The following is a 121896-nucleotide window of genomic DNA, read 5'->3' on the forward strand; positions in this document are numbered from 1 at the left end:
GTGAGGGGTCAGTATTTGGGAAAATACTGAGTGAGTTTGCAAGTTACTAACGGTATTATTAAAAACATGACATCACATACGATAAAAACTCGTATATACAAAATCAAGATTCGATATCAAAATATCATATAACATGCTATTATATTATCAAGATATAAGATCCGATTGAAACCCTAATTACGATACTCAATACGATCTATAACTTATATACGATCCATATCGATAATAATCAATTCAATCGATCTGATGGGTAGGGTCCCGAGATAATTCAACCGAGTTAAACCACTACCATCTCTTAATCCCAAGGTGTGCGTCCCGAGATAGTTCAACCGAGTTAAACCCACAGGATACGGGTCCTGAGATAGTTCAACCGAGTTAAACCTCGTATCCCATTCGATATACTCATTCCAACTTCGATACGATACGATACGATTCAATATACGATGTTCGATATTCGATATAATTCTACGACACGATAACAATCTAGACACGCTAGACTGACATACTTACCGGTGATCACACAGTCCTATTGACGCCCAATAGGTAGCACGTTTCCTCGGATCACACACTGGTTTCAAAACTATAATGATTCAATAATAACAATAAATGATAATCGATAAAAGCAATTTGATATGCTACATATCAAATCATATACTATGCGATGTGTTTAATCATAATATATCAAAATATTAACTTTTAAATAACAATACGCAAAAGTAAAGTGCCACTCACAGTGACCGCTATTCCTTATATCCAAACGTAAGCTCCAAGAGACTGGCCCGTCAATCTTTGTCGAGCTCCTTGGTTCATCATACTCATAGCTCGATAGCCCGTCACATCTATCATAGGATTATATCGTTAAAACATATACTTAAAGAATCTGTTCTAACGATTATTCTAACCACCAAACATGACCAAAAGCGCAAAACATAAGCTGTCGCGTTCTAAACGTATCTTTCTTGATATCTATTACCAAACCTCATTCTTACACTTGGTTAATACCATTAGTGGTATTTAACTAATCAATTAAGCCTTGCTTAATATGCTCATTCCATAAGCCAATCTTAAAACATCAAGTTCCATGTCCATTTCACACTTTCGGAAGCTATTTTTCGCTCCCGGAGGTCCCCCGGAGGTCACGATCGAAGTATGGCATGTCGTGCTAGCTTGGCACGTCGTGCCCCTCATTTTTCATGAAGGGCACGTCGTGCCCTTCCTTGTGCACGTCGTGCACCCCTGTGGTGCACGTCGTGCACCTCTGGTGGTGCACGTCGTGCACTTTTGTGGTGCACGTCGTGCCCACATCGTTTTTGACGAATTTGGACCGTTTTCGAGGCCCCAAATCACTCTAAAATCTTTATATCACATACCCAATCCATCTAGACTCAAAACTCATCAAGAATCCATACGAAAATGATGAAAAACGACATGTTTTCGGCGTTTCGATTCGAACGTAGCGTTTTTCATCGAAATAGCCCGTATCTTTTGATTTTAACACCCAAATCAGAAATATTACCTTGATATGATGTTTAGGATTGATAGAGCGTCCAATTCCGAAGAGATCGCCGCAAAAATCGTCCGAAACGGACGGCGAACGGAGAAACCGTGAAGGAACGACGGTGAGAAACGTAAAAGGAACGATGAAGCTTGAATTCTCTGGATCCTTCTTCTGATCATTCATTCATATTTCATTTCTTTAAATAGCTTGGCTAAGTTCCACTTACGTCTTTGTTTTCTTTATTTGTTACAACTTATCCTTTAAACTTTTCTTTTGTTCAATTTAGTCCTTCGCTTAATCAATTAACCTTTTAACCAATTTGTATACGTATTATTTATATCTAATAAATAATACTAACCCCAAATTATTATTTTTCCGTCAATAATCTTCTAATTTCTATTCTCGAAGCTTAACTGGTTAATTTACACTTTAGTCCTTGAACTTTTCAAAAATTGCGATTTAGCCCAAGACGCATCCGCGTCCAAATTTTAAAAGGTCTCCGATTGACCATAAAATTTTACCATAGATACTTTAAAACATTTCACGGACCTTGGCGAAAGAATTTCCCTTTTTGGGACTTAACTGGTAAAAGTATCACTTTAGTCCCTGAACTCTAGTTTGGGACTTTTCTTGACATTTTTCCTTTTAATTCCAACTTTAGAATTGAAATATAACATTAATTTCCGCATAATTACTTTAATTTCTTGGAAATTAGTTCTGATATTGCCACCCTGCCGAATCAGAACTGGACACATGTTCCAGTTAAATACTTAAATATTTTGGGGTATTACATTGGTTAACTTGGAATAAGTTATTGCACTCGTGTAATATTTATTGGGCAGTCTCGTCTTCTATTTATCTTTTTTTTTGACTTTTGGAGTTAAATATCGTGCTTCTGTTATCGTTCATTATGGAAAACTATTTGGTTCTTCGTTATTTAAGAATTATGAAAAGTAAGGAATAGAAGAGTTTTCTATTAAAACGACGTGGACATCAATTCTCTGGTTGATTCTACTATTTACAAAGTGGTGGTTTACAACAAGGATAATAACTTTAGTTTTGATTATTCGGCTAATGATGTTTATAGAAACTTAATCTATTTTCAATAATTTTGTTGCCGGTTAGTCTTTTTTTCAGAAAGGCTTTTGCCTTCCGCTCATTTATGGTTGAACTAATTCAGTAATCATTTATCCAAAAAAAATTGGTTAGTATTTTCCCATCAAAATTCAAAACTAAACTCTTATTAAAATCAAAATCTTATTATTTATTATTAATATTTTGGTATTAAACTTATACTTTATATATTCTTATTAGAATTACACTTACACTTAACTATTAATTCTTAAAAAATTTACTTGTATTTATTTTTTATTTTTTATGAATAACAAAAGGATAATATTGTAATTATTATACAGTTGTTAGAGTATTTCCAGTGATATTCTTTATAATAAAAATATTTTCTCTCAAATAAAGAGCATCTTAAGTTTAAAGATGATTTTTTTAAAAATTTTACTACAATAGACTCTCTAATTTTTAGCTCTTTATGTTTTTTTATAAATATTTAAATATAATCTTTTGTTATCTTTATTTTAAATTTACTTAAAAATCAAATATAATTTATTAAATATGTAACATAGAGTGAAAATTGGCTCTCCACATGTAGAGAGTCAAACTCACTCTCTTCTCTAAACATCCATAATAGATAGTCCATTGGGCTTGCATTTATTATTACACTTTTTAATTTAAAGAATTTGAGTTTTTTAAAGAGTACATTGGAGATACTCTTATAGATATATATTAGGAAAAAGGGTCAAATTTGCTATTCATGTTTAGCCTAATGATCAAGTTGGCCATCTATATTTGGAAAGGTGATAATACACACTTAACGTTTTTTAAAAAGTTCAAAAAAGTCCCTCTTTCTAACACAGTTTGATAATCTGTCAATCCTTTCTTAGCTGGAAACTGACGTGACTTTTTGAAAATGAGGTAGTTCAAATATGCCCTTAATATTTGACCTATGGTTCAAATATTCCTTTCATGTATGAAAATATTCAAATATGCTGTTCATGTATTAAAAGCCTCAAATATACCCTCCAAGTATGAAAAAGATCAAATAGGCCTTTTATATACAAATAGATTCAAATACGTCCGTCATGTATGAATAGAATCAAATATCACTAGAGAGGATGAGAAAAATAATCAATCGACCAAACTAGCCGACCAAAATGATGACTTTCCGTTTGATTATAACTTTGTGTTTAGTCGGTTCAGTTTTAATAAAAAATGTAAATTTTTAATTTTTGGTTCAGTTTGAGATTTAAATTATCCAAATTAACCGAATAAGCCATTTTTGTTTTTATTTTGTTGTTGTTTTGCTATCAGTTTCTAGTTTCAAATATTCTATCCAAAATAAACGAATGAGATGATTTATTGAAGTCTTGAAAAGTTCTATATGTATCAAAGACATTTAGCAATGTAATCGAGTAGATTTTAAGAAAAATATAATCACTTTTGAGGTAGATTCAATTTCAAAGTTTAACAGTTTGAAACTTAATAAAAACTCGATAAAATATTATTTTAGAAGATCAAGCTCAAACTTGATATAATAATTAAAACTCGAGCTCAATTCGACTTAATTATCTGTATAAATATTTAAAAATTAAATTTTATGAAAAAAATAAAGATGTTATTGTTTTTATATATATATACCAATATTAAAGAATAATTATTTTTTACTAAAGCTCGACTAAACTCGCGGGCTTATCGAGCGGAGTATTTTAATGCTCAAATTCATTTATTAAACCTTTTTGGCATATTTGAACATTTCTACACATGAAGGGATATTTGAGTCTTTTAATATATGAAGGGCGTGTTTGAACCACGTGTCAAACATTGACCGCATATTTAAACCACCTCAAATTTAATAAATCACATAAGATTTCACCTACGATTTTATAAAACGGTGTTAGAAGGAAGGGTTTATTTGATTAGTTTTTTAAACGTTAAATGTGTTTTAACACCTTTCGAAAAATAAAGGGTCAACCTACTCTTCATCAAACATGGAGGGCTCATTTGACTTTTTTCCTTATATATTATTATTTTTTTGGTCAAAAGCTAAAATTTTCATTAATAATAACGAAAATTACATAAATGAACGATTTTTCAACAAATTGAAAAAATTGTTCTAAGATAATGACGAGTGCTATGTATTATAGATAGTACAAATTGTTCTAAGATACTATTTTTTCCTTGTATATTATAGATACATATAGATAGTACAGATGTATAGAGTCTTTAAGAAAAATATAATGGGAAGGAGTGGAAGTATATAAAACATAAAAAAATTAATTAACGTGTATCATTTCAAATACAGATAATGTCAAAAAAATCACGAAATTTACATGTTTAATTATAATCATAGTTTAAATTTTGTCATTTCTATGCACTAATTTTTTTTTTCAAAATCATACACGGTGCTGAGTTGAAACGACTTTATTAGTGTAATTTGCTAAGCTGGGGTCATTTTACACCAATAAATGAGTGTCACTTCAACGCCGTGTATGAATTTAAAAAGAAAAAAAAAGATAGTTCGTGCATTACAAAATTTAAATTGCGTGAATAAAATAAAAAAACATGTAAAATTTGTGATTTTTTTTATATTGACCCCTCTGAATATGAACAAAAAATTAACAAATATTTTGCATCTAGCAAAGTCAAACTATGGATCCATCATTTTGTTATTACATCATGTAATCATATAATCAACCTCCATTATTTCTTGCAAAAACAAAAAATGGAGTCATGGTTTATCATCATTACCATAATGACCTTCCCCATTGCCGCTCTGATCAAAGTTATTCTCAATGTATTCTTTCAACCGAAGCAGCAAATTAGGCTTCCGCCATCTCCCGTTAACATCCCCATCATCCGTCACCTTATATGGCTCCGGAAAACAATCACTGAGCTTGAGCCGATCATCAGTTCTTTCCACAAAAGCCTCGGTCCAATAATAACTCTTCATATAGGCTTGCGTCCTACTATCATCATCACCGATCACTCTCTCGCACACAAGGCTTTAGTGCAAAACAGCGCGGTTTTCGCCGACAGACCACAAGCCTTTGCAACTGTTAGTATCGGCTCTTCCTTATACGGCTCGACTTGGCGCATTCTTCGCCGAAATCTGATGTCCAACCTCCTAAATTCTTCACGGTTCAAGTCTTACTCTCAAGTTCGTAAATGGTCGCTTGATATCCTACTCAACCGCCTGGAATCGCAGCGGAAATCCGGAGACCAGAAACTTCCTGTTTGCATTATGGTAAAGGATATGTTTCAGTACACAATGTTTTCTCTATTAGTCTTCATGTGTTTCGGTGACAAGCTGGATGAGGAACAAATAAAGGAAATACAGAGAGTTGAGAATCTGGTGCTGGTGAATATAGATAGATTCGAGCTCAATTTCTGGCCGAGATTGGGAAAGATTCTGTTTCGCAAACAATGGTCGGAGTTTTTGCAGATCGAAAAGGACAGAGAAGATATACTTCTACCATTGATAAGAGCCAGAAAGAAAATGAAAGAAGAGGGAGAAAACAAAACAGTAAACAAAGACGACGACGACGATGAGTATGTTCTATCCTACGCCGATACCTTGTTAGATCTGCAACTCCCCGACGAGAAAAGAAAACTTACCGAGAAGGAAATTCTAATTTTATGCGAAGAGTTTGTCAATGCAGGCTCGGATTCGACAGCTGCAGCACTACACTGGATCATGGCGAATTTAGTTAAGGACCCGATTATTCAAGAAAAGCTATTTATGGAAATTAAAAGTGTTGTTCCGAACGGAGAAGAAGAGGTAAAAGAGGATGATTTGCAGAAAATACCATATTTAAAAGCTGTGGTTTTAGAAGCATTAAGGAGGCATCCGCCGGTGCATTTTGTGTTACCACATACATTGAGGCAAGATGTTGTCCTGGATGATAAGTATTTTATACCGAAAAATGTCGATGTAAATTTCATGGTGGCGGATATGGGTCGGGATCCGAAAGTGTGGGAGGATCCAATGGCGTTTAAACCCGAGAGATTTGTCGGCGGAAGAGAAGTAATTGATATAAGTGGAAGTAAGAAGATTAGCATGATGCCGTTCGGAGCTGGAAGGAGGATTTGCCCTGCGGGACATGGGTTCGCATTGCTGCATTTGGAGTATTTTGTGGCTAATTTGGTTTGGAAATTTGAGTGGAAATTAGGTACGGATGGAGATGATGTTGATTTGTCTGAAACGTTGGAGTTTATATCGGAGATGAAGAATCCATTGCAGGCTCATATTTGTCCGAGGATCAAATAAGGGATTAAGTGGGTTTGATTGTGTGTCAAGAAATAAAAAAGGATTGTTCAAATGCAAATTTCACAGCTCTTTTGTTTGATTTTATTGTTTCGTTGATTGGTCTCTTCAATTCAATAAATGTTATAGTAGTAGTTGACTGTATTCAGAGCTCTTTTGTTTGATTTTATTGTTGCACTATTGGTCTCTATAATAAAAAAAAATATTGTAATTAAATCTAAATATTTATCCAAATCTCTATGGAAAAAAAATATTTACAATAATACTTGCATGGAAATATATTACAAAAATATTAACTTTCCAACGAGAAATTTTTAGGTAGATTTAGTCCAGCACGTCATCCATAGACTAAACCTATTACATTATGACACGTCATTAAAATAATAACACTATTGTAAATTACTATTTAAAAGTGTAAATAAGTAATTGATAACGTAACACATCTAGTAGGGGCGAAGCAACCTCGCCAGGAACGAACATCGCTAAGTCAAGCATTTCACCGACCTAGTAACAATTTCCGACCTTCTTGAAACCACAGAACGCATGACTTGGGGGGTCACCGGATCGATGGGAATTCAAACATCATCCGAGACAATCATGCCTGATAAGGTCGGACCAAGAATCTTACCCGAGCTCTGACGTATGTTCAACTCAGACCTGAGCCAAGCTCCGAGCTCCTAAGCCCGAAAGATTGGACCATCTGGTTCGAGCTCTGGGCTGCTCCCAGATACGGGAACCATGATAACTTGACTTCGAAGTTATCCGGGCTCCGAGGTCCCGTCCAAAGAGCGCTCACTCGTGTACCAGATCCTGGGACCACAGAAGATCTTCTGACAGGTACGTGAGGAATGTTCCCTCTGACACACCTAACAACCCGTGCCTCCCGCAGGGATATTCTACCACGTCAGCATAACTGATTTCTGGGACCACTGGGCTCACAGCCTGCCAGCAAGGCAGGTTTGTCCTTAAACCCTAACTATAAATAGAGGGTTTAAGGAAAAACCCTAGGTAATTTCTTTTTCTCTACTCTAAGCACTCTCTTTTCTCTTCTTCTTCTTCCTCTACCTAAAATCTTACTTGAGCGTCGGAGTGAACGTCCGGTGACCCCCACCGGAGTTCTTTCTGACCTCTGTCTGTTTGTGGTGTGCAGGTCGCTACAGCTCGGATTCAGTTTGGTGATTCATCACTTGGCGCCGTCTGTGGGAATTCGTTTTGTATTCCCCTGTTCTACTCTGGTTCTCTTGACGTTGCTGATCAGATCTTGACAAGAAACAATGGCTGATGATCCTGTTTTGGACAGGGTAGATCCTCTGGGAACTACGGTTACCGACGCTAACTTGGTTGGTGGAGTCTCTGCTAGTGGTCGGACCTCTGTGATCACTGGCTTAACTCCTCCGGCGAATGCTCAGGTGGGAGGATCCAGGGCCTCCGGCAGTGGAGCTGGATTTGTGCCTTTATATGGGTTGGAAAACTATCCAAGGGCAAACCCTTTTGCTTCAGATCCAAGTCACACCCACTTATCAACCCCAGGAACCACCGTGCCTCAGAGTTTCCTCCACAATACCTTGTCTCCCACTCAACTCAACTTCCCGGTAGACGCTACACTGGTGGCTACGGGAACGGGAACAACTTCTGGGCAGGATATACCTCCGGCGGTCTTACAAGCTCAAGAATATTTAGAATACATGGCTCGCCAGCTGCACCAGGCTCAGCAGATGCACTTTGCAGTCATGTCCCAGTATTACCCAAGTTACAATCCCTCGGCCACCCCTGCGGCCCCGCCGCCCCGAGCTGCTGAGTTTCAGGATGGTCGTCTCCCGAGAGAAGAAGGTCGGAGCGACCTCCCACGACCCAGACCTAGGGGTCCTACAGAGCATCAAGCACCAAGAGGCGAAGATCATCGTGACACTAATCTGCCGAGAGACGAAGGTCGGCACGATCGCCCTTTTCTGAGAGACGAAGGTCGGAATGATCCTCCTCCTCCTAGAAGGGAGGGGGTGCAAGACGAGAATCTACCACCGGGGACACAGCGCGGAGACGCTGGTTTGGGGAGGGGAGACCCAGACCCGGAGGCAGATCCTCTGCGGACCGCGAGAGCAGGAGCTCCACCGGTCAGGAGAAACGGGGCCGAGAGTGTTCACAGCTCGGGGGCAGCATCTCAGCATCAGAAAACTTTGCATGACGAAGTTACTCGTCTAGTCCAGGCCGAGCTGGATAGGCATAAAGGGCACAAGGCAGAATCTCGTCCTTTTACTACCTGTGGCATTGCTAGCCCTTTGTCAAAGGCTATATGGGATGACCCATTCCCAGATAAGTTTAAATATCCGCCCATTGACAGATATAACGGTAAATCCGACCCAATGACTCATTTAAGTTGCTTTCAGGTTGCCATGGGAGTTCAAAGTGTTTCGGACGCCACGGTGTGCAAAGTTTTTCCTTCAACATTGAGTGATGCGGCGCAAAAATGGTACCAGAACCTCAAGGAGGGCTCTATTACCAGTTTCAGGGAGCTCGCTATGGCTTTCAAAACTCATTTTGCCCCGAGTATCGAACGAAAGAAAAGATCCAGTGATTTGAAGAAATGCTTTCAAAAGCAGGGAGAAAGTTTGAAAGCTTACATTGCTCGGTTCAATGCCGAGGCGATCATGATAGAAGATTTGAACGATGATACCGCCATCGATGCTATGAAAGATAACACCAGCATGCAAGTCTTCCGAGACAGCCTGATCACCAACCCGGTTGACACTTACACCGAGTTGATGGACAGGGCTTGGAATTATATCAATCTCGACGAGGAAAGGCAGAGGAAGTCTTACGGGACGGCTAGCCCGGTTCCCAGTAAAACGCAGAATACTCAGGGATCTAACCGTAGCCAAGATCGGTACCGACCTCTGAACGAGACTTCGGGGTACAGAGGTAACAAGCCATTCAATGCTCAGACCAGTCCGCCAAGTACGGGGCCTGGTACTAAGCCAAGTTTCAGTATTGGAGGGGGAACGGAAGGATATGTGGATCGAGCAGGAGTACCGAGACAATACGTGCCACTTAACACACCAAGGGAGCAGATTCTATCCTGGATCAAGCACAACAACGAAGAGATTCGTTATCCACCAAGGCTAGTGAAAGATGGAGACCGATCCAAGTTCTGTGATTTTCATGATGGTTATGGCCACGAAACGGAGGAATGTGGACGTTTGCGAAGCGAGATAGACAAATTAGTCTGCCAGGGGCGATTACAACATTTTGTTGTGGCCAAGGAGGGCCAAGACCGAGGAAATACGAGGGTCAACTCGGTCAGGTCGGAGCCCGGGGGGAGTAGGGAAGCCCAATCCCCATCAAAGAAAACACAAGTCACGGGAGTAATCAACACTATCTCAGGAGGAACCTCAGAATCCGAGTATGGTCGCAAGCGCAGAAAGAAAAAGCAAAAGATGGTCATGTCGGTATCTACCGGGTCGCCATGGCCTAACATTGTTTTCGGGCCAGAGGATGCGAAAGGAGTAGATTTTCCTCATGAAGACGCTTTGATTGTATCGGCCATCATTGGATCAAAATGGGTAAAACGATTGCTGGTAGACGATGGAAGCTCGGTTAACTTGTTGACTCTATCAGTCTTTTTGACAATGGGAGGATCCAAGACTGACCTCAAACCTGTGAACATTCCTCTCCTGGGGCTGGGGGGAGCTCCGGTCACCCCAGAGGGCATGGTCGAGCTAGACTTAGAGCTCGGCATCGAAATACCTCAGGAGGACGGAACAGAGGGAATCCTGGCGGAACCAACACGGAAGGTACGTTCACTGTTCATGATAGTTGACATGCCTCTTGCTTATAATGGTATTCTTGGTAGACCTATGTTGTATAGCACAGGTGCAGTGACTAGTATTCGTTACTTGATGATGAAAATCCCACTGGAAAACGAGGTCATAACTATCAGGGGAAACCAAACCCTATCTAGGCAATGTTACATGGCCGCTATGGGCAGCACGGTGGAAACGATGAACATCGATACACCCGAGCTGCTCATCAGAGAGAAAAAAGCTCAGAAACCCCGAGAAAACTTAGAAACGATTGAACTTACAGAGGGATCCGAGATGTATGTAAAGCTGGGGGTAGACTGGCCAGACGAGCACCGGGAAGCTATCATAGCTCGGATAAAACAGTATGTGGAAGAGTTTACCAACAAGCCAGAGGATATTGGGGGGGTAGACCCTAAGATCATCTCGCACAAGTTAAACGTGGATGCAAAATGCAAGCCTGTCAAGCAAAAGAAAAGAACTTTCTCTCTAGAGAAACAGATTGCTATCCGAGACGAAGTGGAGAAGCTCTTGAAAGCCGGGTTCATCAGGAAAGTAGACTACCCTGAATGGCTGGCCAATGTAGTCTTGATCAAAAAGTCCAACGGTAGATGGAGGCTTTGTATAGATTTCACTGATCTAAACAATGCATGCCCAAAGGACAGTTTTCCTCTGCCAAACATTGACCAACTGGTGGACGCGACGTGCGGATTTGCGGTCTATGCCTTCTTAGATGCTTCGCAGGGATATCACCAGATCCCGATGAGTAAAGATGACGAAGAAAAAACAGCTTTCACAACAGATCTGGGGACCTATTGCTACAAGAAGATGCCTTTTGGTTTGAAAAATGCTGGGGCAACTTATCAAAGACTCATGAATCACGTTTTTAAAGATCAACTGGGCAAAAATGTCGAGGTTTATGTGGATGACATAGTCGTGAAATCTAAAGGGATCGAGGAACATGCAGAAGATCTGGCAGAAACTTTTGAAAAGCTGAAAGGTTTTAACCTTAAGCTCAACCCGGAAAAGTGCGTTTTCGCAGTACGCTCGGGGAAATTTCTAGGGCATCTCATCTCGGAGAAAGGCATCGAGGCGAACCCGGAGAAAATCGAGGCAGTAATGAGCATGAAAGCACCCAGCTCGGTGAAGGACGTACAAAAGTTGAACGGGAGAGTAACGGCGTTGGGCAGATTCATGAGTTGCTCGGCCAAACAGTGTTTGCCATTTTTCAAAGTCCTGAAGAATACAAAGAATTTCAAGTGGACAGAGGAGTGTAACGCAGCTTTTGAAGAGCTGAAGGTTTACCTCAGCACACCCCCGGTGCTGGGTAGACCTGAGCCTGGGGAAATCTTATACTTGTATCTCTCGGTGAATGACGAGACAGCAGCGGCAGTCCTGGTGAAGGAGGATAAGGGTCTGCAAACCCCGGTTTATTATCTCAGCAGGGTCTTGAAAGGCCCGGAGGTCAGATACCCAAAAATTGAGAAATTTGCTTTGGCATTGAAGGTGGCGGCGGAAAAACTAAGGAGATATTTCGAGGCTCACATCATTGTAGTACGTACGAACCAACCTCTGAGAAAGGCGCTGCAGAGGCCAGAGATGTCGGGACGGCTAGTCAGCTGGTCGGTCCAGCTGGGAGGATATGACATCCGGTACGAACCAAGACCGGCTCTGAAAGCACAAGTACTGGCAGATTTCATAGCTGAGACCACTGCAAGCGACCAACCTGAAGAACCTGACGAACAACTCCTACGGTGGGTATTAGAAGTCGACGGGGCATCAAATCTAGAAGGATCCGGGGCAGGCGTAGTCTTGAAAGGCCCCCACGGAGTCACACTCCGAAGCTCGGTAAAATTTGATTTCCCGGCATCCAACAATGCCGCGGAATATGAGGCTCTGTTGATCGGATTGAGAATGGTAAACGTGGTCAAAGCCGAACACGTAACGATAAGGAGTGATTCTCAGTTAGTCGTTTGTCAAACTCTGGGTACTTTTGAAGCTCGGGATTCGGAAATGAGGAGATACGTGGACAGAGTCAAGTTCTTCTTGAACAAGATTCAGGAGCTCGGAGGAAAATGGGTAATAGAGCAAGTTCCTCGTTTGGAAAATCAAGAGGCCGATGTATTGGCCAAAGCAGCAACAGTGAACGAAAAGATACCAGGAGTCCATTTCTCTGTTCAAAAGCATTCCAGTATCGACAACTATGAAACCATTTTTCTAACTTAGCCTTTGGAAAACTGGATGCAAGGTATAGCCCACTACCTGATGGATGGAACTCTGCCAGAAAACAGAGATAAAGCCTACAAAATCTTGCGACAAGCTCCGTACTACGCGTTCCTCGACGGAGTCTTGTACAGAAAGTCATTCACCCACCCGTGGTCGAGATGCTTGACAGCTGAGGAAGGAGAGTATGTGTTGAGAGAGATACATGAGGGTATTTGCGGGGCACACATAGCTCCTCGCATGTTGGCCAAGAAAGCAGTGTTGCAGGGCTACTACTGGCCCCTGATGGTTAAGCAAGCAGAAGAGATAGTAAAGAAGTGTGAAAACTGCCAGAGACACCAGAATATCCGGCATGCTCCTACTACAGAGCAGTGTCCTATTACAAGTCCTTGGCCATTTGCAACGTGGGGAATTGACATCCTGGGGCCTTTCACGCCAACCACGGGGCAGAAAAAGTTCTTGATAGTGGCAGTAGATCACTTTACTAAGTGGCTCGAGGTAGAGGCCGTGAGCACCATCACGGAAGCTCGGATTCGGGATTTCTTCTGGAGACAAATTGTGTGTCGTTTCGGTATACCCAGAGCGTTGGTAACTGATAACGGAAAGCAGTTCAACTGCCGAGCCTTCAAGGAATTTTGCAACGACTTGCACATCGACCTGCGTTTCACTTCAGTAGTTCACCCGCAGAGCAATGGGATGACCGAAGTAACCAACCGGACGATCCTAAAAGGGCTCAAGGCCAGGCTAGGGGAGTTCGACAGACAGTGGCTGGAAGAGCTACCGAAGGTCATATGGGCTTACAGAACCACGCCAAGGGCAGGCACAGGAGAAACCCCGTTTTCTCTAACATATGGGTGCGAGGCAATGATACCGGTGGAAATCGGAATGCCAACTCTAAGGGTCCAGTTCTTCGATGAGGCTAAGAACGAGGAAGAACAGAAGTTGTGCCTAGACCTGTTGGAAGAACGGAGAGAGCAGGCAGCGCTAAGAATTGAAGCATACAAGCAAAGAATGGCTAAGTATCATAACAAGAGAGTTAAACCCTTGAGTTTCCAAGTCGGCGATCTGGTCCTACGACGGGCAGACATTGCTAAGGGAAATGCTGGAGTGGGAAAGCTCGAACCCAACTGGGAAGGCCCCTATCGAGTCACAGAGGTCGGACGAGCAGGAGCTTATAAAATAGCACACATGTCGGGCAGAGTGCTCCCGAGAACTTGGAACTCCCAGGTTCTTCGGAAATACTATCAGTAGTTATTTGTTTTCATTTTCGAGGTACCTAGGGGTTTTTTCACTTATGTTTGAGTTAGGCTTTTGTAAAACTCAAACATAAGTTTTTCCCCTCAATGAATAAAAAAGATTAAAAAGAATTCATGTCTTTTTCAAAACCCGAGCACTTTACTCGGTAAAAAATCCACGGGCTATGTGCCATCTACGGGCTATGTGCCATCTACGGGCTATGTGCCACCAGCGGGCTATGTGCCATCCACGGGCTATGTGCCATCTACGGGCTATGTGCCATCTACGGGCTATGTGCCATCTACGGGCTATGTGCCACCAGCGGGCTATGTGCCATCCACGGGCTATGTGCCATCCACGGGCTATGTGCCACCAGCGGGCTATGTGCCATCTACGGGCTATGTGCCACCAGCGGGCTATGTGCCATCTACGGGCTATGTGCCATCTACGGGCTATACGCCACCAGCGGGCTAGATGCCACCAACGTACTACGAGAAATTCTCGACCCCGAGCAACAACAACTCCGGGTTGTCCCAAGACAATAGGCTATCCACGCCGAGCAACTTGCTTAAACTTGGTCTATGAATAACTAAGAACCTATCCTAACCAGCTCGGAAACTAAGCTAAGTTAGCAGGTGAAAAACATGCTGTCACATACTTAATCAAAGAAACAATTCTCAAAAGCAAAAGTTCATTCAAAGAAACAATATTCAGAGATAACAAAGAAAACACAAACATTCAGACAAGGAAAAAACATATAACAAGCACGAAAAAATATTCAAGACAGAGTAGAACGAGCTCAGAAGCTCAGCATTCCTAAAAAACTAAACGATGTTCAAAAATTACAAAAACAAAGCAAAAATACAACTATGGTTATTCTAAACTGGGCCCTGATCCTGGTCGTCAGCCAGGTATTCGTCGATGTCCGCTTGAACATCGTAATCTTCGGGAAGCTCTTTGGCCTGGCGATGTAATTCCACGGCATCCAACTTGAAACTTGATACATCGATATCAGCCCCGAACCGACTTCTTACATACTCCCCGACCTGGATCTCCCCGACATACAACATTCGTTGGAAGTCCTCGTACATATCCTCTTCCCGAGTAGTCGCTTGGGCAACCTTAGCCTCCGCATCCCTCGCCCGGTTGTTGGCCTCCTCCAGTTTCTTCTTCTGGTCGTCCACAGTGTCCCGGAGACCTTTGCTCGCTAGTTCGTTCCGGCGGGTTATGTCGGCAAGCTGCTTGGAAAAGTCCTCCTTTTCAGCCACCTTCTCGGTCTCCAGACGACCAACATCCTTTCGCAGGGACTCCAAAACCCCCAAGTCCTCTGCCCGCCGGTCCTCGGATTCCTTCAACCGGTTTTCCAAGTTGGCCACCAAGGAAGCTCCTTCGGAGGCTCTTCTCTCTGCTTCGGCAGCTCGCTTCTCAGCATCCCGGAGTTTAGCCCTCTCCGACAACAGTAGATCCTTGGCCAGAAGGAGGTCCACCTCGCTTTTGTTGACGTTCTGGTCCGCCAGATAGGACATCTGAGCTGCCTGCCGTCAAAACAAAGCATGATTAAAAACAAACAAAATAAACAAACACTTAGAGAAAGTTAATTAAAACAAAGAATACCTGAAGGCAAAGAGAGGAGACCGCAGCCAGAAGGTTCTCGGGCTTATATGTCTTGTAATGCGCCAGGTCTATGGGCAACGTGGTCACCCGGGCCACATCCCCCGCAATGGCCATCTCGGTCAAAGATGGGCGAGCCCCGTCATTATGTCGGCTCACCCACTCGGCAAAACTTGTCCGAGTTATTGTCTGGGGACCGGGGGCGGTGGTGCTAGTATCAGAGGAGATCTCCGGCAGATCCGGGATCTCACGTCTCGACCTTTGGGCACTCGGGCCACCTTCCCCAGGAGCTCTTCTCTCTGGGACCTCCTCAGCTTGCCGAGGCCCCACCACGGTCTCAGCTGAACCCAGGTCCACAAAGGGGATATCCCCAACGGGTTCCGCTGTGGGAGGAACCTCAATCCCTCCGGGCAGCTGCACCCGGAGCGGGACGACATGAATACCAGCTCCAGGGGCCTCCCGGTCCCCTGCAGTTCGCGGAGCAGAAGTCGCATCCGCAGCAGTTTGGGGAATGGGAGGGGGCGCCGGAGTGGCACCTCGGCTCGCCGGCCTTTTTCGCTTTTTCCCAGCCAACCTTGATGGATCCAAAGTATTCACTGTGACAAAACAAAAACATCAGCTAGTCAGACACCAGCACAGGCAAGAAAACAGTAAGACAACGACACGCAAGCGTAAAAATAATAAAAATATGCACATGTAACAAGCCAAAAATAAACTAGTACCAGCAGGCCCCGAGCTTTTCCAAAATTCAAAAGCAACCTTCGGGCACAGCTCGTCGGCTTGAGCCTTCTCCCCAGTAGGATCAGCATCACGTAGCTTCACCATGTCGGCCACCTCTAACGGGGCCGGAGTATGGAACCACTTGTCCGGCTTGTAGCATTTCAAAACCCAGGTAGTCACCATCCCTTGGAAGGCAGTAGGATGGGTGACCTGGAAAAAATCCTCCTTAAAATCTCGCAGGGAGTCAGTGATCCCGGATATCAGCCCTCCCGGCACCTCTTTCCTCTCACCTAGGAAGCGGATATAGGCAAAATGATTCCTATCTTTCAAGGACAGCAGGTACAAGCAGTAGAAGAGCCGCATCGTGGCGTTCACCCCGGTCAGTTGACACAACTTCAGAAAACAGGAGTAATGACGAACTCCGTTGGGGTGGATCTGCGAAAGAGGCACCTCGAAATAGTTGCTCAATCGCTTGTAGTCTTCAGAAATCGGGAATCGTATACCCGATTGAAGATGCTCCAGGGTGAGCATAATGGCATTCTCGGGAGGAACGTCGTTTAGCCGATGTCCTTCCGGGACCAACGAAAGCCCGTACTCCTCCGGGATGTCAAACGCTGCACGAACAGCCGCCAGAAAGCCCGGGGTACACCGCGATGCTTTCAAATCTCGATCCTCAGGTTTCTCCCCAGCATCAGCAACAACTTTTTTCCCTTTCTTTTTCTTAGCGGGAGCTGGAGCCGATGTCCCTACTCCCTCCACCTCGGAAAGGTTTGCTCGGGCAGAACGGACAACATGGAATTCCGTAGATACCTCGTCGGTTCCCATGTCGTCATCATCATAACCCCTTCCCTCTTCGCGTTCTGACAATTCACCCGACATACCTAGGCCAAGCAGAAACAATCTCGGATGAGACGAGTTTCCAAAAAAAAAAAAAAACAACAACAAATCATGAATCAACAGAAGCCTCCTAAGGGGTGAAATCATCAGAACGCCAAGAACACCACAATGAATTCCCAGATTTCGGGACATTCATTTCCCAGATTTCAGGCACATGAAATCAAAGTCACAACGAAAACACAGAATCTAGATCATCTAAACCTCAAAAATACAGCGAAATCATGAAACAGAAACAAACATGGAATCAAGCCAGAAGAACACAGAATCTACAAAGCACATTATATTAAAAACCCTACGAACAGAGCATCTAACAAGCCAAGGTAAGAACTTCATAAACAAATGCCAATCTCAGAGAATAAACACATAGCAAATAAAAATCACACAACAGGAGCGAAAGAACTAACACTAAATCCAGGAAAAGTAAAGAATACTCACTTGTGAAAAACGCAGCAAGATTCTGGAGAAGAACAAAAGTAACTGGAAACGTCAAACGCGATCGACGACGAAGCTTTGAAATCTCAAGAACAGAGAAGCAAGGAACCCTTCACACAGCAAACAGCAATGGAAACTCAAGGCAAGAGAAGAACAAACGGTTTATCTTCGAAGAACAGAGAGCGTTTGTTTTCAGAGGAGAATAAAAATCCAAAAGCTCAGAGAGAATGCAAAAAGTTCCTAAGTTTTTGAAAAACGAAATTTATACCTGAAAAGAGAGGGAAATTGAAAGGACACGCCTTTAATTTTTCTCTCTCTTCCCATTTAAAACGTCTCCTAGGAAACTGCACTAGCAATAACCGCTAGACACGTGGACGAAACGTGCACAGAAGCACAACCGCCATCTAGGAGACCCATCTCTAACAGCTGTCATGCTCACCAGCTCGAAAGGACAGGTCTTTTCACATCCCACCAGCTACTCCTTCTGACAAACGGCCCGGTGTCAGCATTGACCAATACTAGGGCAATCAAATCACCAGTCACGTAACTGGGACCTCGAAGGACACTACCATCTCGGACATAAATATCCGACACACTGGGGGGGGACTAGTGATAACGTAGCACATCTAGTAGGGGCGAAGCAACCTCGCCAGGAACGAACATCGCTAAGTCAAGCATTTCACCGACCTAGTAACAATTTCCGACCTTCTTGAAACCACAGAACGCATGACTTGGGGGGTCACCGGATCGATGGGAATTCAAACATCATCCGAGACAATCATGCCTGATAAGGTCGGACCAAGAATCTTACCCGAGCTCTGACGTATGTTCAACTCAGACCTGAGCCAAGCTCCGAGCTCCTAAGCCCGAAAGATTGGACCATCTGGTTCGAGCTCTGGGCTGCTCCCAGATACGGGAACCATGATAACTTGACTCCCAAGTTATCCGGGCTCCGAGGTCCCGTCCAAAGAGCGCTCACTCGTGTACCAGATCCTGGGACCACAGAAGATCTTCTGACAGGTACGTGAGGAATGTTCCCTCTGACACACCTAACAACCCGTGCCTCCCGCAGGGATATTCTACCACGTCAGCATAACTGATTTCTGGGACCACTGGGCTCACAGCCTGCCAGCAAGGCAGGTTTGTCCTTAAACCCTAACTATAAATAGAGGGTTTAAGGACAAACCCTAGGTAATTTCTTTTTCTCTACTCTAAGCACTCTCTTTTCTCTTCTTCTTCTTCCTCTACCTAAAATCTTACTTGAGCGTCGGAGTGAACGTCCGGTGACCCCCACCGGAGTTCTTTCTGACCTCTGTCTGTTTGTGGTGTGCAGGTCGCTACAGCTCGGATTCAGTTTGGTGATTCATCAGTAATAAACAAAATTACGATAATACCACTATTTTAATGACGTATCATAATATGATAGGTTAGTTCACAGATGACGTGGTAGACTGAGTCTACCTAAGAATCTCTCCTTTCCAACAGACAATAGATTCTTTTAAATTTTTGAAACAATTAAAACGTTCTTAAAATTTAAGATTCCATTATGAGTTCTAATCTTCCCTTCTCTAATATGAGAGATATTTAAGCTTTGATCATTTCCAACAAATATATTATTCATGCCTGTATAACGTTTAATATTGGAAAGTTTACCTGAATTATTTACCATGTGTGTAGTTGCTCCGGAATTGGCATATAGGTTTGGATCATCACTTTGCTCAATGTTTATTGCAGCTAAAGCTTTATGAAGGTGATCCGTGGGTTGAAAAGAAAGATCTAAACGATTCCAACATTCGATAGCGGAGTGATTAATTTTGCCACATATTTGACAAGTTGTACATTTTCACCTGTTTATCATTGTTCCAATTAGAATTGTGGCTGTTGGAATTTGATGTAGAAAATTGTCGATTGACTTTGCTTGTATGAGAGCTAGGTCGAGGATATAAATTGTGTCGTGCTGCTGGATGGAAACCTCTTCCGCAAGAATTGAACCTGCCGCCTTTGACTTATGTAAGCTTTATCATGCCGTGAAAATTTTTCTTGATCATCATTTTGGCCTTGAATCATTAATTCATGTGCTTGTAAAGATGAAACAAATTGTTGAAAAGAAGGTTATGGAGGCTTGGTGAGCATGGCGGTTTGGAAGTCTTGAAATTTAGATCCAAGATCTGTAGCTAACTGAAATGCCTTCTTTGTTTCATCGATGGGTTTCTTGATGGCAGCAAGGCTGTCACATAAACTTTAAAAAAAAAATTATATATTCATCAAGGGAAAGATTTTCCTTTTTCAGTGATATCAACGTATCATTCAAAAGGATTTCCTTTATGGTGGGTAAAATCTATTGTTCAATTGATTTCCATACTCTTTGAGCAAAGCCAACACTTTCAAGAGAGGCTAATACGTCTGTGTCGATGTTTCTTAATAAAAATGCAATTAGTAGGCTGTCCTTTCTTTTCACATTAGATAATTAGGGTTTGGTACGATTATTTCGTCATCTGTTGTGATTATGTCGGATGGTCGTTGATAATTTTACCTACCAACTTGTAGTAATCCGTAAATACGGAATCGATCCGCGAAGATGAGAGGTTTAAAGTGACTGAAATATGATCTTGAATTCCAATTCGTTTACCAAACGAGTGATGGTTTTTTTCAATTAATACGAAATTTAAATTAGAGCGAATAATAATTAAATAATAAAACGAGCAACAATTAATCAAACATGGATTTAAACTACAGGTAAAAACCGTTTAAGGATTGCTAACTTAGGCCGATTGGAACTGTCGAATGGCGCCGGTTTTGGGTCAAGTCATTTTAAAGCGCTAAGTTCCGCTCTCTCGAGTCTAGAACTAGGAAAATTGCAATAAATTAACTGACCGACATATAAATTGCCTAGCGTAATTAGAGGCCGATTAATCTAACAAATTATAATTAATCAAGCAAACTAAAAAGACCACCTAATTCATAAACCGCCTAGCGTGATTAGGTCCTATATAGGTTCATGCTTGGTTAGGTCCATCTATTTAATTGACTCTCGCCTAATTAATTAGACTACAATCCTAAGTTAATAGATCTCATTAATCTAGGTATTAAAAACACCAAACCAAAACAAATACAAGTCAAGCACAAGCCCAATCGTATTCAAATAACAACTTACATTAACACCCTATTAGTTTAAAGCTTAATTCTTTTTGCGACAATATGCCACCGAATTTTACCTGTCGCAAATGAATATCAACGAAAATTTTGAGACTTGTTGTGATTCAAGTTTTTGTGCTAATAAGTTTATTTCTTGCTGTGTTATAGATTATTTTTGATAATTATGATTTATCTCTAAACTGTGCTGCTACACACCAATTAGTTTCTTAATTTTTTTTCATATAGATCATTATCTCATCATTCGAATGTATTTCTTTGAAAATCATTATAGACTTCAATCTCTAACCGTTTTTCCCGTTGTTCGGAAAAGAATCACAAATAGTAGTATAAAAATACAATATGTTAAAAATATTCTCTTAGAGTGAGATATAAAATTTGTAGTTCAAAAACTAAATCTATCTTTGTATAGATGTAATACCCCTAATTTTCAAAATATGGAATTTTTGAAAATGCGGTGAATCGAAAATTAGCGGCGGTAGAGTACCGGCTTAGAAATTGATTTTCGGTGTTTAAATGCATGTGATTGATTTATTTGTGATGTTAGATTAATTATTTAAATGTGTACGTATACATGGCTACGTAAATTGAATTATTGTGCATGGGTGGCATTTTTGTAATTTTCGGCCATTAAATGATAAAAATCGATTTAAATAATAAAACGTTAAAAAAATAAATTATAAATATATTTGCTCAAGATTTGATCTTATAAGAGATTAATTTAGTGCGGAAACGTTTTTCGAGAAAGATTTTACGGAACTTCGAAAACCGTAAAAATAATTAAATAAGCTAGATTAGCTTAACTTGGAGAGAAAGCAATTGGATAAGAGATGACACATGTAGGACACTTGGCATCATGCATGTAGTTTAAGATTATGACTATGGTGGTTCTAATGATTGAAACTAAAAAGGGCAACTTAGACCCCACAACTTTTCAATCTAATTTGCTATAATTGGAAATTTTCTTTTCTCCATTTTCTTAGGAGTAAAAAGAATTGTTAGAGAAAAACCAAAAGTCACTCTCTTTTTCTTTGTCTTTGCCGAACCCAAACCCTAGGAAAATAATAGACTCCATTAATTTTTAACTCAAACTTTTAAAGAAAGGTAAGAATAAAAGCTTCTTAATTCTTTGTAAATTTCTTGATTGGGGTATTCTTCTTCTTCTTCTTTTTAAGGTTTTGTGCTTGAGTGGGAGGTTTTATTCAAAGTTTTTAAAATATGATCTTTCTTTTAAAATGTGGGTTTTAAGAGGATCAAATATTTGGGTGTTGTTCATTTTTGAAAAAATTTCGGTTTTAACAAAATTTTAGTTCAAGAGTTTAAAACTTACTTGCAATCATGGATTGTAGATTTAAAGGGTGAAATAAAACTTGGGTAAAGATTGGTTTTGGAAGATTCAAAATTTTTAAGGTAGTTATGTTTTAAATTTGTTTTTAACTTGAACAAGTTTTATGAACTAAGCTTAAAAAGCTGGAAATTTGTATTTTGAGTGTTAAAAGGTTGATTCTTGAGAAAAATTAAGGGTTTTAAAAAGAAGAATTTAAAGGGTTAAATTTGTGGTGTTATGAGCCGAATATTTTCATAAATATTCATGAAGTAGGGTTTTAAAATTTCATGTTTTAAATGTAGTATATTGTTTAAGAAAAATTTGGTGGTTTTAAAGTTCAAAATCTAGAAATTTAATATTTTTTCTTTGAAACCGAAAACAATGGGATTAAAGAATAATTATGAGATAAATTATTTTGGGTTTAAAATTTGTTAAATTGGTGAATATATGTGAAATGTGGTTAAGATTTTAAAATAGAGATTTTTGGGTAATTTATTTGAAATTGCCGAATTATGCTATGATTTCTTTTTCATTGTTATTTTGTTATGCTTATTAGAATTTTTGCATGTTATTTAGGTTGTATCAAATGACAAATTGAAATGTGATGCATGATAGAAATTTGTAAAATATGTTAGTGGAATTTTTACTTGGCCGAATATGTTTTCATTATTGCATGTATAAATTATGGATTAGTGGGTATTTTGTTGAAAATGCCGAAATATGTATGTAACTTTCTATGATTATTGTGGTATATTTTAGGTAATTTTTGTATGTAATTTATACATGTTAAATTGTGTTGCATGCTATGTTGAAATGAAATTGATAATAGAAATTTATAGCATGTGTTGATTTAATTTGATTATGGCCGAATATAATAGAAAAATTATTGAGAAATTTAATGATGTAATGTGATTTACATGTTGAATTTGAGTATTGTTGGTATAAAAAAAATGCTAGATAAATTGTGTTGGTAGTGAATTGCATGAAATGGTGTAAGTATATGCCTAGGATGCAAATATTTAAAATGTATTTGAATGATATATTTTGAGTTGGCCGAATAAATGAAAAATAAAAATAAATAATTTTTATTATTTAGATGGTATGATTATTTGATGATTAAATGAGATTGAGATTATGTTTACATGATTATGTGGATTGAAATGTTGAAATGCTAAATTTTGGCTAGAAGCCGAATTAGTCCATGATTTAAAAGAAATTGTATTTTTTTAAAGTTCTTGATTAAGTGTTGAGTTAATAAGCATGCCATAGAAATGTTTGCTTAATGAAAAAGTTGTTAAATGATGATTTGGTGTGGTGGCCGAATAGTTGGCTATTTGGTGTTTAATTGTTTAAATTGTTTATGATGTGGTTAGTGTTGTAATATTTAATCAAGTATGATTAAATATTTTTTGGTACAGTTAAATTTCATTCTATTTGAAATTGATTGGCTAAATTTTGGTATAGGTGGTAGAGAGTGGGGTGGTGGTCGGCGAACCACTACCGGCCGGTAAACGGAGCACGGTGTCTCTGTTTAACCGAGCCAAGATTTGGTCGGGTTGAAACCGAACCAATATGGACCGGGGCCAAGTGGGGCCAAAACCGTAAATTAGATCCCGGACTTAAAACTTTGGACTTTTATTTAGACTTGACTAAATAAGTTGGACCCAAAGTTAAAAAAAAAATTAAAAAGTAAGTAATGAATTGAAAATTGGTTAAAAGGACTAAAATGTAAGATTTGAAAGTATAAGGACTAGTATGTCCTAAATGGAATTTTGGTGGACTTGAAAGGCAAGTGGAGTCTTGTATTTGTTTAATTAAAAGTTTTTAAGATTTAAAACTTTTAATTTGGGCTTGGACTCAAAAGATTTATATTTTTAAAGGGCTAATTACCCAATATACCTAAATTTGGGTCAGGTTTACTTTTATACTGACCCAACTTATTGTTTACTTTTCACACCATCCAAAATAAGAATTATAACCTAATTGCTTTGAATTATAACTTTCTTACCGTTTTTTCTTTTTCCCTTTGATTTTGGCGGTTTCTTCTTCTTCTTCTCCGTGATTCTCGTTCTGCTCCTCCACGATCTCTGCGATCAAAGTTCTGGTGCTCCACGTTCTTACTCGCTTTCTTCCATTATCACATTCGTATAAATTTTCATCTCCATTATCTCATACATTTTAGTTATCTTCTTCATTATCTCCGCCATTCCGCCTCCGCCGTTCCGTTTTTGCTGTTCCATCTTCGTCGTTTCGCCTCCGTCGTTCCACCTTTGTCGCCGCGCCATCTTTCTTTTCTCTTTTTGATTTTAGATCTGAAATTTTTTGTTCTTTATGTTTTCATTTTCAGATCTGTAATTTGTTTATCTTTTACTGTTTATTCACCATTAAACATGTATAAAGAGTATTTTTAAAGAATTTCATACTTATTTCATGATATGTAGAATAATTTTGTGATTTTATGTAATAAAATTCTGTTAACTCTGCATTTGTTTGTGTTTTGTTGTATTTCTGCGTTTTTTTATTCTGCAGAACGATTTGTAGATGATGATTGATTGCTGAATTACTGTAATGTTACAGTGTTGTTGATTTTATGTTGACTTTATGTTGATATTATGTTGATATCAACTAATTTTCTTTATTTTAACATTGACAAACAAGATAATATTGTCTATGAAATAAATGCCTCCTATAAGTTTGCGGAATAAATGTTTATTTGAAAAGCAGCAGGATGGAATGTGGAGTGCACATATTTGTTTGAATGATTGATCTCTTTGTGTTTTTTTCTCGGTAAACGTTCTGAAATTCCGTACATAAACATATGTTATTGTTATTCAGCCATTTTTATATAACTTTCATTTTCTAGAGTGTTATTTTATTAGAATATACTAAATTCATTTCGGCATTTTTGAAATTTGGTTGGTTTTTTTTGCTCCTTATATTATGTTCTACGTACAAACTTTATTATAAAATCAATGTTGAATTTTATTGATGTACAATTATTTAAGCTATATTAATCAAAATCAACGTAAAATCAACTCGATGTCAACCTAAAATCAACCTAAAATTAACATGCACATATCCCTAAAATTAATTGAAGATCAACACAAAATCAACATAAAATCAACATGTGTATACTATTTGTCATTAAAATTAATCAAATATCAACTCAAAATCAACACAAAATCAATATAAAATCAATATGTGTACATTATTTATTGTTGACATTTTTGTCAGTTTTAATATCAACACAATATCAACATAATATCAACAACATTTAATAAACTGGATAGTATTAATTTTGTAAATATTTTTAACACAAATTGTTATTTTTAATATTTATTTACCTTTATTTTTGCTAATAATTAATCAAAATTTATTATTTATCATATATTTTATTTTTTATATATATCAATATAAAATCAACATTAAATTAATTAAAGATTAATAAATTATTTTTTCAATCTAAAATACCAACACAAAATCAACATAATATCAACATAAATTCAAATTTGTAATATAATAATAATTCAGAATCATTATTTATATTTTTTACCTATACCAAAATCAACACCATGTCAACACTATATCAACATAAGATCAACAATGTAACATTACAATAATTTAACATCATTATTGTCTTCTTCACCGATGCTAAAATCAACAAAATATCAACCGAAAATCAACACCATATCAACATTGTAACATTACAATAATGCAACATCATTATATGTCTTCTTCCCCGATGCTACCATATCATTATCTAGTCTCAATTTAATTTAATTTATTTTTTTTAATTTATTTCACAGACAATGTTATCTTAGTTGTCAATGTAAAAATAAAAAAAATCAGTTGATATCAACATAAAGTCAACATAAAATCAACAAAAAGTAACATTACAATAATTCAGCAATCAATAATCATCAATAAATCGTTCTGCAGAATAAAAAAAACGCAGAAACACAAGAAAAATACAGAAATAACAGAATTTTATTCCATAAAATCACAAAATTATTCTACATTACATGAAATGAGTATTAGATTCTTTGAAGATAATCTTTATACATGTTTAATGGTGAAAACAACAGTAAAATAAACAAATTATAGATCTGAAAATGAAAAAAAAAGAATTAAAAACTTCAGATCTGAAATCAAAATGATAAAAGAAAGATGGTGGAACGGCGGAGGCAAAACGGCGGAGGCGAAACGACGGAGGCAAAACGGCAAAAATGAAACGGCGGAGGCGGATTGGTGCGAAGAACAAATCTGAAATTTGTGTGAAAGATGAATTGAAAGAGAAAGGAGAGAGAAATTTGAGGAGAGAGAAAATAATTGTAATTATGAAGATTTGTGTTATTAGGGTTCTATTTATATGGATGGTATAAAAGTAATAATTTCTCCCTTGCATGGTAGTTTTAAAATGTCAAATATGTGTTGGTATAAAAGTAAATCAAACATGAATGTTGGTTATTTGAGTAAGAAGCCCATTTTTAAATGGGTTAGAATTAATTAGTTAGACATAAACTAATTAATGTTTTATTTAATTAAAATTAGAAAATTTTAATTAAAGGATGTATACACGTATATTTTATTTTTATAAAAGAGGATTTGAAATAATGGTATTTTGTAATATGGAAATTAATATGGTCCGAATATATTTTTAAAATATGGGAATTTTTCCGAAAGGGTAAAATGGTAAAATTTACATAAGGATTTAGAATGGACCAAATTATGAAATTAAATTTGGATTCCTAAGATTGAACCCGATACGTAGTGTATGTACGGGCCACGATGGCAATCGTGAGAATTAGTGGGAAACGTTTTGATTATCAAACGTTTATAGAATTGACGAAAGGTCAATCTCGGAATGTGATGCATTCACGGGGCGTTGAATGAATAATTGCCGAGGAGCTAAATGTGGATTAGCGTGCGTAAATAATTGTGGAACGACAGTCTGTGAGTTTGCATTATTACATGCATACATTAAAGTAATAAAATTATTATTATTACTTTAATGTGGAAAATTAATATCGTAAAGCATTTTAAATATATCGTATATTTATTTTGAGTAAATAAAATTATTATGGAATGAGTCTATGAAACGTGCCATCCTATTTGGGCTATAATAGGACTATGTGATCACTAGTTATTGCATGCATATTTATTTTTATGTAAAGTGGAATGTACTGTGTGAATCTAGACGACGGTCTAGAAGTCTGAGACGACGGTCCAGACATTGCGGGAGAGCTTCTAAGACGACGGTCTAGAACCCCGAACAAGTTAACAGCGATGGAACGATAGAGTTCGGCCGATTGATTTAAGAACTAACGACGTCATGGAACATTAAATGTTATCGGTCGTTGAGTTCGTGAGAAAAGTTGGAAACAGTCTAAAGAAAGGTTTAGAACTGTAAAGGATAGTGGAAAATAAACTAGAGTCGAGCGAATGTACGGGTTCAGCCGACTAGTTTATAAATCTCAGTCTGAAAGAGGACTTAGAGGAAAATGGATTAGAAATGGCATTTCATTTAAAAGCTTTACGTTTCTGTGATTGAACCGGTAGTAAATATTTAAATATATCTATTTTATAACGTGTGAAATTATTTAATGTGTGTTTGTAAGATGTCAACTCACCAGTTAATCTGACCCCGTTGTTGTACCAATTTTTCAGGTACGTAGACTGTCATTTTGGTGAGACTTCATATTCTTGATCCGTGAAGTCTCTATTTTGGACGATGTGGTATTTTGTACATATTCCTATCTTAGCGCTGCAGTAGTAATGTCTAGATAGACAGAACTCTTTAGCATGCTTTTAATTTGCGATGAACTGCCACGTTAATACTCTGTTTAATTATCATCGCTTTATTATTATATATTGGGAATGCATGCTTATTATGGTTATTTTGCGATGCCTCTCGAGTATTTGAGATACCGAGATGAATGTGGAAAACAGTAATGAAACTGTTGGCATCGAGACAAAATGTCTATGTGGGCCCGACGTGGCATATATGTGAATCGCATGTCTTACCCTAAAAATATTTTGAAAAAGGGTTATGAAAATTGACATGTTGTGAAAATGGAAAAGAGGTCCCATGAAATGGTTGACCGAATGTTTATGTTTCGGAATTGAAAATGTATGATTTTATTCCGCGAAAAATTTATAGTGAATTTCGAAACAAATTAATGTGAGAAAACTTTTGTAAGAAAAGTTAAATGGTTTTTAATGGGAAAAATGGATTTTATTTTAAGGCTTGCTACGGGTTTTGGAGCAACCACTCCAATTCCCTAGCGTCGGTCTCGATCCGAGAATCGGGTCGTGACAATAGAGTTATTTTGAAATAGACTTAAGTGGGAATTTGCTCTTCAATTTGTAAATAATGACAATTAAGATAAATTTCATGGGCAAATTAATCACGAACTTGTTAATTATGATCAATTAACCTCATTTTTTGGCTTATTGCCCCATCAACTTGTAAAGTAATTGCTTTCTAAATTGGCAATTTGTCCCCTCAATTTGTAAGCTAATTTGAATAAAAGAGGTTAATTGCCAATAATTATTAAATTCTTGACAAATTTATCCACAAAACTAATTTATATGTTAATTGCCTATTGTTTACAAGTTAAGTGGACAAATTGTCACTTAAGTCTTTTGAAATATAAATGAGTTGGAGATGCTCTTAATAATTTTGTGCAATTAAATATTTTAAAAAAATAAAATAAAATAAATAGAAAGAAAATCAATTTAGATAACTTATTGATAAAAAGTTGTTAGATTATAAACATTATTAATGAAATATTATGAAAGGTGCAGATGATCCCTTGAATAGTGGGATATGATATCTCGTATGAATTGATGGGATACATTATCCAATTGATAGAAACTATATAAAATTATCCATATTTTCTCCATGACAACTGTTCCCGTGTGAATTAACAAGCAATGTGCAATTTAACACATTGACTTCGTAAAACAATTATTGCATAATAAATAAAAAATACAATTTGGATTAGCCTACAGTACTGCTTTATGTTTATCGCATTTAATTTTAATTAAAAAGATAAAAAATAATTGGTGTTTTAATTTAAAAACACTTTTACAAAATTAATTCTATATCAACATTGGAAGACATTTATAACAATTATGTTTATTTGTATTATTATAGCTTTTCAATACATTAATTATAGGTGACAAATTAGGAAATAAACCAATTGATATTCTCTTAAGGCCTAATCACCCAACACCCCACCTTTATTCCCTTTTGCAAATATACCCGACGTAAGAATTTCTCCAATTTTATCCCAATTTGCCCTTTTATATTTTAATTGTGCCGTAAAGTATTAAATTGACCTTTTCAAAAGTTTAAAATAATTCTCCATTTTTACCTTATATTTCAATTAGATCCTAATATTATTAATAATATAAAAATAAAAGATTATTAATAATATCTCGTCTGAATTGATAGGATACATTATCTATTGCATGAAAACTATTTAAAATCATCCTTATTTTCTCCATGACAACAGTTCACGTTTGAAGACTTAATTGTCGATGAATATAATAATGTTTAATGAAAATGACCTAATAACCAAAAGGGTCTTTTTAAATATAATTTGAAATTGGAAATAATCTGTCATGTAAATATAAAAAAATAGTGAATACATTTCTTCAGTTTTGCTTTAGTTGAATTATTCTTTTCTCACATATCATTTTAATTTGATGTCTTTTTTCTTACCAAAAATATATAAAAATCAGGCTAAATAACCAAAGAAGGACAAATTTTTAAAGAAAATTTTACAAGAGTTGAAACCTTTTAAAAGTATGTGTATCGTCCTAAAATGCAGACTTTCGTTTCAAAAATGTCGAACACTCAAAAATTAGGGTTTGATATTTTTGAAAAAATATGGAGACCATTTTCAGTTGTACTCAAATGATTAGAGGACCATTTTTTTAGGATTAGAAAACCATTTTTATAGTCCTTTTACATCTCCTTTTTTGTAATGTATTCTAAAAATGTTTGGACTTTTTTAAAAAAATTTGGCTTTTTTCGTTATTTGGCTTATAAATTATTTACTTTATTAAATCAGAAATATGGTATTAAGTAATAGTCATTTATTGATGTTTGTTATGTGTAAAATAGCCATTTTTTGATCTTGTTCGTAAGTTACTGTATTAGTAGGAGTGAAATTCAAATTGTATATGAAAAGTGTACTGATGCAAATTTACGATGTGTATGTTATTGTCGTTGCTTGATCCAACAGTTTCTGTTATTAGACTATAGAGGTGAGGTTCAAACCGATGGTGATTCGTGTTCCAGCTGCATCTGTACATTTCGTCCCAGGTGACCACTGAATTTAAAACTCAAATTCAAATTTAAAGAATAATAATGTGATGATTTTTTTTTTTTTTGCATTGTATTGTAATTAATTTATCCCAATAATGCATCATATTTTAATGAATGGTTTTTAATTACAGATGGAACAACAAAACCAGATGGAAAGAAAGCCATGCGCCAACTTTTATTATTGAACATAGGCATATATATTATTTTGCAGTTAGTTTGTTGTTTCATTTATATGTACTTGGATATATATGATATCCTAAATATCTAGTTAGGACTTCTATTTATTTTTTATATTTTTGTCAAAGATAGCCTACTCTAATTGTTAGAGGGGGTTAGCGGGAGTTAATGTTAAACATTTTTTAAATGGGCACACTGCCCGTGAGTGTTGAGGGTCGAACCCTCAACCCCAAACACATATCATTAGAGTTTAGCCAACTGGGCCAAGCCTTCAAGTGTTAGGACTTCTATTTAGGATATTATAATAGAAGTCTTAACTAGAACGGTCAGAAAGAGTGGTAATTTTTTTTATGTTATGTTTGATTTTTATTTTGTAATATCATTTATTATGGTCATGGCACCATACAATATTTAATATGATCATGAAACCATAAAAAATTCTCTAAATTGGCCATTTTTGCATTAGACTAACTTTTTATATTAAATTGACCATTTTTTAAAAAAATTTTAAATTTTTGTCAAATAAATAAAGATCAATTTTATATTTCAGGGTACAATTGAAATGAAAAATTACAAAATAGGATAAAATTGACTAATTTTCAACGTTAGGGTAGGATTGAAAAGGAAAAAAAAGATACGGTCGGAGTTTTTTAATACATTAGGCTAATATTTATTGTGATATTTATAGAATCTCTTTATGCTTATTGCGACAAGATTTACGGTCACGCCAAGTTATATTAATACACTACAAGAAATTCTGTATTTGGCAACAAAGTTTTTTGCAGCTAAATTTTTTTTGCTGCTAAAAAATATTTTGCAGCATTAATTTTAAAAGTTGCTGCCATTAGTTAAGTTATAACAGCATTTTACAACAAATTTTGTTACCAATTATTTATGGCAACGTTTAATTAGCAGCAACATGCCACAATTTTTTTTGTTGCTATATGTTAATAGTAACAATTTTAGTACTATTAGCAGCAAAAAAATTTGCTGCTAATTTTCTAATATTTTTTGTAGTGATATACAGTCGACCCTCTAATAGTTAATATTCTATAAATTAATAATTCTAATAATTAATAGAAAATTGATAGAACCAATTTCGTTCCACGTCGGATAATTAATTATTCTATTATTTAATAATTAATAAAATTTAAAATATATTCTACATGAATATTAATTATTAGATAGATTTTTTTAAAAGAAATATATAACAATTGATGATTTATTTGAGGCAAAACTAACCTTAATTCATAAAGTGGAAGTTAAAAATACCATCAAATTATGACTTTCTTATTCTTTTGAAATTTTTTAAAAGAAGTTATTAGATAAACAAATTAAAGTAAGTAAAGTATCTCTAGTATAAAAAATATTAAAAATTATTTTACTTTATGAATACAACTTCTTAATAATTATTTTTTAATTTAATATCAATTGATATTTTTTAAATTGAATATAAAATTTTTTCTTTTAAATTGAGTGATTGTGAAGTGTATTTAGTTGATTTTTTTATAATATAATATTAATATTAGGTCTATTAATGTAGATGTTTTAAAATATTTTTTATAATTTTTTTTATACAAATTCAATAAATTAATAATTCTAATAATTAATAAATTTTTGATCAATCATGTGTATTAATTATTAGATGGTCGACTGTATGTTATTTTTAATTAGCGAAGATTATTTTGTCATAATTAAATAAAATATCGGTTGCTATGCTACTACTAGCGACCACTAAATTCCCTTTCTTTAAAATTTTTATGTGACAAACCGTAAAAATTTTTCCTTCAACGCTATTAGTTTAAAGCTTAACGATTTTTGCGAAAATATGCCCCCGAATTTTACCTGTCACAAATGAATATCAACGACTATTTTGAGACTTTTTGTGATTCCAATTTTTGTGCTAATAAGTTTATTTCTTGCAGTGTTATAGATTATTTTTGGCAATTTTGATTTATCATATGATCATATACTGAATTCTTTAATTTGATGTCTTTTTTCTTAACGTATATAAAAAATATTTGCTTTATTGATTCAGAAATATGGAATTAAGTAATAATTTTTTTAATGATTGAAAATATATTAAAAAACGGCCACAAGCGGTGACAAAAACACCTAACTCAAGAGTTTACGCATAAGAAGTGACACAAAAATGTGCGCTTAAGGTTACGGCTTTGAAAGAGAAAAAAACGAATCAACATTCAAAAGTATATAATCGGAATTTTCTAAAAAAATTCATTTTAGAATAAGAAAATCTAGCAATCAAAAAAAACGGTTAGCGCAAAACACCATTAAACAATAGCGTAGATATTTGTGGTCCTGTTTGGAAATTCTTCTATTGCGAGCCTTCCAAAATTTTCAAATTACTGAATCTCAAATCGAGCACCATAATTTAAGTATCGCCCTGGATGAATCAAATATCGCCATTGCAATAAAAAAATCGTCGAATGTCCTCGGCATAATCCAATTATACCCAAATTTAGAAAAAACGAAATTTCAAACTGAATATGCATAAGAGCAATGAAGACGATTATGATCTTGATCCTCCAAAACACCGCATGAATTACAACAAGTATTTAATTTTTGTTAGTATTTCAAGAAACAAGAAAAAGACAGAGAAGTTATCCGACCATGAAAAGCTATCCATAGAAAGAATTTAACACGAGGAGGGAAATAGATTGCCAAATGAGAGTAAACGGTTTATTGGTGGTAGATTGGATATGCTGAAGTTTAATAAAGGTGCTTGGAGTGTAATCTCTATTGCCAAACTTTCAGTATAGGGATTACAATTTTTTTGTAGAGGAAGACATGTTGTTTTAAAATTTAGTTTTTTTATATTAAATTAATCCATAAAGTTACAAAATTTTACAAATTCACATCACCAACTTTATTAATGTCACGTACATTGAATTTTCAAAAAAAAAAAATTACATTATTTTTTTATTATTAATATAAAAAATAACTATTTACATGTAAATTGACTTAATTTTTATATTGTCATAAATTAAAGGGTTAATTGCATATTAATACACGAACTTTATCCTAATTTGCAATTACAACACGAACTTTGAAACTTGGCAATTTAGTACACCAACTTTTATTTTTTTGGCAAATTAGTACACTGACCAATCATACAACAACACGTGGCTGTATATGACAATGTCCACGTTAGTGTTTTTCCAGTTCGGTGTATCAATTTGCCAAAAAATGAAAATCGGTGTACCAATTTGCTAAGTTTTAAAGTTCGTGTTGTAATTGCAAATTGGGATAAAGTTTGTGTATTAATTTGCAATTAACCCTAAATTAAATATATAAATGGCATTATGATGATAATGCAAAAAAATTATATTTATATTAAATTTTTATGCACTAGGTGTATTATAATGTAGAAATCATTTAATAATGGTAATGTTTTTAAAAAAATTGATAAAACTTATGTGATTTATAACCGTTTTTTATAATTGGAAAGGGGCGAACGCTAGCTTGTGGAAGAAATTGAACCCATGATTTAACAGTTTGATACTCATGCTCATTATATATATATAATTGGGGAGAAGATTTCATGAAAGCAAGCGAATTTACAACTTAGTATATTGCTGTCTAGCGTTTATAACATTTTAGTTATAACTGTTAATAATGAAGAAAGAGGCAAATATTATTAAGGTTCTAATTAGATTTTAAAATAATTTAAAAATTTAAACTAATAATATTAATTTATTTTCTAAAATTTTATAATATAAAATTTTTCATCAAAATTTTAATGTATATTTTACTTTTAATTTTTAAAAATTATTAAAACTTTAACCATCTAATCCATTATTAAAAATTTTGAGTACAAATTTGGTTTTTTTTCCACATCTAACATGGTTAAAGACAGGCGGTGCATTTTAAATCTTTTTGGAAAATGAGAGTGATGCGTATCAAATTATAGTATAAAATTTAACTCGTTAGTCATGTATGTTTTTTTTTTTTTTAATATTTTCGCCTTTGTATAATTATGCATTAGAAACCATATGGAAAAGCTCCTCCTACAAAAAAAAAAACAGAAGAAAGATTTTTTTTCGATTTGCAAAACTAAAATGGAGATTGAAAAAATATCAGAAAGCTGTATTAAACCTTCTTCACCGACACCTCCTCATCTCAAAACCTACAAGATTTCTTTATTAGATCAATTTCTAGCCTACAACGCCGACATTCCATTGATCCTCTTCTACCTCAACGACCATCCCCATCTTGCCGATCATGATTTCATCTCCGAAAGATCAGAACTGCTTAAGCAATCATTATCCATCGCCTTAGCACATTATTACCCGCTCGCAGGCCGAATCAAAGACCATCTTTCGGTTGATTGTAACGATGAAGGTGCATACTACGTCAAGGCGCGAGCCAGTATTGCTCTTTCTGAATATCTTACAGAACCGGATCATCTCACGTCCATGTATAAGTTATTGCCAAGGCAGCCGAGTTCCTACGAATCATCAGCCCCCGGGGCGTATCCCGTAATGATTCAGGAAACTGCCTTTGCGTGTGGCAGCGTCGCTATTGGCGTATTTGCTTCTCATATGGTTATGGATGCAGGTTCAATGATTTCTTTTATAAAAACTTGGGCTGCCATCACTAGTAGTAATACTGGTGTTAGTAGAGAAATTGAATCTCCAATTTTTGATGGTCAATCTGTATTTCCACCGTATGTTGGGTTCCCGAAAGAAGCAACTATGGTAGCATTCGATGAATTCTTGATCCAGACAGGGAATCTTGGTACGAGGAGAGTTGTGTTCAGCGAGTCAGGTATTGCTAAACTTAAAGCAGAAGCTGCTAATTCAACTGTCGAGAAGCCGACACGGATCGAGGCGGTTTCTTCTTTTCTTTTCGAGTGCATCTCGTATACCCTCAATGCAAGACGAGGTAATCTTGATTTATTTATTAATTGAAATATCAGAAGCATTAATTATTAGTCATTCCCCTAAATATAAATAGATTTATTATTCATTTTAAATATTTGTTCCGAAATGGCGGATCTCTATATATGATAGGGTTTCTTTTTCTATTAATATATACGTATATATAGTTATAGATGAAATTAGAATTTTCGAAATTTACTTTTTTTTTTTTGAGAGGGAAATTTACTAATTAATATGTAACTCTCTTGAAATTAAAATTAAAATTAAATCTGCTCTAATATACCAAAATAGACAAAATGAATTTAAATCCAATTCTTACCAATCTAATATTAATGAGTTCGCACACGCAGCAGCGGAGCCAGGATTCAGGTGTATGTAGAGCGGAATTTAAAATAATTAAATAAGTATATGAAAATATTTAATTAAATAACGATAATTTTAAAAAAATAGTAGACTTGTCAATTTAATTTTCACGGTGTGTAATTAGTAAATAACCTAAAACAAAATTTAATATAATTATATATAATTATATAAATAAAATTAATTTGTACAAATAAAATAGGAAAAAATAAATAAAAAAAACTTACTTAAATGAAAAGGTGTAATTATGGAAGGAAAAAATATATAATAAAAAAATAATTAGAAAATCTAGAATCAAATACTAGAGTGTAATTAGAGAATTTAAAAAATAAAACACTAAAGAGTTGTGTTAGATAATTTTGAGGCTTATTAAACATTTTGACAAATTTTAGGTTAAGAAAATGTTTATGTTTCTATTAGTAGATAAAGGGCTAATTTGGCCCTTTAAATTCTATTGTTAAATGAAGGACCAAACTTGACCCTTTCACCTAACCTATACTAAGCCTAAAATAAGCCAAATCAGTTTTGAAACGGATGAACGAACCAGGGCTGCTGCAGCAATGAGCAAGGGTGGAGTCCTTGATCAGGCACGTCCGCTGGCCGGAGCAGGGAGGGCGGCCATGCGGGCTCGATCCCCCTGCTTCGCCACTGCACACACGAGTTGGGAAGCCCTCTAAAAGTCAATTCCCAAACACGCCTAAAATATTAATGGGTCCATTAGACCCCACTCTATATTACACATGAATTAGAGTGATAGCCTTTGTAATAAAAAAAATATATAATATCAATTGTATAACTAAGTGAAAGTTAAGCGAAAATTAGCATTCCCCATAGTTTAATATCCTAGTAAATACTTCTCCTAATTCTATATTTTGAACATGTTCATGCAAGTTTATTCGACTGAGTTCTGACGTGCTCCTTCATTTTATTTCAAGTGTCTTGATTTTGATTTTTAACTAGTTAACCAGTTATAGTTTCTGACTTCTAACAGATATGCACGACAAGTCACTTGCATTCACGTATATTACAACCTTACGCCATAAAACTATACCACCGCTGCCCAAAAATTTATTCGGAAACTTCATAGTGATGGCGCCTGGTCTATGTTCCCCTGATGAAATGAAACTGACAAGCTTAGCCTGCAAAGTAAGGGAAGCAATACAGAAAATTGATGTTGAATTTGTGAAGAAAGTGCAGAGTGATGGAGGATTTTCGATGCTTAACGAGAAGATGAAAGAGGCGACCAAAACAGTTAATTCGGATGGAGTAAATTTTGTTATGATCAGTAGTCTGTGCAATTTGGGAATTTATGATATTGATTTTGGATGGGGAAAGCCTTTGTGGGTGACTTGCATTGATTTACCACCTAATTCCACAATTTACGTCAATTCGATTGTTCTTCTGGATTCGGGCAAAGGGAGAGGAATTGAAGCTTGGGTTTTTCTGGATGAACAAGACTTAGTTTTGTTTGAAAAATATGAGAAGCTTCTTCAACATGCTCTTATTAATCCATGTCCTATCTCAAACCATCTTCAGGCACCTTCAAGTGCAATGTAAACGCAGCAGTCAGCTTCGATAAGCTGGCTTTCGCTCTTTAAGTTTCGTTGTAAGAGATTATAAGCAGTGTGTTCTGCCTGTCAAGAAGTCTTTGAACCTCGCTTTGTTGAAGTATGGGTGTTCGTGAGGCATTAAACTGATTAAAAACCCATCTTTCATTTGTTTGTATTGAATCTGATTGCCCGAATTTTATATATCCATGCTTTGAATAATAAAAATGATTTTTGTCCTATTTAAATTATTAAGCGTCTTTCCTATTTAGATGATGAACTTTTGATCAATTCCATATGTAAAATGTTCAACGAAGAGAGTGCTTGTGGAAGGATTTAAACCCACGACTTAGCAGTTTGTTGACCAGCGCTTATACCATTTGAGATACCATTTGAGTTATAGCTCGTTGGTTACTTACCAATAAACTGAGCATGAGACATTACTGAAAATGAAAAGAAAGAACAGTGATACAAATAATAATAGGAAATGGCAGGAACAACAAATTTAAATGCAATAAATTAATTTTCTCATTAGACAAAACTGTTCAGTCCCATATAACATCATTAGACAAATTCACAAGCCGAATAACAAAAATATATATGTATTTACATTGAATTGACATTTTCTAACCTACAAGAGTTTCTTTTGATACTAATTTGAGTGGTTGCTACTATATGTATTATCTACTCAAGCTGGAAATGACATCATTGAATGTATCTTCTCTGCAAGGAATCGTCAAACCACCCATTGGATGATCGAAACCAAACTCGTCTTCAGCTAAGCTAAGTAGATCTTGGAATGAAGGCCGATTCAAGTATGAAATCGGTACAAGAAATCTCTTCTTTTGGAAATCACCAACGTAAACTGCTATGTATCCTTTCGGGACATGACCTAAAGAACTCGAGGATGATTTGCTGGCCGTCGAGACAGATTGGCGGAAAATTTGGTTAGAAAGAAAACCCATTTTGAGCTTGTTGATATGATGAGAAAGCTTGGAAGTTTAGTAATTTTATGGCAGTAGAGAATGTGAATGGTGGTTGAGTATTTTGGGATTGGTTTGCAGGTATTTATAGATGGATGCAATTTTTGAGTGTATGGCCTAAAACCAATTACTAGTGCTGAGTGTTGGGACAAAGCTGATAAGGGTATCACATGGTTGTGTCTTTCACGAAACTAATATTAGGGCCAGAGGATTTATAACCAACCATGTGAAAAAACAAATGCATGGCCTACAACTGCTGGGTTAGGATTAGAACAATGCCGGACCGGAGAGGCTTCGAAATAAAAACGGTTGGGCAGTTAATGTTAGATAAAAATAATACTCAACCAAATGATAAAATGTTGGATTAAGTTGTGAAGTCTTAACAACCAAGATAAAGATTATTAACTGATATATGTTTTATTTTGTTTTTTCAAAATTGAGGTTAGTATCTAACATTCTCTATATATGCATTTCCCCTGCATCTATTTTTCATTTGATCTTTAGTTTATATGTAGAGGCATACTTCTTTTTGCTCGAGTATTCTACTTATTCAGTTCTAAGTTGTGCTCATACAATCGATATTAATACTAATACAACCTTGTAAATGGAAAAGTACAGATTGTAATGTCATTTAAATTCTATATGTTAGATTGTGTCAAGAATTAATTTTCAGCAAAAGTGCTTACTTGCAATCTCTATAGAAATTCTCTATGCAATATTAGGCAAAATTGTATAATCCTGTAATGGCATAAATTTACATTGGTGTTAATTTAACTTCTCTTATCATCTACTCCGGTTAGAAACAATAAAAATTTCCGACAGCATCCCGAGATAGAGCCTACCCTAGACTGCACGTGGTACCTGCTTACCGCCCTTGGTTACGAATCCTTTTGGAACATCCAAAGAAGCTTGACAGAAGATTTTTTTAGCAACCCATCATCATTTTCTGGGTTAACTATTTTTTAGGTCACCGATCTATAGTATTTTTACAAAACGGTTACCAGATTATAAAAAGTTACAAAAGACGAAATAATTTGTGCCCTTGGTTACGAATCCTGTTGTTGTTTGTGGAAAATAATATTGGTAGTAAATGTGAATTCGCGAGTTGGATGTATAAAGACGAAATAATTTGTGCGGAAAATCTTGCAAAATCTGAGTTATTGGCTAAAAACTAATTGCTGGTATATATGTTGATGGGCATAGTTCATGAGAGTATCACATAGTTTTGTCTCCGAATCGATGAGGTATGGGCCAGAGATCGATTCGTATCTTACGTATGACAAAAGGGGACCAGTTAAACATATCAATCTTTGTAAAATACATCCAAACTGATACTTGGATGAACAATTTTATGATCATGTGATGCTTTTGATTAGGGACATGGTTTGGACAACTGCTTAAAGATCTGTTCTTGATCAGTCACGATTATGTTTTCTTTCTGCTTGGACTCTATAAGAAAATCAGAGAATAATGGAACAGGATGTAAAAGAACTTGCAAATTCAGTTCAAAATTTTCTAGCACAATATTTTTGTGATTAAAGTACACCAAAATTTTCTAATCATAAGGACCACTATTAGTGTCAGTATTTTCAGAAACTCCAAATTTTATTTGGCAATATGCTATATTGATTGTTCACTTTCAATAAGCAATTATGGTGTTTTGCCTTACGGACTATGTAAGAAGAAGTAACCAAATTGAATTTGGCTTCTATGTAGAAGATTTTCAGGCCATCCATTTGGACGATCAAAAGATAATTCTCATAAACATTGCCCCTAAAAATATGCAATAATACTCTTACTTACTTACATGAGCCAATTAATTTTATTTTTAATTAAAAGGCCACAATTGTTTTTATAAACGCTATGTGAGTTTCACATCCAGTTCATCATATACAAAAGCTTGCAGATTTGGAAATAATGATAGACCGTCGTTTATGTAGCAGGCCGGAAATGAAAAATGTTTAAACGGAAAATGGTAAATTACAATTGTAGTTATATATAAATATAGAATTTTGGAGCCGGAAACAAAATGCCCAATGATTAATTCCCGTGCAGCATAAATTATAAAATCAATTGAGTGAAACAATTATCTTTGATTAATCTCATTGGAAATAAATATCAAAAAATTTACAAATACATATCTCCATACAAAGATAAAAGCAAAAATTACAAAACTGTGTTATGACTTATGATGATTTAAATACACATCATGATTAATCATCTCAAACGCGAAGTAAGATCGATAAAGTCATCTTCTCTACAAGGAATCGTTATACCGCCCATTGGATGATTAAATCCGAATTCTTCCTCAGATTTTCTTAACAATTCTTGAAAAGAAGGCTGATTCAACAAAGAAATCGGAACTATGAACCTCTTCTTTTGGCTTTCTCCAACATACACTGCTAAGTACCCTTTCGGAACATCTTTCGCTGCTTGATTCGCCACCAGATTTGACCGGCGTAGAATCTGTTTAGCATGTGAAATTGCGGGAAAACGAATAGCCATTTTTAGTAAAAGATTTCAAAAACAATGAGAAAACTTGCTTTACAAGTAAGAGAATGAGAATTTAAATTAAGAGTTGTGTTGGATTCGGCTAGCTAGGTTTGATATGTATGTATATATATATAGATGCCATTGTGTATGTGAGAAAATGTGATGAGGTTTTGAGGAGTGGTTGTGGTGAGAAGTGTTGTAATTGGTGGGTTTGGGACGAAGGCATAGAGTAGAAAATATCACATGGTTGTGTCTAACAAGTTACTATCAGAATAAATTTTAGTGAAGGAGACTAAATTGGTGTTGGCCCAGCAAATTATATGGTAGGGAAATAGATGCCGTACTGAAGGTAGAGGGAAGTTAATAAGAAAAAAATCTTGAAAGACAGATCATAAGTGGGAGACTCTGTACTATGTCCTACCAGGCCAGTGCGGCCACTACCATTTCTTATCAAAACCTGCCACAGATTGGTGTCGTACATACGATAATATTGCTAGTACATCATATTGTTAAGTAGTATATAATCCTTCATTAATGTGAACTCTCTTGAGAACCGACCGAACCGACTATCCAAACCGAATCAAAATATTTGATTCGGTTTGATATGATAATAAGATTTTGGATGTTTAATTTGGTTTGGTATGACAAAAAAAAATTCCAGTTAGTTTTCAATGTAAACTGGACCAAAAATAACCAAACTGAATCCAAAACCCACTGATTTGTTTTGATTTAAAAAGTTTTATTTTAATTTTCAGAATTTCGGTTTAGTTTGGTTTTCAAAAATAAGGGAATTTTATTTCGATTCCAGTTCGGTTCTGTTTCAATAAATAAAAATATAATTCAAAATTCTATTTACAATATGACATTATTAATCCCTCCTTATGAGATAAAAAAATCTACAGATTTTTGTGTATCATAAAAATACAAAAAATTGTCATATTTAATGTTGGTTAAAGATAAAATTATTAAATTATCCGCATAACTTATTGTATATGAGGATTAAATGTTCTAGCTCAATAATGATTTACTCTTAAAGAACTAAATGGCATTACAAGAGTATTTTACAAAATTAACCATAACTAATACATATATTAATTCTTATAAAAATATTACTTTTTTTAATTTTACTGGAGGAAAAGGGTAATTATATCAAAATTTTACTTAATACTGTATTTAATCCACCTTTTTTGTTCGTTCTTCAAATGACGCTAGTAGAGACAAATTTTTTTTAGCTAATGAAGAAACTTCTCCAGTCATCCCAATTATTCCTTCTTTTCCCTAAAAGTTGAACAAATCAAGTTCACTTATAATACGGGAGTGAGTAGTAAAAACCAACAAGAAATTAACTTTTCACTTTTGATGTTCTATGATTCTACTAGTTTAAAAACTAAAGAGAAAAGCAGGGATCATTTTTAATATTTTTACTGCATGATACTTCAATTAATTAATTTAAGCTATTTATTTAATGTTGCTAATTAAAATTTATTTATTTATTTCTTATGATTAAAATTTTGAATATACGTCCAAATTAGCAAATTATACACTTTATCTCAAAATTGAGACTTAACTTTAATCATCTTTTTGAATTCAACTGTGGAAAATGATCGGCTACCTCGAGCTAATTTGCAGAAAATGAAGAAAAACCTCATCCGAAAGCGCTAATTATGGAGGATCAATCTCAGCTCAAATTTGGACCTATATTACATCATAAGATGGAATTCTCTAGTATTTAAATATTTTGCAATTTGCAATTATGTACATCAAAGCACAACTATAGGCAAAATTTGAATCAAAATTTATAGTTTAGCGTTCTTTTTAAAATAAAATTTATAGTTTCGATGACAAAAAAGACGAAATATAGTATCCATTTTAAAACTCGGTAAAAATTCAGTGACCTAAATGATTTAATAACCAGATTTTGCAATAGATTTTGTTCGACTAGTGAATGGTACACAACCACTCATAAAACTGAGAGGGCGTGGGTACCACATCCCACCGCATATCTTGTGTGTTCCACCCATTTTTCTTCAATGGTGTTGGTGAGACATTGACAATGAGAGCAGTACTAGTGTCCTTACTCTTCCAACCTTTCACATGCACTACTCCTATTACCTACGGAACATTTTAAGCCTCACATTAGAATTCACATTACCATCATTGGTTCCGACATTATACATGGTCAATTGCCCCATTGACTTAAGCATAATTTATTACACTGACTTGTTTACTTTTGCCATTTCATGTGAGTATTTTGATCAGTAAGTTGTTTTCTAAGTCCGGGTTCAATCATACAGAAGCTATTTCTTTTAGAATGCTGTAACCTGGGTGTTGAACACCGGTAGAAAACAGCGTGTTATGAAGGGAATTTACTGTTGTATTCTTGTTTATCCGTCGGTAAATTACCGACGGCATATGGTCAATTATTACATTTGGAATCAGCAAATTTTATGACTTGTTTGCTTAATTTTGTCATTTATGTGAGTATTTTGATCAATGAGTTGTTTCCTAATTCTGAATTTACTCTTACATAAGATAATCTTTTGTAGAATACTGTATTTCGAGTATTCAGGATCTACAAAAAAATGTCATTACTACATAATTTATATACTTAGGCAATCTATGCTGATTATTACTAAAATTGTCACCTTCAATCTATTGCAACCGTTTTGAAATTACTATACAACGAACCGCTGCAACGATAGGCCTATGACCTAACAAATTCCAATGTTTAGTGAAAAACATCAATTTATTAGTCGGAATCTTTTAACAATGAGACTAATTTGATATATTTGTTTCAATTGTATAGCTAGCGTCTTTTAATTAATCGATTTTGATAATATGGCAATTATGCTAATAAATATGGCGATCATGGTTGCATAATAGTACGTACATGGTGGCCATATGAGTTAAATATAATAAAATTAAAAAACAACTAATTTTACACATCAAGTGCTCAAACGTTTTAATTTCGAAGCCTATCTGGTCCAGCATAGTTGTAACCCTAACCCAGCAGTTGTAGGCCATGAATGTTGTTTTAGAATAGAGAGAACATGGCTGCTGGTTATGAATCTTCTGGCCCTAGTATCAGTTTGGTGGAAGACACAGCCATGTGATATTCTTAACATCTATTCTCCAACACAACACTAGTAATTGATTTTAAGCCATATACTCAAAAATTGCATCCATCTATATATACCTACTAACCAATTCCAAACTACTCAACCATTCACATTCTCTAGTACTTCTCATCAAATAACTAAAGCTCCAAGATTACAATGGGTTTTCTTTCTAAACAATTTTTCCGCCAATCTCTCTCGGGAGTCGGAAAATCATCTTCGAGTTCTTTAGATGTTCCGAAAGGATGTGTAGCAGTTTATGTTGGTGAGGCCCGGAAGAAGAGATTTCTGGTACCGGTATCATACTTGAATCAGCCTTCGTTCCAAGATTTACTTAGCTTAGCTGAAGAAGAGTTCGGATACAATCATCCAATGGGTGGTTTGACGATTCCTTGCGGAGAAGATTCATTCAATGATGTCATTTCCAGCTTGAATAGATAGTATATACTGGAGATACCATACCACTCAAATTAGTACAAAAAGAAAATTATGTAGGATAGAAAATACTAATTCATTGTATATATATGTTAATTTTAGGAGGCTGAACAATTTTGTCTAATGAGAAAAATTCTTGGATGTTAAATTTTTGTTTCTTCTCTTTTTCCATTGGCAGCAATTTTCTCATGCTAAGCTTACAAGTTGACCATAACAGTCACAAAATAAACTCCATACCCTATACCTTACAAGTTGACCATATTAACATAAACTCTTTTGTCAAAATCTTTGACATATTTCTTTACTACGCAGTACGTACAAAGCCTCAGTGTTCTAAATTTTTATTAATTGTAACCATAGGTTTTATCTTCACGCCATTGATATGTTATATCTCATATTAAATTTGTTTATTTTAAAGTCATAAAATGTGCATGCATTTCTTATTTTTATATTGTTTTTCAATTAAATGTAACCATTTTTATTTTTAAAAAATTAACACATTTTTTACTAATAATTTAATAATTCTCTATATAAAATGAGATTTTGGAGCAAAACTAAATTTTGTTGAGTTTGATATAGCTTATACTACCGGTCTTCAACCCTACATACTTTCAAACCTCAGTGATGTAAGGAGTGCTTATTGTTGAAAATGATGACTAGAAAGACGGAAAACTGGGAAAACCAATACAATCAACGATTTTTCTAGATTGAAGTGAAACCCGGAATCGTGAATACTACAGTTACAGCCACACTGTTACATTTTGTATGCCTAGACACATTAATACAAAGTGGTTCAATAATTGTATATGCATATCGTGATTGTCCGCACTCCACGTAGTGAAAACATGTTGTAAAAAGAGCGTAATTATTATAGTGTTGGTAGAGGTTCAACTGAAGTCTATGTATGCAGATGCAAAATTTTACATCGGCTAACCCGCTTATCCCTTCACTAACAACACCTCAAATTTCTGAACCAAAACCTCGACCGTCCTCCTTTTTCAACCAATTGAATGGCCTCACAACAAAGTTCTAATACCAATTTTTGTGAAATCTATGCACGCAATTGGAAAATTGAAACGATAAATATTTGTGAAAGGATAAAGTATTTTGTTATACTTTGAATAAAAACAATAAACGAAATAGTGAAAGATAAGAAATCAATCACACACACAAAAATAAAATATATAAGAATTTAACGAGGTTCGACAATTTGCTTGTGTCCTTAGAGCAGTCGCAGATAATTTATGTATTTATTAAATTAAATATTATATAAAACTCAAGAGTTAATAATGTTTAGGCCTAATTATTTAGGAAAACCCCATCTTATAATATTTTTTCGTTTATACCCTCATCTAGGAAAAAGTTCATTTGTATCCTTTTTTTAATTTTTCGTTTTCATCTCTACCCTAAAATTAAATTTTTTGACAATTAAATTAATTAAAGGATGAAAACATTATAAATGATTAATAATATTAATGTTTAATTAGAATATAAGCTAAATATAAATGATCATTTTGAATATTTTTTTCAGAAGAAAAGAGGTCAAATTAGCTCTTTAGGGTAGAGACGAAAATAAAAAATCAAAAAAATGGTACAAATGAACTTTTTTCTAGGTCAGAATATAAATAAAAAAATATTACAAAATGAGAGTTTTTTAAATAATTAGGCCTAATGTTTATATACTACAGCTCCAACCTAGAAGCAATTAAATGTTTGCCCATGTTTCCATTAATCTCGTTGCCCCCTAACATGCCAAAAGAACAAAGTCCTACCCAAAATATATGAAGAAAAAAAAAACCGCTATCAACCAAATCTCCAACAGGGGTCAATCGGACCTGCCATAAAGACCTTAGAAACTCAAGAAAACCTTAATAAAACCTTCATGAAACCAATCCGATTTTGGACACTTGCTTATAGGCTAAATGACTAAAAAGGCCAAATTTTTCATAAAAATTTCACAAAAGTCCAAATCTTTCAATTTTATCCAATTGTCCTGAAATGCATAATTTCGTTTCAATTATGTCCAACTACACAATTTTATTTATGTGTCGCTTATGTGTGGCATATGCCACATCAACATCACGTAGGCGCTACATGAGAAAAAGCACGTAATTAGACATTATTAAAACGAAATCATATGTTTTATGACAAATTGGATAGAATTGAAAGATTTGAACTTTTGTGAAATTTTCTTTAAAGGTTTGACCTTTTTTGGTCATTTTCGTAATTTGATTATGCACATCCTGTAGGCAACATATAAATGTGAGTGAGTACTTTTATTAGTGGCTGGCCAGAAAATAGCTTGGAGAGAAGTTACTTCAAGCTTAAATCGTTCAATAAGTTCATAATATAAATCAAATTGAACTAATCACAAAAATAAAAAATGATAATGAAGAACATAAAAAATTTGTGCAACAAAACTGAGCGAGGAAGTTGCAGTCCTCTGATTATTCAGATTGATCATCGCATAAATGCAGCTTAGATATCATTCTCAAAATTACGAAATGCTCTTTGTCACGCTTTTGACAAAAACTGTTTGCAATGCAACAAAGCTCGAAAGTGACTGCAATATTTATTTCTGTATGTTAGATAAGAGCAGCGGCCTTATTTATTGGAAATATTATTTTCCATATATGCTAATTAATCAAAAAGCTAAAGAATAAAAAGCTCAAATGTGACTGAAATAGACTAGTATTATTTTGTTGAAATATTCTGTTGCAATAGAAACAATTGTATGTACAATCCCATTGTCAATTCTACCTTACAAAAATTGGCTTTTGCATTACTAATTAAATTTATTTATAATCTATTCAATTTTAGAAGTGAGATCCACGAAAACATCTTCTCGGCAAGGAATGGTCAAAGTACCTATAGGATGATCAAATCTAAATGTTTATGTGTTGAAAAAGATCTAAGAAAATTGAATGAGTTTTCAAACTTGGGGTATTAAACTTGAGAGGGTAATGAACTATATGAAAGTTTCAAAATGGGTACTGAACTATTTTTTGTTACAAAATGGGTACCGAACAATACAAAACGTTACAAAATGGATACTCTCAGCCACGTGTTCTCCACTGATTGGACGAAATAAGAAGTCACGTCAGCAAAAAATAGCTGAGAGTACCCATTTTGTAACGTTTCTCATAGTTCAGTACCCATTTTGTAACAAAAAAAAGTTCAATACCCATTTTAAAACTTTGACATAGTTCAGTACCCTTACAAGTTTAATACCCTCAAACTTGGGTTGTTTCCTGACTCAGGAATGTGGCCAATATATAAGCAAAAATATTTATAGAGAAAGCGGGCAGAGATAATTTGTGGTTATGACATAGCCCGTAACAAATGTAGGGCAGTCCTACTACGGACTTGATAACAAAAAATTAATTTCTAGGACATATAGACTAACTGTCTGCCATGTTCTTATAATGTCAGGAAAATAGATGAATAGAAATTTGTATTCAAGAGTAAGGATTTGCAAAATAATTTGTATTTTCTCAGAAACATATTGACCCACAATATCCACCAACTTGAAATTGAATACATACATAGTTATTATCAGGCGAAACAGAACTTAGAAATTTACAAACATGAGGTTGTTTTTGAACATGGTTGGTTATAATTTTCTCTAGCCCTTATATTAGTTTAATTGAAGACAGACCCATGTGATACCCTTATATCCTATGCCCCTACACAAACATTGCATGATATCCACACCATTGCTTCATCCATCTATAAATACATACGAACCAATCCCAAAATACTCAACCATTCACATTCTCTACTGCCATTCAATTGCTAAACCTCCAAGCTTTCTCATTGCATCAACAAACAAAAATGGGTCTTCTTGCGAACCAAATTTTCCGCCGATCTCTCTCTGCAGCCAGAAAATCATCCTCGAGCTCCTTAAGTCATGTCCCGAAAGGACATATAGCCGTTTATGTTGGTGACTTCCAAAAGAAGAGATTTGTGGTGCCAATATCATACTTGAATCAGCCTTCATTCCAAGATTTACTTAGCTTAGCTCAAGAGGAGTTTGGTTTCGATCATCCAATGGGTGGTTTGACGATTCCTTGCCGAGAAGATACGTTCAACGATGTCATTTACAACTTGAGTAGATAAAAATAGTACTAAAAGAAAATTTTGTAGAGTAGAAAATACTAATTCAATGTAAATACATATCATTGTTATGGGAATCAACAATTTTGTCTAATGAAAAAAATGCTTGGTATTAATCTTTTGTTTTCTATTGCATATTTCCTTTCCATCTGCAGATATTTTATTATGTTCAAATTCTCTTTATATGGAGAAGTAATATAATTTCGCATTTAAAGAGTATACTATTACTTCATAGTCCTTTTAATTTTCAAACTTTCTTCAAATTGTAGTTCTTTAATTCTGATAGCGGTCATGTTAGCCCATTTTCAGCATTAATTTGAAAGATTCCTTCTTTGCTGGAATTGTGGGGGAAGATAATTTTTTTTAACAGCTTATATTCATTGAAACTAAGATTCCTGACATACAAAATAATTTTTGTGTAATTCCACTTCTGATTAGTTTAGCAAAGATTGAAATGAAGATCGGTTAAAGTTGATTCCAGTACTAAAAATCTTTCTTTGAAAATTTTAAAGTTCCACCAACGTATGGCATATCCGGAGACCTTATGGCATATCCGGAGACCTTATGGCACATCTAGAGACACCTCTGTTTGCTGACATAGAATTATAAAATGTCTATTTAATGCTACGAAAATGAACGGCCTTGCTTAATTCCTTTGTGACTGTTGAGTGTTTTTTGGTGTCATATATGATAGAAATGACAAGTTTGTCAAGCAAAACAGAGAGAGTTGCAGTCCTCTGCCTCTGCTAGGTCCTCTGTTTTTTCCGCTTGAATTAATGAATAGAAATTGAAATCGCATACGTTTCCAATCCTTTTACTTGGATATATCATCACATGTTTAACTTACATACCATTCTCAAAATTATTATGGGATCTTTGTTATTTGGTTGTAAAATGTATGCAATGCATATACAGAAAAGAAAGCTCGATTGATTGTGACTGATAGACAAGTATTATTTGGTGGAAATATTCTATTTTGATTAGAAAAGATTGTATGTACATTTACATTCAACTGTCAATTCCACCTTAACAAAATTGTCCTAATTTCATCAAAATTGTAACTGAATTTACTTATAATCTATTCAATCTAGATGTGAGATTGAGGAAAACATCTTCTCTGCAAGGAATGGTCAAACCACCCATCGAATGATGAAATCCAAACTCCTCTTCAGCTTTACATAGCAAATCTTGAAAGGCAGGTTGGTTAAGGTAGGTTACCGGAACTAAAACTCTTTTCTTCTCTGTCTCTCCAATGTAAACTGCTACGAAACCTTTCGGGACATTTAAAGATTTTGAAGATGTTCTATTGGCGAATATTGCTGATCTTCGAAGGACTTGCTTAGCAAGAACAGCAGCAAAATGTTTAGCCATGGTGTTTCTATGGATAGCTATGTGAAACAGATTTAAGAAAAGAAATCAAGAAAATTGTACGAGTTTGCCAACTTTGGTTGGTTGTTTTCTGATTCAGGAATGTGTGTATATATAAAGACAACAGTTAAAGAGATAATTTGAAGGACAAAAGCTTTAAAGACTTCACATGGACTTGTCTTGAGATAATTTGAAGGATATAGCCTATAATGATTCATATCCATAAGTTATATCCACCAATAAATCCGCCTGCCATGTTCTGAATCTAAAGAAGAGCCACCAACATTTATTATCTGATTTCGTATCATTTGTTGGAAATCGATTTATTTACAGATGATACTTGTAGGGCAGACTGCTATGCTATCCTTTAGACAAATTCAATATTGAATTTCGTATTATTGCTCTAACACACCAATTTGTAGGTCATGAATGTTGTTTTTTTCACATAGAGAACATGGTTCCTATGGCCCTCATATTAGATTGGTGGAAGACACAGCCATGTGATACCCTTATTATCTATGCCCCAATACAGCTATAGCAATTTGTTTTAAACCATTAACTCAAATATTGCATCCATATATAAGAACCTAGAAACCATTCCCAAAATACTCAGCCATTCACATTCTCTACTGCTATAAAATTACTAAACTTCCAAGCTTTTTCGTCATATCAACAAACTCAAAATGGGTTTTCTTTCTAACCAGATTTTTCGCCAATCTCTCTCGGCAGCCGGTAAATCATCTTCGAGTTCTTTTGATGTTCCGAAAGGATGTGTAGCAGTTTATGTTGGTGAGGCCGAAAAGAAGAGATTTGTGGTGCCGATATCATACTTGAATCAGCCTTCATTCCAAGATTTACTTAGCTTAGCTGAAGAAGAATTCGGTTTCTATCATCCAATGGGTGGTTTGACGATTCCTTGCGGAGAAGATACATTCAATGATGTCATTTCCAGCTTGAATAGATAGTATAAAGGAGAAACCACTTCAATTAGTACAAAAACAAAATTTAGGACAGAGAATATTAATTCAATGTAAATATATATTATTGTTATGCGGCTGAACAATTTTGTCTGATTAGAAAAATTATTGGATATAAATTTCTGTTTTTTGTTAAATATCTTTAGCGATCTATACTCTGATTGTTTCCGCCCTTCTTCCATTATTATTTTTCGTTATAGACTGCAACAAAAGGATTGTTATATATATGCAAGAATCCGTACTTGTGTTGAATGTAATTAGACTCCCTAACTTTCTTATGAATGAAACCTGCTACACCATTTAATTCGAAGGCATAACCGAATTTCAATTCGACATTTACTCCTCAGACGATGAAATCAAACGAATTTAATTTAGCTAAACAAGCATAAGCGTCTAGTAAACAACAAGATATGAGCTAGTAGTATGCTTAGTGACTGGCTAAACAATTATGAGCACCATAATTTGGTTCAAGCTTAATTAATTCACCTTTTCATAATCAATACCAAATTCATCTAATTTTTTTAAACAATTGAAAATTAAGAGTATGATAGACATGGTAGATTAGTGCAGCAAAACAGAGGAAGTTGCAGTCCTCTACCTCTACATGGTCCTCTGTCTTCAGTTTGACCATTTAGTGGTTATTTGATAGTCATGTCTTATTTGGTGGAAATATTCTATCCGATTAGAAAAATTGATTATATATAATTACATATTCTACTCCATTAGAAAAAAATGGTCTTCTGTGATAGGTGCAATTAAATAACTTATGATCGATCTATTCGATCTAGAAGTAAGGCTGATAAAAATGTATTTGAAATCACTAATCCTGAAACTTTATTTCGGCCAGTCAAAGTTGGAAGTATCGTAATCGTTCTTCATAGCGCAGCAACGGAAGATTATGTAAAAGGATTACACCGGGAGTGTTTAGCTCTGAAACACCATGCCCGGTGTAAGGCTTCTACTAACAAATGGATAATAATAGTCTAAATGATCATAGTCACGACACTGACTAACTGTCTGCCAAGTTCTTAGTTTAATGATATATTAATCGGATAACATGGCTTTTCTTTGAACTGTGAATTAGGACTGGCTAAATAAGTACATTTTTTCAGAAACATCATGACCCACAATCTCAAATAACTAAAAAGTCCACTTGAAATAGAAGATTTACATAATTTTTTATTTCAAGATTAGTCAAAAATCTTTCAAGAAAAGCAAAATTTTATCAAGTGAAACAGAACTGAAAGATTTACAGATATAAAAGAGCACAAAGCCAGCCTGAAGTTCACATGAGCCAGTCCCCACCATCGGATCTCATCATGGCCAGCCTGATAGAAAACATAACCCTTTAATTACCTGTATACCACCATAGATTGACTGATAATCAAATATTATTCTCTCCTTTTGACTTGGATTGTATTCCACTGAAGCTATGTATTCTATTCCATTAATATATTATTTGAATCTGTAATATTCCTTTATTATGATCACTTGACATGTATCCCATTTATATATTCTTTGAATTTGATAAAGCGAATTCGCCATAAAGTTTGCTCGGACTTTTTAAATTCTTCATAATATGTTTGATTGATTGAAATCGCAAGACCGGTAAAGCAAATAAATTTGGCACTCATGACACAGACTGCAGAATTTTTTGAATTGTAGAGTTCACTCATGCATGGGCGAAATATTCCTTTGGCTCGGTAGGCTCCAACCCTGATCGGGACCAAATATTTTTAAAAAGTAGAGGTAATTTTATAGTGAATTCAGAGCTAGATAGAGATTAAGCCCGGACTATCAGAAAATTACAGGTGAATTAGAAGTTAAGTCCGAGCTAGAAAAAAATTCTAGTTCCGTCACTGCATCGTGTCTAAGAAAGAATTCTCCCACACTTGTTGTTGGAATGTTTTTGATTAATTAGATTTTGAATTAGTCTTTAGTTAGTTTCATATTTCTACTCCTATATAATCTGGATTACGCTAGTCAAAAAACTAGCAATAAAATAGGAGAAGTCAAGAGAATTTTGTATTTAGTTTAATTTGTAAGCCTATAAAAATGCAAACAATTTGCATGATTTTTTCTTCAAACGAATTAGAGTGAGAACACTCTATCTGGTTAGATTGTTTATGATTCAGATATTTATATGTTGCTGAAAAATCATCAAGGCAAGGTTCTAGATTTGAAATTAGTGATAGACTGCAGTAATCAATTGAGTGAAACAACTATCTCTGATTAATCTCATTGGAAATAGGTATCAAAAAAATTAAAAATACATATCCCCCATCCATAGATAGAAAAATAAAAACTACAAAATTGTCTTATGATGATTTAAATATACATCGGTAATCAACGCAAACGTGAAGTAAGATCGATAAAGTCATCTTCTTTGCAAGGAATTGTAATACCACCCATTGGATGATTAAATCCGAACTCTTCCTCAGATTTTCTTAATAATTCTTGAAAAGAAGGCTGATTCAGAAGAGATATCGGAACTATGAACCTCTTCTTTTGGCTTTCTCCAACATATACTGCTAAGTGCCCTTTAGGAACATCTTTCGCTGCTTGATTCGCCACCAAATTTGATCGGCGAAGAATTTGTTTAGCAAGTGAAATTACAGGAAAACGAATGGCCATTTTTGGTTAAAGATAGCAAAAATAATGGGAAAACTTGTTTTACAAGTAAGAGAATGAGATTTTAGATTTTGAGTTGGGTTGGATTTAGCAAGGGTTTATACATATGTGTATATATAAATGCGATTGTGTATGTGAGAAAAATCTGATGAGATTTTGATGAGTGGTGGTGATGTATTGGTGGGGTTGGGAAGGAGAGATGAGTAGCAAAGATAATAAACAATAATATTGGTTGTCTAATCAAGTTATTTTCAGAATAAATTCTAATGAAGAAGATTTAATTAATATTGGTCCAAAAAAGTTATTCTGTGGTAGGGAAATATATGCCGTACTGAAAGTGAAGGCCAAGTTAATACGAAAAAAATCTTAAAAGAAAGATCACATGGTAATTGATCTTGATAATACCTAAAATTTTCTTTTATTTCATTTTGGTTATCAAACTTTTAATTTATTTTAGTTACCATACCTTAATTTTTTTTAACAGGAGTTTTCCCGGTCAAAATATTTATGTGGCAGCCGGATTTAGCCATGTGGCAATCAGGTTTTGTTATTTTATTATTGAAAACTTGACAAATATATATAATTTTATTTTAGAAGGGAGTTTTAGATCAAATTATACATACATGATAAGTTTTAATACAAACAAAATCTGGCTACCAAGTTAGCATTTTTAGACCGAAAAGTTTGTGTCGGAAAAAACTAACCACATTACGGTAACTAAAAGGAAAAAAAATTAAAATTTATTAACTAAAATGAAATAAAACCAAAGTTTGGATACTCAGAATCAATTAGCCACGGATCATAAGTAGGAGACTCTGAACAATGTCCTACCATGCCACAACTACTATAGTATAGTACACAATTTAGTGCACAATTTGAGAGTTTTATCCAAGGAAATTAGGACACAATTTAGTGGCTTTTGACATTATAGTAGAATCTAGTGAAAAAAGTTAGGGTTCTACTTGTGGAGATTTTTGATAGATTTCGATTGACTAGTGAATAGTAGAGAATCATTGATAAAATTGAGAGTGCGTGGGTACCACATCCCACCGCATATCTCATGTGATCCACTCATTACTCTTTAATGGTGTAGCTGCGGAGAACTTCTTATGTGAACTAAATTCACCACGTAGGATTGTGAATCATCTATTTAATACGTGACACGTGCCGTGATTATTTACTTAAACCAATTAATGAAAAGTACATTGAGTCTAAATAAAATACATTAAATAATTATTAATAATTACATTTTTCATTAATTGGCTCAGATAAATAATCACGTCACGTGTCACGTATTAAATGGATAGTTCATAATTCTAATTGGTTTACCTAAAAATTTCTCGTAGCTGAGTCATTGACAATGAGCGCAATACTGGTGTCCTTATTCTTCCAACCTTTCAAATGCACTAGGTTTGAACATTTAAGGCCTCGCATTAGATTCCATATTACCATCATTTATTCCAACATTATTTATGGTCAACATGATGCAATGTAATGAGCATATTTAATTTATTACAGTAACTTGTTTATACCTCACATTTGGTTTATATTCTAAACTTTGAAAAGCGTCAGATTTCATCCCATTTTTTAATTTTCAGTTTGAATTATAACAATTTTTCAAATTAGAATTTTTTCATTTGAAAAAGGTTCATATGTGTTCTTTATATTTGATATATAGTCTTATTTTTTTAAACATGAAAGACTTATTTAGACAACTTGCCAACTATGAAGGACATATATATATATAAACCATTTTCAGAGTGAAAAAAAATTCTAATTTGAAAAAATTGGTATGATAATTAAAACTGAAAAATGGATAATGTGATAAAATTGATGATTTTATAAAAGTTTGGAAATAAATGAAAAAAATCAAAAAAAATAAATATTTTTAATGATTAGGCCTATATAGCCTTAGCTGATTTCTCAACTAAAGACTTTAAAACCCTAAAAACTATTAATAGAAATGTCAACGGGATGATGGGAGTGCTCCTCATTCTAATCAATCATGCATGCTTAATCAACCATATTCATAGTTTCATAATTTATGTATTTTTCTTCTATTAACATCAAGTGCTAAACCGTTTTAATCAGCCAGAATTGTTCTTACCTAACCAAGAAGTTGTAGGCCATGATTGTTTTTTTTTCATAGAGAACATGGTTGATTATGAATCCTATGGCCCTAATATTAGTTTGGTGGAAAACACAACCATGTGATACCCTTATAATCTATGCTCCAGCACAACACTAGTAATTGGTTTAAGTCATCAACTCAACAATTGCATCCATCTATAAATACCTACAAACCATTCCCAAAATACTCAGCACCATTCACATTTTCTACTGTCATAAAATTACTAAACTTCCAAGCTTCCTCCTCATATCAACAAACTCAAAATGGGGTTTCTTTCTGACCAAATTTTCCGCCAATCTGTGTCGACAGCCAGCAAATCATCCTCGAGTTTTTTAGGTCATGTCCCGAAAGGATATATAGCAGTTTATGTTGGTGATTACAAAAAGAAGAGATTTCTTGTACCGATATCATACTTGAATCGGCCTTCATTCCAAGATTTACTAAGCTTAGCTGAAGAAGAATTCGGTTTCCATCATCCAATGGGTGGTTTGACGATTCCTTGCAGAGAAGATACATTCAATGATGTGATTTCCAACTTGAGTAGATAATATATATATAGGAGCAACCACTCAAATTAGAGCCAAAAGAAAATTATGTAGGATAGAAAATACCAATTCAATATAAATATTTATGAGGATGAACAATTTTGTCTAATGAGAAAGTTTAATGGATATAAATCTTTGTTTTATGTTGCACATCTTACTTTTCATTGTTCCTGTCCTTATTCCATTATTATTTAATTCTTTCTAAATATTAAAGTCAAGTAGTTAAGTATATATTCTTTGAAATCAAAAGTCTATTCTTTCCATGGGCACCATTTACTTATGATCAGATTACAAGTTAAATATATCAATATAAATAGAGTATGCTATGTATTAATAGTCCTTAAAGCTTCCAAACTTGCTTGAAATTAAACTTCAACTATGATTATAAATGGATTCCAATTCTGATTTATTTAGCAAATCTTGAAATGAAAGCTGGTTCAAATATATGATTCTCTTATTCTCAGTTCCACCAACGTAAATTTTAAGAAACGTGTTGGCTCGTTAATTTACAGATCTAGAGGGTGCTTTCTTTGCAGCAAACGAATTCAAAGATGAACGGAGAACACTAAGCAAAATAATAGTGATAGTTTAGCAATGGTTTTCTTAGAGGCTGGCTAGGATATTACCTGCAGAGAAGTTACTTAAAGCTTAAGTACAAAGAAAAAAATTATAAATTTGAAAATGGTAGACATGATAAATTTGTCCTGAAAAACATTGTTCAGATTGATCATCACAAATCTCATAATTATGATAGGATCGATCTTTATCACGCTTTATAAGATGATCTGAACGCTAAAGAAATGAAAGCTCGAATGTAACTGCAATAAGTATCGGTTGAGGAAATATTATGTTCCATTAGAAAAAATTGTATATTGTACTATTATACATTTGCATTTCTACTTTACAGAAATTGTCTTTTGTGCTAATAATTAGTTACGATCTATTAAATCTAGAAGTGAGATTGATAAAATGTTTTGTTGAGATAATTTGGAGGACAGAGCATATAAGGACTTCACATGGACTTGTCCTGTGACTAATCAACAGAACGATGCAGGGTAGTCCAATTAAGGTCCTACCAAGAACTGGATAATGCAAGCCAGATTATCATAGCCAATGCATGCAAGAACATCGATCGACTAATTGTCTGCCATGTTCTTAATCTCAAATTAGCATAGTTGTTGTAAGGACGGTCTAATCATATGTTTAATTGGATAAGATAACATGGCTTTGCTTTTGAACTTAATGATCAAAAATATGGATTTACAATAGAATTTTAATTTTTTTAGAAATATATTGACCCACAATCTCCGCCAACTAAAAGAAAAATCTTTAGTTCAAGATAACAAGCTTTAAAATATTTCAAGAAAAGCAAAATGTTATCAGGTGAAACAGAACTGAGAGATTTACAGATATGAAACGGTCAGATGTTTCACAATTCTATTCTAGACAATGCAGCCTGAAGTTCACATGAGACGTTCCCCGTTATCAGGCCCCATCATGATCACCCTGAATATGCAACATTTTTCTATATGATTGAATCATAGCCCTATAGTTATCTGTATACAACTAGAGATTGATCTAGTTGACTTGTATTCCACTTAACCTAATGTATTATTTGAATATGTAAATATTTTATGGCGCGCGCAGACTAATCAAATTCTTCAGAATGTGTTTGATTGATTCAAATTGGAGGACTCCAGAAATCAAATTAACATTGGCATTTACCATGTATGTAAATACAAAATTACGTATCCTTTGAAGGCATCTGTTAATTAAGTAAGGCTATGTGGGTCTTGATCATTCATCAAAGATTTATTTGTTGCTAAAAGATCAGCATAAACAAGTTGGAAACAATGATATGTAGAATTTAGTAATCAATTGAGTGAAACAATTATCTTTGATTTATCTCATTGGAAATAAGTATCAAAATATTTACAAATACATATCTCCATCCAAAGATAGAAAAAAAAAGGAAAAACCCCCCCTACAAAACTGTGTAAAATGATGATTTAGATACACATCATCAATTAATCAACTCAAACGTGAAGTGATTTCAACAAAAACATCTTCTCTGCAAGGAATTGTAATACCACCCATTGGATGATTAAATCCAAACTCTTCCTCGGATTTTCTTAGTAATTCTTGAAAAGAAGGCTGATTCAACAAAGAAATTGGAACTATGAACCTCTTCTTTTGGCTTTCTCCAACATATACTGCTAAGAACCCTTTCGGAATATCTTTAGCTACTTGATTTGCCACCAAATTTGACCGGCGAATAATATGTTTAGCTAATGCAATTGCAGGAAAACGAATAGCCATTTTTGGTAAAAGATAGCAAAACAAATAAGAACACTTGCTTTACAAGTAAGAGAATGAGACTTTAGGTTTTGATTTTGGTTGGATTATCAAGGTTTATACACATGTATATATAGATACCATAGTATGCAAAAAAATCTGATGAGCAAATTTAACGAGTGGTTGCGGTGATACACATCATGATGATACTGAGAGGTGTAATATTGGTGGGGTTCGGAAGGAGACAGAGAGTAGCAAATATCACGTGGCTGTGTCAATCAAGTAATTGTCAACATAAAATTGGAGTGAAGGAAAAGTATTCAAGAAAGTTGTATGAATTAGAGGTGATAACTTTGATTAGTTTCGGATTCAAGAATGCGAAAACATTTTTCGGGATAATTTGGAGGACATAACCGTAAGGACTTCACATGGAGTTGTCTTGTGACTAAGGAAAAACATTATAGGGCAGTAATGATTCATATCCATATGTTATGTGACCAACAATAAATGTCCTGCTAAAGACTGGATAATAAAAACCTAATTATCTGAGTCATTTTAAGGACATGGACTATCTGTCTGCTATGTTCTTAATCTCAAGAAAATTGATTGATCTGAAACGGTCTAATGAGAGTTTAATGAGATAACATGGCTTTGCTTTCAAATTTTATTATCAAGAATAAGGATTTGCTAAATATTTTCATTTTCTCAAAGTTTCTAGTGTCCAAAATTGTTCCAACTGTAGGCCATAGTTTTTAAACAAATGGTTGGTTATGAATCCTCTGACCCTAATATTATAGTTTGGTGGATGACACAGCCATGTGATACCCTCATGAGCTATGCCCAAACTCCATTACTTCATCCATCTATAAATACCTCTAAACATTTCCAAAATACTCAAATTATTCACATTTTCTAAAGCCACAAAATTACTAAACTTCCAAGCTTTCTTATTACATCAAGAAACACAAAATGGGTTTTCTAGCTAACAAAGTTTTACGCCGATCTCTCTCGGGATCCAGTAAAGCATCCTCAAGTTCTGTAGATGTTCCAAAAGGATACATAGCAGTTTATGTTGGTGAAGACCAAAAGAAGAGATTTCTGGTACCAATTTCATACTTGAATGAGCCTTCATTCCAAGATTTACTTAGCTTATCTGAAGAGGAGTTCGGTTTCGATCATCCGATGGGCGGTCTGACGATTCCTTGCAGAGAAGATACATTCAATGATGTTATTTCCAACTTGAGTAGATAGTATATATATAGGACAAACCACTCAAATTAGTTCTAAAAGAAAGTAGTGTATAGTAGCAAATGCCAATTCAATGTAAATTACAATTTTGTCTAATGAGAAATATTATTGGATATAAATCCTTGTTTTCTGCTGAATATTTAATATTTAATTCATTGTAGACTGGCAACATAGAGGACTCTAAACATAGTAACGGTTTGACTTATGCAAAGTATAAAGATGTTGCTCAACAATGATTACTACATTCTTTCTAGATAATAGTTTAAGAAGTTTCAACTACAAGTAATTAAGTATTAAAATCCAAGTATGGATTATTCTTTGAAATCAAAATTATTTTCTCTCCATTTTCCGCATTTTCTCATTGAACATATCTATTTTCAGCAGAGGAATTCAACAATTTACCTTTAAATGACTCTTGTAAAGCAAAACAGAGGAGTTTGCAGTCCTTTGTTTGTTCAGTTTGATCATTCCATTGCTTTTATAATACTATCTTTATCACTCTACTGGCAAAAAATATCTGCAATGCATATTCCCGAATCAGAACGCTAAAGAAACGAAAGTTGGAATGTGATTGCAATAGACAAGTATATTTGGTGGAAATTATATCGTATTTCGATTAGAAATGATTGTATGTACTATTATATTCAACTGCCAATTTTACCTTACAAAAATTGTCTTCTGTTTTAACTGTAACTGAATTTATTTATGATCAATTCAGTCTAGAATGAGATAAACGAAAACATCTTTTCTGCAAGGAATAGTCAAACCACATATTGGATGATGAAATCCAAACATCTCTCCTGTTTTACATATCAAATCTTGAAAAATATTTTCTCTGCAAGGAATGGTCAAACCACCTATGACTACGCAAGCCGGATTATCATAGTCATAGTTGCCTGCCATGTTCGTAATCTCAAAAAAAAATTATTGAATAACGTAGCTTTGCTTTGGACTGTTATCAAGAATAAGGATTTGCTGTGTACTTTTCATTTTTTCAGAAACATATTGACCCATAATCTCCACCAACTAAAAGGTCCACATAATTGAAATTATATGAATAGTTTTTATTTAAAGATAAGCTTAGAAATCTTTCAAGAAAAGCTTATCAGGTGGAACAGAACTGAGAGACTTGTGCTGTTTTAGACAAGCAAGGCTGAAGTTCACATGATCCAATCCCCACTACCAGGTCCCATCATGACCAGTCTGAGTTGGCAACATTTTAATGTATGATTAAATCATAATTAGTAGTCATGACCTTTAGTTATCTGTGTACAACTACAGATTGACTGGTACTATCCCTTTATGACTTGACTTGTATTCCACTAAAACTATTCCATTTGTATAATCTTTGAATCTGATAAAGAGAATTAGCCTTAAAGTTGGCTCAAAGATTAAGGAACCAAGGAGTATCAATTTCTTCATAATGTCTTTTATTGATTAAAACTGAAGGAACCAAGAAGTCAATTAACTTTTCGACGAAGAATTTTAAGGCTGATTAATTTACTATGCATGCAGATACATAAGTAAGTATCATTTTGAAGGTCTCCGTGTCCATCCAATATACTATATTTTAAGTTTATGTGGATCTCGATCATTCATTAAACTTATCTATTGATATACAGAATGGGAAAATCTATTTGGCCCGAACATATGTGGACACAAAATGGCCAGAAATGTTTTTTATTTGCCAATCAGTCCTTTTGTTCAATTTGTTTCATTAACTCGGCACTTATTTATTTTGGTGTCAATTAATACGGTTTCTATGGAAAAATAAATAAAAAGCAGTTAACGCATGTATTCAAACTAATTAGGACTAGACTTTAATAACTGCTAAATTGTTTGTTAATGACAAATTTTTTTATCATGTTAATTACGTCATTTGTTGTGCAATTAGCTCCTTCTTTCTATCATTAGAACAATTAGCCCCTTCTTTTATTTTATTTTTTCTTTATTTTTTTACTGTTAAACTTTCTTTATATCAACTTCAAATATAATTTGAGATACATATAAAATTATTTTATACTATATATATATATATATTAAAATTATAAATCATAGATTATATATATACACCTATTTTCCGAACAGTTAAAATGTGATAAAGGAATGAAGCGTACAATGATAATTTTCAGAGAAAGACATTCAGGTGACGAGCTAGCAATCCGCATGTCTGAATTCAAGCGGGTTAATTATATCAATGCGCAGTTGTAAACTTGAAGGATTGAAACGTAATTAGCCACGAATAGCTATAAAGGTTCAAAAAGACTGTAATCTAAGTCTAACAAATTGAACTAATTATTATTTTAGAAATTTATCGGTCAATTTGCAAGTTTGATGGATTTTATTTTTTCTATAAAATATTTAAATTTTTAAAATATATATTCACAATTTTTATAGAAAATGTATACTATATAAAATCAATAAATAATATAATTTTATTATAAAAAATATTGAAAAATAATCCTTTGATTCAATAATTTAATAGTTGATTACATCTTTTTTTGCTCACTCAAATTATTAAATTGTACTTAATTTAAAAACATTTAATAAAAATAATATTTTATAAAAATAATTCATATTAAATTAACTAATTGTATTCCTTCGGCCCATAATATCTATCGTATTTAGCTATAAATTGAAAGCGAGAAACGTTGTAACCGGAGGTAGAACATAATTTAAACAAACTGCGCGTAACCCGAGTTACATCAAACTCGGACTCGAATGTATTATACAAGTTTGAACTCAACTTGAATGAGTTTAAATTTTCAATCTCGAATTGAATATATGTGTCACGGCCCAAAATTATTGAGCCGCGACCGGCGTTAGGGAACGGGAGTGGTAGCTCCGGAACCCGTAGCAAGCCTTAAATCACTAATAATTTTTCGCAATTAATATAAACAAATAACAGTAAACAACGGAAGCAAATATACATACATAACATATAACCAAATATTTACATTAACTGTTTAAACCCCGCGGGCTCTAGTTACCGTACCCTGTACGAACTGGCCTCGCGGTACTCTATACATCAGTTAATGTCTCAAAACATCTCACCGACATCTGAGGTCGTGGATCACATATAAAACACGTAGCCTACAAAACATATAAACAAGACAGCACGTAATATGTACACTCAAAATGTACTGCTGTCTAGGCTACGACTCTGTCGACATAGGACCACTACTGCAGCACTACGGAAGTCAAAGAACTATACATACGTGGCTGACTTCCGGATCCCAAAACTAGCTTCTAGCTAAGTCCACACTCTAAGTACCTGAAAGACATCAAAAGTGAGGGGTCAGTATTTGGGAAAATACTGAGTGAGTGAGCACATTACTAATAGTATTGTCAAAACATAACATTGCATACGATAAAATATATCAGTAGCATCAATAATCGATATCAAAATATAATATAACGTGCTATCATATAATCCAAGTATTAGATCCGATTGAAACCCTATTCACGATACTCAATACGATCTATAGATTCATACGATTCATAACGATAAATATCAATTCGATCGATCCGATGGGTAGGGTCCCGAGATAATTCAACCGAGTTAAACCACTACCGTCTCTTAATCCCAAGGTGTGGGTCCCGAGATAGTTCGACCGAGTTAAACCCACTGGATACGGGTCCCGAGATAGTTCAACCGAGTTAAACCTCGTATCCAATTCGATATACATATTCCAACTTCGATACGATACGATACGATAAGCGAGGTTTGATATTCGATATAATTCTATGACATGATAACAATCTAGACACGCTAGACTGACACACTTACCGGTGATCACACAGTCCTATTGACGCCCAATAGGTAGCACGTTTCCTCGGATCACACACTGGTTTCAAAACTATAATATCGATAATAGCGATAAACGATAATCAATAAAAGCAATTCGATAAGCGATATATCAACTCATGTACCATGCGATGTGGTTATTCATAATATATCAAAATAATAACTTTTAAATAACAATACACAAGAGTAAAGTGCAACTCACAGAAACCGCTATCCAATCAATTATGAAGTCGATGTGGTGGTATGCTCGTATTAGTCCACCTCTAGTGCCCTCACTGCTTTCTCGTACGTCTGATGAAACGTTTAATAGTTAGACGTAGATTTCATGTTTATATGTATAATACTTTTAAGTTCTAAGTTTAAGTTGATTAGATTCCATTTCTAGTTTGCTTGTAAACTCGATGATCCTTAGTCGTACTTGCGACTTATCGAGTACTATTCCTCGTACTCGAGAATTATATAACTTTCTTAAATGAATTCTTACTTATCACATTAGCATTCACTTATATAATGTCTTACATCCATTTCATGATATTTGACTGAGTTTCACACTCAAATCAAGCTATCGGAGGCTCATTTTCGCTCCCGGAAGTCCCACGGAGGTTCTGGTCGAGGTAGGGCACGTCGTGCTAGCTTGGCACGTCGTGCCCTTCAATTTTTGTGAAGGGCACGTCGTGCCCGTCATGGTGCACGTCGTGCACCCTTGTGGTGCACGTCGTGCGCCAGCACGACGTGCTAAAGTGCAGCACGTCGTGCACCGACGTGTACGACGTTTTTCCGGCGCCTCCAGACCATTTCCGGGGCTCCAAAACTTCCAAAACTCATACCAATGCATACCCACATCATTTAAACACTAAACCCATATTAAAAACCATCAAAAACGACGATAACGACGTGATTAAAGCGAATTCGATCCAATCGCACGTCACACGCCCAAAACAGCCATCATTTATCCGTTTTCACCATAAAAACGTCAAACTTACCTTAGTTTGAAGCTTGGGAAAGGTAGAGGACTGGATTACGAATAGATCGCCGTGAAAATCGCTCGAATCGGATGTCGAACGAAGAAACGGCGGCGAAACGACGGTGAGGAACGATGAAGCTTCTGGATTTCCATCTCCTCTCTTCTTCTGATTCTTTCTTTTCATATTAAGTTTCTTATATATATTTGGTTAAATCATCCCTTCAATCCTTATTTTCTTTATTTGTTACAAATTAACCTTGAACTTTTCTTTTGTTCGATTTAGTCCAAAACTAAATCAATTAACTCTTTAATCATAACTTATATGTATTATTTATATCCGATAAACAATACGAATTTCAATATTAATATTTTCCCGTCAAAATTTATAAATTTCCATTTTTGAGACGTAGTGGCTAAATTACCACTTTAGTCCCTGTACTTTATTTTGGGCTTTACTTGACATTTTTCCTTTTAATTCCAATTCCAACTTTAGAATTGAAATATAACATTAAATTCTCGTATATAATCTTTTCCAAAACCGACCTACTAAAACTTATTTATCTTAATTTTATCGGTTAACTTTCCGATGTCGCCACTCTGGCGACTCAAAATTGGACACGTGGCCCAATTAAATAATTAAATATTTTGGGGTATTACAATATGCATATAACATCAGAGACATCGAACTCGAATAATATCTAAGAAGTCGAACTCGAATAACATTTGAGCTACTTGAGGTTGAGCTCCACTTGATTTAAAAAAAAATCTTGATCAAATCCCAATATCTATAGAAAAAAATATTTTCGAATATTTTTTAACTAAATTTATATTTTTAATTATAACATTTGATATATTTATATATAATTTTTTTTGATAAATTATATTTATATATAATTAATAATTTGATTTTTTGTTTTAGAATATATTTTAAAAGATGAGAGTAAAAAATTAATTATATATTGGATAAATTATTGATTATAAAGTAATCAATTATATATTTTTTATATAAATATTTTTATTAAGTTTGATATATATATATATATATATATATATATATATATATGAATTTATGATATAACAAGCAAAAATATATATTCTGTTGTTTTCTTTTCAACCACATACTTCAAGTTAATTTTTTAAATTACATTATAGTAATAACTTATTAAATAAAAATTATTAAAATTTAGAAATTTTTTTATCAAGAGTTACAAAACAACTCTTCACATTTAAAAGAATCCATATTAGTACGTAAGTACTAGCTGAAGTGCTGAACTTTTTTTTAAAAGGATACATATATAAGTTTATGTTAAAATTAAAATAAAAGCGGGTCGAGCCTAATCCGAGCTACATCAGAGCGCGTTATATAAGTTTGATTTCGAATTTGAATGAGTTTTTATTTTTAAATTCGAGCTTTAGCTCAATAAAATTCGAGAGGTCAAGTTCAAATAACATCTAAGATACTCGAGGCCAAGTTTGATTCAATTTTAATAAAAATATTAAAATAATTATCAAAATAATCATACATAATGCATTTAAAAAAAATTGACAATAAAATTTGATTATCTATAAGGAGAAGTTGTATTAAATAATATAATTTTATATTTTTTATATAGTTAAAAAAATTTAATATACTTAAAATGAGAGTTATTTTTAGTATAAATTTAAAACATAAAGAGAGAGAGAGAAAGAGAGAGATTTTTTCAACATTAAAGCGTAAATTATATGTAGTATTTAATTTTTTTACTCAACAATATCATACTAACTGAGTCTCTAAGGATTTGGTTATCTTTCTAGGTGCTTAGGGTTCACCAAAATAACCGACTGAACATTAATGATTAAACCTTAAATATTAACCAAAATACTTAAAATTGAACCGACTAATTATAAACATCAACTAAAACTAAATCGACTAAAAAAATTAAACTAAACCGAATTAAATTTGTCATGGAATTTAAAATACACCAGACATATATGATATTTATTAATATTTTTTTCTTTACTGAATTCGAGCCAAATTCAAACATCTTAGAAACTCAAGAGCTTGAGTTCGAGTTTGACCTAATTCGGATTCAATTCGACTTTATTCGAATCGGCTATGATTTTTTTTATTCAATATATTTGGCCTAATTTGCTCACCCCCTACTAGCCTAAAATGGAATTTGAAAGAGCAAGCATTAAGATAATATACCTTTTATCCTAAACTTATCTACTTTTATCTAAACTTATCTACTGAAAAATGACATAGGTATTCCTTTCCATATCAATAGAGTTATCCGCTTTTTCATTATATATGAATTTAAAATTTAAAGAGGGTGAATTTGATTCAATATTCAATATAATTTTATTTTATTCATATGATAATCTCATAGTATTTAACTAATTTGTCTTCGGGGTTAAACCTTAAATAAGGTATTTAAAACGAGCCTCTTTACACATAAAAAAATTAATTTTTTTACTACATTAATTTTTTATGTCTTTTTTTGAAAGATTATGTCTTTATTTAAATACTTATTATTTAAATTGGTTAGATTACATATTTTATAGTGATTTTTTTTATTAATAAATTTTTATTTTATTGAATTCGAGTCAAATTCGAACATTTTATAAACTCGAGAGCTAGAATTTGATTTTGGCATAATTTGGATTTAATTTGATTTTTTTTTTGAAAGTACTGTATTTGATTTTATTTATGTTGGGCTCCTGAAACAATTCGTATTTGTAGATTAATTGGTAGTTTTAATTTGAATTTAATAATCTTGGAAACAGTAGTTTATCATTTATAGTAAAAGAGATTATTTATAGTGAGAATGCAAAGTTGTATCGGAAATGTGTATATAATTAACTGCTCCATTTATCAAAGAATTGGAAAAAGTTATTTTTGCAATTCAATCTTACACAAGTCCTTATTTGCAAATAGAATTAATATTCTGGCCATTTTGTGTCCATATTTTTCGGGCCATTTAGCACTGCCCATACAGAATTTAGTAATGAATAATTGAGTGAAACAATTATCTTTGATTAATGTCGTTGGAAATAAGTAGCAAAAAATTTACAAATACATTATCTCCATCCAAAGATAGAAAAAATAAAACCTACAAAACTGTGTTATGATGATTTAAATACGCATCATGGATAATCAACTCAAACGTGAAGTAAGATCCACGAAAACATCTTCTCGACAAGGAATTGTAATACCACCCATTGGATGACTAAATCCAAATTCTTCCTCAGATTTTCTTAGCAACTCTTGAAAAGAAGGCTGATTCAACACAGAAATTGGAACTACGAATCTCTTCTTTTGGCTTACTCCAACATATACTGCTAAGTACCCTTTCGGAACATCTTTAGCTACTTGATTCGCCACCAAATTTGATCGGCGAAGAATTTGTTTAGCAAGTGAAATTGCAGGAAAACGAATAGCCATTTTCGGTTAAAGATAGCAAAAATAATAAGAAAACTTGCTTTACAAGTAAGAAAATGAGACTTTAGGTTTTGATTTTTGCTGGATTAGCTAGGGTTGATACATATGTATATATAGATGCAAGAGTATGCGAAAAAATCTGATGAGCAAATGTGAGGAATGGTTGTGGTGTATTGGTGGGGTTGGGAAGGAGACAGAGAGTAGCAAATATCACATGGTTGTGTCTTGCAAGTTATTGTCAGAACAAAATTCTAGTGAAGGAGACTTCATGTTGCCCCAACTAATTAATACATGCCGTACTGACAGTAAAGGGAAGTTAATATGAAAAAATCTTGAAAGACAGATAATAAGTATGATACTCTGGACTATGTCCTACCAGGCCAGTGAGGCCATCACCATTTCTCATCAAAACCTGCCACTGATGGCTATGGTACGTACGGGGAAATCCTTTATAGAGTAAGTACCTAATCCGCAGCAATAATTCAACCAACTATAATTTTTATTTGAATTAACGACAGTGTCCATAACAAAGTTTTGTTTAGAGATCTAAACGTCGTAATTACCTATAACTCGCTGATTTTAAATCAACTTCTAAATATTTCACCATGGGCGGTCTTACGATTCCCTGCAGAGAAATGTATTCAATCATGTCATCTTCAACTTGAGTAGATAGTACATAGGAGCAAGCACTCAAATTAGTACCAAATGAAAATTTTGTAGGGTAGAAAATGATAATTTGATGTAATTACATATTATTGTTATGCAGCTGAACAATTTTGCCATGAAATAAGTTTTGGATATAAATCCAGTTCCCTGCCCTTTTTCCATTATTACTTAATTCTCTGTAGACTGCAACAGAGAGAAATGTATATATTAAAATACAGGTAGTTGAGTTTTCTTTGAAATCAAAAGTCTTTTGTTTCCATTGGTCAGATTACAAGTTAAATATATCAGTATAAAGAAAGAATACTATACATTAATTGTCCTTATAGTTTCCAAACTTGCTTGAAATTAAACTTCTGTAAAATATAATTATAACTGGATTCTGATTCTGATTTATGCTTATGTTCATAATCGATACCAAATGAATCCAATCACAAAGAAAAAAATTGAAATTGATCGAAGAATTAATATGGGAGACACGATAAGAGCAGTAGTATTATTTGTTGGAATTGTTCTATTCCATTACAAAATATGTTAATTTAGCAAATTTGAAACTTCGTTTTCCCCACGTTCCTGTACTTGACATACAATTGCAGACAAAAGAAGTTGACATTATTTGAAAGATATGATTAATCTTTCAAGTTGGATAATTAATTCAAGGCTAATAGGATGAAAAAAAACCCTAATCTTTATTTTAATTCTCAATTCCACACTGACGTTGCAATTTTTTCAATTTTAACCTATCACGCATTTTTAATTTTCAATTGCACCCTAAGATAAAAATATTAAATGATTTTATTATTATAAGGATTAAAATATATAAAACAATTATATTGAAGGCTCATTTCATACTTTTTTTCATATGGAAAAAATTCAATAAATCCTTAAACTTAAAAAAGTTTCAAATAAATCCATAATAAAATCTTAATTATAATTCATTATTAAATTTTAATACACCTCACTCCGCTTTCATGGAATCCACCATCACCGGACCAATCGACCGAACTCCGCTTATCACCTACCATTGAAAACCACCAGAATTCTTTTTTTTTTCCGTCAAAGCCCCTCCTCTTGCGAGGAGCAACAACTGCTCGTCCACTTGAGGAGCATCTGCTCCTCCGGCGAGGAGCAGCAGCTCCTCATGGAGGAGTAGATGCTTGTTGAGGATAAACCCAACTTGTAATAGAGTGGACCTAAGTCCGAGTTATCGTACCCACAAGGAGTGAATTCAAGAGTGATTATCGATGAGAGTGATTTTAGTTGCTATTCAATTCGTTTAGCAAACATGAATATGGTTTTCAAAGTATCAAAAGTCTAAAGGTAAACAACTACTAAACTTGCAATTAAACAAGATTGAACAATAAGGATTCAACTAAGGGTAAAAACGCTTGGAGGTTGCTAGTCATGCCAAAGTCATATCTAGGTAGTTTGGGTCAAGGTGATAGGAGCTTAGGTCGGGTCAAGCTATTCTACGGAACCAATTCCGCTCTCTCGAGCCGGAAGTGAATGAGTCAAAACTTGATTAACAATTCCGAAATCTAATCCACTCTCGTGCTCATAGATTTTGATAGAGTTAATCGAGCCGACTAATCAAGCAAACTCCACAACCAAGATAGCTCTAGATCATGCTAATGCATCTAGGTCTAAAGCATGTACTCCCCTAGGTATAGTCTAATTAGTTAACTCTCGTCCTCCTAATTAAACCACATAGCAAAGAATAAGAGGCCAACCTATTCTAAGCATTAAGCTCAAGAAGCACAACAACCAACATCACCCATAAACCCTAACCCTAATCACCTATTTAATCAAGCATGGCAATCATAACAACCCCCAAACAAGGGGTTTAGCTACTAATCATCATCATGACAAAACTAATTAAGCAATAATGAAGATTAGGCATAGAGTAAAGATTAAGTACCTTGGAGTAATAAATGAACCTTAAACACATGAACAAGATAATGAAGCTTCAATTAAAAGACTAATACTTGTATTTAATAAGTTTCCCAATATAGCAAAATCTGGAAATTAGTTTGAAGAACACCAAGAACTATGAAGATCCTTTACTACTTTAAGTAAGAACAATAAGAACAATGATTTAAAGCTAGAGAGAAAGTGTTGCTACAATAATGAGATGTCTATCAATTCTCTACCAAATCATGACATAACCTAAAATAGAGATAAAAGGGTTTTTATATGTTTACAAAAGAGGAAAGAAAAACATTCACTCAAGGAGTGTTTGGCCCAAAGAAGCAAAGAGAATCAAGCCTTGAAGCATTTGAAATCAAATTTCCCCCTTTACACAAGCCTAAGCTCGAATCGAGCTTGATTTTTTGCTCCTCAAGCTCGATTCGAGCTTGAATTTCTGGAACTCAGAGTGGTGAGCTCGAATCGAGCTCCCTCTTGGCCTTGGTGAGCTCGATTCGAGCTTGGCATTACGGTTTCAGCTCCGATCTTCAAAACTTCATAACTTTGCGTAGAAATGTCCGATTGAGTCGATTCTTGAACCGTTGGAAAGCTTGGGACGTCTACTTCAACTTTCATGAAGAACACAAATTCATTTGAGGCTTCTAGCTGGTTCCAATTTGCCAATTAGTGCAGAGGGGTCGGTTTTTCAGACTTGCAAATGAGCTTTCGCCTCTTTTCCGTCGACTTTTCCATCTTTTGTATCAAAATGCTTCCGCGATGCTCCAATGTACCTGAAATAATAAAACATATAATAAGGCACTCAGAATACCATAAAACCGTGATAAATCATAATAAAAGCATGCGGAAACGGCACCCTAAATAGGAGTAAAATACTCCTATCAAACCTCCTCACACTAAACCTTGCTTGTCCTCAAGCAAGAAATGAATCTTACTCGGAGACGCATGCTAGCTAATAACTTAAAACCCGCATATATATCATACACAATGTTCCAACTAATGAATTACCAAACGAATGATTTCCGACCTAACAACTAAGAGTGATGCAAACAAGTGAGAAATGCAATGTCAATGACATAAATTGATAGCATCAAGGTTACAATCACAGAAGCATGCTTATCGACCATTCTATATTACAAACTTGCTATCTTATGCGGGACGTGTATACAAATCGGATTCAAGCTACGTTGGGCACAACACGGCATAAATGTTCTACTACAAGCAATGGCGTATTCCTCACTAGATTTCACTCGCTCAAGATAACAAAGGGTATACAAAGAACACATGTAATAGTCACCATAGGCTTGCTCAAATTCCGGACTCCACTACTTAGTTCGGTTTTCGGCAACTATCAAATGGACTTTCAAGGGTTATAATGGGGCTAAGGGTTAGGGGTAGGTAAAAAGATAGATTTTTGCTAAAAACTTGACTTGAATAACAATTGCACTCTTTTACTTGGTCTAGCTTGGAAATTTTCATACAAGTGAACTTTTTAACAAATGAAAACTTTTCATGCCTTTGTTTATTCTTTCTTTCTTTTCTTTTCTTCAATTTCTCTCTTTTTTCTTTTGTTTTCTTTTTCATGTTTTTTTTATTTCTTTCTCTAAGGCATTAACTTATATTTTTAGCACTTAGTTCACTTTTTTCAATAGTTCATCAAGCTAGAGTTTCCTTATGTTTTTATATGAACTATTTCAAGTCAAGTTAGGGTGTTTTAGAGGTAAAATTTTGAAAAAGGTTGATTTGTGTGAAAATTGTGGTTTAAACAAAAAATTTGGTTAAGGCTCAAATTGTGTTATCTAGGGGAAAAGGGGTAGGCTTTTTGAGTGGGTTGGAGAAGTGTGTAATCCTAATTGCCATTATCACCTAATTGCCAAAAACTCAACAATACAATCTTGCCCGGAGATATGAGCAAGTTCTAGGACTAAACATGCAAAACACAACAACAAAATAGGCTCGAAAAAACTAAAGAATTGGGTGTGTTTTAACCAATGCTAGAACTACAACAATCATGCCACATATGCCCAATTTCCTAAAATTCAACAATTTTACTACATACACATCATGTATCCGCATCAAGCTCGTTGGTCATGCATTTAGGGTCAATTGTTGCTAACAAGTGATTTCACCCTAATCTTATCAACTTATGTCATATAATTGGCATTTCACTAAGCAATCATCAACAACAATTGTTAGAACAAGAAAAACCATTCAATGATTCATTAACTAGAACATGACAATTGATATAATGCAAGTACTTGATCAACTTAGCTAACATGATACAAAATTAAGCTAAGGGTCATGCTCAAAGATTCGACCAAAATTCTCCTAAACAAAACATCAAAAACACACAAACAACTAAAATTAACAACGAAAAAGAAAAAACATCAAAACAAACAATCCTACGCAACTACATTCAATTTTCCAACCCTCCTCACACATTTCGATGCAATGTCCTCAATGCTAAGAAATTAGACAAATAAAAATTGAATTGGAGTTGAGTTTAGAAAATCAAATCTTGTGTGTTCAATCGAACACACAAAAACATAAATGAAACACTAAAAATAAGTAACAAAATATAAATGACAAGAAAAGAAATCGAACCTCTTGGGAATGCCTCCCAAGTGCGCTTGTTTTAAGTCGAAAGCTCGACTATCGATCCTCAAAATCATGGAGGATCAAAAAGAGCGACTTGCTCGCGACTTTCATCGATCAACACTCTAGGATATGGTTTGCACCATTCTCCAAGCACCTTAAAAACATCTCCATTGGCCCCCTCCAACTCAATCAAATCATTAACCAATTTGCGCCGTGTTTTAAACGGCCCGCTCCACTTAGAAATCAACTTCCCCGCTTGTGAATGTACTTGAGAGGTTCGAACTTGGACGTACTCACCAAGAGTAGCAACTTCCGTGCATATTTGTCTCTTGCTTGCGGTTGCTATCCCGTTGAGCTTCAACTTCCATGATGCCCAACGTCTTGGTTTTCCCTTGCGTGGCTTGACATGAGGTGTTGTCTTGATTTTTGCACACACAACCTCGGGTTCTTTCATAGGAACCTCCTTCATAGGCACATGGAATGTGGGCTCAATAGTATCAATCTTCATGCATTTCTCCTCCTCACACTTGCTTTTTCCATGCTTGATGTCAAACACCATGCTCTCATCATTCATTCTTAATGTTATCTTCCCCCCATTAACATCAACCAATGCTCTCCCCGTATTCAAAAAAGGACGCCCGAGAATCATGGGGCAATCTTTGTCGACCGCATAATCAAGCACAACAAAGTCCACCGGAAAGATGAACTTGCCCACTTTTACTAGCACGTCTTCCGCAACCCCGTGCGGTCTCTTGAGCGAATGGTCGGCCAATTGGAGCATCATGGAAGTTTGTTTTATCGGTTGGTTTCCACATATTTTCCTGAAAAGACACAACGGCATTAGATTTATACTTGCACCTAAATCGCAAAGACAATTAAGAGAAGTAGAAGTGCCAATTAAGCAAGGAATCGTGAAACTCCCTGTATCTTGTAGCTTGGTCGGTAGATTGCTTTGGATAATAGAACTACAACTTTCCGTTAGAGGAATTGTTCCGCCTTGTTCCCAACTTTGCTTGTTCATAATTATGTCTTTCAAGAACTTAGCGTATTGGGGCATCTCTCGCAAGGCATCCCCTAGGCTCATGCTTATTTGAAGTTTCTTGAATATTTCAAGAAACTTATGAAACTTTTCATTATCCGGAGCCTTTCTCAACCGGCTTGGGAATGGTATTTTAGGCACAAAAGGTGGTGGTGGTGGTGGCCTCACATATGGTTCTTCAACATCAATATCAATAGCCACCTCCTCACACGACTTTGGTAGCTCTTGACTAGAGCTTGCAACATCTATTACCACTTGAGGCTCAACCTCCACAATCATTGGCCTCTTGCCATTAGCTTTTTCAAGATCCTTATCATGATCAACATCAAGGACTCTACCGCTTCGAAGTTCCACAACTTTGATGGCTTTCACATGCTCTCTAGGATTGTTTTCCGTAGTAGAGGGCAATCCCCCTTGAGGTCTACCTTGAAGCGAAAGTGCCATTTGTGAGATTTGAGTCTCTAAGTGATGGATGGTGGAAGCTTGGTTCTTCTCCCTTTGCCTATTTTCATTGTGAAGTTGCCTATTTTCAACCTCCATCTTTTCAAATTTCTCCATCAATTTGGCAAGCATGTTTCCCTCATCCGTGTTCCTTGGTTGTTGGAAACCGGGAGGGTGTTGTGGTCTACCACCATAATTATTCCCTTGGTGTTGGTTGTTGTGGTATTGACCTTGTGGTTGTTGTTGATATTGAGGTCTATTTCCTCCTTGAAAACTAGGACCCGCTTGGTTGGAGGCTTGAGCATTGCCTTGACCTTCTTGGTTTCTCCATCCAAAGTTAGGATGATTCCTCCATCCGGGGTTGTAGGTATTAGAGTACGGGTCATTAGCTTGCCCTTGGCCCCCAACATAGTTCACTTGCTCACTCCAAGCTTTCCCCGTGGCATAACACTCCCCACTACTATGGTTGTAGTCCCCACAATGCTCACATCCCACTTGAACATAGGCGACCGGTGCGTTTCTTGGAGCAACTTGTTTCTTGAGGGCATCCACTTGTGCTTGTAGAGAAGCATTAGTTGCTTTTATGGCCTCCATTTCCCTCACTTGATCAAGAGTCATTACCGACTTTTGAGTAGATGGCGCTCTTCTATCAATAGGGCCCCAAGTGCTACTAACTATCGCCAACTTTTCCACCAATTCTAGCGCCTCTTCATACGTCTTTTGCATTAGTGATCCGCCCGAAGCCGCATCAATTGTTGCTCTAGTAGTAATAGTCGTCCCATCATAGAAGATTTGGATCACATGCTCTTTATTGAGCCGATGATGGGGGACACTCCTTTGTAAATCCTTGAAACGCTCCCATGCCTCATAAAGTGACTCCCCTTCAAATTGAATAAATTCAAGAATATCCTTGGTCAACTTTGTAGTCTTGCCATGAGGGAAATATTTGTTGAGAAACGCTTGAGCCAACTCTCTCCAATTGTGGATGGATTCGTTGGGTAGAGAGTGAAGCCATAAGCTAGCCTTGTCCCTTAAAGAGAAGGGGAACATTCTCAACTTGATTTGATCCGCGGTTATCCCATGAAGCTTAAACGTATTGAGTACACCCAAGAATTTGGCGATGTGCGCATTGGGATCCTCTTGACTCAACCCGTAAAATGCACAACGATTCTCTAAAAGTTGTATCGTACTTGGCTTGATCTCAAAGGTTGTCGCTTGAACCGGCATTGCAAAACATCCAAACGTGGCATTATCCACATTCGGCAAAAAGAATTCGCCTAAAGTTTGTCTTGGTTGATTGTGCACTTGTGGATGCAAGTGGGGTCGATCATCCCTTGGGCGTTCTTGATGCCTTTGGCGATTCACATTCTCAAGTGGGGGAGGAGGCGGATAATGTTGTTCCGCTCCTTCCACTTGAGGATTGAACCGCTCACCTTCCTCAAAATCTTCATTCTCATTTTCCATGATAGCGGGTCTACGATTTTCCCGCCTCACACTTCTTTCAAAGCCCCCGAGATTGTCTTGAAACGGTTCTAGTGGAAGATTAGCCCTTCGTGTATTGTGCATACACTATAGTTGATATCCTACACAAACAACAACAAGCAAACCACGCGTAACCCGGAAAAAAGCAAAAACAAACAATTGTAACAAAAACAGAAAATAAAACTAACTCGACCGAACTACAACTAATTTCAATCAATCAATAAACACTCGTCACTCCCCGGCAACGGCGCCAAAAACTTGTTGAGGATAAACCCAACTTGTAATAGAGTGGACCTAAGTCCGAGTTATCGTACCCACAAGGAGTGAATTCAAGAGTGATTATCGATGAGAGTGATTTTAGTTGCTATTCAATTCGTTTAGCAAACATGAATATGGTTTTCAAAGTATCAAAAGTCTAAAGGTAAACAACTACTAAACTTGCAATTAAACAAGATTGAACAATAAGGATTCAACTAAGGGTAAAAACGCTTGGAGGTTGCTAGTCATGCCAAAGTCATATCTAGGTAGTTTGGGTCAAGGTGATAGGAGCTTAGGTCGGGTCAAGCTATTCTACGGAACCAATTCCGCTCTCTCGAGCCGGAAGTGAATGAGTCAAAACTTGATTAACAATTCCGAAATCTAATCCACTCTCGTGCTCATAGATTTTGATAGAGTTAATCGAGCCGACTAATCAAGCAAACTCCACAACCAAGATAGCTCTAGATCATGCTAATGCATCTAGGTCTAAAGCATGTACTCCCCTAGGTATAGTCTAATTAGTTAACTCTCGTCCTCCTAATTAAACCACATAGCAAAGAATAAGAGGCCAACCTATTCTAAGCATTAAGCTCAAGAAGCACAACAACCAACATCACCCATAAACCCTAACCCTAATCACCTATTTAATCAAGCATGGCAATCATAACAACCCCCAAACAAGGGGTTTAGCTACTAATCATCATCATGACAAAACTAATTAAGCAATAATGAAGATTAGGCATAGAGTAAAGATTAAGTACCTTGGAGTAATAAATGAACCTTAAACACATGAACAAGATAATGAAGCTTCAATTAAAAGACTAATACTTGTATTTAATAAGTTTCCCAATATAGCAAAATCTGGAAATTAGTTTGAAGAACACCAAGAACTATGAAGATCCTTTACTACTTTAAGTAAGAACAATAAGAACAATGATTTAAAGCTAGAGAGAAAGTGTTGCTACAATAATGAGATGTCTATCAATTCTCTACCAAATCATGACATAACCTAAAATAGAGATAAAAGGGTTTTTATATGTTTACAAAAGAGGAAAGAAAAACATTCACTCAAGGAGTGTTTGGCCCAAAGAAGCAAAGAGAATCAAGCCTTGAAGCATTTGAAATCAAATTTCCCCCTTTACACAAGCCTAAGCTCGAATCGAGCTTGATTTTTTGCTCCTCAAGCTCGATTCGAGCTTGAATTTCTGGAACTCAGAGTGGTGAGCTCGAATCGAGCTCCCTCTTGGCCTTGGTGAGCTCGATTCGAGCTTGGCATTACGGTTTCAGCTCCGATCTTCAAAACTTCATAACTTTGCGTAGAAATGTCCGATTGAGTCGATTCTTGAACCGTTGGAAAGCTTGGGACGTCTACTTCAACTTTCATGAAGAACACAAATTCATTTGAGGCTTCTAGCTGGTTCCAATTTGCCAATTAGTGCAGAGGGGTCGGTTTTTCAGACTTGCAAATGAGCTTTCGCCTCTTTTCCGTCGACTTTTCCATCTTTTGTATCAAAATGCTTCCGCGATGCTCCAAAGTACCTGAAATAATAAAACATATAATAAGGCACTCGGAATACCATAAAACCGTGATAAATCATAATAAAAGCATGCGGAAACGGCACCCTAAATAGGAGTAAAATACTCCTATCAATGCTCCTAAGGCGTGGAGCATCTGCTCCTCCGGCGAGGAGCAGCAGCTCCTCATGGAGGAGTAGATGCTCCTAAGGCGTGGAGCATCTGCTCCTCAACGAGGATCAGCTTCTGTTCCTTGTTGAGGAGCCACGGAGGAGCATATCTGCTCCTCCGTTGGATCCTCCGTTGAGGAGCAGAGCTTTTGCTCTTCCGACAAGGAGCAGCTGCTCCTCCTCCGGAAATTTAAAAAGAAAATTAAATTAATTTAAATTAAATTAATTTATTTTTATTTTATTGAGAAGATGAGCTTTTTGTATAATTTATAATTTTAAAAAATATTTAGATTTTTTGATAAATATAAAGGATCTATTTGAATATCAGCCAAATAAAAAGAGTTCAATTGAATGCCTCAGGGTGCAATTGAAAACTAAAAATATAAAATGGTAAAAATGAAAAAATTGCAACGTGAGGGTGGAATTGAAAATTAAAACAAAGGTTAGGGTTTTTTCAGCCAATTAGCCTTACAAAATTAAGCATATGCCGCTTATATATAACTTCATTGATGGCGGTTCTGATAAAACAAAGAACCAACAATGAAAAACGAGACACTACAGAATTTCTTAGTCGGATTTCTGCTTATTTTAGCTGTAGCAGTTCTTGTTCATGCCCAAGATCAAACAAGTTACGTGTCTAAATTTTCTTATTTCAGTTAAAATTTTCTTACTTTGCTCTCAAACAATTCACTAATATACGGCTCTGTTTTTCTCTCGCAGGATTCATAAGTATAGATTGTGGACTGCCAGCAAATTCTTTCTATACAGATGAAACGACAACCCTAAACTATGTTTCCGACACAGCATTCATCGACACGGGCGTAATTACCAACTTATCCCTAGGATCCACATCAAATACCACCAGCCGCCAGCAATTGTCTGTCCGAAACTTTCCTGAAGGTGACAGAAACTGTTACAACATAAAAATTGTCAATGGCACTAAATATTTGATCAGAGCTATTTTCTTGTACGGAAACTACGACGGCTTCAATAAACTACCGGAGTTTGATCTGCATTTAGGACCCAACAAATGGGATAAAGTGAAAATTTTGAATTCAACCTCTCCTGTAATAAAGGAAATTATCTATACACCTGAATTGAACTATGTTCATGTCTGTCTTGTCAATACGGGATTCGGATCGCCTTTCATATCTGCATTAGAATTGAGGCCTCTGAAGAATACTACATACATAGCTCAATCTGGAGCTCTGGCGAAATTCGCAAGGCTGGATTTTGGTTCTTTGACAAATCGAACCGTCAGGTTAGTTATCCATAAGCATTTTGTACTTAATCTTCACGCTGTATTATTTTAGATAATAGCTATTTTGATCCAGAAACTTACGTGCCATAATCAATGAGGTTCAATTTCATTTATTAAGATCAAATAGATTCAGATATATGGTAATTATCTTGTGGATACTGGAACTATCATTTTATTTTCATTTGGCCTAATGTCTTAAAAACCCCCGACCTTTTAGCCCCTTTTCAATCATACCCTGACGTTGAAAATTTGTCAATTTTACCCTATTTTGCATTTTTGTGTTTCAATTGTACCCTGAAAAATTAAATTAACGTCTTTTGCGTTTGGAAATTTGTTTAAAACATTCTCCATGTCTCGCATATATTGATTATATATTTTTAAAATTTATTTAAATTTAGTTAAATTAATTAAGAATTTAAATTAGTGTTAATTTGATTATGGTTTTTAGTTAGTTTTTAAAAATAAAGGACTTATTTGTACTTTTTTGAATAAAAAAGAATTTAATTTCATGTTTAGACTTAGTTAATTGAATGATTTCATCATTTAAGTAAAAAAATTAACAAAAATTAAAATATTGGGGTACAATTGGAAACGGAAAATTCAAAAGTGGGTAAAATTGACAAATTTTCAACGTCGGGGTGGAATTGAAAAAAAGTTTAAAGGTGAGGGGTTTTTGAGTGATTAGGCCTTTTCATTTTGGTGATTAACTTTTTTTTTCCAGTTTGGTTGCTAAACTTTAATTTAATTTTAACGAGAGATTTTCTGGTAAAAAAGGCTTACATGCGTGTCTGTCCTATTTTATTTTTATTTACTTGAAAACTTGTCATGTATGTAAAATTTTGTCTAAAGACTCCATATTAAAATAAAATTATGCATATGTGGCGAGTTTTCAAAATAAAATTAGCAAAATTCGATTGTCATGTTTCAAAATCCAACTACCACGTATATGTTTAGGCGAAATTCTTTATTTGAAAATAAATTAATGTTTACTAACAAAAAAAAAGCTTATCCCCTTAAAATCCCCCCACCTTTTACCCCTAATTCATTTGCACCCTCACGTTGTAAAACCACCAAATATACCCAAATTACGACCTTTCACTTTCAATTGCACCCTCAAGCATTAAATTGACCTCTTTTCACTTAAAAAATGTTCAAATCAATACTTTAAATTTTAGCATATATTTTAAAATAGGACTTAATATTTTATTTAAAATAAAAATAAACCTATATTTCAAGTGAAAAAAAATCAATTTAATGTTTGAGGGTGCAATTGAAAGTGAAAGATCGTAATTTGGGTATATTTGGTGGGTTTGCAACGTGAGGGTGCAAACGAATTGGAGGTAAAAGGTGAGGGTATTTTAAGGGGATAAGCCAAAAAAATACAGAATAGTTTGAATACCCAAAAGATCAAGCACCCTCCGGAAATCCATTTGTTCACACCAAATAAATCTAAATTTTCTTTGATTTGCATCTATTTGATCTGATTTAAGAATATTTATATTAGTATTTATACGCTGCTCGTAACCTAAACTGAGGAAGTGTTGGTAATAGGTATCCTGACGATGTTTATGACCGTATCTGGACTCCTAACCATTTCCAGAAATGGAAAGATTTGGGAACATCAAAGACGGTCGATGCGGACGATCACATTGATTTCCAGCCACCGTCAGCCGTAATGATGACGGCCAGCACGCCGAAAAATATTAGCGAGAACCTAGATTTATTTTTAAATAATGAGGATGCGAGTAAACAATTTTATGTCTACATGCACTTTGCTGAAATCGTTAAGCTTCGAGCTAACCAGTCTCGTCAATTCAACATTTCTTTCAATGGAACATTATGGTTCGGACGTGTTGTTCCTGGTTACCTAATCTCCAACACTGTATATAGCCAATTTCCTATCAAGGGAGTTAAAGATGATATATTCTCACTCTTTAAAGTCAGAGGTTCCACCCTGCCACCGCTCATCAATGCTATCGAAGCATATGTTGTTGTTGATCTCTCGCAATTGCAGTCAGACCAAGAAGACGGTATGTTTGCTTTTCAAATGCTAATTTGATGCATCATCATACCATACCAGTTAGCATGCAGAGTTTTGGTAATTGATTATGTGAATTTTCAAATTATCGTTTTTTCTCTTTATTGGTGACCAATTTTAATGTTTTTCATTTTGGTTATTATATTTTAAGAGAGATTCTTAGGTAGACTCTAGTCAAACAGCATATATGAAAGCCGATTTTAAAATGTGGCAATCAGATTAGTTTTACCTTGAAAACTTAATTAATATGCATAATTTTAGGCAAAAGGTACAAAATAACCCTCATAGTTTTTATAGAAGCACTAATCAGCCCTTTTATTTTTTTTGGTATAATTAAAACCTTTTTATTTTCAAATAGAATAACTAACCCCTTTCATCTAATACTATTAGAAACAGTCGTTAATGGCTAACATGTCTCTCATAATCATATAGGAAAAAAGTTCCAAAATAATTTTTATGTTTAAAATATTTACCGAACAATTGAGGCGATAAGTGTCCAAAAGTAAACTAAAAGGATTTTTTTTGTTTGTTTTTAAAAGAATAAGAATTCAATTGTTCAATTTTAAAATCACGAGGGCTTAATTGTGCCCAAAAAAAAGTAAAAGGGTTGATTTGTACTTTTAAAAAAAACCAAAAGCTTTTTTGTACCTTTTGCTATAATTTTATTTTGGATAAGATTTTTCGGCCAAATTATAAATATATAACATGTTTTCAAGTAATATAAAATAGAATTTATCTGCCATTTTTTCCAGAAAATCTTTTGTTGAAATAAAAGTAAAGTTTAACAGCCAAAATAAATAAATAAATTAAGTTTGATCACCAAAAAATAAAATAAAAATGATAGTTTAAATATCCACATGATCAATTACCCCATGGTTTTCAGCTAGAGTTGTTGACAAATATACTCTCCCTAAGGGTGCCTCTAGTTCAAATGAATTTAATATTTTTAACAAATTCATTTGAGAATCCATAAATTGTGTGTGTTTGGTTTGTTAATATAATTTATTCGAATTTCTAAATTCAAAAATTAGTTATTCTTATTTCAAATTTCAACAAAATCAATAGAATTTAGAACGAAAATATACATAAAAAATTATTTTAAATATTTTACAAAGAGAAAATTCATAAATTTAAAAGCGATAAATTTTTGGGGAAAGAAATTCGTAAATTTTAGAAGAAAAAATCCATAAATTGTAGCGTACTATTTTAAAATGGAACAGGTGGTCGAAAGACTGTGATCAGTTGATGAAAGAGTGTGATCAGTGTATAAATTAAAATATAATTTCTATAAATTTTTATGAAACATTTCAAAATATATTGAAATGGTATGAAAATGTATAAAGTAATTGTAATGAACTTTTATAAAATTTCACTATAAGGAATACTAGATTTAGCTGTAAATATTTTCGCTGCTAACAGTGCTGAAATTGTTGCTATTAATATATAGTAATAAAAAAAATTGTGGTATATTGCTGCTAATAAAACGTTGTTAAATAATTAACAACAAAATTTCTATGAAATGCTGCTATAACTTAACTAATGGCAGCAGTCTTTTAAAATTATTACTGTAAAATGTTTCTTTAGCAGTAAAAAAAATTAGCTGCAAAATTATTGTTATCAAATACATTATTTTTTATAGTAATTTAATGAAACACTTTGAGACAAGTGAATCTATAAAATCTTATGAAATTATATAAAACTATTTCAAACTAATTGAAAATGAAATTATTAAAAAAAAAACTAATTGGAAATGAAACAATGTGAAACAACCATTTGAATTCTATACAATTTTTTTTTTTTGATAATTGGGGAGGAAAGAGCGTTTGTGGGAGGAATCGAACCCACGATCTAACAATTAAAATGATTTGTAACGGATTTTAGATTCAAAAGAGGACCCCATTTTGAAAGGTTAGTCGAAATTTAGACTAATTAATTTTCTTCTAGAGCTTCAAACTTCATTTTCACTATGTTTGGCACCTTGGCCATGGTGCAAACCTTCCCTTCACTACGTTTTGCAAAACACATATTTTTGCAATTATCTTTTCATATTTGGTATTTTCGCTAGTTTTCTATTCAACTATGTATTTTTTTATAACGAAAAAGGTCAACTCCTATTTTCACAAATTAAATTTTAAGTTCTTCTATAAAAAACCCCAAAACATTATCAAACCAAGAGCGGGGCAGATTCCCTGCCCAACAATTAGTAGTTTGAAGTAAACTAATAAGCTTCCGTTCTTCCATATCATAGTTGATGCTATCATGAAAATCAAGTCAGATTATCGAATTATAAAAAACTGGCAAGGAGATCCATGTGCTCCTCAACATTATGCGTGGCAGGGTCTAAATTGCAGCTACAATGGTATTGATCCACCAAAAATCACATCCCTGTAAGTATTTTCTTTTCATCAAGCGTTGAAATCAATACTTTTAACCAATAAAGTATATCTCAAATGGTATATATACACGCTAGATAATAAATCTACTAAATTATTTCTCTCACAAGCGCTCTTCCTCTGCAAATATTAAAAAAGAAATCACTACTTTTAGTTATAATCTAGGAAGCACGGAATTTTGGATAAATTCTTGTCTTCCGTTTTGGAAACGTTCCGGTAACCGGAAGCTTTCGGAAATCCATACTAAAGGTTTCGAGTCGTTTCGGTAAATAAAAAAGTTAGACAGTTATAAAGAAAACTTAAAAAAATCTCAACACATACTTATTTTTAAATTGAGACTTAATCACTCAAAAACCCCTGATCACCTTTAAACTTTTTTCAATAAACCCCCCACCTTTAGATTCTTTTTCAATTGTACCCCAAAGTATTAAATTAACCTCTTTTCGCATGAAAAATTTAAAATAATCTTTCATTTTTAGTAGATATGATTAAACGCTAATATTATTAATTAATAATGTAAAAAAACATTTTTCCTAAAATTATATCCAATGACTTTTTAAAATAAAAAATCATAGAAATTTCAAATTTGGGGTACAATTAAAAAAGAATTTATAAATGAGGGAGTACTGACAGGATTTTCCTACGTCAGGGTGCAATTGAAAAATATTTTAAAGGTGGGATGTTTTGAGAGAATTTTTTAACGTCAGAGTGCAATTGAAAAAAAAATTAAAGGTGGAGGGTTTTTGAGTAATTAGACCTTAAATTAACTATCCACAATTTTTATTATTTACATTATCTAAAATAAATCATATTTTCTTGGGATAATTATATTTGATTTTTTTCTATTCATTGGTATAAATGTTTAAATTAAATTTAATATAAATAGCTTTTACAAATTTTAATATTATATATATATTCCTATATTTTTATTATTTATCCGTTTGTTTCACGTTCCCTATCCTTCATTTTCTAAAAAAGTTGCTTCCCCGTGTCCATTTTGTGTCGCTTCCGTTTCCTATATCCATTTTTGTGCAACTTAGATTATAGTCACTAATGAGTAAAATCATTTTAGGAATTTATCTTCGAGCGGATTGAGCGGAGAGGTGAATTTTTATATGGCCAATCTCAAGACGTTGGAATCGCTGTAAGTATCTGAATATTGGTTCTTGTACAAACTATAAATTATTCATATATATGAAATGCTTACAATTTCTGTTACAATGTCAGGGACTTATCAAATAATAGCTTGTCAGGATCCGTGCCTGATTTTCTATCTAAAATGACATCATTGAAAGTCCTGTAAGTTTCTTTTGAATCGTTAAGACTAAGTATATATGCAGAACTTTTGTGGTTTGTTCAACACGAAATAAAAGGATTAATTTGATATATTTCTGAGCAGAAACTTGGCAGGAAACAATCTCACAGGTACGATTCCAACTGACCTCTTTGAGAGATCACAAAAGGGTTTACTATTGCTAAGGTATGTTTTTTGAGAATATCCTGACATAATATATTTTTGCGGATTTGATAAACAAAAATCGTTTCTTTCGTTTTCGTTGTCAATTCAAGTGTCGACGGGAATCCGGAACTCTGTCCGTCCCTTTCCTGCAAGAAAAAGAAGAAGAAGAATAGCATTGTTGTTCCTGTGGTGGCATCAATAGCTGCATTTCTCATCTTAGTAGCTGCGTTGGCAGTCATTCTACGCTTCTTGTTAGTACGTTCAAAAGGCGAGACTAAAATAAGGCATGAAACAAAAGATGATCCAATGGAGTTAAAGAAAACACAATTCAAATACTCTGAAATTCTCAGGATTACGAATAACTTTGAGAAAATTCTGGGTAAGGGAGGATTTGGAACAGTTTATTATGGAATTTTAGATGATGATACTCAAGTTGCTGTAAAGATACTTTCTCCATCCTCAGTTCAAGGACAAAAGGAATTCCAGGCAGAGGTAGTTAAATACATAACTCCGCTTCGTACAATTGTAGTCTTATGTTTTTGTCAGTCCAGATCTAATTTCTAGTTCACCTCTAACCATCCGACAGTCGTGTTTAAATTTTCTCTAGTCCTCAATTTACTACAAACTCTACTTCTATTTTTTCAAAAAAATCTAGACTGGAGCCTACCCTAGTCTTAGGGTAGTTCCGCGGCTGGTTTTGGTGTTTTGTGTTTGTCTGCAACTATACTTTTGAAACTCATAAACTTCATATTTATATTTAGGGTTAATTTCATATAAAATCACCACCTTTACACATTTTTATAACTTAATCGTAAAGAAAGTCATTTCATTGTTTCCTGTTTTAGGCGTTTCTCTTTTGAGAATTTTTATTTCTGTATACTTATTCATAAAATAATTGCATAATTAAAACCCTCATTCAATTTGCAGGTTAAGCTTCTTTTAAGAGTTCATCATAGGAACTTGACTGCTCTTGTCGGGTACTGCAATGAAGGCACCAACATGGGGCTTATCTATGAGTACATGGCTAATGGAAACTTAACAGACTATCTAAAAAGTTTGGTCATTTTTAATTACAATTTTATTCATTTTTAATTTCTGAAGAAAATTTAATTGAGAAATAAAAACTCTCTGCTTTTGCAGATAGCAATGTGAGTGGCTTAAGCTGGGAAACAAGACTTAGAATAGCAGTCGAAGCGGCACAAGGTTAGCAGCAATCTAGACTTAAGAGTCCAACATCAATCAATAGTTCTAGTTTAATCGTTATACCTCAAATGAATATGCAATGTAGGATTGGAGTATATGCACAACGGCTGTAAGCCACAGATTGTGCACAGAGACGTGAAGGCAACGAACATTTTACTAAATGATACATTCCAAGCCAAATTAGCTGATTTTGGCTTGTCAAGAGTTTTTGTTGATGGTGGCACACATATCACCACCGTTGTCGCTGGGACTCCCGGCTACCTTGATCCTGAGTAAGAAACATCAATACTTCTATCCATTGTATATGCATACATGTTTGTGGTCTTGACTTGACTTTTTGAAAAAATGCAAGTTCAAGTTCACCTTGATCCTGTTCGAGTCTAATATTTATATTAAACTTGGCCTATTTATAAGAATTATGCAAAAAAATTTGGACACGCGCATATAATTTCAATAAGTTATAAGTCGAAATCCGTCCATATAGGTCTAATACAGGATTGAACTTTGTTAGAAATAAAGGAGGACTAAATTGAACACTCTTCTTTTATTTATACGAAAGTGTAATTTGTACAACTCGCTTTGTACCCAACTCTTGCACACTCACACTCTTTAGAGCACAGGTCACACACTTGACACTTCCACTCACACACTTATGTTACTTTCTCTGTTTCTCATGTACATGTAAATTATAAAGACTTGCCCATATATATAGCCTTCTCAGGCGGTGGAATAAGGTTCCAGAATTTTCTTAATCTAAAGATACTAGATAATTCTAGAAAGACCTAATTACTTAAAAATACCTTGTTAGAACTTTTTTTTTCGTTTATATCCCGACTTAGAAATTATTTCAATTGTACGCTATTTTAAATTTTTTGTTTCACCTCTATCTTGAAACACTAAATTGATTTCTTTTCTTCTAAAAAAAATTAAAATAATCATTCAATTTTAACTTATATTCTAATTAGACGCAAATGTTATTAATTTTACAAACCAATTCTTCTAAAAAAATCAACTAATAATAAATATTTACATAAAAATTAAAAAATTCCGATTAAGCCGCCATCCGCCGATATCCTCCTTCACGGAAAGAGAAGCCGCCGTCCTCCTTCCATGGAGGAATGATCTGTTCCTCCATTTTGGAGGAACAATGATATGTTCCTCCATTTTTGGAAGAACAGCGATATGTTCTTCCAAAATGGAGGAACACTGTTATTCCTTCAAAATGGAGGAACTGTTTTTCCATGGATAGAGGAACAGTGTTTCTCCTTCCATGGAGGAACATGAAGGAGGAGATGCTGCTCCTCCTTTTCCATAAGGGGGACGGCAGCGGCTACGGAGAATTAGGGCGCAGGAGTCAAAATTTGAAAAAGAAAAATTTGTTTAAATTTAGTGATAGATTTTTAAATCAGAGAAGTATGGTGGTAGATTGAAATTTTTTTTAATAATTTTATTTTTTAATAATTATTTTAAAAACATTAATTATGAGAATTTATTTAAATTTTTTTATAATTGAAGGACTTATTTGTATTTGTCCAAATAAAAAAAAATATGGTAAAATTTTTCTATTTAGTTGTTATTAACGTTTTTATTCTTAAATTATAAATCGTCAATTGTACCCTTACTTGAGATAGAGATGAAAACGAAAAATTCAAAATACAATATAATTGAAAAAATTTCTACATCGAAATATAAACGAAAAAAATGGTCAACGTGGGGCTTTTTAAAATAACTAGTTTCGCGTTACGTACTACGTACGTGGCTCGTAACGTAACTCGTCAATTTATTATTAATTATAATTAAATCAGTATATTTTATTAAAAGTCAATATTATATTAGTAACCTTTTGTTAGAAATAAGGTTTATACTCCCGTTTGTTAACTTTAATTAATTAACATTTATAATAATTATACCAATGTGACTCGTCAAATTATTATAATTATATTTTTTTATCTATTAGGGTAATTATATTTTTATTTAATTAATAATTATTTTTATAATTATAAATTGTACTATGTAAGTGTAAAATTCAAATAATGTTTAAAATAGTAGCTAATTAAGAATAGATTATTTTATTTTATATTTTAGATGATTATTTTAATAGTTTTTAATATTTTTAATTGATAATCAAATTTTATTATTATAGAAAATTCAAATAGAATATATCAAATAGTAGTTTAAAACTAAAACTGGACATCTACATCAAAACCAATCACTTGTCTGGTTTGAAAAGACAGTCTAGTTCGGTATTGGCTTCATAAACAAATATTGTTTCATGAGTTTAGCATTGTTGTAGACTTGAAGGCACTTTAAACTGGCTTTCTACGTCTGGATGCAAAGACTCAACATAAACCCTATGGAATATAATTTTATAAGAACCAAGACTCAAACTCTAGAGCAGAGCCGAAATCCACAAATTCATAAGAAATCAAGATATCTCACATAGTTCCTAGTTAAAGAAACGATTGATTAAATTAACAATATATTAGTGAGAATTAATTAATAATTAATTACCGAACAATACCTATACACAGTCATTAAATTCTAATATAACTTTACCTTTAAATGATAAATTAGTAATCAATGAGTAATTAGTAATGACTACAAAACCTTTTAGTAATAATCAATTAGTCATAAATTTGAAAGGACAATTTGGTAAATGTGCATGTCCCCCCCCATCCGTGCTTTTATATATAGTATAGATATAGATAGATTAGGCCTTCTAGAAAATAAAAGGAGGAGTAGTTGACTTTCTAACAAACTTCAACCGGGCATGATGTAGAAGTAGGTGTCAAGCCAAGCATGCTCTAAAGGACTTGGACGGGCGTTACCCGAGCTTGTGATGATCAGATCTATATAATTGCAAATAAGTGAAATCGACTGAAACTGGAAAATAATAAAATGAGAAATGAGGAAATTATTTTATACTATAAAATTAAGTTATAAATATATAGTTTTGGAATTATTGGAGTCACAAAAAACTCTTCATGTTTTTGAAGAATGCACAAAAGTCCTTTATTTTTTTTTTCCACTTGAGCACTCAACGTTCTAAATGTTGCAATTTTTTATTTTAAGATTTTTCAAAAAAAAATCATAAAGGCCTTTTAGTTTATTTTTTGTCATTCAGCCCCTTGCGTTTTTAATTATTTATGTGATTTTTACCAAATGTCGGAGTTATTTTTTGTTGTTGTTGTTGTTGTAGGTATTACGTAACCAACTGGTTAACAGAGAAAAGTGATGTATTTAGTTTCGGAGTTGTTCTTCTGGAAATCATAACTGGAAAAGCAGCGATATCTAAAACCAGTCACATAAGCCAATGGGTTAGTTCGATGCTTGAGACTGGAGATATTCACAGAGTTGCGGATTCGAGTCTAAACGGAGAATTTGAGGTCAATTCGGCATGGAAAGCTGTGGAATTAGCAATGGCTTGTGTGGCTACAACTTCTACTAGAAGGCCAACGATGAGTCAAGTGGTCGTAGAACTGAATGAGTACTGTTTGAAGATCGAGATGGCTCGAAAAAGACAAGGCCATATTGCTCAATCATACCACTCAACTGAGTTTATGAATGTGAATGTGGATTCTGAGTTGTCTCTTGTTGCAAGATAATTTTAATTATAAGGGAAAACTCATATCAATAGTTTTCCAACTTCAATAAATTTGTGTTTCCTAAACTCTTTAGTGTTTAATAAAAATAAAGCCTAATGCCTTAAAATAATCCAATTTTTTAATTCCTTGTCAATTTTTACATTGATGTTGAAAAATCAGTAATTTTACCCTATTTTGCATTTTTGTACTTGAATTGTATCCTAAAATATGAAATTGATGTTTTTTCATTTGAAACAAATTCAGAAACGTTCTCCATGTCTAACGTATATTAGTTGTATATGTTTAAAATTTATTTAGATTTAATTAAATTAATAAAGAATTTAAATTACTTTTAAGCAGTGTTTTAAAAACCGGACAAGACCGGCCGGTCGGACTGGTTGAACTGCGAACCGGTCAATGGTTCGATCTGAAAAGGTAAAAACCCGAATCTTTTGGTTGGACCGGGTTGGACCAGATCGAACCGGATTAATTCTCTAAAAGGGACAAAATCTCCCTTAAATATGCTGCATGTATGGAGACATGGTCAAATCTACGCACTATCTATAAGGCTATCTCGTAGATTGAAATTTTACACATGCCTATATCCATATATATCCACCTTTTTTTGAAAAAGGTAGAAGCATCTTCTAAAACCATCCCGGCTATACATGCCATAACTCTTTTTCTCGACCACCGATTTAACTGATTCGAACGGCCCTAAAAAACTAACTCGAATACCTAACGTTTTCATGGAGACATCAAATTCGGATTCATCCTCAAATAAGGACGAAATTAACCTTGAAGCTACTGTATGGTGACTCCTCACCAAATAACAACATATTTTTGTGATAAAAATGTTTATAAGTGCTCACGAATTGTATTCAAAACTCCATAGGGAGGGGATTTATATGTTTACTTTATCTTCTTGTCCCCATTGACTAAATATTATGGACATTGTTTATTATTATTTATAATTTATTTCAGTAAAATATATATGTTCAATTATTTTAAATTTGAATTTAAATATACATCCTTTTTATTAATTTATAATAATCTATTTTATTCGAATAATTCAACACACTTCCGATTTTTTCATGTTATTCAATTTAATTGAAATCTATTATTTTGAAGTTCACTTTTTAATAATCGGTAGCTATTCAAGCGATAAAAAGGGGATAGAAATATGTTTTTGAAAACCAGTCTGAGTATTTTTTTTATCATAACTCACTTTTCTGACGTCGGATTTAACTGATTCAGACGTCCATGGAAAGCTATCTCGAATAACGACAACTTTCATGAAGACGTCCGGTCCGGATTCAACCCGAAAAAAGGGACAAAAGTGCCCTTGAAGCTGCTACATGTGTGCAGTTTTATGAAATCTGTATTTATCTAGTCCGAGTATTTAATTCGTAAATCGTTTTTCCGACATCGGATTTCATCGATCCAAATGTCCCTAGAAAGGTAACTCAAATACCTACGACTTTCATGAGACATCCAATCCGGATTTAATCTAAAACATCGACGAAAGATGCCTTGAAGCTGCTGCATGTGTATATCATGGTGAAATCTATATATATTCATAACTCGTTCCCCCGACTTCGGATTTCATTGATTTAAATGTTCATGGAAAGGTAACTCGAATACCTACAATTTTAAAGAAGACAGCCAATCCTGATTCAACCTGGAAATGAGACGAAATTTTTAGATTTATTTATATTAAATTTTAATAAAATAATTTAAATATAAAATTAATAATATTATATTTTAATTTTTAATTAAATAAAAATTATTTATTAATTTATAATTTGTTTGATCCATATTATGTATTATTTTATCTTATTAAATTTATATATATTTAATTATCTCATATTCACTAATTTGGTATTAAAAATAATTTTAATTAATTATTTATTAATGAGAAAAGAAAAAAAAGACATATATGTGCTATACAAATAAAAAAAGAAGCAAGTGAAGGTGTAGCACTTTTATCTTTTATGTGGGTACAGTGATAAATATTTTACAACTTGAAAATGTTAGTGATATGCACTAGGTCAATTATGTTTGACCATGTTTTGACTTTCTCATTTTGTTATTTATTGATTGTCAGTTTTTATAATTTTATATTAATGATCAAAATACTTGAATGGTTAATTCTTTTTAAAGTCATCAAGTATGTGACTTGATAATAGAACCCTTAGGTTTTATAAAAGAATTATATTCCATCTATCCCTAGTCTTAATAGAACATTGAGACTAGTATGATGTTGACTGATGATTATGTTTTACTAATCATGTATATGAGATATTAAGTCAAATCATAGGTGTTATTTGAAAACTAAGGCACTGGATGACGCACTATGAGAATACTACATAGATCACTGTCATAAGTAATTCTCATTACAGTTCTATTAGTATAATCATTTGACCTTGAAATCATCATGGATTTCTACATAGTTATTTCATATTTTGATACAGTCTTACATTATCTTTAACAGGATAATGGAATATATTGTCATTGGATATGAAAGTAACTATGTGAGAAATGTGAGTGACTGAAAAGGAATTTATCCCTCATTTATTTGAGAAAGATATCTGTGGGACCCTTGAAGATGATAGACTTAAGGAAATGTATGGCCATGCTAAATGAATTGATAAGGGGTTATCATTTTCAGTCTACTTAAAATCAGGAAACTAATGATTGAATACTATAAGGATGACAGGACTATGCCTTATATTCAATCTGGATATCGAGAGACAAAAGGATTAAAATATTAATGTAAATGGTTAAATCGGATTGTCGATATTCGTATAATTTGGGTAGTCATAATGTTTTGCTAGAGGCCACTTATATCAAAAAAAGAGTTTTTGATAAATATAAACTTGTAAGAGTTGCAATGAGATTTAAATACGAATTTGTCTCAAACCCTAGTGTTGTTGTATGACTATAAATACACATTAAGGAATTGGTTTGAGGATCACAAAATTCATTACTCACTAAATCACTAAAATTCGAAATTGCTTGTGAAGCAATAGTGCTAGCACACAAGCATTAGTTTTGGCTAAGGTCTGTATGTATGGATACTTGTAGAGGACACATTATTTTGGAGGCGTTTCTGATCCGAGGTCAGGTATCACCAAAGTGAACCACCTCCTTCCTTTCTATATTGCTGTTGAATTTGACATACAAGTAAGTATTAATTCTGTTGTTAATCTATTTATTCGAATTACATGGATTTTGGTTTGGGTTTTAGATAAAAAATTTAAAATTCCGCTGCGTTATGAACCTAAAGAAATAAAAGGTCATATTTTTGTCTTATTGGATTTATCATCTAGCGCCACACCGATTCAGCGCTGCACCTTAAACAAACCCAGATTAAGTTGTTGCATTTTGTTTAATATCAAATTGAAACTAAGACCCTGATTATTATACATATATTATGTCAACACAAAACAATAAGATATAATTAAGGCTTTACTTCATAAGTAGATGTTTCCAATAGTTTAAAAACTGAATTTGATATGTTTAAACAATTATGCTCATTTCTGTAGCTAATTTTTTTTTTATTATTATTAGAGAGGAAAAGTTTCAGCCCTTGTGGAAGGATTGAATATGTGATCTTAGGTCGATACTTTTCAGGAACCGACCCTTGCAACGTTAGTTTATCAACTTACTTTACATGAGTGTTGCTACCATATTTAATTTAATTTAATTTTCTTTTTATAACTGATCAATTTTAATATGATTTCAACAGAATGATTTTGTCGACTAAATGATAGAAAAATGAAATGTATCAAAGTGAAATTGGTTAAAAAATTCATGCTGAAATTAAATTAAATTTTAGTTATAAAAATAAAATAATTTAAAAGCTCAGCGACTCTAAAAATTAAGGGTTAATGTTATAAAAATTTACCAACTTTACACATTTTCTCATTTTAATCATATACCGTTTACAAATCGTCATTTTCATACACGAACTACCAATTTTTTTCAAATTCTTACACCGTTAAAAATTCCAGTAAAAAGTGACTTATGTGGGCTCAATTTTGATTGAGAGCTCCTCTAGTTAAGTACTAGTTATGTTTTGTGGTATAATCGTTATGTTTGATGAATACATTTTCTTTTTGTGATGTAATGGATGGAATATTTTTACACTTTGAATTTTATGAATATTTTCCGTCTTTGTGTTATCCATTTTTAGCGAATGTTTTCTATTTTTAAATTTAGCAAATAATAGTTTCCGCTTTTAATTCTTGTTCTTTAAATATAAACTGTTGCGTTTTCTATATAAACTGTTACTTCAAGTTTAGCCAAACCATTGCATCAGTGTATATAAGTGTTGCCTAAAGTACTATCAAATTGTTGCCTTACAAAAATAAATGTTGCCCATAATATTATAAAAATCGTTGCCTTATAAAAATAAATGTTGCCTAAAGTTCTATACAAATCGTTGCCTTAAAAAAATAAATGTTGCCTAAAACGCATTACAAAACTGTTACAGTAGATGTTTGAAACCGTTGCTTTTGTTATAATTTGCAGCGCTTTTATTTGCATTACAATAGTATAAAAAAATTGTTGCAATAGCTATCAAAACCTATTGCAGTGGCCGCAAATGTAGCCGATTGAAAAGCGTTGCAATAGACCTACGGCAACAGTTTTTGTATATACGGCAACACTTGTTCGGTGTTGCTGAAAGTGACTCATGTGGTAGTGGCAGGCGGATAGTGACATGCCATAACGGACTAGATAGTGACACGTCAACAATTTCCGCCGGATTTTTGACCGATGTATAGATTTGAAAAAAATTGGTAGTTCGTGCATAAAAATGATGACTTTTTAAACGACGTGATTAAAATAAGAAAACATGTAAAGTAAGTGAATTTTTATAATATTAATCCTAAAATTAATTTTATCACTTTTTGTCATAATTAAGAACTAATAAGAACAGATTATAAAATAATTGAGTTAAGCATCAATAGCAATGAAATCTCATAATGTATAGATTGTATAAAAAAATTATTAAATTATTTACACTTGAATTTGGGCAAAATAAATTTCATGACAAAAGAAGACTGATTTTTTTATTTTATGAGGAAGAATTGTTTTAGGTTAGATTAGTGATATAAATTACTTTCTCATCTCATTTCAAAACTGGTACACATCTGAACATGTTAAAGTCCTATTCCCCTACAATCTTCTACCCTTCGTTAGTTTAATTGTTGTAAGATCTACAAACTGAAAATAAGATCACTGAAAACTTGTTCACTGCATGGAAGTGTAAGCCCGCCCATAGGATGATTATACCCGAATTCTTCTTCCGATTGACTAAGCAATTTCTGAAACGAAGGATGCTTCAAGCACGATAACGGAACAGCAAACCGCTTCTTTTCGGTTTCTCCAACATAAACAGCAAAATGGCCTTTAGGAACATCAGCAGTTTCTTGAGTTAACATCATTTTCTTTACAATTTGCTTTGCATTCATGATCCTTGGCAAACGAATACCCATTTTCAATTTTCTTCTGATGATGGTATTTTATTGATTTAGTTTGAGAGGAAGTAGAGAAGAAATTTTACTTATTTGAGATGAGTGGTTATACATTGTAAATACATACATATATTTATATAAGGCAAAAACTTTTGAAGATTAAATGACATTGCAATGTGGTCCCTATATAAGTACATATTACATATAAACCACATGGTTTTGTCTTCAGCGTGTAATTCTTTTTGGCCTACCATTGTGCTAAGAAATTCAGTTTAAAGGAAAGATTCAGCTAATAAAGAAGTAATATGAGTGGATTAGATTATGCATATTTCAACGGCTACACATATTTCCATGATACATGTTGGGGGATGTTTATGGTCTCGTGAAGGCATTGACCATCAGCCTTCAGTCACCAACATATACTAAAGTCATTAGTTCTTAATTAAGCATGTCAATTTATACATTTTAATAGCTTATTTTGATTCAAAAATACATTCTTTATGAAATTTTAACTAATAAAATGTTGACTCCATATAAACAAAACCCTAGAATTAATAAAGAAATAATAAAATTTATTAAAGAGTAATAAAAATATAATTTTAGAAGTTCAAACGAATGAATTTGGCCAAAGAGGCGATACACTCATCATTAGTAGATGTGAGTTTTGTAAGTGTTTTAAAAGTCAAACCAGACTGGACGGTCAGAACGAAATCCAGCCAATGGTCCGGTTAAAAACCTCAAAAAACCGGAAATTCGATTGAATCAGTTTGAACCGGACGAATATTGAACCGGTTAGACCGCTGTCAAACCGGATAAAGAGAATTAGCGACGGAAAAATTAATCGCTAGACATGTAAAATTTATCGCCGATTTTAATTTTTTTGTTTTTCCAAAATTTTATTGATTGGTTGTGCCGGGACCGGTTGGTTTACCGGTTCAGCCACCAGTTTGATTTTTAAAATACTTATTACATGACAACAAGCTTAAAATTGTCAAATGCGCACACTTACAAGTTGAACATAATGAAAAGTGTGCCAGTGTGACAAAATTGTCGTCCCATTTTTCATTAATTTTGTTGAGCCTGGGTACCCGCTTGGCTCGTCCATGCCCGTTCGCCTTGAGCCGGGCTTAGATAACGATTTTTGATCTTAAATCTGTTCTGAGCCCGAGCTCGAAAAAAGCGCGACATATTATAAGCGGACTTGAGCTTTTAATATTGTAAAAAAATATAGGCCCGTCTTAATTCCGCCCGAACCCGTAAAAATAATGCGTTAGAGCCGGACTTGAGTAGTATGTTTGATATCCGATCTGAGCTCGGAACGGGCTTGCTTTTAAAAAAGTCAAGCCCGCCCAAGCCCAACCCACAACAGGTCTAGATATAAGTGTGACGAAAATCTCATGATATCATATGTGATTGAAATCTTATATAAGAAACACAAGAGTTAAATGAGAGAATATATGAATAGGAATGAGCCATAGACTCATCTAACAAGATTATTGCATGCTAGCAGCTACTTGTTGTTGCCGCTGCTGATACAAGAGCGCACACATAATATGTGTGTGTAACACTGCTACTGCTACTCCTCATCTCACTTGCTGCTTCTCACAACTAACTCCACCTCAGTTTACTTTAAATATTTTTAGAAATTTTCCGTCAAAAAATATTTGTGACGGAACATTTCCACCACAAATTATGACGGATTTTTTCCGTCACAAATGTAACAGAAAACGAGCTCATTTCCTGCACACCAATTCTTGGAACTTCATATGTAGCTAAAAACTGTACTAGATATATTTAACACACTAATTGTAGATCAACTTTCTTGATAAGACATCGACAACTTCTTGAAGCTTTTGCTGTTCAACTTGCCTAATAAGACACCGTATATAAACTTCACATGAGTGTTGCCCTACTATATTTCATACCATTAAATTAATATGTTTTTATTCCATCACAATATCATTAAACTAAACATGCTACCAATTTTCACATGTTATCTTTCATAAACATCACAACTTGTTAATTCGGAAATTAAAAACATATAATGTTAATACAGAGACATTAAAAGCTACATACATATATTTCATTTCTTTTTTCATTTCTGAATCCAACATGTTGTAGGTATAATTAGTCTGAGAGTAACAATTTCCTAGTACCTAAATGATTATTCGAATGCATTTATAAACTAAAAATAACATTAATAAATTGTTCTTCACTACAAGGGATCGTTAGACTGCCCGTATGATGACAAAATCCAAACTCTTCTTCTGCTTGACTAAGCAAATTCTGAAACGAGGTGTGCTTCAAGTATACTATTGGAACGATGAACCGCTTCTTTTGAGTTTCTCCAACATAAACAACAAAGTGACCTTTAGGCACATCACGATTTCTCTGTGATAAGAGAATTCGTTGCAAAATTTGCTTAGCACTAACAATTTTTCGCAAACGAATTCCCATCTTCAAAATGTTGTTGAGAATTTATATGATGGAATTGAATCGTAAAGCCTGAATAGTGAAGATGTTCATCTCGTCTCTATATATTGTATGTATATATATTTGCAAGGAATCACATGATTGTGTTATATGCAATTTGAAGATCATATTGGCCTACCACCAAAAAGAATTTTGCAAGTAAAATAAATGGCCAAACTTGGAATATTGAAGATGCTTATATCAGTATATACTTGAATACAAATCAGAATACACTACTATTTAGATCACGTTCGTGCACATATGCCATGCATGCGTACATCGCCATGCAACTTGTTCGTGGAATTTGGTATAATGATATACGAGTACGACACAACGGCCTTGATCACTTTATATGGTTCTTATGGCGCCACAAGGCAAAAATAAAAAACAAAAAAAAACATGTTAAAATGTTTATAGTATTCGTTTTTATTAGTGCCACCGATATTCACAAAGATATGCTAAATGGATTGAGTAAAAGCTATTGTTGAAAACAAGAGCGTGAAAGATTCCTCCTACTTAAATATGTCAAGCATAATTTCCGTTCCAACTTTAATTTGTAACTTAAGAATGAATTCAGGTAATCTTTTTCTGAAAAAGAATCTTTTTATTCGAATCATGCTTTAAATTCTAAGTTGAGTAGCACGGACACGAACACGGAACAACGAGACGTGTGGACACGGATACCAGAAACGGTGTTCTTATAAGGTCTTTTATGTAAAAAATTAAGTTTCCTATCCGAAACGTCAAATGTTCGAAACATTTTCAAAACGAGACGCATTGATTGAATGAAGTGTCCATGCTACCTAGAAGTAGTGTATATGTTATGTTTTAAACTCTTAAATTTGATTGAAAAACGGGTCGGATTCTCTGTGGTGAAAATCGTGGTTACTGCGAACAAACACAACGCATAGGCACCATAATCATAGTAGAAGCTGCATGGGGTCACTAGAAGAACACGTCGGGCAGTAGTACCACAGCCACATTGCCACTTATGGTAATTGTTTCAGTTGAGACCAATTCAATTTTCTAGCTCAATTATAATTTCATAGGGAAATGGAGATGTGAGGCATTATAGTTTTCCCTGACCCTTTAAATTACATTTTGAAGGTTTATTTATGCATGTCGTCCTTGATCTTTTAACTCTCTATCATCGAAGTCCTTAAGTTTCCAATTCGCCGCAGAAACCACTTTAGTTAATACATCAGCAGAACTCCTTGCTCTATTATTTTCTTAACACCGTTAGAATTGAAAAATACGAGACATTTAACATTGTCAGAAACGACTTTCATTTTTGCTAGTTAAAGGACGTATTTGTTTTTTTTTTTTGATAGAAAATGACGCCATTTCATTGATGGTTTTTTCGCATCGGTAGTGCTAATTTTTTTTGAAAAAAGAGTGATACATTGTTTTAGATTTAAGGAAAACAGAAATGGACTACGGGTTACCAAATTTAAAATAAAATAAAATGTGTGATGCAATGTTTTAAACGACATGCAAACAATCGCAAATGAGGGTGATACTATATCGCTGAGTAGACATGCAGTTTCAGCTTCGGGAGACCACATAGGATTCCAATAGAGAAAAATTGTAATGGACTATGCAATTCCAAATTTAGAAAGGATGCAATGTAGGATTTTACTATTTAAATATTGTGTATAAATCGTTTCAAACATTAAAGATACATATTTTATCTATATTTATCTAATTAATTTTTCATTTTTGAATTAACTATTTATTTAAATTGAAATTTTATGATCATTTACTAATTATTAATAAAAAAAATAAAATATATAGCTTTATTTAATTATTTATTTAGTTTTTAGTTAATTGTTTAAGTAATTTAATAGTAAAAAAACAAAGATATAAATACATTATATGTCTATGATAGATCCTATTTAACAGTGTATGCATCAGCATAAGCTGCTAATGAAGCTACTAATTTGCGACAGTTACCATACAACTTACCAAAACGTTTGGGCTCACATGATGCGGTTTCTATTATATTTGAAACTTTATCGCCGAATGATTAATTAAAAGATTGACTCTGGGAGAATGACGAAAACCTTCCGTCTCTTTAGTTCGCCGTCTTGCTTCTTCTCTCTGGTGACCTTTGTCCTTTGATCTTCTTGTTTCTTTCAATGGCTATCCTAAGCCATAAAGAAATGTTTTCTTTCACTCCTCGGCGTACTTCTACAGTACCATCCTATGCCTCCACTTTGTCAAAACCCACTCACGCTATTCCTGCAATTGAAGATTCATTACCTACCAATAAGGGAGGTTTCATAGCAATCAAGATTGATCAAACGATTTATGATCAATAGATCTCAATATGTCAGCATGCCCCAATTGCGAGAGTCATTCTTGCCAAAGGTGAAACACCATGGAAGTTGATTGATCTTAAAAAGAAATTAACTGAATTATGGGGGATTTCAACACCGTGGAAATTGGTATCTTTGAGGAAAGGTTTCTATAATGTGATTTTGAATTCAAGTCTGGAAAAGAACTCAGTTTGGAGCAGAGGGTCGATTTCTTTAAAGCCGAGAATTGTTAGGCTTCAGCATTGGACCCCCGACTTCAATCCTTCTGATCAAAAATCCACCAATGCTCAAACGTGGGTAAGATTTTATAAGTTATCATGGGAATACTGGCATCCAATTTTTTTGGCTTCTATAGCAAAAGGCATTGGAGTTGATAGCATGCAACAAATGTGGCAGTTTTTGGGCATTATGCCAGAGTTTTAGTGGATATTAACCTATCAAATAATCTACCAAAAGAGCTTCTAATATAGCGCATAGGTAAAAGTTTTTTCATTGAAGTGGTTTATGAAAATCTCCCTTCACTTTGTTCGGATATTAAACATTCCAAGTCACTAAACTTACTTGTTATTAGAGAAAGGGCACTAAACTTCATTTTGCTACAAAAATGTCACTAAACTATACTTTTTATTACAACGACATGTCACCCATATAAAACACACCGTTTTGACACTAAAACCCACCGTTTTTGCTTATGTGGCAAGCCGAAATTACAAATAGGAATATAAATCAGTGACCTTATTCACGAAAAGTTTAGTGACCATTTTGTAACAAAATTTGACCGAATCCGCCGTAGTGACCTCCCGTTGTAATAAAAGGTATAACTCAGTGACCTTTTTGTAACAAAATGAAGTTTAATACTCTTTCTGTAATAACAGATAAGTTCAACGATCTAGTGTGTTTAATATCCCACTTTGTTCTTTTTGTTCCAACATAGGTCATCTTGCCCGGGAATGTCGTATGAATAAAAAATAGGATTCTGTTCCAGAGAAACCTGTTGCTTCTTCGAAAGTTTGGATTTAAAAGAACCAATCGTCGGCTGTTGTGCCAATTGATAATGTCTTTAAACACCTCTGATTTGAAAAACCTTTTTATTAACTGTCTTTGAAAAGCAGTTGTCAAAATATGTCTTAGAAACCGTTTGAAACTCTGTGGAGTAAAAATGCAAAGCGTAAGAGTAAAAACATAAAGTCCTTAGAATATGACTTTCAAATTTTGCCTTTTTGGAGTTAGTTTTTGCAAATATTTTCCTTATTTAGTTATTTTCGTAATTTTTCCTTTTCTTAATACCAATTCAACCCACATCTAAAAAAATTAGAAATTTTCTTATAGTATTTTTTGAGAAAATATAATCCTATTTTAGCAGTAATATGATATTCTTTTGAGAAGATCAATCTAAATTTTCATCAGTTAAACTCACTGTTTTTATACTTATTACTAACTATTTTTTAAAGAAAGATTAATATGCAATTTTCATAACTTATCATAAATCTTTTCAGTAAATTGTGGCCTCTAGTTAAAAAGAAGCTTGTGGCTTAGTCATTGATCTGATATAACTGTACATCTCCCTTTTAGTTTACATCCTTCGCTAGAAATTACAAGTGATTAATTGAAAGAAATTTTCTTCACTGCATGGAATTGTGATGCCTCCCATAGGATGATTAAACCCGAACTGTTCTTCAACATCACTCAGCAATTTTTTGAAAGAAGTGTTCTTCAAGTATGAAATAGGCACAGCATATCTCTTCTTTTCATCAGTTTCTCCAACATAAACTGCAAAATGGCCTTTAGGAACACAACTTGAATTAATCTCTGGAGACGCAAGACGAATTCGTCTTACGATCTGCTTCGATTTAGGCAAATGGATACCCATCACTTCTCTTTGAATCAGTGTTGTTTTCTTTTTTTGAGGAAGAATTAGTGTTGCTTTGTGGCTCCAGGAAAGAAAGAAATTTATAGTTAATTTGCATTGACTTGTATATATCTGTCGACTTGAGTGCATATATATAGTGACCAAGAGCTTACTATTCTCATATGTACATATGCAGTGGCGGAACTAGAAAATAAAATGAGAAATGAGAGAAAGAAATAAAATAATTGGTGATCGGAGAAAGAAGATGAAATAAAAAATATTTAAAAAAAAACAATGGTGGAATTTATCCAAAAAAAAAAACAATGGTGGAAGAAATAGCAAAAAACACGATTATTGTCTGTCTGTCGCCCCTTCCGCTCTGCTCTCGTCCCTTCCGCCTCCTCCGTGGAAGTGAACAAAAATCAAACAAAACGAAATTATAAAAACAAATAAATAAATTTAGTTAGCTTATACTTATAACTTTTTCAAATTTTTTTAATTGTTAGAATCGATTTGAAAGTAAAATATTTCAGTCTGTTTTTTATTCAAATAGAATAAAAGATAGAACTTAATTAATTAGTTCAATTTGATTTATTTTACAATACTTAGACTTTTTTTTATAAAATTGATTCATTTTAATTTTTAAAATGCGATTCAATTCGAATTTAAATTAAGTGCACATCCTATTAAGTAACGATGTGCATTCGGAACCAAAGCAAAATGAAATTCATCTCTTTCTAAAGATTATGGATGTTGAGTTATGTCTCATATTTGCCATTTGGTTTATTATTAGAATTCGGATACTAAATTCTTGTTTGGCACTTGGTTTCTTATCAGGATTACAAGTCTAATTTTTTAATAGATTAACACTTAAATTATATATAAAGGGTTCACTATAAATACTAGTGATAGTTCTATTGTAAATTCACTATAAACATGTAAAATAAAATTATCTTTATGTCCGTGGATGTAAATCACATTGATCGAATCACGTAAAATTTTATATAATTATTCTTCTTTTCTTCCTTATTTATTTCTTGATGTGCTGACAATGAGAGACTGTATCTTTTCAAACTAAACTTAACAAAATGAGTCGGTTCGTTCACTTTTTTGTTGATTTATGTTATTTTCAGGTTCTGTTTACGTTAAAACATAGCTGGAATTTTTTTTATGGTTATAACCGGACCGAAACTATTATAGAGTGTAATTTTTCAAACCGAACTGATGAACTAAACAAGTCGGTTCGGTTATTTCAAGTTTGGTTTTACGTTAAAACCTAATTGATTTTTTTTATTGATCATATACAAACTGAACCGAAAACATCCAAAATTTTGTTAAAATATCAAACTAAACTAAACCAATTTGTCGGTTTGATTAAATTTTTTGATTTCAGTAGGTTTATGCAAACAATTTAAAGTTCAATTTAAAATTAAGAGGTAAAGATGGATTAAAAAGTTATAAGGACATATGTCCCAAGTAATCACATGGCAATGCTAGAAAACAATGGATAAGATTGTGAAGGATTTTGTAAATGATAACTTCAAATATGACTATGCCCTACCACTTTGAGGAACCAAAAACTGTTAAGCAAGTGTACGTGGTGGTCTAGCTTAATTTTATTACATCCACATCTCTTGTTCTTCTGCTTATACATTGTATTTCTCGCTGACCAACTTGTTGGAAATTAGTAGTGTCTAATTAAGGGTACGGATCAAAAATCTTGGACATATATTATATATTCTTTTGGCTAATTGATATGTCACCATACTACATGTTTTGTTAGCTAGAAATTATGGTGTAATCAGATTGGCCACTAGCTACCACTGATCATGTCTCTCGACCTCAATTATAAAAACAAGGACTCTCTCAATATAAAATTTTATTCAGGTGGTACAAAATTTTATTTTCGACGAATTATACGTACGTTATTCGGCTATTTTTTTAGACTGAATGACATGTTTCTCGACTTCTTTTTAATACTTTAGACCGTATGAAACGTCACTAATTGGCTCATTTTTTTAAAAAAATATTCGATGTCTCCGAACCGGGATGAAAAGGTTGCTCCATCTTGCCTCATCCGGGTTCCGCCACTAATATATATATATATATATATATATATATATATATATATATATATAAAGGAGCTGGTGATGATCATATGCAAATGGGGCTATCTTTTGAAGGAATGATAGGTTGAACGGAAGCATGTAACCAACTATTGCATATGATCATATGTATTATTTTTCCTTTTTGATGTTTCTATTTAGTTCTTGTTTTGTTCTTGACAACAACTCTTATCCTATATATCTTAATGTATAACCAAGTTTAGAGGGTTTAGTTTAGTATTTAACTTTTTCTAAGGTATGTTCAATTCACCAAAATGATATACATTATTTACCAACCTGGCTGGCGTGGCTCTATTGGATAATACCGTCCAACATAGACGATCTCTTCAATCAAGAGAGAAAATCTTTCATAATATTTTATTATATATAAATTACATTTCGGTATTCCTTATTTAGTTAGGTTTACCATATAGTGTAACAAGTGTTCTTGTATAAAACAAAGCCTCTAACTTTGTTTGTATATAACTTTGATTGTTCTAAGGCTTAATTGCTTAAAAAAAACCCCACCTTATAACATTTATTCGTTTATATTCTGGATAAAGAAAAAGTTTATTTGTACCCTTTTTTTGATTTTTCATTTTCGTCTCTACCCTAAAGAGCTAATTTGACCTCTTTTCATTTGAAAAAATATTCAAAATGATCCTTTATATTTAGCTTATATTCTAATTGAACATTAATATTATTAATCATTTATAATGTTTTCATCCTTTGATTAATTTAATTGTCAAAAATTTAAATTTTAGGGTAGAGATGAAAACAAACAATCAAAAAAAGGTTACAAATGGACTTTTTCCTACGTGAGGGTATAAACGAAAAAATGTTATAAGGTGGGGTTTTTTTAAGTTATTAGACCATTGTTCTAAATAACAAGTGAATCGATAATAGAAAGAGAAGTTTTATTATAATAATGTTGATAATTCCCACTAAGTCAGGTGCACGACGCGGGTCGGATCCGAATTAGTTAGGGCGAAGCCCTGAAAACCGAATGGGCTTAAAAAAAATAATGTTGATAATTAGGATACCAATTGCCCCTAACGCAACATTCTTAGGAGAAGTTGTAGCCGCTAGTAACTAAAGCAATTCAATCAAGTGATAACGAAAATAATAAATGTCTATCGATTTGAACCATATTTTTAAAGGCTAGCAAAATCATTACAACAAGTAAAATCATGATTTTTGCTCACATCATTAAAATATATATATGAAACTCGCCTTTAAAGATGTATAAACTAGTGGACAAGAAATTATCGAAATAAAATTCATCAAGAAAAATCAATTTGTAATGATCAAATCTATAAAATAAGTAAAAAGGTCAACTCAGTCCCTAGACTAATAACTTAGGTCAAATAACTCAATCTATTTGTTTTTATCAATTAAGAAAAAAACTCTTTATTTTTAATCAAATTAAGGATATTTGTTGTATTTTTAGGTCAATTAAGAAAAAAATTGATTCATCATGGTCCTTAAATTTGTTTAAATTATTTAATGTTATCCCTAATTGACCTATAAAAATAAGCTATTATTTTTTTAAAAAGTTTTATACTACAAAATATATTTTTCAAAAAATTTAAAGTAGGAAAGTTTTATATAATTTTTAAAACGCTTTTCCTAGGTAAAGTATTTTAAATTTGATGTAGGGCTCGGGATCTTCCGGCTCTATCTTAGCTCCTTTTACGTTTACGCATTGCACGGGCATCAGTCTGGTTTTCTATATAACATGTATTTATGCATATTTCAAGTTCAATATACATTGACATGTGTTATTAAAATATTATTTTTAATTAATTGGTACGAGTAATTAATTATAAATTGATGAGAATATAACAACCCACATGCTTATTCGAGTGTTTAGGTTCAATCATGACCTAAGGTGGTTGAACCTTCACACTTATAAATTCATTTTTATTTGTTCTGCTAAGTAACGTGGAATTATCTTTAACATAATGTGTTCAAAATTACCTAAAATTTTAATCCTTCTAGTTGATTGATATAATTTCACAATAAAGTCATAAAATAATCTAACTATTAGAAGAGAACTCATGATCTTTTACATTAAGAGACAACACTCGGACCATTGAGTGCAATTGCTACATGTTTGCTTCCTCAAACCAACCTTATTGCACCAGAAAATACGACTTGGTCTTAGAATAGGGGAAAATCATTTAACATTTCAGGAAGATTCATGTATATTTTATATGGTAACCTAAGGCCTTACGTACCCTACCCCAAAAGAAAATATCATGTGCCAAATCGGTCCAAAACTTTTCTATCAAATTGGTTAAGAGAAATTAAAAGCATTATGTGGTTCCTTGTATTGAGTCCCTCTCCATAAAATTGATCCATCAGATTAAATCATTTGATCTCTAAAAATGACAAAATTAATAGTGAGAAGTCACCATCGATCATTCTTTTTCAGTCTTCTACATTCATTTTGTAACAGCTCAATTTTTTCATGATTTCCTACTTTTAAGGAGCTTGTTTTGAGTTCGATAAGCAGTGATAGCTGGTGTTAAATATGCTGGATAGGTACAGACTGAAATCGATGCATGTGGTACCTTAAAAACGACGAAAAATCTGACTTTATTCCATGAATTTTTGTTTTCAAATTGAACTTTAATCCCTAAATTGAAATTTATTTTGAATTATAAAAAAAGTCACCGAATTTAGTTTTATATAGAAAAAATATTGACTTTTTGCTAAAACGGCGTCCACTACTAAAAAACAGTGGTTTTATGACGGAAATTTGTGACAGAAAAATCTGTCACTAATTTGTGACAGATTTATGACGGATTTGTGAGGGATTGATATTTTTGTGACGGAATTAGTGATGGAAAAAATTGTTGGGCTTGTGTTTTTTTATTTTGATATTAGTGACGGATTTGTGATGGATTTTGTGACGGATTTTAGTGACAGATTTGTTTTTCGTCACAAATCCTTATTTTGTGACGGAACAATGACGGGTTTGTCCATCACAAATGTTTGTGACGGAATTTGTCACGGATGTATAATTTTAATCCCTAAAAGCAGCTTGTAGTGTCAAAAAATAATTTCTATAACAAAACCCTAATCCTTCTCCTTCATCGTTCTATCACAAAGTCCGTCCACTACTTCTGTCGATAACACTTCTCCTTCATCGTTCGCCGTTCATAGTTGCTGTTAAGAAATAATGAGAAGCAATCCCTAACCCCTTTATCGCTCATTTTTGTTGTTCAGAGATAATGAGAACAGTTCTTAATTCCTCATCGTCCATCGTTCTATTTTCGCTTTTTGTGTAAGCAATTGAAGAGAAGCAGCCTTCGTTTTTGTCAGCCTCGCCTCTAGCACCCATGGCCGCAGTTGAAGAGAAGCAGCCTTCGATTTTCTGAAGCTTTGTTCAGGTTTTCGTTCTTTTTTTACTAGTTTGTTTCATAATTTAATTTGTTAGTGTATTTAGGGTTTGGGACTCTCCTGATAGTCTTGTTTTAATTCTCTGTAATGTACTTTGTTGTTGCCTGAGCAAGTATGTGAAAATGGACATAACATAGATAATAGTTGCACAATGGACATAACATGTATGTGAAAAGACCACAAAGAGAGTATAAAATGTAATGGACCAGATGATCTCAGTATGTGGTTAAGAAAACATCTTGCAATGGTGTTTGTGTTACACTTTGCTACTCCATATAATTATTCCGTTAGATCTGTATGTTAGCTCATTTGAGAGGACATGTCAATGGAGTAATTACTTTACTTTTCATTCTCTTGTTTGTGTAAACTGTAAAGGCTTCATTAAAATGTCATTATAATCTTTCAACGTTGCACTATATAAATGTGTTAATCTATTGTTAGTGAAGCCAAAATTGATGTTTCCCTAGCTATCCAATGCTTCTTTTTTGTTTCATTCGGACATCGGAAAACTGCATTCTTTTGCTGTTATTCAATTTTTAATTTTATAATTTAAGCTTTATGTTTGTAAATATCAGTTATGAAGTATGCTGAGATTATTAAGAAGGCTGAGGAGATCATAAAGAATACACCAAATGCTTATATGCTTCATCAATTTGAAAATCCTGCTAATCCGACGGTATTATGTTAGTTGATTTTTGATATAGTTATCTACGATTAAAGGAGTAGAAGTCAGTTTGTGTCGTGTATGTAGATTGACTATGAAATCACTGGCCCAGTGGTTTGGAAAGATTTGGGAGGTAAAGTTGATGTCTTGGTCGCTGGAATAGAGACAAGTATATTCGTGACAATCTGTGACAATCTTCGTTAAGGAGCAAAACCCTGGAATCAACGTATATTCGTGACAATCTTCGTGCACATGAAGTACCTGCAATTCATTAGTTTATCTAGTGGGTTAGGATGTTTTGCCGAAACGGAAAATGTAAACTGAAGTGTCCACTACTTACATGTTCGTTTTGATTATTATTAGTTTGTTGGTCATGATCTTGCAAAACTTGCTGGATTTCTTTGAAACTTTGTTGCATCGACGCGCTAATTAGCTTATGTTATGAATGTGATTAGAGATTTTTACTTATTCCTCCACAAAGCTAGCCCCCATAACTTACATATGCATTTTAAAATGTCGTACAACAGGAATGAAACATTTAAGTTCTGCAAATGACTACGTGACAGTCATGCCCTTTGAGTTTTAAAGATGACTAGTTAATTAATTATATTATGTTCTAATGTCTATTTACCTTTTTACTTTCTTATAGATATGAAACGTAAGCAGTAACGCCAAATGAACTATCTCGAGCAGCAACTGCAAAAGCATAAAGAGTGATAAATAGATTTTGGCGGTTGTATCACATTACTGATGCCTCTTATGTAGTAGTTTTTTTTATCTTTGTATTCTATAACGTTCGTACTTAGATTGCGTTTGATATTTATAAGCATTGGTATGTACAACTCTATTTTGAAATTAATGGATAACTACCATTAAACTTATATATCGATCATTCTTGTTTTATATTCATTATTATAATAATATGAGGATGTGATTCTTTTGAATTTGTTACAGATTTGTAAAGGAAATGCATGTCACAAAATAAATTTTATCACAAATTCGTTACAAATTTGTGAAGGATTTGTGACGGCCATATTCGTCACAAAATATATCCATCACCAATCTGTCACAAATTAGTGACGGATTTGCGATAGCAGTATCCGTCACAACATAAATTCTGTCACAAAGCCGTCACTCATTGTGACGGATTTGTGACGGAAAATTCAAAATCCGTCACAAAGCCGTCACTCATTGCGACGGATTTGTGACGGAAAAATCTGTCACAAATTTGTGACGGATTTTTAAAAAGTGACCATTGACTTTTGTGACGGCAGTTTCCTTCACTAATCCGTCACAAATTTTTGACGGATTATTTTTTCCGTCACAAAATGTTTGTGACGCCTTTTTTGGTGACGGATTGAAATCCGTCACAAATCCGTCACAAACAGCTGTTTATGACGGATTTGTGACGGATTTTGCCGTCACAAACTGACTGTTTTTTAGTAGTGGTCATTATTTTAGAAAAAAATGCAAAAATATAGCTTTTTATTTATATGGCATGTCAGAATTACAAAAAAAATTATAACCGATGAGTGATCACTATTCTTTTTCTAAAGTAAGAAAATAAACTCTTCTTTTAAGATTTAATTACTTAAATGAATCCACCTTAAATTTTTTTTTGTTTACACCCTCAATTTAAAGAAAAAATTATTTATACTGTTTTTTGGGTTTTTAGTTTTCATCTCTATTCAATACAAAGATATAATTGACAAACTTCGTAAAAGGAATTTAACTAAATTGATGTCCGATTTACGGTCAAACAAACTTTTCCGATTCAATTTTTAAAACACTCCACACGTAGCTAGCTAGAAAAAGTAATTTAATGAGGGCCTAATCACTCAAAAACCCCTCACCTTTAAACCTTTTTTCAATTCTACCCCGAAGTTGAAAATTTGTCAATTTTACCCACTTTTGAATTTTCCGTTTTCAATTGTACTCCAATATTTAAATTTTTGTTAATTGTTTTACTTAAATGATGAAATCATTCAATTAATTAAGTCTAAACATGAAATTAAATTCTTTTTTATTTAAAAAAGTACACATAAGTCCTTTATTTTTAAAAACTAACTAAAAATCATAATCAAATTAACACTAATTTAAATTCTTAATTAATTTAACTAAATTTAAATAAATTTTAAAAATATACAATTAATATATGCGAGACATGTAGAATGTTTTAAAAAAATTTCCAAACGCAAAAGACGTTAATTTAATTTTTCAGGGTACAATTGAAATACAAAAATGCAAAATAGGGTAAAATTAACAAATTTGCAACGTCAGGGTATGATTGAAAAGGGGTTAAAAGGTCGGGGTTTTTTAAAAAATTAGACCTTTAATGAGTGGTTTATTGTGTGTGTGGATATGTGTATTAAAGTACTCAATTGAATAAGTAGAGCACTAGTTCATATACCAAATTTAAGTTGCATGCATAGTGAGATTGAACTTGAATTATTTTAACAAAATGAAGTGACGTTATTTTATTTGTATATTGCTTTATGTTATACAGAAGAATATATTTAAAGTAGAATTATAAAATGTGCATGCATGTAATCCTAAATTCTTCGAAAACGTGTCACCATATATAACTAACATTTATGAGCCCTACATTGACCTCCGACTCATTTATTCATTTTAGGTTTTGAAATTCAACATGTATAATTACGAAACATATGCTTTATTAATGATGTTTCTCCACTAATCTATATAATAAATGATGATAAATTGTCAATTATATATTCTATTATTCTTATAATGAATTATGTCCCTCAAAACAATTAAGCTATATATATTCTCCTTGCAAAATTAGTGTGTTCGTAGACCATAGTTTCGGTCGGCTTCTTATAGTAGATAGTTTAGTAATCGGCCTCTAAATGTCTGCCTTCTAATAATAAAATAATAAGCCAAAATAATGCTTAAAAGAATTAATACTAAATTGCTTATTATCTTAATTAATAATCAATACCGTGTACATTTAGTCAATTTTGAGAAGAAGAAATTCAAAAAATATATTTCTAATAAATACTTTCTCTATTTTTTTAATTATCTATTTAGTCAAAGTTGTATATATTAAAAAAGAAACAAAAGGTCAATGCGCCCTCTAAACTTGTGACACGGGGTCATCTAATCCAATATATATTTTTTGAATAATTAACCCAAAAACTCTTCATTTTTGGGTCAAATAATCCCATAATTGTATTTTTAAAACGCGTAAAATACAAATCGGAGGTGAGAGATATAAAAAAGTACTTAAATACTTCCATAATTGTTGCGATATAATTATTCTAAATCTATTTTTTGAAATAAAAATATAAATTATGGGTTATTTGACCAAAAAATGAAGAGTTTTGGGGTTCGTTGCTCAAAAAAATATAAATTGGGTTAGATGACCCCGTATCACAAGTTCAGGGGGCGCGTTGACCCTTTGTTCATTAAAAAAGTGAATATTTTATCTTAAATTATAAAAATAAATACTAACATAATCCTAATAGTTAATAAATATTTTATAAATTGAGTCATATAGTCATTTATTGAAAAGAGAAAAATTTAAAAATTACTAACTAAATCAACTTAAAGTTTTAAATGGACAAATAATCATAGGCAAATTTATTTGGCTAAATAGAAAATTAAAAAAAAACGGAGAGAATAACAATTTATGATAAAATAAATTAATTCACTAATGAGCTACTATTTTAAAAGAAAAATTAATGTTTCTAAAAAAATGAATTATAATGACTATATTAAATAAGAGTATGTATAATAAAAAAATATAATTGTTTTACAAAATTTCATAATATTAATTATATTTTTTTAAATTTTTGTAATTAAGAAATTCTATTATGGAGGAAGGAGTATATATATTGGCCTAATTTTTAAATCTAAACATTTGTGTTCTTTATCAATTAAATTAAATCTTAAGAATTTTATAATTATATCCAATTTAAGAGATTTTTATCTAATTGAACGCAAAAGTTTGAATGTCATTTTTTTAAATCTAAACATTTACGTCATTTATTAATTACAACCAAAGTTTTAAACATTTTATCTAACTTCTAATATAAAAGTTTGATCACAATTGATTAAAAAAACGCAAAAGTTTCCATCTAAAAAATAAAATTTATATTTTAAGCATAATATATAAAATAAGCTTTTAAATTGATTGTTATTGTATAAATTAAAAATTTAATTTTAATTTATAAAAAATTCAAAATTTTGAATTTAAAAAATAATTTTATCTTTTGTTTTTCAATGTTTTAAAGGAAACTTCTTGAAGCAGTAAATCAAGACATACTAAAGTATAAATATGATTAAGTTTTATTCAAAATTGTATTTATAACCTTTTAAAAAAATAATGGTGTTATAAAGTCAAATGTTTTTAATTTTTTATAATTTTTTTAAATATTTCAAAATTTATGACTCTGTCTTAATTTGATGATTTTATTAAAGTTCTATTCTTTTTTTTTTCTCAATCTTAATTCGCTTAACTTTTAATTAAATATTTATATTTACTCTTTTTTATTACAATTTATTTTTTAAAAATTATAAAACTTAAATTTTGTTCTATGAAAAAATTAAAAATAATAGTAAACTAAATTTTTTATTTTTTAGAAATTGAAGCTAATAAAATTTTATAGTTCAAATAAATAAAAAGATAAATGGATAATAAATTAAGGTGAAACTTTGATACAATTAAATTAATTAAAAAAATTAATAAAAATTACAATAAAAATTATAAAATTATGATAGATTAATAAACTTTAAGTAGATTTTAAATTTTTTTATTTTTTTATTTTTTTAACACCATTGAGAATAATAGTACATGATTAACTTTATAGAGGAGGGTTGATTTCCTTAGGGCAAGAACCACAGAGCCCTTATTTAATGGATAAAATAGAGATAATTTTCTATATTTTTTGTTTGGGCAATACTTCAGCCGGTTCAACTTAGGAGTACTAGTTATGAACCCGATTCATTATAGCTAGTTTTGTGGAATGTGAGTCGGTTATGTAATAACATTAGTGAACCAATTATAAAACCTGTTCAAGATTAGACAGCTGGAGAAAAAAGATTTAATTTTTTTACATGTGATCAGTTTTTAGAGATAAAATAATAAAAACCTACAAAAATATATGATTAGAAAGAACAAATATTAAACTAAACATAGATCTATGGGAAAAAAAATTGTAGCTCAATTTTTCCAATTTTTTTACGTTTATAGTCTAAACTTTCAAAAAAATTAACTTTAACCCATTTTTCATTTTTCAGTTTCAATTATACTCAGTTGCTAAAATTTCAGTGGAAAAAAAAATTAATATACGCTTCATATTATTTCATATTTGAAATTTTTGATAGTATAATGATAAATTAGAATAATATGAAGCAATATGAACGATATATTTAGAACTTTTTCACTTTAATTCGAGCATTTGACTACAATTGAAACTGAAAAATGAAAAAATTGGCTAAATTTGAAGATTTAAAAGTTTGGACAATAAACGAAAAAATCAAAAAGATGAAGTATTTTTTACGGTTAAACCTAAAAAAAAACATTCAAATACAAATTCTTTTAGAAAAGTTCATACAACAGGGATATATTTTGTTGTAATTTAAAATATTACAAGCATATACAAGTAGCTAAGGGACTTCATATTGGACAAATTATGGTAGGGACAGAAACTAATGAAAAGAACTACAAGAGGGGCAATATGGTAGACTAGCAAGTTGGCTTGAAAAATCCCACAAATACCACCAGGTCTAAATTCAGTGCTTCATTCAATAATAACCAAAACAAATCAACAATTACTATTCTACCAAAACCATATATGTCTTCCATCACAGAGTCAATGGCCCCTTTTTTAGTTTAATAACACTAAGTACGTGTTTGTATTTTCATTTACAAATACAAATAGTTTGCAAATTTACTCACAAACCTCTATTTAATTTGTCTCTAAAGGTGGTAGGGCAATGTGTCTTGTGTATCAAACAAAAGCATGCCATGTGAAATTTCAACAAGTCCTTCACCTGATATGTCCCTTAATATTCTTCAAACACATAGCTTGTTATTGAAAATATTAACGGAGTCGGGCAACTTTACGTATACTTCGAAGAAAGATCGAAATCAGCTCGATATAAGTTGAGTCGAGTTAGAGTTAGAGTTGTCCGAGGCAACTATCTAGTCGAGTTCGAACATCAAAATATTAGATTATATAGACTCGCGAGTCTAACCAAATTTTGACTAATGCATTTTTATACTTTTCTAATCTTAAAATTTTTCGATAGTAAGATGAGGCGAGTTTCAATTATATTATAAAATTCAAGCTCGATCTCCGAGCTAAAGTAATAAAATGTAACCGAGTTTGGATCAAGTTTTCGAATTTTAAATGTTAGAATCGAGTCCAATTAGAATTTATCAGTATATCGACTCAACTCGATTATACGCAATTAGCCATTTCAAGCGCACTATTCTTTACCATATAATACTGTGGTTTCAAGCCACTATATATAATAAACCGAAGTACTACAAACATCATATCAACACAACAGCATAGAAGTCTCTAGTCTTTCTTCTTTAATCACTAAACTAATCACTCAACTTTTTTCTTTTCTAAAATGGGCATTCAACTGATGGGGATAGCTCATGCCAAACAAAAGCTTCAACGAAGCCTTTCGGCGAAAATCGCCAGCGTTTTAGCTACTTGCAACGTTCCGAAAGGTCACGTTGCCGTCTATGTCGGAGAAGGGTACAGAAAAAGATTTGTGATTCCGATATCATACTTGAATCATCCTATGTTCTTGCAGCTTCTACATCGTGCTGAAGAAGAATTCGGATTCGATCATCCGATGGGCGGTCTTACATTACCATGTAGTGAAGATTATTTCATTACTCTTACTTCAGCTCTAAGTTGCTCATGAGAAGATGAAGAACTTATTTTTCCTTTTTGTCTCATTAATTAATTTTATTTAATCTGAAAGTATAAACAATCTGAGACCAAAAATCTAACTCAGATTTGTTTTTCACTTCTTGGAAGTGATCACTGCTGCCTCACTAAATTCAAAATTTATGTAGATTTTTTCTAATTTGTAAATTAATCAAATATCATTATCACTTGTTGCTGAATTTTCAACAATTTTTATTGCTATATAATGCAGACTTTTATTTCCCGGCCAATTAAATGAGTTGCCTTATTATATAGTATTTGTTTGTCTAAGTACAGTAGCAGTACCAAATGGCACACTGGCTAAGGCCATCCCCAAAATCATTAACATCAAAATAGTGTAACTTTTACTTCATGATTGAAATCATGTTCACAGGCATAGAAAAACATACAAATGTATAAATAGTAAATTTTAAGCTAACGGTACAAAAAAATTCTAAAATTATTAAGTTCTTTTAATTTTTTCCACTTGAGCCCTTAATAATTTTATATAGTGCAATAAAACCTTTTAATGTTTTTGGAAACAGAACTTAAAATTTATAAAATACTATGATTTGATAAATAATATATAAAATTATTTTAATTTAATGAATTTTTTTAAAAGAAAAATAAATTTAAGGGTCAAATTAAATTTTATAATGACCATGAGACCCTTTGACTAAATTAAAGAATAGCGTTCATTAACAAAATGAAGAATAATTTATTTAATCAAACATTAAAAGTTAAACAGTTGACTTATTAAAAGTCGTAAGAGAATTAGTAATTATGATATAATGTGAGGAGGAAATCAGCAATTATCCCAAAAGAAAACACCAAAATTTAAGGTTCTGTCCCGTTTAAAAAGGACCGCCCTAAATTATTAGGTACCGCCTTTTTTTACCTCTTTGCCCTTTTAATTAAAGAAATTCACGTGGATGTCTTTGGAAGACGTCTCCCATGGTGTGAAAGACGTCCTCGTTAGACGTCTCCCATGGGGGGAGACGTTTTCCGAGGACGTCGCTCACCATGGGAGACGTCTTCCGAAGACGTCTCTCACCATGGGAGATGTCTGCCGAGGAGAGCCGTGCGAATTTTCTCGAATTTTTTTTTCAAATTTTTTTATAAAGAATAGAAAAAATAGCCAATAATCTATAGTTAACAATAATATAAGCGTATTGTTTTGATAAAAATTAATATAAAAAATAATATATATGTACTTAAAATAATGTAAGTAAATGTTTTTGATAAAAAAATTCATATAAAAATATATATGTACTTAAAAATAATATAAGTGTATTTTTTTATAAAACTTTAATATAAAAAACAATATATATGTACTTAAAAATAATATAAATGTATTTTTTGATAAAAAAAATTAATATAAAAATAATATATATATATATATACTTAAAAATAATATAAGTATATTTTTTTGATACAAAAATTAATATTAAAATAATATAAGTGCATTTTTGATAAAAAGAATTAATGTAAATGTACTTTAAAATAATATAAATTTTTTATAAAAAAAGATTAATATAAAAATTAATATAAGTGTATTCGTGTTTGAATATGAGTTGAGATGATTAATTATAAATTTTAAAATTAAGAAAAGATAAAAAGATATTTTAATAAAAGAAGAACCAGTATCTAATAATTTAGAGGCGGTATTTAATAGTTCGCTTAAAAAATAGAGTTGAAACGGAATTACTCTTGCAGCCAGGCAAGTCGGATTAGCCAGTAAAGTTGCCAATGAAATAAAAAGGCCTAATTACTTAAAAAACCCTCACCTTGTAACATTTTTTCGTTTATACCCTCACGTAGGAAAAAGTTCATTTGTACCCTTTTTTTGATTTTTCATTTTCATCTCTACCCTAAAATTTAAATTTTTGACAATTAAATTAATTAAAGGATGAAAACATTATAAATACTAATAATATTAATGTTTAATTAAAATATAAGCTAAATATAAAGCATCATTTTGAATATTTTTCCAAATGAAAAGAGGTCAAATTAGCTCTTTAGGTAGAGATGAAAACGAAAAATCAAAAAAAGGGTACAAATGAACTTTTTCCTACGTGATGGTATAAACGAAAAAATATTACAAGGTGGGGTTTTTTTAAATAATTAGGCCAAATAAAAATCCAAGAAAGTGGGGTCGTGAATCGGTGAATAAATTTTTGAATAAACTGATGGCTAATTATTGGTTCGTAGAATTTGTTTTTGCTCCACATAAAATGTTTCCTCCCATAATATACATACTTTTTAGTACTACTATAGTCTATAACTCTATATATAATTTGGAGAAACTTTTTAAAAAGATTTAATCTACTATGCTATGACATATTATTAAAATAGTGGCACAATCTTAATCTTAATTTTATTTATTATTATTTTTTACTTATTTTAATAGTAATATTATAATAATAATTATTTTAATAACATGTCATAAATGTGATAAGTTTAATTAACGAATGATATAGTAGACTTAATCTATCTAAAAAGTTATCTATAATTTATAAAAAAATCTTTCTAACAAAAGAAAAATTAGATCTAATCATTCCAACCAAAAAAAATCAGATCTAGTAATTTAGTGACTGCAATTTATGTGGTGAAAATCAAAAAGCTTCATGTTCATGTATTCCAATATTATTGCTTAATAAGTTTTATATTTTTTATCTTTTTTTCTTTTGAATGTAATATTTTATTTCACATTTATTAGTTTTTGAGCTTTTTTCCACAGACGGCGTCAATTGATGGAGTCAGTTTAGGCCTTGAACAACATTTCAATATATGAATGTAATTGTGTGTTTAGACATACCTCAAACTCTTTATATAGTAGTTGAATTTATACCTTGTGGACTTTAAATAGGAAAATGATTCCTATTTAGTAAGGCTTGATCTTAAATAGAAAAGAGGTTCCTATTCAGGTGGAAGTCTTATTCAAGAATATATTTCTAAATAAACTTATCTTTTTAAGTTGGAGTTTGTATCCAAATAGGAGAGATATTCGTAGATTAGGTACTTGGGCGAATCCCTAGATCAACGCGTTTCATCCGAGTTTTCAGGGGATTCAGCCTTATTTTTGTGATTCGGCTTTACTCCTTCGGTCAAAGCGAATCTCATGAATTCAGTTGCCGGTTTTTTCTTGCTATTAGCCCTTTGGACGAGAGCTCGATATCGTCCTGGAGAATGAATTTTATACGACTCGAATCCATTGTACTTATGGTAGAATTCAATATATATATCAATTATTAATAGTAATGCTTCGGAGATGTAAACAGTATTTATTTATTTTCAAATTTTTTATTAACACTTTGAAAATAACAATTTTATTTTTCATTTTTATATGTAATAAAATTATTTATTTTTTTACTTATTTTATTTCTATATTACTCTTATTTATAAAATTATTTTTATGTAAAAGTATTAAGTGAGATACTCTTACTTCATTAAATAAAATATTTAAAAAAACTGTTGATTTTTAAAAGGCTTAATGACAAAAAAAACCAAACCTTTACGACTTGTTGTAATTATATCCAAACCTTTTAATTTTTGCAATAATATCCAAATTGCATTATTTTGTTGCAATAATATCCAAATTGTATTATTTTGTTGCAATAATATCCAAATTGCACTTTTTATATGAATTTTTTTGAGTTTTTTGTCATTTTTTGGGACTTTTACTATATTATTATACATCAAAACATAATAATAGCCTAATATCTTATTTGAAAACAACAAGTTTAGCCATCAATTTGACTATTATTGCTACAAAAAATGCAATTTGGATATTATTGCAACAACAAAAATGCAATTTGGATATTATTATAAAAATTAAAAGATTTGGATATAATTACAACAAATCATAAAGGTTTGAGTTTTTTTTACCATTAGGCCTTTTTAAAACTATAAAAATGGCTACAAAATCTCCTTTTCTCGTTTCCTGATATTTATATAAAAGTAAAAGTCTTAGATAGATAAAAACAAAACCTACCTATAAAATGACCTAATTAAGTATCACTTTGGCATCACAATATACGTACATACATGAAACTCTTCATCTTCCTCGACGGCAACGCAAAAGCTCGTTTATTCAGGTAATTTATTTTCTTATTGAATTGTAATTATGATTTAAAAATTGTGCACTAAATGATTAAAATTGATCATAACTTTGGCATTTTGTTTTCGCCGTATAATGAATTTCTCTGTATTTAGTTTAAGTATAGTTCTTTTAATATTTTTGTTTGGGTTTTATTGAAATTTTCGTAATCTACTTTGTTATTTGCTAAACAGCCTAAACTTTATTCATAGATGCATTTCCAGTTTATTAAATTTAACATGCCTTGTTGTGTCCAAGTTCAAATCAAGGGCAGTGCTCAAATTAAACACTGCATTTCTAATCTAATTTTTCAAATTCAGTTACATAAATATAATTTTGATATTTAATATTTAATTATTTTATTCTAATTTTCAGTTTGATCATGGATAAATGTACATCAATTTTTTTTATCAAATATAGACAAAATCTATATTAATTGTTAATAGGGTTAGCGGAAATTAGTTACTATTACTAAGCATTTTAAACTCGGCAAATCACGCGTGCGAAAAGCTAATCGGTAGTATCAACAAATAACAATATGATAAATATGTATATGATCTCTCTGTCGCCTAATTAGTTTAAATTTACTTTTTTGTTTTGTAGGTTAAAATTTTTTAAATCATGAAAAAAACATCAAAAACCCGAAGAAGGAAGACGGGGTCTACATCAATCTCTTCTTCGCAACCTTTTCTTCCTCTAGAAATCATCACCCAAATATTGATCCGACTACCTATCGAATCATTGCTGCGAATGAAAGCCGTTTGCAAGTCTTGGCATGACTTATTATCTAAAGATCGTTACTTCTTAGAAAATCACATCCTTCATTGCTCTATTCATCTATATCAGGATGACGAATTTGAATTAGTCTGCGGTCAAGATGGCTTGGTGCTTACGAAAAGCAAGGTTACATCGAAGTACTGGATACACAACCCGATCACCAAGCACAGCATGATTCTACCTGATCCGCGTCATAAGGATCACATATACATGAAAATGTTATATGTCCCATCTACTAATGAATATAAATTAGTAAGCGCATACGCTAATGGGGTTGATAATGAGGGTTTCGAACTACTCACTCTTGGGAGTGACACTTCGTGGAGAACCCTATCGTTTTCCCCATCGTTTACCAATATGAGCCGAAAGAAAGAAGAAATTTCAGTTGTTAGAACCGTTAGCACCCTTCACGTTGTACGCGTAAACAAGAAAGGAGCTAAAATGTGCAAAGAAATGATATCTTTCGACTCAGAGAGCGAGACTTTTACTAGAACTGTTTTGCCGCAATCCATGTTTTCAAATTGGAGCAGAGTTTGGATTCTACAATGGAATGCGGATTTGGGATTCGGTCACTTGGATGAACAAGGAAGCTTTCATGTGTTTGTGCTCAACGATTACAAGAATCTCGAGTGGGATAAAGAAATAGTGTTCCCATTCGGGGTTGGTTTGAAGATCAAACCGAAACTTTTCGGATCATTTTTTCCTCTGAGATCCATTCATGGTATCTTTCATTTTTTTGTGACACGGCCTAGAAAGATTATAGTTTACAAAATTGCATCTATGGAAGAAGTAAAAATATTCTCAATACCGAACACTACCAAAGACGATGTGAATTTTTTAGGCAGCATCAGCTTACATAATTTGCCAGGAATGAAACCGCAAGTTAATTAACAATCAGCAAAGATTATTCAGCCCATCCATCAGAATAAAGGTACGCAAGAGTTTAATTAGTTAGTTGTTTTTTATTTGAAATATCTTTATGCATATTAATTAATAAAAACCATTCCATTTCCATTGATTAATATAAGCAGTTGTTTTTATTATTTTCAATTTTATTTTCCTATATGGTTCACTCTAATGTTTTTCATAATTTCCCGATGAAGTGAAAATCTAAAACAACAAATACTTAATCCAAATCAAAGAGATTTTAATTGCAAAGGCAACTGTTAAAGAAGATGTTTTGCCTAGAATTATAAATGAAAATTGTTCTATTTAACATGAAATTATGCTATTAAAAGATTAAACATTTAACAGAGCTAGAAATAAACAAGAATGTGTAAAAACAAATATTTCAAATCAGAAACTTAATGCGGAAACTTGATTAATTGTAGGCATAATACAGTATTTTTGCAAAGAATCTCTGCTGCAAATAAACTATATATGTGAATGTGATACTTGAAGCATCCACAGTCGTTATAGTGTTTTTGAGTCTGATCACCATGCCACATAGTTTTCCCATCAAAGAACATATGGAAAAACAAATTACAATAATTGGAATTCGATAATGCTAAAGTAATAATAAGTTAGTCTAATTCGGGATATTTTCTCTTTTATTCATTAATTAAATATGCCACTTCCAGTAAAGGAAGAATAAATCCAGGGTTTGCAAATAAGATTGCAAGTATTTTCACAAAATCATAGAATAGTAATTTCATGGAGTTACTTTTCCATGAACATGACTATTTTACTTTTGAGAGAAG

At 33.1% G+C, this 121896-nt stretch overlaps 19 protein-coding genes and 2 non-coding genes across 21 annotated transcripts; 12 read left to right on the top strand and 9 right to left on the bottom strand.

Moving 5' to 3' along the window:
* The first annotated feature begins 5203 nt into the window (after positions 1 to 5203).
* LOC126679823 (cytochrome P450 89A2-like) lies at positions 5204 to 6977 on the top strand. Its single transcript, XM_050374828.2, has one exon. It carries the CDS (start codon positions 5292 to 5294, stop codon positions 6834 to 6836), a length of 1545 nt encoding a protein of 514 aa, XP_050230785.1. The 5' UTR covers positions 5204 to 5291; the 3' UTR covers positions 6837 to 6977.
* Positions 6978 to 34741: 27764 nt separating this feature from the next.
* On the top strand, positions 34742 to 37797 carry LOC126680269 (stemmadenine O-acetyltransferase-like). Its single transcript, XM_050375367.2, has 2 exons — positions 34742 to 35646; positions 36994 to 37797. Exons 1-2 carry the CDS (start codon positions 34755 to 34757, stop codon positions 37557 to 37559), a joined length of 1458 nt encoding a protein of 485 aa, XP_050231324.1. The 5' UTR covers positions 34742 to 34754; the 3' UTR covers positions 37560 to 37797.
* Positions 37798 to 38053: 256 nt separating this feature from the next.
* Positions 38054 to 38705, bottom strand: LOC130015501 (auxin-responsive protein SAUR22-like). The gene has a single exon (XM_056105788.1). The coding sequence runs from the start codon at positions 38512 to 38514 to the stop codon at positions 38230 to 38232; it is 285 nt and encodes a 94-aa protein (XP_055961763.1). The 5' UTR covers positions 38515 to 38705; the 3' UTR covers positions 38054 to 38229.
* A 1900-nt stretch (positions 38706 to 40605) lies between these two features.
* LOC126682236 (auxin-responsive protein SAUR21-like) lies at positions 40606 to 41285 on the bottom strand. The gene has a single exon (XM_050377839.2). It carries the CDS (start codon positions 41035 to 41037, stop codon positions 40750 to 40752), a length of 288 nt encoding a protein of 95 aa, XP_050233796.1. The 5' UTR covers positions 41038 to 41285; the 3' UTR covers positions 40606 to 40749.
* A 2776-nt stretch (positions 41286 to 44061) lies between these two features.
* Positions 44062 to 44724, top strand: LOC130015503 (auxin-induced protein 15A-like). The gene has a single exon (XM_056105791.1). It carries the CDS (start codon positions 44301 to 44303, stop codon positions 44580 to 44582), a length of 282 nt encoding a protein of 93 aa, XP_055961766.1. The 5' UTR covers positions 44062 to 44300; the 3' UTR covers positions 44583 to 44724.
* A 3537-nt stretch (positions 44725 to 48261) lies between these two features.
* On the top strand, positions 48262 to 48808 carry LOC130015502 (auxin-responsive protein SAUR21-like). The gene has a single exon (XM_056105789.1). The coding sequence runs from the start codon at positions 48411 to 48413 to the stop codon at positions 48693 to 48695; it is 285 nt and encodes a 94-aa protein (XP_055961764.1). The 5' UTR covers positions 48262 to 48410; the 3' UTR covers positions 48696 to 48808.
* A 1653-nt stretch (positions 48809 to 50461) lies between these two features.
* LOC126682240 (auxin-induced protein 15A-like) lies at positions 50462 to 51174 on the top strand. The gene has a single exon (XM_050377844.2). It carries the CDS (start codon positions 50744 to 50746, stop codon positions 51023 to 51025), a length of 282 nt encoding a protein of 93 aa, XP_050233801.1. The 5' UTR covers positions 50462 to 50743; the 3' UTR covers positions 51026 to 51174.
* A 2072-nt stretch (positions 51175 to 53246) lies between these two features.
* LOC126682238 (auxin-responsive protein SAUR21-like) lies at positions 53247 to 53824 on the bottom strand. The gene has a single exon (XM_050377842.2). The coding sequence runs from the start codon at positions 53669 to 53671 to the stop codon at positions 53384 to 53386; it is 288 nt and encodes a 95-aa protein (XP_050233799.1). The 5' UTR covers positions 53672 to 53824; the 3' UTR covers positions 53247 to 53383.
* Positions 53825 to 55899: 2075 nt separating this feature from the next.
* Positions 55900 to 56573, top strand: LOC126681451 (auxin-responsive protein SAUR21-like). Its single transcript, XM_056105790.1, has one exon. The coding sequence runs from the start codon at positions 56063 to 56065 to the stop codon at positions 56345 to 56347; it is 285 nt and encodes a 94-aa protein (XP_055961765.1). The 5' UTR covers positions 55900 to 56062; the 3' UTR covers positions 56348 to 56573.
* A 1649-nt stretch (positions 56574 to 58222) lies between these two features.
* Positions 58223 to 58757, bottom strand: LOC126682237 (auxin-responsive protein SAUR21-like). Its single transcript, XM_050377840.2, has one exon. The coding sequence runs from the start codon at positions 58661 to 58663 to the stop codon at positions 58376 to 58378; it is 288 nt and encodes a 95-aa protein (XP_050233797.1). The 5' UTR covers positions 58664 to 58757; the 3' UTR covers positions 58223 to 58375.
* A 713-nt stretch (positions 58758 to 59470) lies between these two features.
* Positions 59471 to 60006, top strand: LOC126682242 (auxin-responsive protein SAUR21-like). The gene has a single exon (XM_050377845.2). The coding sequence runs from the start codon at positions 59609 to 59611 to the stop codon at positions 59888 to 59890; it is 282 nt and encodes a 93-aa protein (XP_050233802.1). The 5' UTR covers positions 59471 to 59608; the 3' UTR covers positions 59891 to 60006.
* Positions 60007 to 67562: 7556 nt separating this feature from the next.
* LOC126682239 (auxin-responsive protein SAUR21-like) lies at positions 67563 to 68484 on the bottom strand. The gene has a single exon (XM_050377843.2). It carries the CDS (start codon positions 68081 to 68083, stop codon positions 67796 to 67798), a length of 288 nt encoding a protein of 95 aa, XP_050233800.1. The 5' UTR covers positions 68084 to 68484; the 3' UTR covers positions 67563 to 67795.
* Positions 68485 to 73334: 4850 nt separating this feature from the next.
* Positions 73335 to 78128, bottom strand: LOC126681452 (uncharacterized). The gene is made up of 2 exons (XM_050376993.2): positions 77246 to 78128; positions 73335 to 76327 (listed from the first exon to the last, which is right to left on the bottom strand). Exon 2 carries the CDS (start codon positions 76308 to 76310, stop codon positions 73335 to 73337), a length of 2976 nt encoding a protein of 991 aa, XP_050232950.1. The 5' UTR covers positions 76311 to 76327; positions 77246 to 78128.
* Positions 75559 to 75665, top strand: LOC126685210 (small nucleolar RNA R71). Its single transcript, XR_007643321.1, has one exon. It is a non-coding gene; the product is annotated as a small nucleolar RNA R71 (small nucleolar RNA).
* Positions 78129 to 78709: 581 nt separating the features above from the next.
* On the top strand, positions 78710 to 90213 carry LOC126681453 (putative leucine-rich repeat receptor-like protein kinase At2g19210). The gene is made up of 12 exons (XM_050376994.2): positions 78710 to 78797; positions 78890 to 79430; positions 80982 to 81460; positions 83717 to 83855; positions 84934 to 85005; positions 85089 to 85160; positions 85261 to 85341; positions 85431 to 85812; positions 86248 to 86374; positions 86461 to 86523; positions 86609 to 86795; positions 89723 to 90213. The coding sequence occupies exons 1-12, from the start codon at positions 78710 to 78712 to the stop codon at positions 90126 to 90128; spliced, it is 2637 nt and encodes an 878-aa protein (XP_050232951.1). The 3' UTR covers positions 90129 to 90213.
* A 5024-nt stretch (positions 90214 to 95237) lies between these two features.
* On the bottom strand, positions 95238 to 95661 carry LOC126682243 (auxin-induced protein 15A-like). The gene has a single exon (XM_050377846.2). The coding sequence runs from the start codon at positions 95609 to 95611 to the stop codon at positions 95333 to 95335; it is 279 nt and encodes a 92-aa protein (XP_050233803.1). The 5' UTR covers positions 95612 to 95661; the 3' UTR covers positions 95238 to 95332.
* A 1898-nt stretch (positions 95662 to 97559) lies between these two features.
* LOC130015504 (auxin-responsive protein SAUR21-like) lies at positions 97560 to 98137 on the bottom strand. Its single transcript, XM_056105792.1, has one exon. It carries the CDS (start codon positions 98045 to 98047, stop codon positions 97769 to 97771), a length of 279 nt encoding a protein of 92 aa, XP_055961767.1. The 5' UTR covers positions 98048 to 98137; the 3' UTR covers positions 97560 to 97768.
* A 3756-nt stretch (positions 98138 to 101893) lies between these two features.
* On the bottom strand, positions 101894 to 102487 carry LOC130015500 (auxin-responsive protein SAUR15-like). Its single transcript, XM_056105787.1, has one exon. The coding sequence runs from the start codon at positions 102377 to 102379 to the stop codon at positions 101966 to 101968; it is 414 nt and encodes a 137-aa protein (XP_055961762.1). The 5' UTR covers positions 102380 to 102487; the 3' UTR covers positions 101894 to 101965.
* Positions 102488 to 108114: 5627 nt separating this feature from the next.
* On the top strand, positions 108115 to 108259 carry LOC126685271 (small nucleolar RNA snoR136). The gene has a single exon (XR_007643381.1). It is a non-coding gene; the product is annotated as a small nucleolar RNA snoR136 (small nucleolar RNA).
* A 6692-nt stretch (positions 108260 to 114951) lies between these two features.
* Positions 114952 to 115520, top strand: LOC126682233 (auxin-induced protein 15A). Its single transcript, XM_050377835.2, has one exon. The coding sequence runs from the start codon at positions 115013 to 115015 to the stop codon at positions 115313 to 115315; it is 303 nt and encodes a 100-aa protein (XP_050233792.1). The 5' UTR covers positions 114952 to 115012; the 3' UTR covers positions 115316 to 115520.
* Positions 115521 to 119300: 3780 nt separating this feature from the next.
* Positions 119301 to 121246, top strand: LOC126682231 (F-box protein At5g49610-like). Its single transcript, XM_050377833.2, has 2 exons — positions 119301 to 119417; positions 120023 to 121246. The coding sequence occupies exon 2, from the start codon at positions 120041 to 120043 to the stop codon at positions 121085 to 121087; it is 1047 nt and encodes a 348-aa protein (XP_050233790.1). The 5' UTR covers positions 119301 to 119417; positions 120023 to 120040; the 3' UTR covers positions 121088 to 121246.
* Positions 121247 to 121896: the final 650 nt, after the last annotated feature.

The sequence above is a fragment of the Mercurialis annua genome, linkage group LG5 (genome assembly GCF_937616625.2).
Source record: "Mercurialis annua linkage group LG5, ddMerAnnu1.2, whole genome shotgun sequence".
NCBI lineage: Eukaryota > Viridiplantae > Streptophyta > Magnoliopsida > Malpighiales > Euphorbiaceae > Mercurialis > Mercurialis annua.

Excerpts from the sequence above, each read along its gene's own strand:
- LOC126679823 (XM_050374828.2), top strand. The coding sequence starts at position 5,292 with ATGGAGTCATGGTTTATCATCATTACCATAATGACCTTCCCCATTGCC.
- LOC126680269 (XM_050375367.2), top strand. The coding sequence starts at position 34,755 with ATGGAAAAGCTCCTCCTACAAAAAAAAAAACAGAAGAAAGATTTTTTT. Across the intron at positions 35,647-36,993 it reads TACCCTCAATGCAAGACGAG|ATATGCACGACAAGTCACTT; the intron begins GTAATCTTGATT and ends GACTTCTAACAG.
- LOC130015501 (XM_056105788.1), bottom strand. The coding sequence starts at position 38,514 with ATGGGTTTTCTTTCTAACCAAATTTTCCGCCAATCTGTCTCGACGGCC.
- LOC126682236 (XM_050377839.2), bottom strand. The coding sequence starts at position 41,037 with ATGGCTATTCGTTTTCCCGCAATTTCACATGCTAAACAGATTCTACGC.
- LOC130015503 (XM_056105791.1), top strand. The coding sequence starts at position 44,301 with ATGGGTTTTCTTTCTAAACAATTTTTCCGCCAATCTCTCTCGGGAGTC.
- LOC130015502 (XM_056105789.1), top strand. The coding sequence starts at position 48,411 with ATGGGTCTTCTTGCGAACCAAATTTTCCGCCGATCTCTCTCTGCAGCC.
- LOC126682240 (XM_050377844.2), top strand. The coding sequence starts at position 50,744 with ATGGGTTTTCTTTCTAACCAGATTTTTCGCCAATCTCTCTCGGCAGCC.
- LOC126682238 (XM_050377842.2), bottom strand. The coding sequence starts at position 53,671 with ATGGCCATTCGTTTTCCTGTAATTTCACTTGCTAAACAAATTCTTCGC.
- LOC126681451 (XM_056105790.1), top strand. The coding sequence starts at position 56,063 with ATGGGGTTTCTTTCTGACCAAATTTTCCGCCAATCTGTGTCGACAGCC.
- LOC126682237 (XM_050377840.2), bottom strand. The coding sequence starts at position 58,663 with ATGGCTATTCGTTTTCCTGCAATTGCATTAGCTAAACATATTATTCGC.
- LOC126682242 (XM_050377845.2), top strand. The coding sequence starts at position 59,609 with ATGGGTTTTCTAGCTAACAAAGTTTTACGCCGATCTCTCTCGGGATCC.
- LOC126682239 (XM_050377843.2), bottom strand. The coding sequence starts at position 68,083 with ATGGCTATTCGTTTTCCTGCAATTTCACTTGCTAAACAAATTCTTCGC.
- LOC126681452 (XM_050376993.2), bottom strand. The coding sequence starts at position 76,310 with ATGCACAATACACGAAGGGCTAATCTTCCACTAGAACCGTTTCAAGAC.
- LOC126681453 (XM_050376994.2), top strand. The coding sequence starts at position 78,710 with ATGAAAAACGAGACACTACAGAATTTCTTAGTCGGATTTCTGCTTATT. Across the intron at positions 83,856-84,933 it reads CCACCAAAAATCACATCCCT|GAATTTATCTTCGAGCGGAT; the intron begins GTAAGTATTTTC and ends AAATCATTTTAG. Across the intron at positions 85,006-85,088 it reads CTCAAGACGTTGGAATCGCT|GGACTTATCAAATAATAGCT; the intron begins GTAAGTATCTGA and ends TTACAATGTCAG.
- LOC126682243 (XM_050377846.2), bottom strand. The coding sequence starts at position 95,611 with ATGGGTATTCGTTTGCCAAGGATCATGAATGCAAAGCAAATTGTAAAG.
- LOC130015504 (XM_056105792.1), bottom strand. The coding sequence starts at position 98,047 with ATGGGAATTCGTTTGCGAAAAATTGTTAGTGCTAAGCAAATTTTGCAA.
- LOC130015500 (XM_056105787.1), bottom strand. The coding sequence starts at position 102,379 with ATGCACTCAAGTCGACAGATATATACAAGTCAATGCAAATTAACTATA.
- LOC126682233 (XM_050377835.2), top strand. The coding sequence starts at position 115,013 with ATGGGCATTCAACTGATGGGGATAGCTCATGCCAAACAAAAGCTTCAA.
- LOC126682231 (XM_050377833.2), top strand. The coding sequence starts at position 120,041 with ATGAAAAAAACATCAAAAACCCGAAGAAGGAAGACGGGGTCTACATCA.